Source organism: Tasmannia lanceolata, unplaced genomic scaffold (assembly GCF_043159265.1).
Source record: "Tasmannia lanceolata isolate RefF3 unplaced genomic scaffold, GAP_Taslan_0.1 ptg000018l, whole genome shotgun sequence".
NCBI classification, from domain to species: domain Eukaryota; kingdom Viridiplantae; phylum Streptophyta; class Magnoliopsida; order Canellales; family Winteraceae; genus Tasmannia; species Tasmannia lanceolata.
Window position 1 is genome coordinate 57,792,734 of NW_027518695.1, and position 144,179 is coordinate 57,936,912.

Genomic DNA, 144,179 nt, shown 5'->3' on the forward strand with positions numbered 1-144,179 from the left:
AAATCTCCGTGCATCGTATGGAAACCCAGTTCGCTAAAACTTGGGTACTCGTTATCTGGAAACCCAGTTCGCTAAAACTTGGGTACTCGTTATCTGGAAACCCAGTTCGCTAAAACTTGGTTACTCATTATATGGAAACCCAATTCGCTAAAACTTGGTTACTCGTTATCTGGAAACCCAGTTCGCTAAAACTTGGGTACTCGTTATATGGAAACCCAGTTCGCTAAAACTTGGGTACTTGTTATCTGGAAACCCAGTTCGCTAAAACTTGGGTACTCGTTATATGGAAACCCAGTTCGCTAAAACTTGGGTACTCGCCGGTTAGTTCGCCTCGAATGCCTGCCCGCAGTATAGAATCAAAAAATATTAGCCAAAGGTAGTCAAGTGAAAAATCGGTGGACCACAATATGTGATTTCCATTCATGAAGGAGTAAAGCCTCAAAAGGCTGATTACAAAAGTTGGGTCTCTCAGGACCATTACAAAAAGAATCGAAGGACATGCTTAGAAAAGAAAGGAGAGCTCAAGAGGCCCTGTGGCTACCATCCCGTGATAAGTCCACCTCCGGGACCACTGTGGCAGCGGTGGTACCCGGCTCATCGTCGTCAGGAACCGGTGGATCGGGGAGAACCAACCCCGTCAGGGTCACGGCTGGGTTGGATTGCTTGACCTACTCGAGGCAGTCAAAGAATCCCACCTTGTAGGACTCGCTGGACAGACTGAAAAGTTCATCCTCCTTTTTCTGTGCAGCCTCTCTGATGGCCGCTATCTGTCTCTCACGGGCTCTCTCTCTCTCTGTGAGTTGAGGGCCTTGGCAGTTTTCTGCTTCTGAGCGGCCAACTCTTCCTTGAGCCGCTTGTTCTCTGCCTCTGTTCGCCCAATGGACGTTTGAAGCTCTTCCGCCTCCTTCATCAGCTTCCTACTCTCTTCCTCTGACTTCGTTATTGCCTCGGAGAACTTCTTGCTTTTCTCCCGAAGATCATTATAGTACACTCCAATCTATAGGCAAGCAAGTGTTAACACAAGAAAGCGAGGCAAAAGACAAAGAACAAGAAACGAACGTACTCGTGGGCCACTTTACCGGATAGAGTGAGGAGAATATGGCCTCGTCGGCCGTAGCTGGAGGTTCATGAAGAACCTGCTGCTTATCCTTCCTGAGGATAACCTTGCTAAGGAGCTCCGCAGCGACCCGGCTCTCGCCCAGGCCGGTGTCATCTTTCTGAATGGCCCAGTTGGGCCGAAAAACATTGTATCCCGTCCTCGCCCGGCGAGGACGGGTTCCAGCTCCAGCAGATGTGCCACCCGACTTAGAAGAGCCGGCTTCTCGACCGTAGGCGCCCACCAGCTTCACGGTAGTCTTGCCCTTGGGGGGCGCCGCGTCCTGAGTTGGAGCCGGACTCGCCATCTCGGCGGCCTTCCTTTTCTGGCCCTGCTGGGCCCTTCCGAAGGGCCCCTGCCTCACTCTCTCAATCTTCGACTGTTGCTGCATCTCTGGAGGTCAACATAAACAAACAAACCAGTCAGCAGTAAAAAGAAAAGGAGAAAGGAATTTGAAACAAGGCTAGCCACATACGTGCCGGGGTCGCAGTACTAAGGCCAAGCCTGACCAGAACCGCTTCCCCAGAGAACTCTGCACAGTGAATGAGTCCCTCACGGGCTAGTTCCTCGCGGACTAGTTCAAACGTTTCCGTGTCCTCGCCCTCAAGGAACGACTTGCGACTCATCGCAACTGTGTCCGGGGCGTCCCACTTCAGAGGAACTGGCCAGGGCTCGGTGGACTCTCTGTCCTCGACGTAGAAGAACCTGTTCTTCCACAAGTGAATGGAAGAAGGAATGCCCGTGATCATTTTCACCTCAGGGCGCTGGCTAATGTAAATCCAGCCCCCGTCCTTATGCCTCTTCAAGTGCGTACAAGCGCGGAATAACGGCACAGATAAATTCCTCTAAAGCCGGCCATGGACGAGGTACACGAAGCCGGTCAGCATCCTCCACGAGTTCGGAGCAACCTGAGCCGGAGCCAGCCCATAATATCGAAGGACCGCGGTGAAAAATGGGTGTAAGAGGAACCTGAGTCCAGCACTCAATGACTCATCGTATATACAGACGTCAGAGCTTTCGTTACAAGCCCTGTCTCCTTCTGTCGCCTCCCTCAGCCCAAACCTCGGGGGTACACAGTATCTGTCCCTAATGTCCCTCATCATGGACTCATCAAGGTAATTCTCCTCGACAAGAGCCCGTATGTTGTATTTAGGGTTAGCGTCCATCCGGGCCCTGGCTACGACCTCAACGGCCCGGCCAGGGAGAAACGTTGTGGACGCCTTGGCGGCGTCACTACCAACACTCCCTTCTGCTCGGAGATAACTATCCATTGGGAGCGGGGTTGCGTTCAGATCCAATATCACATCGTCCTGATTCACCTCGTCATCACTATCGCTATCTACGATCTCTACTCTAATATCGGGACTTGTCATTACTGGACTCCGAATCGGACTAGACTCTGAGCTACTGGAGGATGACTCTCCTGAACCGGACTCAGAACTAGAACTACTATGGGACATGAATGCAGAAAAAAGAAAGGCTCAAGAAGATTACCGGTCAGAATAGAATGCTCCTAATCCGTGGACGATCACAATCACGCACTACGGAAGCCGAACTGGCAGAGTAGAAAGGAGGAGGCGAGAGGAAAGTAAAAAGTGAAAAATGAAAGGTGAAAACCTCCTTTTATAAGCTTTGGCTAAGGCGGTGTGCATTTAATGAAGGGCACACACTTCGAGGGTGCTTGAATGGTGCCACGTGTCTTTTTATTAATGACGGACACACACACTTCGAGGCGAAGGCGTGAGTGAATACGCGCGTATCCCCAAGAAGCTAAGGGTTTCCGTGAAGTGCTCGTACATCAGTCCGGCCCAAGCCGGACAGAATATAGCGGTTGTGTCCGTCACAAAAGTCAGTCCGGCCCAAGCCGGACTGGATATGGCGTGTTCGCTAAACGACAAAAAGTCAGTCCGGCCCAAGCCCGACTGGATATGGCGCGTTCGCTAAACGACAAAAGTCAGTCCGGCCCAAGTCAGACTGGATATGGCGCGTTCGCTAAACGTCACAAAAGTCAGTCCGGCCCAAGCCGGAGGCCCAAGCCGAACTGGATATGGCGCGTTCGCTAAACGACAAAAGTCAGTCCGGCTTGGGCCGGACTGGATATGGCGCATTCGCTAAACGACAAAAAGTCAGTTCGGCCCAAGCCGGACTCGATATGGCGTGTTCGCTAAACGACAAAAAGTCAGTCCGGCCCAAGCCGGACTGGATATGGCGCGTTCGCTAAAGGACAAAAGTCAGTCCGGCCCAAGCCGGACTGGATATGGCGCGTTCGCTAAACGACAAAAGTCAGTCCGGCCCATGCCGGACTGGATATGACAAAACATGACTGACTCTCAGGCCGGACAAATAGATTTTCCGGACTCACTTCCTTTCCGGACTGACGAATTTCCCGGACTGATTTCCACGCCGGACTGACAAAACCAGACTGACTCCCAGGCCGGACAAATAGATTTTCCGGACTCACTTCCTTTCCGGACTGACGAATTTCCCGGACTGATTTCCAGGCCGGACTGACAAAACCGGACTGACTCCCAGGCCGGGCAAACAGATTTTTCGGACTGATTCCACAGGCCGGACAAACGGCTTCACCGGACAGACTCCCCCCCAGTCAGAAATGCAACTCATCGCACTTCCCCAAATCACTAAAATGACTTGGAGAACTGGGGGGCAACTGATGGGGTGTAAAAACAGCAGCCTGTAGTAGGCCGACACCTGTCTTGGAGTAGGTGAACTCAAACCTATAGCAGGCTGACACCTGTCCTGGAGTAGGTGAACTCAAACCTATAGCAGGCTGACACCTGTCCTGAAGTAGATGAACTCAAACCTATAGCAGGCTGACACCTGTCCTGAAGTAGGTGACCTCAAACCTATAACAGGCCGACACCTGTCCTGGGGTGAGTCATCCCACGTCATCAAGTTTCCCTCTATAAAAGGGGGTTCAAAGCTCAAACTAATGGGTAATAGCTCTCCCCACCTAAACTCTTAAAACTAGCCCTGCATTCCTGCTCATACTGACTTGAATGTCGAAGGGCCTGTCCGGAGTAATGCCTTCGCGTTGGTCTTCTGACCTCGTTTGCCCTTGTGCAGGACTCAGCTTTCTGTGCAAGACTCAGCTCCTTCATTTCGATCCCTCAGACCCCCGCTTTTCTCACTTCGGCTCCTCGGGTCCTCCAGCTCAGCTCTAAACGTCACTGTCGCATCTGTTACCGATTTTAGGTCTAACACGCCTAAAAGGGAAAAAGAAATGTATTTAGAATTATGTGAGAAGCAAATTTAGAAGCAATTTCATTGGTTGCAACAAAAGATGCATGTGGATCCCATGATCCGATCCATTTATTTGTAGACGACTAGGGTCCCACATATCTACGTAATTTGGACCCCACATATTGGGGTCACGCGAGTCACATGATCCGATCCAACAGTACATAGATAGATAGATATGGTGTTCTCTTACCCTCAAGTAGAGGATGAACAGGTAGCTCGAGCGGCCTCTCGGGCCTGCCCACCATAACCAGTTTTCCATGCACCTTCAATAGTTCGATCAACGGCAAGAGTGGATGAACTGCAGATACGGTAACAAAAAAATGACATTTCTTTCTTAAAAATATAAATTATATGGAGCATCTGATAGAGGATACCATCACTATAGATGAGGATTCATTTCATTGGTGAGATTTTTGGATTGAACAGTTAGGATTGTTTCATTGTTGTGATTTTGATCTTTACTTGTCCTATTAAATGATCAATTCCATTCAAGGAATTTGCCCATTTCCATGAGGATGTTCTGGGGAAAAGAATTTCTTGGAAAAAGTTATCCTTGAAAAGTATTCCTTGAAAAATGATTCAGGAGTTGCCACAGGAATGAAATTTCCCTATAAAATACGAAAATTTTTGCCATCTGAAAATAAAGTTCAATGGAAAATAAGTTAACCAAATGCTGGAAAACCAACTTTCTAAGAAAAGCTTTTCTTGTGAACTTTTTTCCATAGATCCAAACAGCTCCTTGGATTGGAGGAATGTTTTGGAAAAGTTTGGAAAGAAAAAATATTTCGGATAATTCCTACATTTTAGGCACTGGAAAAGATAATTTGAACTAGAGTGGACTTCACCTGTCTCCACTATGTGCGTCAGCTAGAGATTAGCCCGATTCACTTGACTGTGTATGGCTGAGATTAGTCTAACTGAAAACCAACCTTATTCAACTTTATTTAGAGGGAGCTTTAATTTATGATGATATCCCCTAAAAATTAATCGTGTCCTGCTAAATCACGTAAAGAAAGAAAAAATCCCAAGAGAAAATTCCCATCAATAATGTTTTTCTTGCAATCCACATACGGATATGCTCTGTGAAAACACAGAACATCAAACAAGACAAAGGTTTTACGTGGTTCGGCAATGCCTACTCCACGGTCATGAGAGAGCTCTCCTTTTGTCTTTTATTCATGAGAAAGCCAATACAAGATGCCAATATATATAGAGGAGAAGATACAAAGTTATTGCCCAATTTACTCGATCATATCTCATGAGATCTTGCCAATCTTCCATACAAGGGAGATAGCAAATCCTCTAACAATAGCAATAGTATTGCAACGGTAAGAATGAAGAAAGGCAACATGCCAGCTTTAATATTTCCAACACTCCCCCTCAAGTTGGTGCAAAGATATCAATGGAACCCAACTTGGAAAGAATACGCTGAAGTCTTGACTTTGAAATTGCCTTTGTGAATATGTCTGCAAACTGATCTTCACTTCGAGTATAAGGAGTGCTGATAGTTCTATCTTGAACATTCTCGCGAACAAAATGGCAATCAACTTCTATGTGTTTGGTTCGTTCATGGAAAACGGGATTAGCAACAATGTGAATAGTAGCACGATTATCACAAAACATGTTAATTGGGTCTTTAGTGTGAAAACCCATGTCTCAAAGGAGAAACTTTATCCGTACAATTTCACTCGTTCCAGCCGCCATAGCTCTATGTTCAGCTCCAACACTGGATCTGACAACTACTGACTGCTTTTTACATTTCCAAGTGACAAGGTTACCACCTACCATCATACAGTAGCCGGTTGTAGATCTTCTATCTTGACTTCCTGCCCAATCTGCATCTGTATATCCCATAATATCTACGTGTGAATTATTTTTCATCCAAATTCCTCTACCAGAAGATACTTTTACGTACCTTAGAATTCTTTTAACAGCATCAAGATGATTTGTTCTAGGTGCATGCATATGCTGATTGACAATTCCAACGACATAACTTATATCAGGGCGGGTAATAATGAGATATATTAATCTCCCTACCAATCTCTGATATCTCCCAATATTTTCAAGCAATTTCCCATCAGATTGGTTCATCTTTTTGTTTATTTCAAGAGGAGTCTCACATGGTTTTGCACCTAATTTTTCAGTTTATTTTAACAAGTCCGAAGCATACTTTCGTTGAGACAAAAAAAATCCCTTTTTTTGAATATGCGACTTCAATCTCTAAGAAATATTTAAATTTTCCTAAATCCTTAATATCAAATCTTTTGTGAAAGTAAGCTTTTAAGTTTGAAATCCCGTCTTCGTCATTTCCTGCGGTGCCTCTTTTAAATCCTACCTTCAATAGGGCATCACTTAACTTAGCATACCAAGCCCTAGGAGATTGTTTTAATCCATATAACACCTTTTGTTAATTTGCATACAATACCAGGCTTTCCTTCCATTGGATGTCCTAGAGGAAGATTCATATAGACATCCTCTTCCAGATCTCTATGTAGGAAGGCATTCTTAACATCCATTTGATAAAGATTCCATCCATGATTAACTGCAATGGAGAGAAGGATTCTAACAATTCCCATTTTAGCAACAGGAGCAAACGTCTCCTTATAATCTATCCCATAGGTTTGAGTGAACCATTTTGCCACCAACCTCGCTTTGTATCACTCAACTGAGCCATCACTGTTATACTTGATCTTATAAATCCACTTACACCCAACAAGTTTTTTTCCAACTGGCATTCGGACTATATCCCATGTATAATTTTTGTCCAATGCAGAAAGTTCTTCTTTCATGGCCCACCTCCACACAGGTTGGGAATTAGCATCATGAAAGGAGGTGGGTTCAACTTTTTCAGAAATATTTGAAAGGAAAATCGAATGTGAAGCAGATACATTGCAATAAGATACATGATTTTGGATGGGATATCAACATACATGATATGTAAAAAAGTCTTTCAAGTGAGGAGGAGGATGAGGGATACGATTACACCTGCGTAAGGGTGGAGAGTCAAGAGGGTGATCATTTTCAGAGGATTGGGCCACAGGTACTTCTTCGTATTCATGGTCGCCTTGTCCTCCTTGATCTCTACTTTCTTCATCTTTATTTACAGGTCTTTCTTGATCTTCTTGAATTCAGACATCAATTTTATTATTTTCACTATTTGTTATAGGAAACATCCCATAATACTCCTCCTGGGTCCTTTTTTCAGGATTATTTAAACCGTGTTCTTGGAAAAAAGACTCATCTTCATTACCCGAGAGATGTAAAGTTTTTAATTTTTTGTATCATAACACTTGTATCCTTTTTTGTAGAGGAATACCCTAAGAAAACACATTTAATAGCACGCAGATCCAATTTATCTCTTAGTTGAGAATTATTATAAACAAAGCAAACAGATCCGAAAATACGTAAATGAGATAAATCAATCTTTCTACCTTTCAAATTTTTTAGGGGAGACTTATTTCCAAGAATCTTGCTTAGGAGCCTGTTAATCAAATAACATGAAGTGAGAATAACTTCTGACCAAAAAATTTTTGGAACAATCTTCTCATACATAATAGATCGAGCGACCTCTAACATGTTTCTGTTTTTCCTTTCAGACACACCGTTCTGTTGAGGTGTGGAGATACATGAGGTTTGATGAAGAATGCCTTGTTCTATGAGATATTCTCAAAAAGATTTATTTCTATACTCGGTTCCGTTATCTGAATGTAAAATCTTGATCTTAGCATTATATTGAGTTTTAACTTGATTTGAAAACTCCTTAAAATTTTCAAAAACTTCACTTTTAAATTTAAGTAGGAATATCCATGTCATTCTAGAGAAATCGTCAATGAAAAGTACAAAATATCGTAGTCCATTGTAGGACTCAATAGGGGCTGGTCCTCACACATCAAAATGAATCAAGTCAAATGGTTTTTCAGCCTTATTTTCGGAGGACTGAAAAGGAAGTCATGGCTGCTCAGAGAAATGACACACATCACAATTATAAGAGACGAAAGGTAAATAAGGTTTTAAACAATGAAAGACCTTAGTAGCAGGATGACCGAGTCGAGAATGCCAGGTCTTACTTATGTCAACATTATTAGCCATCATAGCTTTATTCTTATGATCTAGATAGTAGAGTCCTCGAGACATTATTCCTTCACCAATCGTCTTCCCCGTGACCCGATCCTGAAAAGAGACAGTGGATGGAGAAAAAATTGCATTACAATTCAAGTTATGAGTTAGTCTGCTGACAGATAAAAGATTCGAGGGAAATGAAGGCATAGAAAGGACAACATAATTAGTAGTTTCTGAAAAGAAATTGGTTCTTCCCTTCCCTTTAACTGGAACAAGGGAACCAATTGCAATTGAAACAGGGGTTTTATTAGACACATCTTTATAAAAGCTTAAGGAATTTTGATTCCCAGTCATATGATCAGTAGCCCCTGAATCAATAATCCAACTATCATTATCAAACAAGACACTAGATTGGAGAGTACAGAGATTACCAGTTTCACGAGTAGTGTCCTGTGTGGAGGAAGATCTATTTTTCCATACTGTTGAATAAGTTGGGGCAGTTGTTCAATAGTGATATGAGTATCAGCAGTTTGAGCATGAGCAGATGAAGATTCTCCTATTCTATTTTGATTGGGTCTTAGGTGAGGGTACTTCACCCAATCTACTAATAGTGTGCTTAGTTTTCCCACAATGATTACAACGAAGAGGGGGTCGGTTGCCTTGACCTCTTTCACAACCACCAGTACCAACATATCTTATTCAAGCTCAGCACAGGGATTTTCTGACCATTCGCTACATTAGAAAATTTTTAGAAAAATATAGAAGTCCAAATGCACTCAAATTTTAACTACATGTAGATTACATAGTGCTAATCAACACATAAAAAATTGGGATTCAAATTCAATGCACAAAAATAACGAAATTCAATGAATACCGACCAGTATCCTTAAACTTGAGTTGAGTCAAAACTATAGTAAATGGTGTCCAAAATTTATAAAATTTGTGCCTTACAAAGATATTTTCATGTACTAAAATCTTGTAGAGACATGATTTCAATTTCATAATCATAAAATTAACTATAATAGAATTACTACATGCGTCAGATTTCAATGAATTCTGATGATTACAACAAAAATTCTACAGACAAATCCTGTGATCCAAATACTCTGAAATTTTTACCACATTTCTAAATGTCACATATGATTTTCTGTTAAAATTTTCAAAGTAAAATTCAAACGAAAACTATTTTTCCAGTATTTAATAAAAATTGGTAAAAACACGAATCATTGTAAACTAGATTTCTAGTAAGGAAAACCATAGGACTTTAAGAACAAAATCATACCAAGTTTTCACTTGAAATAAAAAATACACTCCAATCTAAGAGGAAGTTAGGAACCTAGCTTATTTCAAGAAAATTCCTCTGCCTTTTCTCTTCTCTCTCTCTCTCTCTCTCTCTCTCTCTCTCTCTCTCTCCTCACTTCCTTTCTTTCTTTTCTTTTAGTCTCTTGTTTTCACTTTAGCTAAGTTCTAGCACAAATTTTTTTTCTATTTCTATCATGTTCATTGTTTCTATAATTTTATTAACTTTAGAAGTAGTTAGTTGTAATAAAGTTGTTAATTATTAGTACTAATAATGGTGAGGTGTTGGGGATTGACTTCACTAATGTGTGATGGGACTATCTTGGCAAAGACACCTATCTATTAAAGGATTAGCTTCATGTTATGTGGACATGTGGCAAGAAAACCTCTAAGTAGACTTTTGCCCTCCATTTTCCGCACAATTTTACAAATTTGCCACCTCAAATGAAAAGTCTATTCTATTCTTTCTTCAAATAAAATTTACAATTCTTTAATAATACATCCCTAACTATATTTAAAGGTTAAATCATCCTCTAATCCTAGGTTAATAGGTTGGGTCTTTAGCCTTGTGGACCTCCATCAAAGCCAAGTCTAACATAATTCCAAATGGAGTCTAATTAAGAGTCCTAGGATGTTCTAACATTTTTAATCTTAATCATCCTCTATCCAATGTAGTGTTACAAAATTTATACACAATAATATTTTATATCTTATAGATATACGGTATGCTATACAAGGAGGTCACTTCATCATAAAGTTATAATTCATTAGTATAATTTATACTTTAATTAAAAGTGACACAATATAGTTATGGTAATATAACTAAAGGTATGAAAATATGTAATTAATAATGCATGCTAAACGACAATTAAAATCCTAGGTTCTCACATGTACTTAGATCTTTTCTTAGAAAAACTCCTCAACTATCAATTTTTACATAATGACACCTATTTGTGTTTACTTTGCAGAGAAACCATCTTAAATTAATAATCATACCGAAATTTTAAACAGATCATTGGTTTTTGATAGAGAAAGAATAGATTTTCCATGTTCTTAAAGTTAATTTTCTTTTCTCGTTGTTTACTTAGGGTGTGTTCTTTAACGATTCTCCTTATTCTCATTCTGGAAGTCATATTCAATTCTTATTCTTTGGAGTGCTTCTTGAATCGGAATCACGTTTTTGAACTCATTTCAGAGAATTTTTCTTTCAATATTTTTAGAATAAAATTACATTCTCGTAATTGGAAAACAATTGAAAGAAATTTGCAAATCAAGTCATGCCACCATTTTGTGACCGAAATGCCTATGGCAGATTTTTTTTTTTTTTTTTACTCAAGTGCCCATGCTTTGGTGTGTTAGTCCATTCCAACAATAAGTCACAACAGAGAACTCCCAAAAATTTTCTAAAATAATAGAACAATTCTGGATTTTTCTTAACTTCCCAGGAAAGAGATTATAAATCAAAGCAATGGTCAGCAGAGAGCATCAAGGAACAAGAAAACCAAAAAGATCAAAGAAACCAAAAAACAAAACCAAGTGGAAAAACACACAAATTGGAACATTATATGATGAATTCAAGTCATAAACCAACAAACAGTTCAAGTTCCAACCAGGCTACGAATAACACAGAGGAACAAATCTAGAATTTGCTTTGATATCTAGCAATGTTAGACCATTGGAAAACTTAACAATTTACAAGCGTTACACTTTCAGAGAAAAAAATCAACCAATACAATGGAAAAACACAGTAGTAACATTCTCAAACATTTGGTGTGCGAATAATACGGTGGGGAGAAGATGGAAGACAGTCTGGTTGTCTTCTTGAAGAAAAAAAATACAGGGAACAAAGAAACCTAGGTCGGATGGCCATCATCTTGAGGTAATAAATAGAAAACATGTTAAAGAAAAGATTCACAGCGGAGAAAAAATGTTTTAGATGAAGAACATAAATTTTGGATTGGTCACGGAATCGTTCTAAGTGCTCTCACGGCTCCTCTCCGTTAGTCACTACCACTGGTTTTCTTAGATGAAGCCCTATGAACAATGGTTGATATTTGTTGAGACAGGTGAAGATTGACAGGAATAGCTGAAGATTCGGTCCGGGCAATGATGGGCGTAGAAACGTGAAGAGAGTTGTGAGAGGAGAGAATGAACGTGCCGAGGAATCACTCCACATCCGTTGAAGCGAGAAAAAGTCGCTCCCAAAAATAATGCCAAAAAATAAGGACGATTTTTTTTTGAATTGAATATTAAAGTAGTTACAGAACGACATTCTTTTCGATTTTTATTCCCAGGGAGCGAAAAATGTGAGAATTCATTCCCAAGAAACACGCCCTAAAGAATGCACCCTTATTTTCATTGTAGATGATCCTAAATTAACAAACCTCTTTCCTCTTTCATCCTCATCTTTCCTTCATCTCTTTTGTTGCAAGTTGAACGGTCGTCTCTCTCTTTATTTCTCACAAAGAATTAAACAACCATTTCTTCGGAGATTTAGTTCTAATTTCATCGTCATGATCAGTTCATGTGCCTTTTCTTTGCATTGATACTGATTCATTAGTTGACTGGATGATACGAAAAAAGAATATATGGTTTCTATTAAGAGAATAGTGTTCCTGCGCAGCTGCTCAGATAGCTTATCTGAGCAGCTGCTTCAAAAACTCATGTGGCCGACATTTTTGGGGTGATCCAAAGCATTCATTTGAAAGGCCCTTCCGTGGATAGGGTGTGTACCAAAAAGCAGCCCTATAGGATCATCCTAACCCAATCAAAGGTCGAGGGGGAAATGGACAGACACTATTTCTGACCATTTTTCCCCTCTACAAATAGCAGGGTTAGGATGATCCTAAAGGGCTCATTTTTGGTACACCCCCTATCCATGGAAGGGCCTTCCAAATGAATGCTTTGGATCACCCCAAAAATGTGGGGCCACATGAGTTTTTGAAGCAGCTGCTCAGATAACTATCTGAGCAGCTGCGCAGAAACACTTCTCTCTTCTATTAAAGGCTATTTTTGTCTTTGTAATATATATGCATCATATAAATATGAAATTGTGTGGAAGAAAACTCTAACTCTCTTTCACGCCATTCTCCATTTCTTTCTTTTTTTTCTCTAGAACTTAACAGTTCCTTGGTAGCAGTTTAGTAATACATTTGAAGCAGTTTAGTAATACATTTGAAGCAGTAAGAGGTTTACTTTTCATTATTTTCATCACAAGGAAACCCCCTTCGGGCTGCAGCTCAGTAGATTTTATAAAACTAGTTGTTCTTAATTTTCTATGTTGAATTAGAATCCCCAACATAAGAACCAATCTCCTAGAGTGTAAGATCTTCAACGTTATTCACGCTTTCAAGAACAATATCCAACAAAGATGCATCATTCAAAAAATATATCCAACAAAGATATTATTAGTGATATCCTAACATCCGTGAGTGAAAGAAAGAGAAGAGAGAAGAGAGAAGAGAGAAGAGATGGGGAGGAAAGAGATGAGAGAGTTCAATGTCTTTCGCTCTCAAAACATGTATTATATATGTGTAACTAGGGTTCATGAGCAGCGACTAAAAATGTTAAGTCTATGTCACTAACAACGTCTTGGGGCACTCTCCCTAACGGAAGAATAGTCTCGACCATAACCAAGAACTTTTAAGGTCTACAAGGGATCGGGATACCATATCTCCTTGCTCCTTAGGATCTATGAATCCTTGAGCATGGTATTCCTACATTGCTACCTAGGGATGAATATGTGTCAAATAATACACACATCACACATATTCAATTAGATAATAGCTAATATATGTCATGGAATGAAACCTTTATAAATACTTAAATGACAATGTACTGGCTTTTTAAGGCACTAACTCTAACAACCGTATACATTTATAGTAAGATTTCTGGGATACGATAGAGCTTTTGTTTGTTCAGATATGGTGGAGTCCCTCAGGTGGTGACAGTATTGAGATTTCTCTCTTGCGAAATCTCCTATGAACTGGTGGAGTACATATTTTCTTGCCACCTTCGAATATTTCTCAATCTTGTGCCACATGTAGCGATCTTGGATGATCGAATCCCACCTTCATCAGTCATCTTGATTGACCTGGAGATTATATTCAAGTGAGAATTTATTTCAATTCCACACATGTTTTTAAGGAGAGTTGCCTAAAGAAAAATTGTTGTATGCGAACCTGAGAAATGAGATTTTTGGGCTACCACTTGAGAATTAAATTGGTTTTACCTTCTCCAACTCTGCTAGCTTAGATAACTGAGAAGATAACACTTCGTCACATAAGATGTAAAGAAGAGAGGGAATCCCCTTGTAAGAGTCATTTGTGTTTGGATAATTTTACCATGAGGGGTTCCTCGGGCATGTTCGGTAACACTTCCCATTCTCTCCCGAAAAATCAGGTGGAAATAGATTAATTAGAATCTTCGAAGTGGTTCCGACTCGCTCCAAAAAATTCCATCATTTTGTCAGCAGAAAAAAAGAAGAGAAAAGAAGGAAATCAACTCTGTGGACGGAATGAGATTCACAAGATTTTTTTTTGCCTTGCCAAACACGTCCTCAAGGAGCGTTTGGATGACTGGACTGAGGAATCAAAATTAGCATCATATTTTGATTCCTATCCAAATTCGCCAGAAAATGAAATGAAAAAATAGAATAAAAAATTTAATTAGAAAAAATTAAATACAAATTTCATTCCAATTGGGTCGGGTTGAGAGTATAACCTCTTGGGACACGAAACAGATTCCAAGCATTCCCCCATTTAATTCCCCCTTAATGTCATTTTTGCCCCTTGGTTTTTTGTTCAGGTTTTTAAATCAAATGCCCGGCAGAATAGGAATGGGGTGCCAATTCCAACCTTGATTCCTGCAATCCAAACAAGGTCCTCATTGGATTCAAAGAAGTTTTTGGGAAGAAGTTTGGAAAGGAAAAATATTACTAAAATTTCTTGCTTTTGTACTCGTGTAAAAAAGATAAAATAAACCAACCCTATTCAATTTTCAGTTAGAGGGACCTTAATATCCCTCTAAATTAACCATAATCATATAATTTCCTTCTAAATCATTGAAAGAAAAAATTTCCCATGAAAAAATTTCAGTTAAAAATGTTTTTCTTAGTACGGGACCATATCTAGGGATGATCACCCAATACCCCATAAGATGAACGGTTTGGATCACTTGCCCTTGTGCCTTTTCTCACACGTGCAATTTGAGGCTCCATCGAAACAAACAGGCGGGAGATTTTCACCCCTTAAACCCCCAACACCCCCCCCCCCCCCCGCCCTCTCTGTTCCAACGTCAAAACCCTAAAAATCCTCAATACTCCATGTGAGGGTTTCATCTCTACAAACCCTAATGGACATCCACAAAGGCTCATGGATTCTCGAATTCCTCCTTCGCCAACCAATCGAAGACTGGCTACTCAACGGACTCATCTCAATTCTCCCCACTCGTAAACACGATCTCCGTCTAAAGAAAACAATACTCTTGAGAAGAATCTGTACATCACTTTTGAAATGTTCAATCACAGAGAAAATTCTCGATTCCTTGGAATCAATCGAATGGATCGACCGTGGAATCGGAATTAGGGTTTCGGAATCGATGAAGGCCGCATACTGTGCGGTGACAGTGGAATGCGCTGCGAAGTATTTCCAAGAGAATTGTGTTAATTATGTTGAGAGAATTTGGAATATTAGGGTTCTAAGATGGAGGGTTTTGGTTTGGGTTCGGAATGGTTGAGGGAATCGAGGGATGAGATAATAGAGGCGATTGGGAATGAGAGTGTTCGTGATAATTTTTTGATGAAGGATATGAGAAAGGATGCTTTGGAATGTGTTTTGGTTTTTTTGGAGGAAGCATTGGGAGAATTGGGTCCTTCTTTTTTGGAATTTGCTGCGGAAATGGTTTGTAGCAAGGAGGAAAATGCGCGGATTTTGGTTGGAAATGTTAGTGTAATTGAGTTAGGTGATGGCGTCACTTGCATGGAATTGGATTCCCCTGTTGAGATGGAGAACGAAACTGTGCTTGAACCAGCACAGATAGGTTGGTTGTCTGATGTTTAATTTTAGTTTTCTGAATTGGAATTGCTTTTCCTCAAGGATACTGATACTGGCAATACCATGTTTTAATAACTGCACAAAATCAGCTTGTCTTTTCTTCTTTAATTGGCTTCCAAGAGCTTTTTGGGAACTATAATAACCTTTTAAATCTGTTTAAACAATAAAATTCAATATGAATTAGTGCAATTATAAAAACAATTATTGTTTTCTAACTTGAAATTGCTTTTTCTAAATCATCTTGTTTAATTGTCATTCTGTGCTGGTTGGATATTCTTACTGTTACGTGCTTAATTTGCCGTAACACAAATAAACAAATGAAAAGACAAAAAAAGGGAGGGGGAGAGAGGTTGATTCGAGGCAACTGGACCTCCTAACGGTTCAATTCGAGAGGAACCATAACTCTCCTGAAACATAAGCTTCTGCTTTGGTTGCAAATTCTCTACATATTCATTGAAATATAAGAACTTAAAATACTAGCACGAAAAGAGTGCCAGATCATCAACTCATTTTTCCACTACCATGACACATATAAAAACTAACACCCACAACCTTGATGTAGATAACTATCTAATAACTACTTTGTAACTAAAGCATATACACCATAACATTTATCGGTTACGAACCTGAATCAGTTCGCAACATGATTGATCTTCTTAGTGGGAAGATCAGGCTTCTGGACCCACTTCGAGTGAAAGTTGTTAACTTACCAACTTCTCCAAAAGCTTAAGCTGTTGGAGAAAGGCGTTATTTATCTTTTATACTTTAACACTCCCTTGCACGTGTGGCCCACTTGGCAAACACATGGAACATGTGGTCTCACTTTGGGCCGACCATCGCTTGTGGATTTTTGCCCTCCGGGAGGTTTGAACTTGAGACCTTTGGCTCTGATACCATATTAAATTTAGAGAAATTTCTATTATTCTTGGATTTCTTAGCTGCTTTACAAAGAGCCCTAATGTGTGTTTATATAAAACACCCATAGGGATAAACATAGAAATAGATCATGATAAGAAGGGAAAGAGATAAACCTAATCTAATATTCACTTGCCTAATCTAACACAACTACTCAAAATAGCCCAATCAAATCAGATATGAGGAGATTTGATCTTAATCTGATTTTATTCTCTAATATTACCCCTTAAACGTATATGGATTGAAAATCGATATATGTCAATTACAATAGATATCCCTAAAGAAATCTAATATGCCCCCTCAAACGTATATGGGTTGTGCCTTAGATTTTCTACCTGCCTGTTATCTTGGCCTTCCGCTGGGAGTGGGAAGACTGAACAAAAAGTTATGGAACCCCATTATTCACATAATAGAGCGGATATTGGACACCTGGAAGCGCAATTTGGTATCCAAAGGTGGTAGACTGGTTCTCATAAAGGCAGTTTTATCAAATATTCCGATATACTTTTTTTCTTTATTTAAATGTCCAGTGAGTGTAGCTTAGAGAATTGAGCAAATCCAGAGAAGATTTTTGTGGGGAGGAACGAGTTCTTCAAAAGGGTTTCCTTTGGTTAAATGGAGTGCGGTGTGTCTCCCTATAAAAAATGGAGGATTGAGACTCAGGAGGGTAAAAGGTTTTAACAATGCTCTGTTGGGAAAGTGGCTCTAGAGGTTTGGTGAAGAACAATCTTCTTTGTGGGTTAGAGTTATTGGAAGCAAGTATGGGTTTAAGGAAGGAAAATGGTGCTCTGCTGACAATTATAAATTCAAAGGTGTATCGGTTTGGAGGGATATTTTGAAGGTGGAAGTTCTTTTTATGAAAGGCATTCGTTTTAAGGTTTATGTGGGGATAGGATTCGCTTTTGGTTGGATCCTTGGTGCTCGGCTGTTCCTCTCAAGGATTTTTTTCCAGAGTTATTCTTGGTGTCTTCTCAGAAAGGGGCATGGGTTAAGGATTGCTTCGAAAGAGTGAACGCGAAAGTGGTTTGGACTCCCAAGTTTAGAAGGGCCTTTTTTGATAGAGAATTAAATTCTCTTCAAGGCTTTCTGTCTTTGATAGAAGATTGCTATATCAAGAAAAGGGGAGCAGGTTACCGAGTATGGACTTGGTGCCCTTTTGGCTTCTTTTCAGTTAAAACCTTTTACCATCACATGATTTTAGTGAAGCAGAGCCTCTTTCTTCCTCAATATGGAAGTTCTTTTGTCCGCCGAGAGTTTCTTTCTTCGGGTGGACTGTTTGCAGTGGAAGTATTCAGACAATGGATTTTTTGAGGAAGCGTGGAATGTGGCTGGTGGATCACTGCCCTCTCTGCTTATCTGATGGCGAAACAATAGATCACCTTTTCATCCATTGCAAGGTAGCAAGAGATATTTGGGGCCTCATTTTCACTCGTTTTGGGGTCTGTTGGGTTCCCTCCACAACCATTGCAGACTTCATTAGGAGTTGGGAGTGGAATCCTTGGAGAAAGAAAGGCAGAACTCTCTGGAAGATGTGCCTTGTGGCTACCTGGTGGTTCTTATGGAAAGAGAGGAACGCACGAGTTTTTGAAGGAGAGGCAAGGTCACCTTATTGGATTTATGTAAAGATGATAGCTGCTGTTATATCCTGGGCAAGGAGCCTTCCTTTGTTTTGCTTTGTTTCAGCTTTTGACCTTTGGGAAGGATGGGCGACCATTTGTAAGGAAGGGGTCAGTAAAGAGAAAATCATTCAATCTTGGCATCCTCCTTTAGATGGGCTACTAAAGCTTAACTTCGATGGTTCGTCTCTTGGTAATCCTGGTGATGCAGGAATTGGGGGTTTGTGTAGATATGACAAGGGGGAATTTCTTTGGGCTTACTTGGGGCCTATCGGAGTAGCGGACTCAAATGAAGCAGAGGTAAGAGCTGTTCATAGTGGGATCAAGCATTTGGATAGCTCGGTGTTTGATAAAATCATAGTGGAAGGTGACTCCTTAAATGTAATTCGTTGGCTTTCGGGGGTGGTGATCCCTCCATGGAGATTCTTGCCTTTATTCGAGGAGATTGAGGACCTGGTTCAGGGGTCTTCTATTGTGTTTGAGCATGTAAGGAGAACTGCCAATGCTGAAGCATATTCTCTAGCTAGGGGAGGTGTTCTTAGATCTGGTTTAGAGTGGTTTGATTATCTCCCACCTTGAGTTATTGTAATTTCTTCTTTTTTCCTCTTTGTATCTCTTCAGGACCATCTTAGTTCTTTTTATTTATATAAGTCTGCCTTCTTCAAATTTTTTTTTTTTGATGCACACTGCTACGATTGATGTCCGCGTGTTGTTAATATTGTTGAACATAGAATTGCCGCCTGTTGTTGAAGAACGTGTCGCATGAAAGATGAGCCGCACAGAGCCTCAAAGAACGAAATTGGACTCAAGCCAGAATGAGAGTCTTTGGGCCCGTTTTGAATACCGATCCTTATGGAAATTGGTCACAATGGACCAAAGGCTTGATGGCCAAGACATCATAGGTCGAATACCGATCCCCATGGAATTTGAAACTACGCTCTCAGGCACGAACCTCGAGGAATCGAAGCCCCTCAACTGAGTAGAGCGATCAAGATCAATTTCAAGCACGGACCTCGAAGAGGTACCTCAACTGAAATAAGAAATGGAGATTTGAAAATTAAAGATTTGGAAGAAAGGAGAAATGAGATGAGCAACAACAAACGACTAATGTATTGACGGCAACAACAAGACGAAACTTTGAAAAAGACAAGAAAAAAATGTGCACATATCAGATATGAGGAGTGTTATTGAATTTGGGATGGGGTGCAAATATCAAATTTGGGGTTGTAAGATGAGATGGGCTTTCAAGAAAACAATGGGCTTAAAAAAAGGAAAGGGAAGACACTTTGGGAAAAAAATAGAAGAAAAGGCGCATTTCCTTCTCGCCATATATGCGAGATTCTCCATGCCGAAAATCGAAGCAAACAGGATATGATCTGATGTACAATTTGGGTTGCCTTCCATGGCGTACAGGCCTTATTCTGTATGATTTGAACAGCCGGCAAAGAGTCCACTTCAATCCAAATTCGCTTAATTCCTATAGCCACTGCCGCTTTGAGGCCATGAAGAATAGCTTGAAGCTCGAGCATGTTGATATCAGCGCTTTCATCGCATGCCACGATTTCTGAGTATACCATCATGACTATTCCTCTGTCATTTCGATGTAATCCGCCAATGATGGCTCCTTCCTCCTCCAGAGATGCATCACTGTTTAATTTGACCTCTTCTTTCTCAGGTTTCTCCCATGTGCAGTACCTTTCCGTATCTAATGATGGGAGGAATTTAAGTCCAAAGCGTGTAGCAGCCTGGAAATTTGTTTCAGTCGGGTTATCTTGAAGAGCGAGGCCATTAATGCGAATACGGATGTCGCTGATGATTTTCTTGAGGATCAGAGCTTTATGGGTGGACTTATTTTCGAAAATTTGCTGGTTTTTCTCTCTCCAACAGTATATGGTAGATTGGAAACCCAATTTTAGATCCGTGGCCCTCTGCCCTCTTCCTTTAACGGATTCTCTAATCCAATTTTCTTCCTCCAGAATTGAATTTTTTGGTTTTCTTCTTGATCCTATTTGCCATAGAATCGACCTCCATATCCAAGCAGAGTACCCACATTTGAAAAACAAGTGATCGGTGCTTTCAGCAGCTGCTCCACATAGATTACAGGTTGTGTCGATACGGATGCCCAGATGAGCGAGCCTTTCTTTCGTATTCAGCCTTCCCTGGATAGCCTTCCAAGTAACATTGGCTTGACGGTGGCTGAACCCTTTGCACCAAATTGTTTTGCACCATTCAGGCTTCCCATGATGCTTTCTGATTTCTTCCCAAGCTGATTTGACTGTAAATTTTCCACTTGGTTCCGGTTTCCATATTGGCAGGTTTTCTTTGCTTCCATTCCTCAGAATTTGACCCAGAATTATTTTTTCTTCCTTCAGGGACTCCTTAAACAAGACAGGGTTCCATACTCCTTGGCTTGTGACATTGTCCACAATTTTCATTATAGCAAGGGAGGAGTAGGTACTTCTTTTCGAAATGAGTGTATTCAGCACCCCTTTCGGTTGCCACGGCTGATTCCATAATTTGATGCTGCTTTCGTCCCCCACAAGATAACAAACATGCTGTTTTGCTATATCTCTGGATTTGAGGATGCTTCTCACTCCCCGCGATGGCTTTGCTGGAACCGGGATGGTCCAAATTTTTTTGTGCTTTACATATTTTGCTTGGAACCAGGCTGTCCAAAGAGAATTCTTTGTGCTAATGAGGTGCCAAGGGTTCTTAATCTGCATGCTCTTGTTTACCTCTGCCAGCCTTCTTAGACCAAGGCCTCTCTCTCTTTTAGGCTTGGAAATGTCGCTCCATGCTATTGTGTGAATTTTTTGCTTCTCTTCTGTCCCCCCCAGATGAAGTATCGGAAAATCTTCTCAATGCTTTCCAAGATTCCAGAAGGCACATTGAAAGCAGCAGACCAGTATAACTGGTAAGTGCTTAAAACCGATTTCACCAGCTCCACTCTACCTGCCTAAGATAGGGATTTGCTAGCCCAGGATTGAATTCTCTTTCTGATCTTTCCAATCAGCAGTTGACAATCATCCTTCTTCATTCTCGAAGTGAAAAGAGGTAACCCCAGGTACTTAATTGGCAGGGTGCCTTCTTGCATACCCAAGGTCCTCTTCATTTGCTCCTTTTTACGACTGCTTGTTCCTGCAAAGAACACTTCACATTTAGATTTGTTAGCTTCAAGACCAGTTATATCAGTAAAATCTGTCAGACATTCCATCAGCCCCTTTGCTGCTGTCCTGGTTGCATTCGACAAGATCATCAGATCGTCCGCGAACATCAAGTGAGATACTGTGAGTTCGCCCTTAACGAAAAGAGTAGAAAAGGTGTGATTTTGTCTAGCTTTCTCCAGGAGCAGAGTTAGGATCTCCATGACTAAGGTGAATAGCACGGAGAGAGCGGGTCCCCTTGCCTTACTCCATTGGAGGAGGTGAAGTAACTGCGCGGAGAGCCATTAATCATGATGGTAAAAGAGGGCTTTGAGATTCACTCCATGATCCAATTTACCCAGGTCTGGTTAAAACCTTGCCTAAGCATGAAACCTGGAATGGTTTGTCGGTTGACATTGTCAAATGCTTTCGCCAGATCAACTTTTAAACACATTGCAAGTTTATGGTTGGGCCTATGAAAATTGTGTAATAAATCATGGGTCAGCAAGATATTTTCCTGAATTTGTCTCCCTCTAATGAAAGCTGATTGCAGAGCACTCACCAGCTTACCAATCACTGTTTTTAACCTTGAAGCCAATATTTTTGTAATGGTTTTATAATTACATTGCATAATGAAATAGGCCTGAATTTGGAGGGGGAGGTGGAGTCCAGGCCTTTTGGGATCAAAGTGATGAAGGTCGAATTCACCTCAGCCAGCAATTTACCACTTTTGAAAAAATTTTGATTGCTGCAACAAAGTCATATTTAGTAAGATACCAGAAATGCTTGAAAAAACTTGCATTGAAGCCATCTGGCCGAGGGGCCTTTTCACCATCTTCTTTATGAATTGCTTCCTCTATTTCCTCTGTGGATACAGGATGAGTTAGATGATCAGCTTCATCTGCCGTCAACTTGTGAAGAGGTTCTGGGGGATCCTTTACACTCCTCTTGTTTGTGTTCAGCAGGCCCCGAAAATAATCAATAAGGATGTTTTCAATTTCCTTTGGCTCTGTAGTGAGAGCTCCTTCCTCCGTTTTCATCGCGATGATTTGATTGGAACTTAATCAGGATTTTATTGCCGAGTGGAAATTCTTTGTGTTGGAGTCTCCCAACTGCAACCAGCTGACTCTTGATTTCTGCTTCGCTATATTTTCTTCCAGGATCTTTACTTTTAAGAATTCATTTATGAGGTTTGTCTCTTCCTCTTTCAGGCTGTTACAATTTGGATTAGCAACTATCTTCATCTGGATTTCCTCGAGCTCTTTTTTGATAATAGGAGAAGTGATGCCAATCAGACCAAACACTTCCCTATTCCATATGGTTATATGCTTCTTTACTTCATCTTTTGAGTTAACCTGAACATGGGGTTGCCTTTTACCTCAATTCTCCATGCTTTCTCCACAACTGGGAACAGAGATAGGTCTTGCAACCAAGCATTTAGGAACTTGAAGGGCTTGGGCCCTAAACTTTTGAAGTCTCGCAGCTTGACGATAATTGGGCTATGATTAGAAATTCATGGGTTTAAATATTCCGCATAGGACAATGAGTATTGGGTCAGCCATGCACCATTTATCAGAGCCCGATCTAGCTTAGCAAACATTTTTTCTCTGGTTAGAGCTCGATTATTCCAGGAATATGGATTTCCAATCGATCGAAGATCATTTAGATTGCAGTTTTGGATGCATTCGTTGAATTCATCTATATCTTGGATTTTCGGCATTGCTCCTCCCTTTCTTTCGCTATGGTACCTTATTGCATTAAAGTCTCCTATGAGAATCCAAGGTTGGCTAATTGTACTTACAATTTGCTCCAGGTCCCTCCACAGAATTCTTCAATCAATGTTGTAGGTGTGGCCGTAGACAGCCCTTAGACTAAAGCTCTTATTCAATTGTTTCATGTGAACTTCAGCATGTGAGAACTGGCTAGTTTCCATCTTCATTTATAATTTTACTCTACCCGGATCCCAAAGAATCCAAACTCTACCCTTGATAACGTTCTGATAATTTTCCCAATAGTTCCAGTCCTCTTGAATGTCATTGACAAATTCTCTAAGCTTATGGGCTCTAGCTTTCGTTTCCATGATGCAGCAAATGGGCAATTTATGCTTGCTGATCAAATCTCTGATTTCATCCCTCTTTGTTTTGGAGCACAATCCTCTGATGTTCCAAGACCCTATAATATTCATTGATTTGTGAGATTCAAGGTGATTTGGGCTCCTGAAGAGTCTGCAGAACTGGTACCTAAGCTCGCCCCTTTAAACTTCGGATCAGTTATTGTTTCAATTGGAGCGCAATTCCGAGGAGATTGATCTGAGCCATTTCCTGCGATGATCGTGATATTTTCCTCCGGCTTCCCCTGATCCATGCTTAATTTCTGTTCAATCGAGGTATGGCCTTTTGTTTGGATCTCAGTTCTACTTTCCTGGGCATTTCTGATGGATAGGGCTAAGCCAGGGGACCAATCTTTTGTCAGATTAGCAAATGCTGAGGGGGGTTCATGGTCTGAGAGTGCTTCACTTTGTTCTTCTGACGGCCTTTGCTCCTCTTCTTCTTTCTGATCATTTGCCTCTTCATCTTCATTCAGAGTTTCTAACACATTGAAGTGGTTGTGAGTTACAATATTGGGATGCTGAACTGAGTTTGAGGGTCTTTCCACTTCAGTGGATTTGCTCTTTCTTACTTGAAAGTTTTCCCTTGTGTCTGTCATTTTTTTAAATTGGTTTTCCAAATTTCCGCCTTTCTTTGTCTGTTTGGGCCTCCACTCCTGCTTTGAGGTAACAATTGGGACAGTTCTTTTAGTACCGAGGGGGCATACCTTTGCCAAATGACTATAAGTATTGCATTTGGGGCATGAATTGGGTTTCCAATCATATTTGACAGGTTGGGAATTAATTTCAGAGGAAATTCTGATTTGGATGGTGTCTGGGAGGATTGTGCCAGCTTCAATTTTCCACACAAATACGAGCAAAGCTCAATCGCAAAGATTCAGCTGTTTGGCTGTCCATGTAGAGGGGTTTTTCAAATCCGCTAGCAATTTTACTAAGGATTTTGTTCGTCCAGAATTTTAGATGAAGATTTGGCAATTTAATCCAGATTGGGATATACTGCAGGTTTCCCTTTTCCACCAAAACATCTTTGGATCATTTTCTTAGAATAAGAGGTCTACCACCATAGCTGTGGGCCGGGGTTTCCAGCACTTGAGAACAGTCTTCTGAGTTTGTAAATTTGAATAGGAAGAACCCATTACTCATGGCGATGAGCTGTACATCCCCTTTCAACTTCCATTTTCTGGCTAGATGATCTCTCAGAGCCAGAAAATAAGGTCTTCGCCCCAGGAAATAACCTACCAGACAACTTTCCCACTTGCTTTCTGCTTCCGATACTTCTTCATCTTCCACATCTATGTTAATTTCACTATCCTTGCTCTGGATCCGCGGGAGTTGGTCAAGGTTTGGGGAACTTTTGTTTCCTGTTGAGAGAACAACGGGTTCCATGGCTTGTACTTTTCTTGGGTTTGAGGCGAGCTTGACTTTTGCAGCATATTCGAATTTTCATTTTCCTGCCTAGAGGAGTCACTCCTGATTGATGCTGTCCTAATAACTCTTCCCAACGCAAGTAGGTGGGGGAAATCCGATTCAACCACTGCCTTTTGTGAAGCGTTCAAAATTTCTCTGGTCTCGTTTGGGCCCTCAACGGTGCTATCCAAGCCTTGACTTTCAAAAATTGAAATTGGCGGTTCTGTTTGGGCGTGGGGTTCAAGAGACCTACTCGTCAGGTGGTTAGCATTATCCATCGGATAAGCAACATCCCCCTCAGATCTAGGCCTAGGCTCTAGGCTTTCCTTTAATGGACTGTGTCGGAGGATTTGGGGAATATTTCCACAAATAGCAAATTTTCCTTCTCCTTCCTCTTCCTTTGTTTCTTCTGATCCATGGATGGCCTCTTCAGGAAATATATATTGGTTCAGCTTGGAGGCTGAGGGTGGGGTGAAATCGGCATGGTTGTCCACTTCTTCAAGCAGCTTTGTTCTCTGATTTTTAGGATTTTTCTCCTTCTTCTGCTCTTTGCCATGGCTTTGATTACCTGTGTTTTTGGGCGATGCACCTCTGGTTTATCAAAAAATTTATGGACCCTTGTGCCTCTTTTGAAATGCGTGGTGGGGTCGAAACCTTGTGTAACTTCTTCTTCCTCGTATCTTCCTTCTCTGAGAGCTGCTATGTTTTTATAGATATCCTTTTCTCTAATCAATATCTGGAGGGGGGCCCTTGAGCTTTTTGGGGGACCGGAAGGGCTTGGGTCCTTGAGCTTTTTGGGGGACCTGAAGAGCTTGGGCCCTCAAGATTTTTTTCGAGATCATTATCCAGAAATGAAAGATCCTCATCTGGTTAGTATCCATGGCCTGCTTGGATAGCATCTCCAAATCCCAGAGGGGAGTCCTTACCTGGGTCTGAATGTTCAGAAAAACTTTTTTCAGGAGAGTTATGAGCAGAAACAAGGTCGTCGAAACCATATTCTGCTTCAAGTTTTCTTTCACAGCTTGGGGGATGCCTGGATCAGGGGGTTTCTCCTTGAGCAACCCGAGCAGAGGACCAACTATAAGAGGGTTATTGCAAAAGAACTTCTCAGCACGGAAACGGAAACCTAGGGGTGAGTAGTTTGCAAAGGACAAAAGGAAAGAGAGTTGGAATGAAATGGGATATGGGAACCAAAGAATCCACGACCCATAACATCACTGAGCTTGGGAATACAAATATCTAGGAAGTTGAAACCATAGGCCGTGCTTTTGATTACATTGCAGTCATCATGACTCATGACATGCATAACTTGACTTCCATGCCTTTCTTTCTGTTCTAATTAAGTAAAAGGAAGAGTAAGAACCCATCTTTTATTTCTTCTTCAAACTAGAGGCAGCAAATCGGGGAGGAGATTGCTGTGATACTTGGGCGGGCAACAACGGCGAGATTGAACAGATAAGAGAGGGTGAAATATGTTTGTTTTTATAAGTCTAGAGAGAAAGGAGAAACCAGAGGCTGTGCAGATGTTGGGAAAAAAAGGGCAGTAGAAGCAAAGCCGGGCGAGTTGGTGGCCAGGCGGACGGCAAAATCGCCGTCTGCTAGAGAGCGGAAGTGCTTGTTTTGTGGTCAGTGCCAGATCAGATCAATGGGTCTGATACCATGATAACTTACAAACTTTTCCAAAAGCTTAAGCTGTTGGAGAGAGGCGTTATTTTTCTTTTATACTTTAACAAAGGTTCTATGCGCAGAAACACAGTTTTGAGTTTGGAATTATTATTAATTCGAAAAAGACTGCTTGGATGTTATTTATAAATATAGAACCTATTCGCAACGATTGGGGCACCTTCTACATGGGTCCAACTTCCAAAACAGAACAAAGTAGAGAGCAAAAGGATAAAACAGGGTAGCACAACGACGCCCATTTTTAGTGAGTGATAGAAGTATGCAACTTTGTCCTTCAAGAAATCTGTCCAATAACTCATAGAAAGAAGAAAAATAAGGAATATACACTCAGACTACCATTCACTAACTTCTACATCACATGCTCTTCTACTTGATTATGGGTATTTATATATAAAATAGAACAAAGAAGCATCATGATAGCAAGTAATGACCCTTTTTTTTTATTCCAAAATAAGCAATATAGCTCCAATTTTTTATGTTTAGAAATAGTCAGGCTAACCACATATTCCGATTATATACAAATTTATTAGTAAATATTTACGTTCCTAAGGTTATAAGATATTTAATTACTATATCCAAAATTTGGAATGATTTCCTTCCTTTCTAAATCTTATTTGATTTCCTTCCTTTCTAAATCTTATTTAGAAGCTATGTGACAAAATAACAAAAACGCCTTGGTATAGTTATAATTTTTTATAATTAGAAAATATACTCAGGCTAACCAAGGTGAATATTATATACAAATTTAGTGGAAGATATTTACGTTCCTAAGGTTATAAGATATTTAATTTCTATATCCAAATTTTGAAATGATTTCCTTCCCTTCTAAATCTTATTTAGAAGCTATGTGACAAAATAACCCAAAACGCCATTACTATAGTTTTCTTTTGGTATAGTTATAATTTTTTATATTTAGAAATAATACTCAGGCTAACCACGGTTGCCTATTATATACAAATTTGGTGGAAGATATTTGCGTTACTAGGGTTTGAAGATATTTAATTTCTACAAAAAGTTTTATACTAGAAAGTAATAAACAGGTCAAGGGCAGTATAAATGTATTATGTGTATTGAGAGAGGGAACATTTTTTGCTCTATTACTTGTTACTTGAATGAGAGAGAGAGGACGCATTATTTGTGTATTAGTCGTTTTGATCCAGGGAACGTTTCATGTCTATTGTTAAGGGAGAGAGAAAGATTTTTAAGTAGGGATTTGCTAAGCCAATTTCGAGGGAAGACATTTCGCAACTGGCTTTTTCACTTGAGAACTGACACACAAGTTAACTTTTTGGAAGATTTTGTCCTACTCAATTAATTTATATGACGTGGCTGTTCTCACATGCAAAAGCCAGCCATGAAATAGCTTTCCATGAAATTTGCTGGCAAGTCCCATGTAAAATATAAAAATTTTAAAAAACGTGTGTGGGGTAAGCCATGGGGAATGCCACATTTCCACTAATTTATAGCATGGATGGATTTTTAATAATATGCAAAATCACGTATTATCCTTTAATTTCAATATGGTGGCAAGGGTCCACCTAACCCCAGCTTACCTATATCTATCTCTCTATGAAATTCCAAGGGTGGTCCCGAGTTGGCAACGATTGAGGAGTAAAAATTAAATAGGTTCTAACAAGTTTTAATTTTTTTTTAAAACTCAAACCCAATTTGGAAATTAAGAGATCAATTAAAATTTCAAGCACACAAGTTAAATCCTAAGTGCAATTGCAAATATAGAGCAAAGAGTTAAGAGAGAATGCACCCGAGATTTAAAGTGGTTCGGTCCTCAGAACGCGAGGCCTACTCCACTCCACCAACAAAAATCCGTTGATGGCTTCACTAGTGATCTTCTTAACTTCGGCGAAGATCGGTGCCGATTACAAATTCCAACCGCCTTTAACCTTGGTGGCGATCTTCACCACGGAGAGTGGGCTACGCTTCTCCAAACACTCGCCCAAATACAAATTCTTGATTAAAGAAAGAAAGAACAAAATCCCTCACAAGGGTTTACAAGAAGAGTAAAAGATGTACAAATTTGGCCTATGATCCAAATCCTAACCTTGGATGATGAAGGGCATAGAAAAGCTTTGATTCACTCTTGAGATGTTCAAGTGTAGTTTAAGAGTGTTAGGATTGATAATATGTATGTTTAGAACACCCATATTTATAGGAAAACCAAAATATGACCGTTCAGTGGCATTGCTGTAAATTCTGGAAAATTCCCAACGGCTAAAAATATGACCGTTATAGTGTTCTCGGAGTTCCGAGAACATTTCTCGGAGTTCCGAGAAAATTCTCGGAGTTCCGAGAAATATATCGGAGTTCCAGGAATACACACAGAAGTTGGAATTGAGCTGCTGGACCATTTCTCGGAGCTCCGAGAAATCGCTCGGAGTTCCGAGCTCGGAGCTCCGAGAAATATCTCGGAGTTCCGAGAAGCCTATGAAAACAGATTTTTCAAGATAGTTTTTGGGCTTCCAACTTTTCACAAATTTGGGATTGTAATGAGGGTTCCAAGGTATTTGGAACACCACAAAGTCAATCACCTAAAGATTTAGGGAGTGTGTGTTATTACTAATTTATGCCATTCAAAATCTAAGCTAGGATTGGATCTATACAATTTACAATGACTTGGTCTTCAATGGAATTCTTCAAGTCTTCAATTGTCTTGGATATTGATGTCTTTGGCCTTCATGATGTGGTCCAATGGGAACTTCTTGGCCTCAATCCAAGCAATGATGTCTTAGCTCCAATGAGATCTACAACTAAAGCAATCAAACACATTAGTGATCATAAATCACTTGTGTATTGGAATCATCAAAATAAGATGGGAATGCCAAGGTGGAAACCAATGGGCTTACAATCTCCCCCTTTTTTATGATGACAAGCACAAGAGATTTTTCAATAAAAAGCACATATATTTCCTTACATGAGATTTCTCTCCCCCTTTGGCATCAATCAAAAAGATTGGGGTAAAAGAAAAAAACAAAGGGATGGAATATGCAATTGAAAGCTCCCCCTTTTTCAAGGAAAAAGACAAAGCAAGAACTCCCCCTATTTAGAATTTTTATTCAATTTAAGAGGGGATATTTAAACTACCCATATAAAGATATTCAATTTAAGCATAAGCCCCTAATCTAAGCACATATAATGAAAATCATATGGGGGCTTTGGGAACCCAAGCCTTCTTGGGTACACCACTCTCCCTAATCTTAGATGCACATTGGAATTGGTAATGACCATGAATTCCACAAAAATGGCATCTAATATGAGGGTTAGACAAACTAGTCCTATCATAAAATGCATGAGTGGGTTTATGACTAGTTTTTCTTAAGATTATGTCAATGATTTTGTCATCATTTAGAAATCCATGGAGACATAATCTTAACCGTTCATTTTCATTATGAAGATGTGTTATTTGATTTAGAAAATCATTAAATTCATCTTCATAAGATTTGGAAGAGCTTGCCACATGTTGGAGTTTAGCAATTTGGCAAGTTTTCTCATCCAAAGAACCCTTAAGGGTTTCAATCTCAAGTTTAAAATTTTCAAGTTGAGCTTGAGATTTGGAAGAAGATTCATTTTTCAAAAAGTTAAGTTCATTTTCTAATTTTAAAATAGATTTCTTTTGAACTTTGTTTTTTGAAATTTGAGTATGCAATGTTGAACACAATTCATCATAAGAAATTTTTTCACTATCACTACTACTAGATGAATTATAAGAAGGGTTTGAAGTTACCTCAACTTCATGGGAGAGTGCCATGAGGCAAAGATCATCATTTTTATCTTCTTCTTCCAATCCTTCTTTCCCTTGTGCTTTGAGGAAGATGACGTGAGAAGAGGACAATCCGGTCTTTTGTGTCCGATCTTCTTGCAATTGTAGCACCTTATAGCTCCCTCTACTTCACTTTCTTCTTTCTTCTTTGATTTGTTCTTCTTATGTTTCTTTCTCCATAAGCTTTTGAACTTTCGCAAAGCTTCTTCTTCATCGCTATCCGCCTCGCTAGAGGATGATGAGTTAGCTTTGGAGGCTTTTAGAGCTAGAGAACGGCTCTCTTTTTCTTTCGGCTTCTTCTCCTCTTGTCGGCTAGTGAGGAGCATCTCATGGGTGATGAGAGATCCTACAAGCTCCTCCATGGTTAGCGTCTTGAGATTCTTGGATTCTTGTATTGCGGTTACTTTTGGATCCCAATACGGAGGAAGAGACCTAAGCAACTTACTCACAAGCTCATCAGTAGGATAAGATTTACCAAGATTAGCTAGTTCGTTAGAAATTTTAGAAAAACGAGTATACATTTCGGAAATGCTTTCATGTTGATCCATTCTAAACATTTCATATTTGCTCTTTAACAAGTTTATTTTGGAGTCCTTGACTTGAGATGTTCCCTCGTGGGTAACGGCAAGTGTATCCCAAATAGCCTTGGCGGAATCAAAAAGAGCAACTCGATTAAACTCCTCCGTAGATAAGGCACAAAACAAAGAATTTATAGCTTTGTAATTCAAATTAGCATGCCTTTTCTCTATAGTATCCCATTCTTCAAATGGTGTGGAAGGCAAAGAGTAGCCATTTTCTACAATATGCCAAAGTTCCACATCTATCGAAAGAAGATAGATGCGCATCCTTGTCTTCCAATGTCCATAGTTGGACCCATCAAAGAAGGGAGGTCTAGTTGTGGAATGGCCCTCCGGAAGTCCGGTTCCATTTTTGTTTGCCATTTCACAATTAGAAAAGTTGCCAAAGATCTTATGATCTTTCCCTTGTTGAAATTTAAAGAAAAAATTTACCAAAGATTTTTATAAAAGAAAATCTTTTTAAGAGCCTTTGCTCTGATACCAAGTGAAATTCCAAGGGTGGTCCCGAGTTGGCAACGATTGAGGAGTAAAAATTAAATAGGTTCTAACAAGTTTTAATTTTTTTTTAAAACTCAAACCCAATTTGGAAATTAAGAGATCAATTAAAATTTCAAGCACACAAGTTAAATCCTAAGTGCAATTGCAAATATAGAGCAAAGAGTTAAGAGAGAATGCACCCGAGATTTAAAGTGGTTCGGTCCTCAGAACGCGAGGCCTACTCCACTCCACCAACAAAAATCCGTTGATGGCTTCACTAGTGATCTTCTTAACTTCGGCGAAGATCGGTGCCGATTACAAATTCCAACCGCCTTTAACCTTGGTGGCGATCTTCACCACGGAGAGTGGGCTACGCTTCTCCAAACACTCGCCCAAATACAAATTCTTGAATAAAGAAAGAAAGAACAAAATCCCTCACAAGGGTTTACAAGAAGAGTAAAAGATGTACAAATTTGGCCTATGATCCAAATCCTAACCTTGGATGATGAAGGGCATAGAAAAGCTTTGATTCACTCTTGAGATGTTCAAGTGTAGTTTAAGAGTGTTAGGATTGATAATATGTATGTTTAGAACACCCATATTTATAGGAAAACCAAAATATGACCGTTCAGTGGCATTGCTGTAAATTCTGGAAAATTCCCAACGGCTAAAAATACGACCGTTATAGTGTTCTCGGAGTTCCGAGAACATTTCTCGGAGTTCCGAGAAAATTCTCGGAGTTCCGAGAAATATCTCGGAGTTCCGGGAATACACACAGAAGTTGGAATTGAGCTACTGGACCATTTCTCGGAGCTCCGAGAAATCGCTCGGAGTTCCGAGCTCGGAGCTCCGAGAAATCGCTCGGAGTTCCGAGCTCGGAGCTCCGAGAAATATCTCGGAGTTCCGAGAAGCCTATGAAAACAGATTTTTCAAGATAGTTTTTGGGCTTCCAACTTTTCACAAATTTGGGATTGTAATGAGGGTTCCAAGGTATTTGGAACACCACAAAGTCAATCACCTAAAGATTTAGGGAGTGTGTGTTATTACTAATTTATGCCATTCAAAATCTAAGCTAGGATTGGATCTATACAATTTACAATGACTTGGTCTTCAATGGAATTCTTCAAGTCTTCAATTGTCTTGGATATTGATGTCTTTGGCCTTCATGATGTGGTCCAATGGGAACTTCTTGGCCTCAATCCAAGCAATGATGTCTTAGTTCCAATGAGATCTACAACTAAAGCAATCAAACACATTAGTGATCATAAATCACTTGTGTATTGGAATCATCAAAATAAGATAGGAATGCCAAGGTGGAAACCAATGGGCTTACACTCTATCTATCTATCTATCTATATATATGTGTGCGTTCTCTTAATTCAATTATTTGTATATACAATATTTAGTGTCAATATACAATCATTTAAATATCAACTCTATATGTCTGATACGAGTTTATGTCTAGTGTCCAAGCAATCAAGGTGCCATCCTTCATATTTGATCTAGAAACAACTGAGTCTTTAAGAGGCAGCTGTTGAACCAAATATCAATTATGGTACTTTTGTGATTTTTTCATACCCCCATCATGTGCATGTACCCCAACATACTGGACAATTTCCCCACGCAAAATTTTGAGGTCTTAAATAAAGTTATGGGTTTAAATGCATGACATCCCACACACTTACATTAAGATAGCTAAAGCCTTACACTTGCAGGGATTCCAAATAAATTTATGAAGTAAACATTTGACCCTCTTTAGAGAAATATGCAACAATTAGGCCATGTTTGGATTGAAAGAAAATATTTATGTATGCATATATGTGTGTTTTTTATGAAAACATGGTCTTACATGACGAAGACGAAGCCATGGAAGAAGTGTTAAATTTTAAAGTGTGTTTTTTGGGTAGCTTTATTTTATTTTTATTTTGAGTGATGTAGTGAGGATAGAATTGTAGTTTTGTGTCCATGGGCATGTTGGTCTTTTTGCCTAGCTTGCACATGTGTGAGCCACACATGTTTGCTCAATCTTTTCCCACTACCCAGCTATTTCAAATTCAAACCCTTACTAGGAACTCCAAACCCACCACTTCCCTAAGTATTAAAGACTCCACTTTCCCACACCCACTACCACTTACCTAAGCTATTTTCTCTTTACTTTCCATTGACTAAGCCTATTCTTATTTACTCACTTTTGAAGAGATTCTCCACAACCTAGCAACTTCCATTGAAGCTCTCTTGTGGACCTCCATTGAAGCTTTTGTGTGCAAGCTTAGGTTTGAAGCAAAGATCAACTTTCCATATTTTCTCTGTGTTGAAGCTTTCCTCCTGAAGCTTTCTACTTGTAGTTTTGTTCTTCTCTCATATATATTGGATTACATCTTGTGGTGATTGTTCTTCTTCTTATTTGGTTATTGTTCTTGGGCTAGTGTAAACTTTGGTTTCACTATCTGAGAAGAGGATTTTCCGGTGTTGTGAAATCCGTCTTTCTCTATAAGAAGAGTACTTGAATCTGGGGGAGCATCCTAAAACCCTACGAAGATCTGAAAGACTGAAGATTAAAGCTGCAAAAGAGAGATAGTGTGGTCATTTTTGCATTGTTGAGGGCAGAGCTGTAAATAGCTTGTGGTAGGATTGTAATACAGACAAATAGCTATTGCTCGTTGCATTTGGCATTGACATGTGGCATGCCATGTCATCAGTCCAACTGTCCTTGAGCTGTCCTTGAGCTGTCAATGATAATAAATGGCAGCTATTGATCGGCCCAAGGATGACACCTCCCTCTATAAATAGAGGAGAGGAGTCTCCATTTGGAAAATCTTGAGAAGAGAGAGAGAGGGAGGGAATTGCCCTACTCTAAGAGGTGAAAGAGATGGAAGGGGAGAGAGTTTTGAGTAGAAGAATTGGAGGAGTCTCTGAATAATAACTTTATCCATTCTTTTCTCTTTTCAGTCTGTAATTCTCACTCGATGGAGACTTTCTTCTCTTTATAGTCTTGTTCTTGAGTCTGTTCTAGTACTCTTTTTAAGAATTTCCTTTGCAAAAACTTCTTATCTTACTTGATTCTAAGCTTTTGTTCTTCGTTGTGTCCGAGCAAATCAACTAGATAATGAATTAGAAATTGGATAAAAGCTTGTACTTTTCCTTCTTAGATTCAAACCATTTTCTTTGTCACAAAACTATTGGACGGATTCTGTTCTGGAAACATTTCTTTACTTGACTGTCATTTCACAGGATCAGTTTTTATTCAATGGTTTTTAGTTCTACACTACGGTTAGACTACACAATTCACAACTCTGTTTTCATCTTCTGAATTTCCTTTCTTCAAACACTCTGAAAATGAGAAAGGAGTACTAGAACATAGTTTTGTCCTTGCGTTCTTACTTAAATACATGTATATTCTACGTCTAACATCACAAGTTAGGCACTTCTAATGTCTTTCTTTCCAAGTGCTTAAAACACGCGAGAGATACACCGCTTCAATTGTTGAGAGTTGAGTTTCTCCACTAAATTTTGAAACTATGTGAATGAATTAGATTCCTATGGTGAGAATTTCTTCTTTTTGTGTACAAACTACCTGATCCATAATATAGTTTCAAAGATTTTGTTAATTTTGATTAATTTACACTTTTTGCAATAGTCCAAGAGTCCATTGAATGCTCCAAGATGAAAAAAAATATATCTATTGCTATGCAGTAGGAGACTAGCTTACTAGTTATTTGGGATTTTTTTTCTTTTTGGAAAACCGGTGTTGGCTTTCTTGATTTATTAGGATTTTGTTTCCTAAGCATAGAAGGATTAGTATCTTTCTTACTTTTCTTTCTGATATGTGCAAGTTAATAGTGTATATGGGGTTAGTTATTATCTAGTTATTATGTAGTGGCTATGTGTTTTAGAGTCATGGGGTTAGTTATTGGTGATGTGTCTTGTAAGCATATATGGACTTGTGATATGGCATTCTCTTTTAATTGTATCTAAGTAGTTGTAATTGAATGAAAGGGGAGAAGAAAAGAATTTTTATTGCAAAGGAAACTTTGTTTTGAGGAGAGTTATGGTTCTCTCGAATTGAACCATTAGGAGGTCCGGTTGCCTCGAATCAACCTCTCCCCCCTCTTTTCTATTTCTTTTTCGTTTATTTGTGTTACTGCCAATTAGGCACATAACAAGTGGTATCAGAGCTGTCAATTCTGCGCTCTGGCTACGTCTAGGGAGCTTTGGGATTCTATACGTCACGATCTGCAGAAGATTAAAGCCCTTGTCTTGAAAATGGTGGAAGGACAACAACAATTTGCAGAAGGCTTGAACAAAATCCACATGGAAATCAAGGACATGTGCAAAGATGAAGGAAAATTGAATCTTGAGAAGGTTGATCTTGTGGTGGAGAAAAATTTAGAATCGATGATGACGAAGATACTTTAGTTGAACACCATGCCAAGTTTTTTCGATCAATCTGTTGTTTCGATGCGCCTCCAAGAAAATTCGTATTTCTTTCCAACTTTGTTCGCAATGGATTTTGAAGGAGGGATTCAAATTATGGCGGCCATTATGATTTGGGACCATTGTGGATTATAAGTTGAAAGCTGTATGGTATGCATGCTAATCTTTTTTATCCATTTTTCTATCATTGAGGAATGCTAGTATAGCTTTGATATTAATTATCATTTTATCTTAATTACATTATCTGATTTCATGTGAACTTGGTTATAAAGTAGTTTTTGTGTAGCTAGATCTCTTGCTTGCAATTTTTGTCCAAAGCCCATCAGCAAACTAAGTTCTATTTTCAAGAAGAAAGTATTAGGGTATGTCAAGAAGAAACTCAGGTGTATTTTCTTTGTGTGTGTTCAGTTAACCAACTTCTGGGAGAAAGGAAATGGAACATAAGTCAATTTTCACATTTTCGAAAAAATCCGTGTGTTATGTTGCACAAATTCGGAAAGTGGCGAAATCCATTGACGCTGCACTGTAGGCATACTTTCCACCCTAAAAATTCCGTCATATGGTAGAAGAAAAGATGAAATTCTCCCTAGAAACTAAGGGTGTAACTCGGGTCGGGTTCAACCCGAACCCGATGGGTAAACCCAAAAAAGGTTGGGCCGGATCGGGTTGAGTTCGGGTTGGGTTCGAGTTCGGGTTGACTTTTCCCAACTGAGGTCGGGTTCAGGTTGACGGTTTGGCAACCCGACCCGAGTGAAACTTGGCATTTTTTAAGCTTAAAAACTCAGGTTGGGTCAGGTTGAAGTCGGGCCGGATCGGGTTCGGGTTGGGTTGGCCCATAGTTACCGGATTCCCCATCCGCCCTCCGACCCGCGTTCCGGGGTCACGAGATGCGTGTCCATGTGTCTGCCCATTTTTCCCCTCCACAAATGGCAGGGTTAAGATGATCCAATGGGGCTGATTTTTGGGTCGCACCCTATCCATGGAAGGGCCTTCCAAGTGAATGCTTTGGACCCCCAAAAAATGTGAGCCCGCACCCTGTTTCTGCACTCGTGTGCAGGAACCCTTTCCTCTCTCTCTCTCTCTATGTATGTATATATATATATATATACACACATAGAGAGAGAGAGCCTCTCTCTCTCTCTATGTATATATATATATATACACACATAGAGAGAGAGAGAGAGGAAAGGGTTTCTGCACTCGAGCGCAGATAAGCTTATCTACGCTGCACTCGAGTGCAGAAACAGGGGTGGGCCACATTTGGGGGGCGGGGGATCCAAAGCATTCATTTGATGGGCCCTTTCATGGATAGGGTGCCCACCAGAAATCAGCTCCATTGGGTCACCATAGGGTGTCCATTTTTGGGGTGAAAAATGGGCAGATTTGTGGACAAACAGTAACTGTCCATTTTCTCCCCCACAAATGGACACCCTAAGATGGTGCAATGGAGCTGATTTTTTGTACACCCCCCATCCATGATGGAGCCTGGCAAATGAATGCTTAGGATCACCCCCCCAATGTGGCCCCACCCCTGTTTCCAGCACTCGAGCGCAGGAACCCTTTTCTCATATATATATATATGTGTGTGTGTGTGTGTGTGTGTGTGTGTGTGTGTAGAGAGAGAGAGAGAGAGTGTGTGTGTGTGAGTCCGAATTAGTACTCCAAACTGACCTGCGAACCTGAATATCGAACCAATATAGCATACCCTCATCGTACTCGCGTACCGGGCTACCATCGTACCCCGTACCCGTTCCCGTACCATGTACCGGAATGAACCGCGTTCCAAGTAACATTGGGTTGGCCTCAACCCGACCCGACCCAAGTTGCACCCGTACTAGAAACTCCTCTATCAGGAGTGAGAAAACGAACGATAAAAAAGTAAAGTCACAGCCCTCCTCTTTCTTGAAAAACCCTCACTCCTCTTCTTCCTCCCAACGACAACCCCCAACAACAAACCAATCTATCTCATAAAGGGTATACGAAGCCCCGAAATAAATAACATAGAAAAATAAATAATATTTAAAAAATTGAAAGTGAAAAGACCACCATTTTTTTTTTGTTATAAAGATGACATTTAGGAAGCTTTCAGTTTAACTTCCTTAAGCACACGCAAAATATATACATACTTAGAACTACACAGAGTTTGCTCTGCCTAGAAAATTCTAATTGCCCAGCTGTTTGGAATAAATAAACCAAATAAGAGAAACCTAGGTGAAAATTTATCATCAAATTTTCATGAATGCTCCTTTTCTTTCTAGGTAGTTTATCCCACTTTTGATTGATCTGAACTGCCCACTTCAGCCTTGGGTAGGTGATAGATCCTTAGATCAAGGGCTGATAAGTGAACCAGAATCAAATCAGGGAATAGAAGAAATGAATGGGGATCAAGTAGTTATCAGTGGAAGAACGGCCTAGCGCAAACCCATGTGGATGGGAGATTACATAATGAACCAGATTAAGTGATAATAGAGTCATTAGTTGGTAGTTGTGTGTTAAATGCAATTTCAATTGTAATTAGTTGTAAGAGGGAAGAATCTGTCAGTCAGTTGTACGGAGATCTGAATATTGTAACAACTTGATAGTGACATATTCCTTTTAGAAGTTTTGACACAGGGGGGACTAATAAAAGACATAATATCAGAGGGGTCAAGGGTTTGTTGGAAATGACGGAAGGGGGTCAAAATTAGGATTTCAAAATTTCGAATGACGAGAATGCCCCTCTGGCAGAAACAGTGAAATGACTTAGAAAAATAAAATAAAAAACACGTTTTCCCTCTTCTCTCTTCCCTCTTCTCTCCTCTCGTCTGTGTTTAAATTTTTTTCGTCCTCTCCTTCCTCCGGCGATCTCTACGGCAATCACTCCGGCGATCTCCACGGTGATCTCGACCAAGGTGAAGCACGTATCAAACCTCGCATTTGAAGGAAACCCTACCTGGTACGTCGTTTCCTTCCCTTCCCTTATTCAATCTCATTTTTATTTATTTTTGAAGAGGAAAATCAGGTTGAGAGAGATGCAAAAGGTGGGGGGGGTGGGAAATCCTTTTTCATGCAATATGTTTTTTATTTTTTTCAGTTCATATACATGTAAGTTACTGCATTTCCTCCTACGGAGTAAAATAGTTGTAAATGCTTGTAAATGTTGTTTGTTGCTGCTAGGGTTTAATGTTTTACATTAATTTGTGAAATGGAGAAACTTTCTGCTGTTAATTTATTCTAGGGTTTTATTTTGTACATTAATTTGTGAAATGGAGAGATGGGATTTCATTTCATATATGCGTATCCACCTACAGAGTAAAATAGAGTTGCATGCTACGGTATTTGTTGATGCTAGGGTTTTATTTCTTACGTTAATTTGTGGAATGGAGAAATGCGATTTCATTTCTTGTACATATGTTTATGCTAGTCTTTTATTTTTACAATTTGTGGAGTGGAGAAATGGGATTTCAAAAACACCTTCTTCAAAAGCATGTAGAGCTCCCCTATATTGGCCTTGAAAACCCTCTTTTGGTACTAGTAACCCCACCTAGGAAGCTGGAAACCCTTTTCTGTGAACTTGGGGACCATGTTGGGCAGTTGATGGCCCCTCTATGGCGACTTCTTCTAGGATTTGATGGACCCTCCAAGGGTACTTCTCCTACCCCATTTGAGGGCCATAATCCCTTCTCTAATACCATGCATAGCTCCCCTCTATTGCCCTTGAGAAGCCCCCCTTACGTACTAATAACTCCTTTTTTGTAGCAGAAAACCCATGACTTTCAACTTAAGGACTTTCTTCTGGATTTGATAGACCCTCCAAGGGTACTTCTTCTACCCCATTTGAGTGCCCATTAGCTCCCCTCTACTGCCCTTGAGAAGCCCCCCTTAGGTACTAATAACCCCTTTTTTGTAGCTGAAAACCCATGACTTTCAACTTGAGGACTTTCTTCTGGATTTGATGGACCCTCCAAGGGTACTTCTTCTACCCCATTTGAGTGCCCATAATCCCTTCTCTAATACCATGCATAGCTCCCCTCGGTTGCCCTTCAGAAGCCCCCCTTAGGTACTAATAACCCCTTTTTTGTAGCTGAAAACCCATGACTTTCAACTTCAGGACTTTCTTCTGGATTTGATGGACCCTCCAAGGGTACTTCTTCTACCCCATTTGAGTGCCCATAATCCCTTCTCTAATACCATGCATAGCTCCCCTCGGTTGCCCTTCAGAAGCCCCCCTTAGGTACTAATAACCCCTTCTTTGTAGCTGAAAACCCATGCCAAGAAACTTCAGGACTTTCTTCTGGATTTGATGGACCCTCCAAGGGTACTTCTTCTACCCCATTTGAGTGCCCATAATCCCTTCTCTAATACCATGCATAGCTCCCCTCTATTGCCCTTGAGAAACCCCCTTAGGTACTAATAACCCCTTCTTTGTAGCTGAAAACCCATGCCTTTGAACTTGAGGACCTTCTTCTGGATTTGATGGACCCTCCGAGGGTACTTCTCCTACCCCATTTGAGTGCCCATAATCCCTTCTCTAATACCATGCATAGGTCCCCTCTGTTGCCCTTGAGAAGCCTCCCTTAGGTACTAATAACCCATTTTTTGTAGCTGAAAACCCATGACTTTGAACTTCAGGACCTTCTTCTGGATTTGCTGCACCCTCCAAGGGTACTTCTCCTACCCCATTTGAGGGCCCATAATCCCTTCTCTAATACCATGCATAGCTCCCCTCTGTTGCCCTTGAGAAGCCCCCTTACGTACTAATAACCCCTTCTCTGTAGCTGAAAACCCATGCCTTTCAACTTGAGCACCATCTTCTGGATTTGATGGACCCTCTAAGGGTCTTATCCTACCCCATTCGAGGGCCCATAATCCCTTCTCTAATACCATGCATAGCTCCCCTCTGTTGCCCTTGAGAAGCCTCCCTTAGGTACTAATAACCCCTTTTTTGTAGCTGAAAAGCCATGCCCTTGAACTTGAGGACCTTCTTCTGGATTTGATGGACCCTCCGAGGGTACTTCTTCTACCCCATTTGAGGGCCCATAATCCCTTCTCTAATACCATGCATTGCTCCCCTCTATTGCCCTTGAGAAGCCCCCCTTAGGTACTAATAACCCCTTTTTGTAGCTGAAACCCATGACTTTCAACTTCAGGAATTTCTTCTGGATTTGATAGACCCTCCAAGGGTACTTCTTCTACCCCATTTGAGTTCCCATAATCCCTTCTCTAATACCATGCATAGCTCCCCTCTGTTGCCCTTCAGAAGCCCCCCTTAGGTACTAATAACCCCTTTTTTGTAGCTGAAAACCCATGACTTTCAACTTCAGGACTTTCTTCTAGATTTGATGGACCCTCCAAGGGTACTTCTTCTACCCCATTTGAGTGCCCATAATCCCTTCTCTAATACCATGCATAGCTCCCCTCGGTTGCCCTTCAGAAGCCCCCCTTAGGTACTAATAACCCCTTCTTTGTAGCTGAAAACCCATGCCTTTCAACTTCAGCACCATCTTCTGGATTTGATGGACCCTCCGAGGGTACTTCTCCTACCCCATTTGAGGGCCCATAATCCCTTCTCTAATACCATGCATAGCTCCCCTCGGTTGCCCTTGAGAAGCCCCCCTTAGGTACTAATAACCCCTTCTTTGTAGCTGAAAACCCATGACTTGCAACTTCAGAACTTTCTTCTGGATTTGATGGACCCTCCAAGGGTACTTATTCTACCCCATTTGAGTGCCCATAATCCCTTCTCTAATACCATGCATAGCTCCCCTCGGTTGCCCTTGAGAAGCCCCCCTTAGGTACTAATAATCCCTTCTTTGTAGCTGAAAATCCATGCCTTTCAACATCAGGACCTTCTTCTGGATTTGATGGACCCTCCAAGGGTACTTCTCCTACCCCATTTGAGGGCCTATAATCCCTTCTCTAATACCATCCATAGCTCCCCTCTGTTGCCCTTGAGAAGCCCCCCTTAGGTACTAATAACCCCTTTTTTGTAGCTGAAAACCCATGACTTGCAACTTCAGGACTTTCTTCTGGATTTGATGGACCCTCCAAGGGTACTTCTTCTACCCCATTTGAGTGCCCATAATCCCTTCTCTAATACCATGCATAGTTCCCCTCGGTTGCCCTTCAGAAGCCCCCCTTAGGTACTAATAACCCCTTCTTTGTAGCTGAAAACCCATGACTTGCAACTTCAGGACTTTCTTCTGGATTTGATGGACCCTCCAAGGGTACTTCTTCTATCCCATTTGAGGGCCCATAATCCCTTCTCTAATACCATGCATAGCTCCCCTCGGTTGCCCTTGAGAAGCCCCCCTTAGGTACTAATAACCCCTTCTTTGTAGCTGAAAATCCATGCCTTTCAACTTCAGGACCTTCTTCTGGATTTGATAGACCCTCCAAGGGTACTTCTCCTACCCCATTTGAGGGCCCATAATCCCTTCTCTAATACCATGCATAGCTCCCCTCTGTTGCCCCTGAGAAGCCCCCCTTACATACTAATAACCCCTTTTTTGTACCTGAAAAACCATGACTTGCAACTTCAGGACCTTCTTCTGCATTTATGCTAGGGTTTTATTTTTTACGTTAATTTTTGGAATGGAGAAATGCGATTTCATTTCATGTACATATCAGTTACCGCATTTCCACCTACAGAGTAAAATAAATGCAAATGGTCGTCTGCTATTTGTTTATGCTAGGCTTTTCTTGGTAATTTATTTTAGAGAAGATGAGGACGAGAATTTTAATGATTGTCAATATAACTGAGTTTTTGGGTTATGAATTGATCTCGGTGATTTTGATTTGGTTGTTCATTGTTATACAGTTTTTATCCGGTCAGGAGCCATTCAAAGCCTTGAAAGATGGTGATGCGAAAAAGTGATAGAGTGAAAGTAACAAAGCCTCCAAGAAGGACAGAAAGGAGTTTAGAAGGGGAGGAGACGAAAACTGCAGCTGTGAAGAAGAGAGGAACAGATGTAAGTGTGTATGTTGTTAATTGTATCAATCATAGTAAGTTAATTCATTTACCACATATATTTTGGCGATGTAATTTGTTTTGCAGGCTCCATACGTCCCAGCACGATGTTCTCCAGCTTCTTTCAAATCGGCAATGGACAGGATAAAGTTCAAGCCAGTCCATTTTCATGCCATACAAAAGACTCCTTTCCGACATCTGTTTGGCATGGAGGACATTATTATGCACAAGCCTCTCATAAGAGCTATCCACGATAAGTGGATTCCCGGCACTAACACGTTCACTTTAGGGAGTATAAATGTCCCCTTCCTTCCAAGAGATGTGGCATTGGCATTAGGACTGCCACTTAGTGGAGAGCGAATGGACGTGGTGAGGGTTCTGTCATTCGACAGGACAAAACCGCAACCTAAAGTGCCTGGCTGGCCATTTCCAGAGGCCAACGTCAAGGCATCGGTTATTGAGAATGAAATTATAGCATTAGTTAGAGAACGCAATAAAGTTTCGATAGAGAAGACAGTGAAATATGTTCTCCTGCATCTTTTTGCCTGTGTCCTTTTCACAAAAAGCGCACATCGAGCTGACGAGCTCTTCTGGCCCTACATCGACGACATAGGAAACATTGGCAACTATAACTGGGCGATGGCAGTGTATGACTGGCTCGTAGATTACCTAGACAGAGTCAGCAAGGGTGGCAGGTACCTTGGTGGCTGCTCGTTGGTAATTCAGGTAATTTGGACTCATGACATTTAATATTCTAACCGTGCTGTTTATAGTTTGATTAACATGGTGTTTCGTATGTATGCAGGTATGGTTATACGAGCATACCACATTTTGGATTCCCACCAATCCAACTGCTCGTCCACGTGTCCTTAAATGGGACTGGAAAGCAAACGAATCAAAGACATATCGATTAGTGGAGCAGAAGCAGATAAAGAAATCAGAGGTGAGATATGAAAAATTTGTTAACGTATATATCAATACTAGTATCTTGATAACTGACTATGTTTTCCAAAAATTCAGGTGCTGGTGACATTGAAAGTATCTCTGTTAGAGAAGTCACAGTACCTACAGGATGAGGTAATGCAGTCGAGCAGGACTATGTTGCCTACGTTATTTTATTTTACGTTTTGATTTTTTAAATTTGATCATTGACTGTCATGTTTAAACATTAAGATGTTGAGGAGACAATGGAAGCCGATAAGGAACAGTTGCAATCTGAGGGGATAGTTTTGGGAGTAGAAAGTGAAATGGAGGAAGGAAGTAGTGAAGATGAGTCGAATCATATAAAAATTTTGGCGAGAGAGAGAGATGTAGTTGATAGACAGTGGCAGATGATTAGAGCAGCATGGGAAGATATAAGAAAAAGAGAGGAAGATGTTGGAAAAAGAGAGGAAGATGTCAGAAAGAAAGAGGAGGATTTGAAAAAAGGATGGGAGCGTATGGGGAGAACAAATGAAGGGACTGGGGGAAGAATGGAGGGGGTTGAGGTGGAGGGGGTTGAGGAGGAGAGGAAGGGCGAAAATGCATCTGAAGGTGCACGATTATCTTCGCAGCTGTGCGAGGATTGGACGGATTTAGCTGACCTTGGATGTGACATGGATGCAGCCGCCACCCTAATAGATGTATCGGCTGAGAACCCCAAGTCACATGAAGAAATATTCGGCACCACAGACGGGGTGACCCTTAACCCTTTACAACGATTGTTTGAAATGGAGGTGACCAAGGAAGAGGCACCATCTACTGAAGTTGAGATGAAAGTGAGTGGTCTAAGGGATGAGATGGTGGATTCCGAATTAGGGAGCATTGTGAGGGGTGTGAAGATGGATGGAAGGAGTAGGAAACCTGGGAGAGCCAGAAAAAGCCCCTACTATTCAGGGAAGACCCGAAAGAGGAGGCAGAAGGAAGGGAAGAAACAGGGGGAGGACCCCGACATACCTAAACCACCGCCCAAGAAGAAAGGGGATGACGGGAAGATGCGTAAGGGAAGGAGAACAGCTCTGATAGAGAGACTTCTAAAGCATGAAAAAAGGCAAGTAGATGTGAATTATATTATACCATGATTTAAGTTGATCAGAATTGAAAATTATTAACTAACAATTTAATACAATTTTGCAGTGATATCCTCATGGAAACGGATGATGTACACCTAATAGCTGAAGACCTACAACAGCTTTGGAATGTCAGACAATACCTGACTGGCACTGTAAGTGTCATTTTTTATCATTAATTTCTACATTACTGTAGGTAATAATGTACATCTGACATTTACTTCTCTTCCTTGAAGATTGTCGATATATATGGGAAGCACATGCAGTCCTCCAACGACGATGGGTTAGCAGATCCTACAATGGGGGGAATTGTCTTCGTTCCATCGGTGGTACATGTAAGTGTAATTTCTATCATCCCACATTGAGGTTTACATAAGATTTTATCTGTAGTATCCCATTGAATTCCTTTTTTTTAGGGAACTCTGACTGCAGTGGGGACCGAAGTCACTGAGGAGCTGAGGGTAGAAAAGTGGAAGACAGCGAAGGACGCTCTGCACAGTAGACTTATAAACCACCACCTCGAAGCAGTAAAAATGGTACTATTACCATTATGTGAAGACAACCATTGGGTTCTCCTCATTGTCGATATGGTCAACAAAATCTTCCACGAATGCAATTCCTGTAAAGGAATGGAGTTCCAGGAAAGAGCAGGATTGACCGTAAGTGGGTTAGCATCTTTAATGTTTTCCTACTTATAAATCTATACGTATAACACTTATGTTTCCTAAACCTGTCAATGTTAACCACTTGCAGGTTGCGTTGTTGAAGGAGTACTTAAAGGAAAGGGGCTGTGATATAGACCACTTTCAATATGCGCAGATGGAAAATTTCCCACAACAGGCCAATGGGTTAGTATATTAGTATATTTAAATGTTTATTTTTCTAGGCTATGATTTTGATTCGCTCAATACAACAATTGTTATGCAGGTTCGACTGTGGTTTGTTCATGCTTAAAGCGATCGACCATCTGTATGCAAAGGATCCATTCACTTTCAGCAAGTCTGACATTCCCGCTTATCGGCTGCAGCTGTGCGAAAGATTCTTGCGTGGAGAGTTTGGGGACTGTGGCGATTTCAGTAAGGGGGATATATGACTGAAATATGAAGAATAGCTCTTCAAGTTCTGATGGATGTTGTAAACAGTATGGACATTGATGGTCTTTTGCAGTGAAGTTTTGTGTCTATTTGTAAGCAAAATGGGGTAAAGTGGGGTAAATTATTTGTAATTGTTGGGCGCATATGTGTAGGACAGAAAGCAGGCTGTAGAGACACAGAGGGAGGGTATGGTTTGTTTGTAGCTCAGCATACTGACAACTATGTATTTGTAATTAAAAATCAAGTTCTGTTAAGTGTTGGTGGTTGTGGCATTGGGTTTATTGCGAAATATGGTAAAGGACTTTCAAAATTATCAAATATTTTTGAATAAAGTTTTGGTGGAATTTATATTTCTATTGGATTGAAATATGATTTATTTGTAATGAATTGTGGTTATTTTCTGTAGTTTTAATTTATTTTCATCGTCATAGTTGGCAGTGGGAGCCCTTTTTATTGTGCTTTTCCGGGTATTTATATTTTTATGCTAGGTGAAAATGTTAGGACATTGTCTGATAGAGCCCCAAATTGCACGTTGTTCATACTTTTGAGGAAGAAAAATCTCCCTTCGAGATTGGTGGGAAAATAAGTTATCCCTCTTGAAAAATTATTTCCGGTTTTGTTTGGTTGGTTTAACTGTTGGGAAGAAAAAAAATCTTCCGGAAAGTTGTTCATAAATTTAAATTTACACCATTTATGACAACAGCCACCCCCTTCTCTCCAAATGGATTGTCCACCCCACAGCATAGGAATTCATGCATTTAGATCATGTTTTGTACTTCCTATGTGGTCCTGTGAAGAAAAAAAATAAAAATTTTACATTCTCGGAGCTCAGACAATTTGTCTCGGATCTCTGACAATATTGGCAGCAGGAACCTTGACATTTTGTCGGAGTTCCGAGCAAAATTTTCGGAACTCCGAGATTTCACCCAGCAAACCTCGGAGCTCCAACCAAAACTGTCGGAATTCCGAGATTCTGTCCAGTAGAAAAATTTTTGCAATCCGACCAATTTCGGAATTCCGGGAAAATATCTCGGAATTCCGAGATTCGTCCAGGTATATCCCGGAACTCCGACGTATGAATCTCGGAATTCCGAGATACTGTCCAGTAGAAACATTTTTGCAATCCGTCCCATCTCGGAATTCCGGGAAAATATCTCGGAATTCCGAGATTCGTCCAGGTAAATCCCGGAACTCCGACGTATGATTCTCGGAATTCCGAGATTCTGTCCAGTAGGAAAATTTTTGCAGTCCGTCCCATCTCGGAATTCCGGGAAAATATCTCGGAACTCCGAGATTCGAAACGTCTCGATGTCGGAAATCCGAGCACATTTCTCGGAAGTCCGAAAACGAGTCCAGTAGAATTTAACCTCATTTCACATATTCTCGGAACTCCGAGAAAATGTCTCGGAGCTCCGAGATCCGAACCGTCACGATGTCGGAATTCCGAGCATATTTCTCGGAAGTCCGACAACGAGTCCAGTAGAATTTAACCTCATTTCACATATTCTCGGAACTCCGAGAAAATGTCTCGGAGCTCCGAGATCCGGCCAGTGACGTTATAACCGTCCAGGTTGGTTTTCTTAACTATTCTTCTCCTCTTTCCCTCTTTCACTCTTTACCTCTTCCTTCCACTTCCCTTCAAACCCTAACTCATTTTTTCGTTTTCTCTCTCATATTCTCCCTACATCATCCTCCAAAAGCCTTGATTGAAAAATTAAATAACCGCAAGTGCACGGATCGTGTAAATACGGGTCGAACTCAAGGAAGAGAAATCTAGTTGTCAATCCTATTCTTTTACCGATTAGAATACTAGCTATGATATAATGTTGCCTGGAATGGACTCAGGATTTCCGTGGACTTAGACCTCGGAGCCAACACTATATATAAGCGTGTATTCTATTCAATCTAAGAATCGGATTCAACTACGATCTTGACTTGGAAATCTTAATTTAGGCAAAGTGTACCAAAATTCTAATGATCTTGATTAACTACTTATCTAATCTTATTAGAAAACTAAAATTCTAAAGGCCTAAATTAATTGAAAAATTGCGAAAGTAATTTGGAATAGTGTAAAAACCTTAATTCAATATAAAAGATTACTTAGGGTTAGAATCCACCATGGGTTTGGATTAAATTGATTAATTAAAACAACTCTTGAATTGGGTTGAAAATTCGATTAACTAGTCAATAAGGAATAAGATCAAAGGGATGTCATTCCTTATAAGTAATTAATCAAATCCACTCTCCAATTTACATTGATTATATAGAACTTTATATTTGTTAATCAACAATCATTCATACGAAAGGGAAAAGCCAATGGCATGAATGATTGGGATTTTCCAAACACAAACTCCTACACAATTTTTTAATTGAGTAGATTGATTTAATTGTAATTATTTCTCCTTCCCCATGGCTTCAACTAAACCCTAAGTAAATAGGATTTAGTTACTCATGAAGAAGTGAAGAAAAACAAAAATAAAGGAGAAAGAAAAGAGAAGAGATGCCATATAATTATTTAAAAGGAAAACTAAAAGAAAAATAAACTCTCCACTAGTTTAAATTAAACAAAAAAAATACATCACTTTGGAACTAGAAAATAGAACAAAATACAAAAAGAACTTATTCTTTTTCTCCTCCAATCTTTGGTTGAATCTTCCTCCTTCAAGCTTTAATGTCACCTTGAGTTTGAATGGTGGATGATTGATCCTTGGTTGAGAGTAGAAAAGAAAAAGAGCATGAAAGAGAACAAGAAAACCTAAGAGAGAGAGAGCTTGAGAATGGTGGAGAATTGTATCAAGGATGGAGAGAGAGGAGGAGCTTGTTTTGTTACTTGAGAAAGTGTAAAATCTTTCCCATATATTCCTTTCCAATAATATCCATGATGTCCAAAATCCAATACCCATATGACCGAAACTGTGGTATGCAATCCAGAGCAGAATCCGTGTGAAATTCGGCAAAATAGGAATATTAGTCCCTTCTTTAATTATAATGGGTCCCACTTTTCTTGACCGCAAATTTTTCCTCGAAAAATATACATGCACGCCCATTCCAGTAGGTAGGTGATCAAAACCGTTCATTTGAAAACCCATTGTGCAAGTTAAATCATAGACATACGAGCTCATAATATTGCCTACTTTACACTTGAATTTCGTAATAGTAGCCCATATTGCTAATTCAAACAAACCGATACTTGCCAATTTTTAAATCCAAAATATGGAAGCTTTTGCTTTTCTTCTTTGACCATCAAAAGAGAGTGAGGACTTTCTCCTTTTTCAAATGATATAAAAAAAGAAATGACCAAGCTACTTTCCAAAATAAACTAGTCGGTGGATATTTCACATGCGTGGGATATTAATCCAAAACGGACATTATTGGTGGACTAAAATAGATGTCCCTTTTAGTTACCTCCATGAACTGATCCAACCGTCCATTTTATTGCCAAAAATTTGAATTAATTATCTCCCATAATCTATTCCCGTAGGTCGATCTAAACCGCACAAATGATGGCTCACAATGGGAATTTGATTGTCCTTTGAATTCTTGTAGGTGATTACTACCCAAAGTGATATTGGCACCACCCTCTTGGATTAGAAATTCAAATTCGAATATACAGGAAAGGGTGGGTCCCACTTTTCTTAATAGGGAAATAATATATTCGTCCATTTTTCATCCCGACTTTCTATGTATGACCCATGTCACGGCTTGATCCAAATTGTTCAATTGATGGGCTCCCAAAGTGCTTCCATATGATGATCCGAACACTTCAAATGATGAGCCAACACATGTTACACATATAGCACTCCCACGACTAACTGAATCCTTCGGAAATTATTAAATAATGTTAGTGGGCCCCATTCATTATAACCGAAGTTCCATTTTCCACGAAAATTTGAGAATAATCCTGAAACACCAAAAATAATCAAAATACCTTAGTAGAATCGCTCTAAACATTAAAAATATGCATGCTTTCTTACCTAAATTTCGCACATAAATGTGCTTATCAAGCCTCATCTCCCTTCCAAATCCCTCTCTTCTTCCTAAAACCCTACCATTTCACCAATTTTTCATTTTTTCTTTCTTTCCTTCTCTAAGTCTCCTGTTTTCCTCCATTTTTTGGGGTATTCCTCATTTCTTTTACATATTCCTTTTCTCTCCACCCACATTTCCCCTCACCATGCCTCCTAGGACCAAAAATCTCAACATCGGAGGCTCCTCCCAAGTTCGAGACCCCGAATACGTTCCTGAAGTACTTCCCATGGAAGAAGGGCCTTCACAGAAGAAGGCGAAGGCGAAGGCTGTGGCTGCCGAAGTTGTCCCCAACTCCTACTTCACTGGGGATAAGGCCAAGAAACTCTGGGACGACGTCGGCACTAGGCGCGTCCTGACCGGTAGGTACATTGATCCCCCTGTCCTTGAAAATTATGATTTAAAGGCCAAATTTGATGCTCTTCATTGGACACCCATCCTTCACATTAACGAACTCGTTTACCCTCGATTGGTGCGTCTCTTCTATGCCAATCTCACCATTTCCCCTTCCTTCTTCAAAATCGAATCTAAGGTCAAGAAAACTGTCATCAAACTCACCTATCAGACTTTTGCCACAGTATTTGGGATTACCAATGAGGGCCTCTTACACTATTTTTGGCCGGACGATGGGACGCATGAACTTGATGATATTGATCATGATACTGTCTATGGTCGGATAACACGGCGCTACCACCCTAATATGCCCGTACAATCTGCCGACCTCATTCCGGTTGCGCGCGTGCTCCATAACTTCATGTTCCACATCTTCATACCTCGTGGTGGGATGCGTGAAGCCCTAAGACCCTTAGAGGCATATATTATCTACAGCATCCTAGAGGGCCGCCAGCTTTGTCTGCCATATATCATGTTTCGCTTCATGTTTCAGACCCCTGAACGCTACCGATCTTCCTTGCCATATGGCATGATTCTCACCCGTATCTTCCGGCACTTTAGCATCGCCTTGGATGGAGAGATGACCATGACTCCTACTGCCCCGTTTGATGTTCCGACCTTTAACCGCATGGTTCTTAATGAAGCAGCGATTGACATCGATGTTCACGATGGAGGAGGCTACGAAGCCGAGGACCAGGCTGCACCGGCACCTCGGCCTTCAGAAGATACATCTCAGTTCTGCACTCGCCAGGATTTGGCTCACATGCAGGAGGCCATTGAGCGATCCATGGCCTCTCAGTTTCAGCAGTTGTCTACCCATGTCGACTCTGCAATTTCGACTCGCTTCCAGACCATGACTTCCCACTTTGATAACCAGTGGGCCGCCTATTATCGCTACATCTCCAGTGGTCAGTGGGGCCAGGCACCGGGCAGTTCTTCTCATCACCCACCGCCTCCTTCGGACCAGTAGATGGCTCTAGTTATAAATTAATTTATTCTACCCTAAGTGGAACCGTCTAGGCACATAACAGTTATCTGTTTTTTGTTATTTTTTGTCTTGAAAGTTTACTTATCAGTCTTCATTTTGAAATAAAAAACTAAGCAATTGCCTGATTATGACTTATGCATGTGTAAGGTAATTTTATATTTTTAATGCTGTATTTCATTGTTTTGGTCTAACATACTATACTTGTTTGTTATTTTATCTTTCTGAATTCAACAATCAATCTGAGAAAATTTTCTTTTGACGTACATTGCTTAGACGAATGTAAAGGGAGTTCACAGCCTAGGCAGAAAGATGTATCCATTCAAGATATAAATTCGACTGAGGAAAGTGAGAAGCCTAGAGAGAAAGATGTACCCATTCAAGACATAAATTTCATTGAGGAAAGAGAGATTGGAATGCTGCCCAAAGAAGTGGGCAGTTCTCACGTTGTGAATGTGGGTAACTGTGGAATGGGGAATAAATATGATAGCCTGTCTACACCCGATGTAAATAAAGTACGAAAGGACCTTAAATCCAGCTGTATAAATCTACAAACAGTTGTGGAAGATCCTTTTCCGGATTCTCTGAAAATGGCTGAAAGAATATTATCAAACACGCCAACTGAACAAATAAATCAGGAAGGACATAATCCGATAGATGTGGACGTGCGCAATTCTTCTGTTGACAAGGGTGTTGAAGCCACTCATGTCGGGGAAAATAATACAGCAAACCAGAATGACAGACAGGATGGAACACAATGGCCTGGATTTATGGTTCGGAATAGAACTGCCCATACTTATGAGGTAATGATTGCATTGTCCTTTGTTTTGCTATTCTTCTTTTCTTTTCTTTTTACACTATTTTTAAGCATATCAAGTAGAGATTTCTGTTTTGTAAATGTCATTTAAATATCTGGTGGACTTGAAATTTATATTCTTTCTGATCATAAAAAATTTCTGTTGTAATATGGCCTTCTTGTTGGGGCTTTATCTATGCTATACCGTATACATAATGGGAAAACATGGGTTGCCATGCCCATCTCCCACGCCATTTAGAAAATTTACAAAGTCATTTATCTATCTATATTTATATCTATACTAATTATAAATAAAACATTTGGGTTGCCATTAGCAATCCCTATCTTTTTTACCCAATGTAAATAAGAAAATGAAAATCCGGGCTGTTTTGTAAATCTCTCTATCAAGCCCCTAGGCTATTTAAAACCCTAGAAATGTAAATCTATCTCTATTAATCCTCTAGGCTATTTAAATTCCTATAAATGCAAGCCTATCTCTTAGGCCCTTAGCTATTCAAAAGGTTCAAAACCATATAAATGTAAATCTCTCTCTATTAAGACCTTAGGCTATGTATTAGATATATAAATATGTTATTTAAACCTTATAATTGTAAATGTATACATTAATAATAATACCTTGGATAACAAACAATTAATTTAATGAAATCTATATTCCACTATAATGTGATTTAAATGCATGCACATAAAAAAGAAAAAAGCAAGGTGGACCAAGCCCGCCGCATGTCACTTGTACATCATCTGATTTGTTGTATGCACTTTCATTGGCTCACACCTACTCTCTTTCCTTTTGTTCCACCTTTTTTGGTGATGACAAAAGGGGGAGAATATTTGAGCTCCCAAGTCATAATAATATGCATATATTAAGGGGGAGCAAAGCTCTATGCTCCATTTATTTGGGACATCAATGCCCTTCAAACGAAGAAAAAGGTCAATAAATATAGGTTGCAAAATGACAAACTTTTTTGGCCCTTTCTTACCAGCCGGGAAAGGCTTTTTGCAAACTTTTTTGCAAAATGACAAACTTTTTGCAAAATGAACAAAAAGGTCAATAATATTACAACCAATTTGGTATCGATGTTCTTGAATTTTCTTACCAGCAGGGAAAAGCTTATTTTAACAATGCCTGCACGGTAGAAGTCATTCCATCTTCAGAAAACTAGGCAGCCTTCAATTATGACAACCCATTCGACCTTAAGAAATAGGGTTTCCCTCAAAAAATTAGAGTATACCAGTAATTACAGTATACCATTTGGGAAAAGTATAACAAAGAATACAGTATTCCACCTTCAAAAAATTGGGTTTCCCTCAGAAAACTGGGCAGCCTTCAACTATGCACACCACTAATTACAGTATACCATTAATTACAGTATAACAAAAAATACAGTATTCCACCTTCAGAAAATTAGGTTTTCCTCAGAAAACTGGCCAGCCTTCAACTATGCACACCACTAATTACAGTATACCAAAAAAGGGTTTCCCTCAAAAAATTATTATATACAGCAACTAATTACTGTGCACACTTTCAATTAATCCACTTCTCCTCCTTCATCCAACTGGAGCCTCCAATGCATTCTCCGCGTCCACATTACGTGAAAAAAGGAGCTGCACAAGGTACACCCGACCTACAACACCACCACCACACCGAATAAGTATGGAATCGGGGATGTTCTATACTACTTATTGACCTCAATATATTACGTATCATGTACCTATTGAAAACGGGGGCAGAGGGTCCAATGGCAGATTCATCAGGGAGTTGTCTCTCCATGGGAGATTCTCTGCAAGTCCTTTTGTTGTGGCCTAGTTTTCCACAGATCGTACATTTGCGATGCACTCCACTATGCAATTCGCGGTCAGATCTTCTCGTTCGCGGCCGTCCAGGTGGTCTTTTCGCTATTGGAGGTAATACAGTCTGCAGAGGTTCTGGAGGCAGTTCCCATTGAGTGCGATCTACTGTAGGGTGAAGCACCTCACAGTACGTTTCCCGATACATCTCTATACGAAACCATTTATGGCAATACTCGTACTCATCAAAATCTGTGATGGCAATGGCTGCCATGGCATGTCCGCACGGAAGCCCAAGCGTTTGGAACTCACGACATGTACAGGTTTGTTGCAGCAAGTTTACGACATCATGATGATCACGGGACCTTACTTCAAATTCGTGCACACCTACTCGATAAGCAGTATATCCGCGACCCTGTTCCCTGGCCAGTCCCAAATGTTTTTCTGCATAATGCGTGCACTTTGTTTCCCATTGAAGGCCCATCGCTTGACGTTTCTGTATGTATTCGGAGCTCTTAAAACGAGTTAGCTCCACCGCAGCTGCAATCGGCAATTTTCTGGCATCCTTTAGCACTGCATTGTAACACTCCGATCTATTGGTGGTCAACACATCATATCTTTCCCCCTTGAAGTTTTCCTTCGGAATAGCGGCTATCCAGTTGTGTGCATTTTCATTCCTCGCCTTTATTTTCTCCATTGTGTCTATGAAAACACTCTCTCTCAAAGCCCTAGCAGCTCTCCAGAACAATTTCTTAAGTAAAGGGTCTTTGAAGTCGGTGTACAGATTGGCGGCGAGGTGACGCATGCAGTAGCTATGGTTTGCAATAGGCATTACTTTAGGCACTGCTTGCATCAACCCCTTTTGTCGATCGGAGCATAGGGTCAATGCGCCTATCCCCTCAGGCAATACGTGCCGCTTCACCAAATAGAGGAACCAGCACCAGCTATCTTCGTTCTCAGTCTCGACAACACCAAAAGCTAATGGAACTAATCCGTTGTTCCCGTCTACCCCAACTGCGATCAGTAAGATTCCAAGATACTTTCCACGTAGATGCGTCTCATCGACCAAAACTATCGATCTGAGTGTTCGTTGGAAAGAACGTATGCTGGGACCAAATGCCCAGAATAAGCGAGCAAATTTATCATCTCCCCCTGGACGTAGATCTCTCGCTCGAAAAACACGCATGTAGGTGCCCGGGTTTGTTCTCATCATCTCAACTATCAGTGCAGGGAGCAAGCGGTACGAGTCCTCCACATTTCCACACTTTATTTCAAGGATGATGTTCATCGCAAGGTGTGCTCTACGGTAGGTCATGGTTATACCCCAGTGCGACTTGATGTACTGTCTTATGATCCTTGTCCCCACATCTTCTGGACGGTCAAATAGGGGTAAGCATGTCTCGGCAACCCATGGGGATGTAGCTAGATGATTATCATTTCCCTTTAAGTGAGATGTACACGTATGGTCGCTCACAAACTTCTTCACTAACACATAAGTCATACGGCTAATGCCTGATATACGCCACTTGCAACTTGGTTCCTTGCATACAACGGCATACTTCTTGGGAGTTGACCGTGACTTCTTGAACATGAATCGCTGCCGAATTGCATACTCCTTAACGGCCTTCTTGAACTGCTTCATATTTGGATACATAGCCCCAACAGTTAACTCATCGAACTGAAGATTATCTGCATCTACCTCATCAGCCCCAACATACATGTCGTCTACTTCCAGTGGCCGACTTGTGCCGGCAGGTAGAAATGGCCAACCATTGGCGGTAGGGGGAGCCACTTCTGTTGGCCTAAGATTTTCACCAGAATCTTCGTTCTGATTTTCATTTCCATTATAACTTTCAGGATCATGGCCGGCCTCATCACCCTCCTCATCCTGAACCTCAGCCTCAGCCTCAGCCTCGTCATCATCCTCATCATCATCCTCTGCAGGATCATCATCATTGTCATCTTCAGTTCTAAATTCTTCGAAATCACAACCGAAGACATGAAAATCATCCTCCAATACGTTAATATGCTCCAACGGCACATCTGTATCAACTCGTACCCTACACAGTTCAACAATATAAAATTAGGATAGTAGATTGAGTACTTCAATATAAATCAAATTGTACAAGACATACCTTGAACTAAATTGTGCCGAGTCACCTCCTATGCTTGTATTACCCAATTCTGTTTCATATTCTCTTTCTAAGTCTACTTCAAAACGAGAGTCGGGAGTGACAGTTACTCGTTCCGATGGATATCTTAGGTGTGGAATCGGTGGAACGGAAGTAGGAGGTATGCATGCATTATGAGAGGGATTTTGAGAGGGAATCGGTGGTACAGAAGTCAAACGTATGGGCAGGTTATGAGAGGGATTTCGAGGTGAAAAGGAAGTAGAAGGTATGACATTGTTTGTAGGCAGAATTGAAGAATAAGATGAATTTAGGCCATTGTCAATTTTTGTTATGTATAGCATCACAGAGTTGAAATTATCTTTCTCAAGCACCTTAACCAACGATTGGAAGATTTCATCGCTATCGACGTCGATTAGAGTGCTTATATATGGATCAACAACATATCGACATTTGATGGATAGTGACACCCGTCCTCCTATACTCCCAATTCGACTCTGAATTAGAGTCTCCAATTCTTTAAGATTCATTCGGGGGCTTACCAATAACAATTTCTAACTCCCACCAACATATTCCCAATTAACTTCATCCTTCAGTATGCCATCATAGTGTAACAGTAGAGAAAGCATTGTGCGTGCCAGTTTACGAAGACCTGCAAAGGGCAGACAAATGATAAGAACCAGTACGTAAAGGGGGCTTCTCAAGGCGAATAAATAGAGGGCGACATAAGCAAAACCTTCGGAGACACACGTTGAAAGAAGAAAATATGACCTTCCTGATTGAAAACTTGTCTGCAAAAGGAGTATATGATATGGTTAAGACTTAAACATGAGAAGAAGATGATAACATATTTTTTCTCAGTACATTTAATACCAGACTGAAGCATGGAAATAATTTAACATAACTGAACATTGCATTTCAAGTATACAGGTCACAGTACGAAATCTAGTTTAAAGACGAAATCTACGAGAAATTAGTTTAACATGTTACATCTGGCAAGGATATAATATTTTCTTAATTAAATTACAGCAGAAGGGATTATGGGCCCTCAAATGGGGTAGGAGAAGTACCCTCGGAGGGTCCATCAAATCCAGAAGATGGTGCTGAAGTTGAAAGGCATGGGTTTTCAGCTACAAAGAAGGGGTTATTAGTACCTAAGGGGGGCTTCTGAAGGGCAACCGAGGGGAGCTATGCATGGTATTAGAGAGGGATTATGGGCACTCAAATGGGGTAGAAGAAGTACCCTTGGAGGGTCCATCAAATCCAGAAGAAAGTCCTGAAGTTGAAAGTCATGGGTTTTCAGCTACAAAAAAAGGGGTTATTAGTACCTAAGGGGGGCTTCTGAAGGGCAACCGAGGGGAGCTATGCATGGTATTAGAGAAGGGATTATGGGCACTCAAATGGGGTAGAAGAAGTACCCTTGGAGGGTCCATCAAATCCAGAAGAAATTCCTGAAGTTGAAAGTCATGGGTTTCAGCTACAAAAAAGGGGTTATTAGTACCTAAGGGGGGCTTCTCAAGGGCAATAGAGGGGAGCAATGCATGGTATTAGAGAAGGGATTATGGGCCCTCAAATGAGGTAGAAGAAGTACCCTCGGAGGGTCCATCAAATCCAGAAGAAGGTCCTCAAGTTCAAGGGCATGGCTTTTCAGCTACAAAAAAAGGGGTTATTAGTACCTAAGGGAGGCTTCTCAAGGGCAACAGAGGGGAGCTATGCATGGTATTAGAGAAGGGATTATGGGCCCTCGAATGGGGTAGGATAAGTACCCTTGGAGGGTCCCTCAAATCCAGAAGATGGTGCTCAAGTTGAAAGGCATGGGTTTTCAGCTACAGAGAAGGGGTTATTAGTACGTAAGGGGGCTTCTCAAGGGCAACAGAGGGGAGCTATGCATGGTATTAGAGAAGGGATTATGGGCCCTCAAATGGGGTAGGAGAAGTACCCTTGGAGGGTGCAGCAAATCCAGAAGAAGGTCCTGAAGTTCAAAGTCATGGGTTTTCAGCTACAAAAAATGGGTTATTAGTACCTAAGGGAGGCTTCTCAAGGGCAACAGAGGGGACCTATGCATGGTATTAGAGAAGGGATTATGGGCACTCAAATGGGGTAGGAGAAGTGCCCTCGGAGGGTCCATCAAATCCAGAAGAAGGTCCTCAAGTTCAAAGGCATGGGTTTTCAGCTACAAAGAAGGGGTTATTAGTACCTAAGGGGGGCTTCTCAAGGGCAATAGAGGGGACCTATGCATGGTATTAGAGAAGGGGCACTCAAATGGGGCAGGAGAAGTACCCTCGGAGGGTCCATCAAATCCAGAAGAAGGTCCTCAAGTTCAAAGGCATGGGTTTTCAGCTACAAAGAAGGGGTTATTAGTACCTAAGGGGGGCTTCTCAAGGGCAATAGAGGGGAGCTATGAATGGTATTAGAGAAGGGATTATGGGCACTCAAATGGGGTAGAAGAAGTACCCTTGGAGGGTCCATCAAATCCAGAAGAAAGTCCTGAAGTTTCTAGGCATGGGTTTTCAGCTACAAAGAAGGGGTTATTAGTACCTAAGGGGGGCTTCTGAAGGGCAACCGAGGGGAGCTATGCATGGTATTAGAGAAGGGATTATGGGCACTCAAATGCGGTAGAAGAAGTACCCTTGGAGGGTCCATCAAATCCAGAAGAAAGTCCTGAAGTTGAAAGTCATGGGTTTTCAGCTACAAAAAAGGGGTTATTAGTACCTAAGGGGGGCTTCTGAAGGGCAACCGAGGGGAGCTATGCATGGTATTAGAGAAGGGATTATGGGCACTCAAATGGGGTAGAAGAAGTACCCTTGGAGGGTCCATCAAATCCAGAAGAAAGTCCTCAAGTTGAAAGTCATGGGTTTTCAGCTACAAAAAAGGGGTTATTAGTACCTAAGGGGGGCTTCTCAAAGGCAATAGAGGGGAGCAATGCATAGTATTAGAGAAGGGATTATGGGCCCTCAAATGGGGTAGAAGAAGTACCCTCGGAGGGTCCATCAAATCCAGAAGAAGGTCCTCAAGTTCAAGGGCATGGGTTTCAGCTACAAAAAAAGGGGTTATTAGTACCTAAGGGAGGCTTCTCAAGGGCAACAGAGGGGAGCTATGCATGGTATTAGAGAAGGGATTATGGGCCCTCAAATGGGGTAGGATAAGTACCCTTGGAGGGTCCATCAAATCCAGAAGATGGTGCTCAAGTTGAAAGGCATGGGTTTTCAGCTACAGAGAAGGGGTTATTAGTACGTAAGGGGGGCTTCTCAAGGGCAACAGAGGGGAGCTATGCATGGTATTAGAGAAGGGATTATGGGCCCTCAAAGGGAGTAGGAGAAGTACCCTTGGAGGGTGCAGCAAATGCAGAAGAAGGTCCTGAAGTTCAAAGTCATGGGTTTTCAGCTACAAAAAAGGGGTTATTAGTACCTAAGGGAGGCTTCTCAAGGGCAACAGAGGGGACATATGCATGGTATTAGAGAAGGGATTATGGGCACTCAAATGGGGTAGGAGAAGTACCCTCGGAGGGTCCATCAAATCCAGAAGAAGGTCCTCAGAAGAAGGTCCTCAAGTTCAAAGGCATGGGTTTTCAGCTACAAAGAAGGGGTTATTAGTACCTAAGGGGGGCTTCTCAAGGGCAACAGAGGGGAGCTATGCATGGTATTAGAGAAGGGATTATGGGCCCTCAAAAATTCAATCCCTACACTCATCAAACTCATGTCTGTCTTCTTTTTGCAAGCACTTTCACATTTAACACCAAAGCTAAATGGGATACCATGAGTTTTGAATTACTAATAATAGCAATATCTTATGGAGCACAACCACCCTTTGCGCATTATCATATCACACTGCCACATTTGTCTTAAACAAAATCTTTGCAAATTATTTCTTTCAGATAGTAAAGAAAATAATATGAAAGATAACAAGGGGGTGAAGGCAACGGAGAAAGATATGTGGTTGTATAAGAATGCCATCTGGAAACATGTACCCCAACTGTAAGAACGGTGTGTTTGCCACAATTGTTTTATTTTTTCTCTAAATATACACTCAACTCCTATTGTTAAAGCATCAATTTCTTTAATGTTAATCTTTATTTGTTAGTTTCAAGAATTTGTTGCTCAAAATAAATGGATGTTAAGAAAGCTTGTATTCATGGAAAGTTCAAAAGCATAAATGTAGTTCAAAACCTTTTAGTATGAGAGGTGAGACTACAAACTACATCTACATCTCTACTATGACAGGTGAGAATACAAATTTGTCAACTGACTACAAACTACATCTCTACTTCGTACTCACACCGAAGACAAATCATGAAAAAGGAACTGAGACCAGGTAGGGTTTACTGTTTTCCAGGTTTCATACGTGCTTCACCTTCGTCGAGATCGCCGGAGAGATTGCCTACGGCTCTGTTTGGTTGTCAAAAATCAGGCATCTCATTAGAATTTCGTGGGAATTTTAGATGCCGGCACGTCGTTTGGTTGTGTTTTTCAAACCCGATGGTCAAAACACCCACAACAATGTCGGGACACGGTCGGCCCACGTGGCTCTCCAATGAGAACCGAATGGGAAACCCCCAAAACCGAGTTTCTATATTAGAATTTCAACAGCAATGGCCTTCTCAAACGACGGATGAGGCTTCACGCACTGCTTCGTCGTATATCTTCCGCTAAATTCTTGTAACCAAATGGCATTTGGGAATTTAGTTCCAACAAAATCCTAGTAAGCATCCCTACAACCAAACGTTACTTCAAAACGCCACCCCCATAAGGTCCTTTCATTGCCATTCTGCACAAATCCCCTTTCACTTCCCCTTCCCGCCGAGATTCACGAACCAAACAGACCCGTAGAGATCGCCGGAGAAGGGGACAGAAAAAAAAAAAAACACAGACGGGAGGAGAGAAGAGGGAAGAGAGAAGAGGGAAGAGAAAGAGAGGGAAACTGAAATGCTTTTTTATTCTTAAAAGTCATATCACCTATTTCTGCCACAAGGGCATTCTCGTCATTGAAAATTTTGAAAAGCAAATTTTGATCCCCTTCTGTCATTTTCAGCATACACTTGACCCCTCTGATATTATTTCTTTTATTTGTCCCCCCTCTGTCAAATTTTCTTCCTTTTAAGGGAGTAAGCACTAAGAAAAATGAACGAATGAGATAATTCCTTTCTTTCCTATCTATCTCTCTCTTCCTCTTTCTCTCACCCTGTTTTCTACTCTTCTTCTTCTTATTTCCTCTGAACTCAGATCTCAGATCTGCCATTACCGATTATCAGACCTGTAACATTGGTGCTTCCATTGAGTCTTCTATCACCAAAGATGGCGGAATATACCCATGCACAAGCAAAAGTCAATGAGCAATTCAAGCTCTACCAGCAGCAAATCAATGAATTACGTCTCACTCAATCACAACAACACGAAGAACTCGTCTCCATGATCAAGCAGTTGCAGGCTCGTCCCCAACCTTCATACCTACAACGAACTACAAGTGAAGATAACTCTGTTAGTAGTTCTGAAGAAGCTATTGTTTCAATTTCCCCAAACTCCAGTCAATTTATATGGATGGATATACCGAAGTTTGATGGAACTGATCTAGTGGGCCGGACATTCAAAGTCGAACAATTCTTCAATTACTATAGTATTCCCGAAGATCAGCATTTGATGATCAGTTCGTTCCATTTCAATGGCCCTGCTCTGTCATGGTTTCAATGGGCAAAATCAAACAATCTGATCAATTCCTGGAAAGGATTATTGGAAGCAATCCAATTGAGATTCGGCCCTTCTCTTTACGAAAATCACAAAGGAGCTTTAGCAAAGCGACATCAGATCTCTTCTGTCGAAGATTATCAATCTCGTTTTGAAGATTTATCCAACAAGGTCAGTGGACTGCTGGAATCCTTTCTCGTTAGTTTTTTCATTTCCGGCCTGCAACCAGATCTGAAATGTGAATTAATGGTTTTACAACCTACTTCCTTGATACAAGCTATGTCGTTAGCGCGTTTCTACGAGCAAAAGTATATCGATATGAAGAATTCTAGGATTCCTTGGCAGAAACCAGTGGGAGGCCCAGGGTTATTACCCACTCCCCCTGTCTCATCGCTCAAATCAATCTCAGTGCGAACCAAGCCATTGACAAGGATGAAATGAAAACTAAAAGAGAAAAAGTTATCTGTTATTTTTGCGATGAAAAATACAGTCCGGGGCATGATTATCATAAGCGTCTATATCATTTGGAAGCTATTGATGAGGAACCAGATTGGGGCATGGAGGATGATAATGACGATATTTTAAAGGGCACTACTACTGAAAATGTGGGGGACAAACCAGTGGAAATCAGTTTCCACGCCCTCGTTGGCCAACAAAATCAAAGTACTATACGTCTCACAGGGGTAAGCACTAACCATTCCCTCCATGTTTTGATAGATAGTGGTTCAACTCACAATTTTGTGAAGGAACAAGTTGCAAAAACAATGAAATATATCAAACAGGTGTTTGATATATTAGTTTGTAGCCCCACATTGGAGGATCACATTCGTCACTTACGCTCTGTTCTGGAATGTTTAGTATCTAACAAACTGTTTGCCAAATTGTCTAAATGTCAATTTTGTCAAACTGAGATTGATTATTTAGGACATTTGGTGTCTGGCCTTGGCGTACAACCTGATCCTGCTAAAGTTCAAGGTATGCAAGATTGGCCACAACCCTCCTCTTTGAAACACTCGCGCGGTTTCCTCGGCCTGACGGGATACTACTGTCGATTTGTTCGTCATTATGCGACTGTAGCTGCCCCTCTCACAGACCTCTTAAAAAAGAACGATTTTCAGTGGAATTCTGAAGCTCAAACGGCATTTGATCATTTAAAGAAGTTAATGACACAATTACCTATGTTGGCATTGCCAGATTTCTCAAAAGACTTTGTCTTGGAAACTGACGCATCTAGCATTGCCATTGGAGCTGTATTAATGCAGGAAAAACATCCCATTGCTTATTCTAGCAAAAAAATGACACCGACAATGGCAATAGCATCAGCGTATGTCAAGGAACTCTTTGCCATTACAGAAGCTGTCAAGAAATGGAGGCAATACTTGCTGGGTAGGAGGTTTGTGATATACACCGATCATCGTAGCCTTAAAAATCTGATGGCCCAGGTTATTCAAACACCTGAACAGCAGCAATATCTCTGCAAATTACTTGGTTATGATTACTCCATTATGTACAAGGCTAAGAAAGAAAACCAAGTCACTGATTCCCTATCCAGAGTCGAAGAAGCATTGCCACATTCAGCTCCAATATCATCTCCCCAATTACAAATGGCAGTGTATCAACCAGTACTTGATATTTCAGGCCAACTCCAGGTAGAGAACATGACTGACCCCGAGCTAATTGCAAAACATGAGGAAATTTCAATGGGACTCGCTTCTCCGGGATTCTCTGTCCAAAATGGTCTCATCTATCATAATCGTCGCCTGTTTCTTAGCTCCCAGTCTACTCTACAGCACCAAATCATATATGAATCACACAATACTCCTTCTGCAGGGCATACCGGAGTACTAAGAACAATGCTACGAGTCTCTGCCAGTTTCTTTTGGCTGACGATGCGCTCTGTTGTCAAGCAATTCATTCAGCAATGCCTTGTGTGTCAACAAACAAAGTATGCCACTTCACCTCCTATGGGACTCCTACAACCACTTTCAATACCCCAGCAAGTTTGGGAACATGACACTATGGATTTTATTACAGGGTTACCTTTGTCTAATGGATCCACTACCATATTCGTTCTCATCGTTCGATTATCAAAGTGTGCTCACTTTGGCACGTTACCCTCAACATACAATGCGGTCAGGGTCGCTAAATTGTTCACAGATATGGTTGTGAAACTCCATGGCATACCAAAAACCATAGTATCAGATAGAGATCCCATTTTCATTAGCAAGTTTTGGTCGGAACTTTGGAGACTAAGTGGCACTTCCTTGAAAATGTCCTCAGCCTACCATCCTCAAACAGATGGTCAATCCGAGGTGCTGAACAAATGTCTTGAACAATATCTACCAGCTTTTTCTCAAGACGAACTGAAACAGTGGAATACGTTCTTAATCTGGGCAGAGTATTCCTACAACACCTCATTTCATACTGCAATTAGGATGACCCCATTTGAGGCACTCTACGGAAGAAAACCTCCAGTAATACCATCGTATATTCCAAGATCTTCCTCCATTGAAGCAGCGGATGCCGACCTTCAACAGCGTGACCAGATTTTAATCCGCCTCAAGTACAATTTACCGCAATCTCAAGCAAGAATGGAATGTCTAGCGGATCAGAACTGTCTTGACAAGCAATTGGAGGTGGGTAGTTGGGTCTTGTTGAAGCTCCAACCATACAGACAACATTCACTGGTTCGTCGTACTTCCCAAAAGCTTAGTAAAAGATACTATGGGCCATATGAAATTGAAGCTAAATTCGGGCAGGTTGCTTATAAATTGAAGTTGCCTGAAGGAAGTCAGATTCACCCTGTGTTTCATATATCATTGATTAAACCATATTATGGACCTCAACCCCAAGCTGTGTGTCAGTTACCCACTTTGAGAATTAACAATCAACCACTCATCTCTCCGCTAGCAATTCTGGGTAATAGAACTATCCTAAGCAATGACAAACCAATTCAAGAAGTCTTAGTACAGTGGCACGGATTATTGCCAGAAGACACATCTTGGAGAATCTACATGAGCTGCAATTGGAGTTTCTGCATTTGAACCTTGAGGACAAGGTTATTCTTCATGGGGTGGCCAATGATAGATCCTTAGATCAAGGGCTGACAAGTGAACCAGAATCAAATCAGGGAATAGAAGAAATGAATGGGGATCAAGTAGTTATCCGTGGAAGAAGGGCCCAGCGCAAACTGATCCACCTTTGAATCATGAACCAGAGTCAGCTGTTCAGGGAAGCAACATACCAATGAGAGTCAAGCCTCAAAGTGATAGGGGTCAACCCAAATGGATGTCAGACTATATAATCAAAAAGTAGAACAGTCACTATCAAGGAGGTTAATACAGTTGTAAAGTAGTTAGAACTATAGTTAGTTGGTAATCATGATGAAGGCTGTGGTTAGTTAACAGTTGTAACAGACTCAGCTATAGCATAAATGTACTGAACTCTTTGAAGAGGTTATGAAATGACATAATCAATTTCTTTTCTCTATCTTTCTCCTTCTTCATTCTTCTCTTATTCTCTCTTTAGAACTGGAATTACTGCAATTCAAAGAACAAGAAGTATCATTTGGTGCTTTCATTGTTCTCTTTCCATGGCGGACGGTACACGAGCTCGCCAAACCTCTTAGTCGGATGCTGCAATAGATAAGCTAAATGCTCAATTGACAATCTTGCAGAGGCAAATGCGTGAAGATTTCATGGCTATCCTCCTTCCAATGCAACAAAAATTGGACAAATTGTCTTCTGAAACTGAAAACAGCAAAACCCAAAACAATTAATTCAATTCCAATTCATTCTCAAATCAAGATGAGTCAAATCCTTCTGTTCTTCCTCACCCTCTTCAGAAACACATAAAGCTTGATTTTCCGAAGTTTAGCGGCGGCGATCCCTCTGCTTGGCTCTTCAAAGCTGCCCAATTCGTCTCTTTCCATCGAACTCCAGAGAATCAGAAACTTCCATTGGTTTCTTTTCACATGGAAGGTTCAGCTTCTAGTTGGTTTCAGTGGATGTCAAATAGCAATCAACTGCGATCTTGGCAAGAATTCATGACTGCAATTAAATATCGTTTTGGTCCTTCTCCTGATGCCGATCCACAAGGTGCGTTAGTCAAATTACTTCAAACAGGCTCTGTTCTTGATTATCAAACTGAATTTGAAGACTTGTCAAATAAAGTCTGGTCTTTCTGATAATTTTTTGAAAAGTTGTTTTACTTCGGGTCTTAAAACCTGAGATTCGGCAAGAAGTGATTGCCAATCAGCCAATTGGATTGCATCAGGCTATCGGTCTTGCCCGATTGCAGGAGGATAATATTGCAGAAATCCGTACGGTTAGTAGGCAATGGAATGCCAAACTCAGTACTCAACCTTCTCTGTTAGGACCGACTCCTCATTTTGTTACTCAGAAATCCCCACAGAATTCGTCTACCAATTTCACCACTTGAACTTTACCAACATCAAAAACTTCTTCTTCTTCTTCTACCAATTCAGTTCCTGCAAAAATCCCATCAAGAAACTTTCCTATGCTGAAATGCAACAGAAACGAGGAAAGGGACTCTGTTTTAATTGCGAGGAGTGATTTCATCCTGGAGACAGGTGCAAGAATCAAATGTCGCATTTGTTGTTAGAAAGTGACAATGATGTGGAAGACGTGTTTCATTTGGGCGAGTCAGAAATACCTTCAGAATCTCTTGAAGGGTTGACAGACCCTACCATAAGTTTCTATGCTTTCATGGGTCTGAATGTGTCACAAACACTACGGTTCGAAGGCATTATTGAAAACCATATCCTTCAAGTGTTGGTGGATGGAGGTAGTACCCACAATTTTATACGAGAAAGGGTAGCAAAATTCTTGGGCTTACCCATTACTCATTCTCCTCATTTTAAAGTTCAAGTAGGTAATGGACAATTTTTAACGTGTCAGGGAATGTGCTCTAACATTCGAATTGGTATCGAGAACCATTCCTTGATTACAAATTTATTCATCATTTCATTACAAGGGGTTGATATTATTCTGGGTGTTCAGCGGTTGCAACAATTGGGGCCGGTTACCACTGATTATAATGCATTGACCATGGCTTTTGTATGGCAAGGGATTCCAGTTCAATTCCAAGGACTTCGAGATCATCAATCAAATTTTATTTCCCCAAATCAGTTACATAAATTAGCAGATAATAGTGGTTTATCCTCTTGCTTCATGTTACTTCCTTCCACAACAAGTACAACTACTCCTCAATTGGACAACAACCTCTATAACCAAGTGGATTCGACCTTACAACCTATTCTGCAACAATTTACAGAGGTATTTGCTGAACCATCTGTTTTACCTCCTTCCCGAGATATCCACATTTTCAGAAATCTGAAATTGAAAAGTTAGTTCAGGAAATGCTTGATTCAGGGGTTATCCAACCCAGTACCAGCCCATTTAGTTCCCCTGTTTTGTTGGTAAAAAAACGAGATGCTAGCTGGAGGTTTTGTGTGGATTATAGAGGCTTGAATGCTATCACCATTAAGGACAAGTTTCCCATACCAACTGTTGATGAATTGCTAGACGAATTACATGGAGCTACGATGTTTTCCAAACTGGAGCATGTTATCACCAAATCCGAATGGCTCCACCTGATATCCATAAAACTGCCTTTTGAACACATGATGGGCATTTTGAATTTCTTGTTATGCGTTTCGGTTTAACAAATGCTCCATCAACCTTTCAGGCTACAATGAACCAAGTTTTTAAACCTTTTTTACGGAAATTTGTCATTATTTTTTTTATGACATTCTGGTTTTTAGTCAATCTATTGATGATCATGTCCTTCACCTCACTCATGTTCTACAGACCCTTAAAACTCATTCCTTATATGCTAAGTTTAGTAAGTGCATGTTTGGACAACATTCCATTGAGTATTTGGGACATGTGATTTCGAACAATGGGGTTCAACCTGATCACAGAAAGATCGATACTATGCTGACTTGGCCAGTACCTTCTACTCTCAAACAATTACGAGGTTTTTTGGGTTTAACAGGTTAATACAGGAAATTTGTCAAAGGCTATGCTACCATTGCAGCTCCTTTAACTGAATTACTTAAAAAAAATGGATTTTCATGGTGCAATGAGGCCCAACAAGATTTTGACAATCTGAAGAAAGCTATGACAAAGGATCAAAAGAGTTTGAGTGGACTCATGGATCAGGTAATTCCAACCCCTGAACAACAACATTACCTTACTAAACTTTTAGGTTATCACTATGAGATTACTTATAAACCAGGAAAGGAAAATTCTGCTGCTGATGCTGTGTCTCTATTGCCACTGGACGCTCCTGACTCATTACCAGTGCACTGTATGGCTATCTCAATTCCCCAATTTTACTTTTTGGATATTCTCCGAAAGGAATTGGAAGAGGATACTGAAGCTAAAACTGTCTTTGAGAAGTTACAACAGCGACCTGAGGATTCTCTTCATTGGTCCACTATGGAGGGGCTACTCTATTTTAAAGGGAAACTTTATTTACCTGTATAATTCTTCTCTCAAGGAAGGAATGATTCGTGAATTTCATTCCACACCCATTGGGGGCCATGCTGGTATTCACAGAACTTATATCTGTTTAGCCACGAATTTTTTTTGGAAATCTACGAGAGCAGATGTCCATAAATTTGTTCTTCACTGTGTGACATGCCAACAAGTTAAGAGTCCCAATGTCCCTTCTTATGGTCTTCTGCAACCTTTGAATATTCCCGAACAGGTTTGAGAAGATTTAAGCTTACGCATTTACCTACCTCAAATGGGTTTTCTGTCATTTTGGTGGTTGTAGACAGGTTTTCTAAAAGTGCACATTTTGGAGCCTTGCCCAACATTATAATGCGAGTAAGGTTGCCTCTTTGTTTATGGAAATGGTGTGTAAACATCATGGCATTCCCAGATCACCAGTCAGCGATAGGGATTCTGTCTTCTTAAGTAATTTTTGGAAAACTCTGTTTCAATTACAAGGCACGGAATTACGGATGAGTTCTGCATATCACCCACAAACAGACGGACAAACCGAAGTTGTAAATCGCTGTTTAGAACAGTATCTGAGGGCTTTTACATCTGACTACCCTACAAAATGATCTATTTTTTTGGGGTGGGCAGAGTATCATTATAATACGGCATTTCGCTCTTCACTGGGAAGGTCTCCGTTTGAAGTATTTGGAAGACTTCCCCCCAACATACCTGCTTATTGCAGAGGCAGTACCAAATTAAAAGTTTTGGATCAAGACTCGGAGACTAGAGATGAGTTATTACGTAATCTGAAAGAAAATCTTATTTCCACTCAAGCTCGAATGAAAGCTAAGGCTGATGCACATCGAACAGACTTGCATTTTAAGAGGGAGATTGGGTTTTACTAAGTTTCAACCATATAGACAGGTTACCGTGGGGCATAAGCCTAATCATAAACTTGGAATTTTTTTTTTTGGCCCATTTCAGATACTCAAGAAAGTTGGATTAGTCGCTTATAAACTCAAATTGCCTGAAGGTTCACAAATACATCCTGTTTTTCATATTTCGGTTTTAAAAGCATTTCATGGCAACCGTAGATCAGTAGAGGTCCCACTAGAATTGCCATTAATTAGCATTGATAATCGCCCAGTAATTGAACCTTTAGCTATTCTGAATGAGCGACGGATATTGTGCCAGGGAAAATGGGTTAAACAATGGCTGGTACAGTGGAAACAATTACCACTGGAAGAAACCTCATGGGAGGATGCTGATGAATTTCACCTTCTGTTTCTTGCACTTCACCTTGAGGACAAGTGGCTCTTAATGGGGGTGGCAATGATCCCCCTTTGAATCATGAACCAGAGTCAGCTGTTCAGGGAAGCAACATACCAATGAGAGTCAAGCCTCAAAGAGATAGGGGTCAACCCAAATGGATGTCAGACTATATAATCAAGAAGTAGAGCAGTCACTAACAAGGAAGTTAATACAGTTGTAAAGTAGTTAGAACTATAGTTAGTTGGTAATCACGACGAAGGCTGTGGTTAGTTAACAGTTGTAACAGACTCAGCTATAGCATAAATGTACTGAACTCTTTGAAGAGGTTATGAAATGACATAATCAATTTCTTTTCTCTATCTTTCTCCTTCTTCATTCTTCTCTTATTCTCTCTTTAGAACTCGAATTACTGCAATTCAAAGAACAAGAAGTATCACAAACCCATGTGGATGGGAGATTACGTAATGAACCAGATTAAGTGATAATAGAGTCATTAGTTGGTAGTTATCTGTCAAATGCAATTTCAATTGTAATTAGTTGTAAGAGGGAAGAATCTGTCAGTCAGTTGTACGGAGATCTGAATATTGTAACAACTTGGTAGTGACATATTCCTTTTAAGGGAGTAAGCACTAAGAAAAATGAACGAATGAGATAATTTCCTTTCTTTCCTATCTATCTCTCTCTCTTCCTCTTTCTCTCACCCTGTTTTCTACTCTTCATCTTCTTATTTCCTCTAAACTCAGATGTCAGATCTGCCATTACAGATTATCAGATCTGTAACAGTAGGCTCTCGTTTGGCCTTGACATCTTGCTAATTATTCCATCCTAATAAGAAATAAACGTTACTTTAAAGAGAAAACGGTTTCTACACACAAGTGTAGATAAGTTATTTACACACTAGCTTAAAATACAGTGGAGGGAATATTGTTTGGGGAGTGTCCTTGTATTAACCATTTGATTTCAGCATCCAAATCCTTCACCAAATATATTAAATTTTCTGTTCACGGAGAGGCTGACAAAATGAAAGGCTTAGATTTCATCACTAGGGTGATAAAACTGAATGGTCTAAATCATATTAATGTAACGTGGGCGGGGCCAAATTATGCTTCTCAGTTTCTCCTCTAAGGCTTCTCATGGAATATGAATTAGGGCATTTTCCAACGGGAAATGATATCACCACTACCATATTTTGATGATCGCACACCTCACTTTATTAAAAAGTACGGTATAGCCCACACCATAGGATGATCCAAACCGTCTGTTATATGGACCACAGCCTAAATAAGTTGTGCCCCAAAAATCATTTCCATAAGTTGATCCTAACCCTCCGATCTATAGAGGGACTATATATTAGAGGGTTGATCCTAACCCTCTATAGATCGGAGGGTTAGGATCAACCTATGGAAATGATTTTTGGGGCACAACCTATTTAGGCTATGGCCCATCTACTGGACAGTTTGGATTATCCTATGGTGCGGGCCTTACCGTATTTTTTAATAAAGTGAGGAGTGCGATCATCAAAATACCGTAGTAGTGATATCATTTCCCTTTCCAACCAATCCTCATTCTTCCACCATAAAAGTCAGGAAGACCAAAATCCTAACCCTAGTTATGGTTTTTCTAATTGAAATCAGTACTTTTTTATGGGTGCTTGGGATTACATAATTGGATTCACTTGTTTTGACAACTGATGCAAGAATATGGTGAGGTCGGTTGGATTGGAACTACATAACCGGTTTAGTTCACCCACTCTCTATCCACTCTTTTTCTACGACACTTCTGCTTAGGGTTCCTAAGATTTTGGTACACTCTCTATCCACTCTTTTTCTACGACACTTCTGCTTAGGGTTCCTAAGATTTTGGTAACGTTTTTTTTTCTTCGACACTTTTGCTTAGGGTTCCTAAGATTTTGGTAATATTGCTAGTCATTTGATATTTCCATCACATCATTCAAAAAGATTTTGATATTTCCACCCCGGACCTTGTCTTTGGAACCGTCCAATTCCTCAATTTTTAGAATTTTAAATCAGCTAAAGTTTATGAACAAAGGTAGAAGGTATCAAAATAAGGGGCGTTGATAAAAATTGAGAGGCATGAGTAGTTATATAGAATCTGGTGTATCAAAATGCATAATGCGGGTCATAATGCGGCCAAAGCAAATGCTAGTTGATTTGGCACGACATAGTTGAGTACTTAGTTGACGCAGTTGAGTTTTCCGGTGAGTCATAACTCGTGAGAATCAAAGGATTTTTTATTGGCGTTGTAGGAAAAAATGCAGACTTGGACAAGAACACGGGCAAGATAAAAGAGAGTCAACTCGGGGTATCCATTATAATGTGGAGGAGTTTTGAAATTGAGAAGCAAACTATTAAGTGAGAATTCAGAATAGTATTAGGATAAGGATTACCTTTGAAAATTAAAAATGGAAACTAATACCCGCACTCCCTTGTTTTGACATGGCATTCCTTTATCAAGCACTATTCTTATTGGCTGTTAATATGTGTTGTGAATTGGAACTGCCTTTAATAGCAAGTTAGGAAATAGGAGATTTTATATGGTGAGGGCCCGTGAAGTCCATTATTATTCAAAATGTACAGCAGAATCTACTTCATAGGATGATCTAAACCATTCACTTGTTGGGCCACAATGTCAATTTAGATCATCTCCATTGGATGACCCTAACCCTCCCATCTAAAAATGTTTCTATAATGTACAGTCTTTCTATAGACCGAAGGGTTCGGGTCATCCAATCGAGATGATCTATGAGCTGCAGCGTATTTATATTGGGGCCCAACAAATGAACGGTTTAGATCATCCTATGAAGTGGGACTCACTGTACAATTGAAGAAATAAAGGATTTCACGTGCACACAACATATAAATACTCTAGAAAATAGACCCGACGGATAGTCGTTGTCATGATCAATGGTAAAAATAGTTTTTTGGGTCCAAGATGGGATTTATTATTGTTGATAATTTGCATTCAAGGCCAAGCCAACGGTTAGGATTACTTGATGAATTCAAGCAACGGACATCTTCACTGTAGAGAAGGTGGGACGTGTCACTAGGGTAGCCCGTATTTTTTATTTATCATATATGTTACACCCAATTTCACGGGAAAAAAGTTAAATTAAGTCATAACCTTCTCATCTAATTGATTTTGCTATCAGATTACAGATTTTGATGATCAAGGTTAATGGATTACACCAATCTCCATTCGATTTAAACCAAAAGCGGATTAAACATTTTTCAAATAATTCAGAAGTACATACACAGAGGATTTATGTATAATCTATTAGAAAGTATAGGTATGAGATTTTATAGGGCCATATTAATCTCCCGTTAGGATCTCCCTCTACATATCGGATGGTTAGGATCATAGAGATGATTCCCTAGGTACAACGTATTTATGTTGTGGCCAACAAATGATGAAATGAATGGTTTGGTTTGGATCATACTATGAAGTGAGCCTTGTACTTTTTGAAAAATACTAGACTTCATGCCTATACACTACTAAAAAACATTGTTATTGGGTTCAAAGGATATTACAAATCCCAGAAAGGTCTCAGAAGACACTTAATAAGGAAAAGGCAAGTTGAGTTTGTGTAATTAACAAAACATTGTAGTGCCGATATCATTAGCCATTCTATTCTCTTTTGAAAGGTTATAAATAGCATTAGATTCATTCAATTGCTAGTAAGCTTCTTTCCTTTCTTCTCCCTTCATCTCTCAATCCTCCTTTAATTTCTTTATCTCTTTCTTATTCTTTTTCTTTTTTTGTGGATTATGCAGAAACAGGGGAGTGACAGAGATTGGTAGAAAATAGATTCAAATTTGATTAATCTAAAAAACCCAGAACAATCCAAAGACTTTTGAAGAAGGTAAGCTTATTTTGATGCAAAAATAATCGATTCTATTTGATGGGTTTCTATCTTTGAAGTGACAAAAACTGAATCATTTAGGCTGAAACAGGGAAAACCCAGAAAAACTCAGAAACAGAATAAAAAATTATTTCAATTTCAGATGATACCTCGCCACGGAGCGTTTTAGAAATACCAATTTTGGGTGTTGATTCTGATAACAGTAGTAGTAACAGAAGCAATTTTTTGGGGGATAAATCATTGGTTGTCAACGAATCTTTGAATTTGGAGCCTTGTGGTTTGCAATGGAAGAATCTGATTAGTGTTTTTAAGAAGAAATCTATGAGAACGAGAAGGAATTTAAACAGAAAATTGGAAGGAAGTGAGTTTGGTGAGGTCGTCTTGGAGGAGTTTTGATTATGAGGAGCTTGCTGTTGCTACTGATAATTTCAGCTCTGGTAAGTGAAATTTTGTAGCTTTCTCTGCTTCTCTGTTCTTTGTTCTTTCCATCGTTTTCCCTTCTTTCCAAAAAAAAAATAAAAAATCAAACAATTTAGGGGGTGGAGGTACAAAAACTAGTGGGACGGTTAGGGCTCTTCTTTTAGAGTGAAGTTATCATAATGCCCTTAAATTATTGGAAATTATCTAAACCTTCCAACTCAAACGCTAATCATAAGGAGAGATGGATTAAGGACACAAAAGTAAGCTAAATTAGTAAAGACTAAAGAGGCAGACTTAGATTAATAATAGCTAATAAACTTTATGATTTATGTGGCCATCATTGTGCACACTTAGTTCAAACTTAGTTGTATGATTGAGCGATCACATATAGTGGTTTCTAATATGGATGTGCCGGGATACAAAAATCACATTAATTGAATGGCTAGGATTTCGTACTCGGCGAGTTTGTTGTATTATTGTAACATAAAGGGTGCAACTTCTGCAGGGCTCAGACTCAATGGATTTAACCTTTATTTGGCTAGGGTTGGATTTGCATTTGCCCAGATTGTGTTGTGTTAGGGTTGGGAAAAGCCAACCCAATTTAATTTCAGGTCGGGCTAGGGTTGGGGCCTTAGGCAACCCTACTTGCCCAAACCCGTCTCCTTATGCCCTGTTCCGATTGTGGATCCAATACCAAATATTGGACTCAAATTTCCAATAATTGGCTTTGGACTCACAATCGGTCATCATAATCTTAAATGAACGGGGCCTTGATTTGGAATATCAAGTTAGACGGGTTAGGGTAAGGTTGAGAGATTTAAAGGCGGCTTTGACCCTCCTCGACCTAAGGCTAAGTTTAGGTTGTTTTAGGGTTGAGCACTTTGAACCCGATCCAATTTACGGCCCTTTGTTCCTCAAACTTTTTTGAGGTCATTTCGGAAGAAGATTAAAGTAGATGGGCCATGTAAATGACCTTCAAATAGGCATTGAGAAAGGAAAAACGAGACCAATACTGACCTATATTCGTTAATTGGATTGTTAGGATTGTCTAATCAATATGTTTTGGCAGTGATAAATTCAACCTCTCTAAGGATGAATTCACCATGTATTTTTCAAAATGGACTGTACAGCGGTACAGCCCACAACATAGGATGATCCAAACTGACAATTTCATGGGCCACAATGTAAATAGCTGTGCCCCAAAAATCATTTCCATAGGATGATTCTAACCCTCTGATCTAAAGAGGGAATCACATTATGGAAACTTCTATAGATCGGTTAGTTGGGATCATCTGATGGAAATGATTTTTGGGGCACAACCTGTTTATGTTGCGGCCCATCAAATGGGCGGTTTGGATCATCCTATGGTGTGGGCTGTACAGTTCATTTTGAAAAATATGGGGTGAATTCATCCTAGAAGGGGGTGACTTTATGACTGCCCTTTTAATATTACGGTTAACATCAACAGCTTTACATTCCTCGGGTTTTTTGTTATTTCAATGAAGTTCTGGGGTAATTTTGGAGAAGATAATATTAATGTAGTGGGCCGACAATTGTGGACCCCTCCAGAAAATCGTGTTCACCTATCAAAGTTAGCGGCTCAAACGCCGTGAATCGCGGACTGCAAGAAGTTAGTTGGAAGATGGCATTTTACAGTTACTTTGTACACACTGTTCGAACACCATGGATATTGTGATCAATGGTGGTCAGAGTAGGGGTGCAATTCGGGGCGGGTTCAACCCGAAAAAAAAAAAAAAAAAAAAAGTTGGGTCGGGGTCGGGGTCGGGTTGAGTTTTCCAACCCAGGTTGAGCTCGGGTCGGGTTCAGGTTGAGGGTTTTGGCAACCCGATCTGAGTTCAGCCGACATTTTTTATGATTTTTTTTTCTAAGCTTAAATATTCGGGTTCGGCTGAACTCGGGTTGGGTTGAACTCTGGTCGGGTCGGGTTTGGGTTCGGGTTGGAGAAAAGGGTTCCTCGGGTTGGGTTGAACCTTGTCGGGTAGGAAATTAGGTCGGGTCGGGTTCAAGTTGGAAAAAAGGATTCTTGGGCTCGGGTCGGGTCGGGTTGGCCTCAGCCAGACGCAACCCGACCCGTGTTGCACCCTTAGGTCAGAGAAACAGAATTTTCTTATGTCCTTTTCGACAGGAACCTTATAGTTTGGAGGATTTTGTGAGAACTACGAGAAATTCTGAAATTTTTCTTCATGCATTCCCATTGGTGGATGTGGTGGGACCCATCTCTTGGGTTTAGATGTACTCTTATGGAGTACTTAAAGATTGAGGAAAAACCTTACCCATCGTGGGCAGTGGTGTTTTGTATTTAATAATATAGTAAACCCAATAGGGTGATTACAAATGGAATTTACAGATTAATTACCACAGATAATTAAGTATAACATACTTATCCTTTCCAACTATTATTGGTTAAGGATGGGTGATGTGTATACGGATAACCCTCACAGGAGTGGTGAATCCAGAGAATCCTCACAAGAGTGGTATCTTATCATCTCTTATCATCCCCCGCGAGGTTATCGGGACCTCTAGAAGCGGGCACGAGAAGCTTGGAACGTAGCCAATGAAAACGTTGATTTGGCAGTCCCTTAGTGAATATGTCGGCCAATTGGTGCTCTGTAGGAGTATAACGAACAATGAGAGAGCCATTAGTAACACGATCACGTACGAAATGATAGTCAATGTCGATGTGCTTTGTCCGAGTGTGAAGTATTGGATTGACAGTGAGATGTGTGGCACTGATATTATCACAAAGAAGTAAGGAAGGTGACAAAGGTGGCACTCCAAGATCACGTAGGAGATATTTCAACCAAGTATTTCAGCCGAACAAACTGCAAGAGCAGGGTATTCAGCCTCTGTACTTGAGCGAGAAACCATTGGTTGTTTCTTGGAGCACCAAGATACCAAATGTGGACCAAGAAATATACAACAATCAGTCGTGGATCGGCGATCATCTGGATTACCTGCCCAATCGGTATCAGAGTTTGCTCGTATACGAAGATCGGAAGAACGAGGAAGGCATATCCCATAGCCAAGTGTTCCTTTTAAGTAACGAAGAATTCGCTTAACTGCTATCATGTGAGTGGTGGTAGGTGCTTGCATAAATTGACAGGCTTGATTTACAACATAGGTAATATCAGGCCTTGTAAGAGTTAGATATTGTAGTGCCCCAACAATACTACGATAAAGTGTAACTTCAGAAATAGAAGTACCATCATGAGCTGAAAGCTTGGAACCAGAAGAGACAGGTGTGGAGATAGGCTTTGAACCAAGCATGGATGCACGATTAAGAAGATCAAGTGTGTACTTGGTCTGAGTCATGATTAGTTGAGATGGAGAACGTTGAACCTCAACTCCAAGGAAGAAATGCAAAGGACAGAGATCCTTCATATCAAGGTGATGATGAAGGCATCTGAGAAAAGTTGATAAAAGAGCAGAGGACGAGCCGGTGACGATGATGTCATCCACATAGAGGAGAAGGATAATAATTCCATGAGATGAGTGATGCACAAACATAGAGCAATCAGCTTTACTTTGGGTAAATCCTTGTCCAAACAGTGCTATGGTAATGGTAAAGTGGTGAAACCAGGCTCGTGGGGCCTGTTTGAGGCCATATAAGGCTCGTTGAAGTCGACAGACATGATTAGGTCGAGATGGGTCGGTGAATCCAGGTGGTTGTTTCATATATACAACTTCATTAAGATATCCATGCAGGAACACATTTTTGACGTCCAATTGACGAATAGACCAACCGTGATTGACAGCCAATGCAAGGAAGGTGCGGATAGTAGTGGGCTTGACGACGGGACTAAAAGTTTCACTGTAGTCGACCCCAGCTTTCTGATTGAACCCTTTTGCAACAAGCCTGGCTTTATGGCGTTCAATGGACCCATCAGACCTACGCTTGAGACGAAAAACCCATTTGCATCCGACCACATTGTAGGATGGATGATTCGGTACAAGTGCCCATGTATTGTTCTTGCAGAGTGTCCAATTGACGAATAGACCAACCGTGATTGACAGCCAATGCAAGGAAGGTGCGGATAGTAGTGGGCTTGACGACGGGACTAAAATTTTCACTATAGTCGACCCCAGCTTGGTGATTGAACCCTTTTGCAACAAGCCTGGCTTTATGGCGTTCAATGGACCCATCAGACCTACGCTTGAGACGAAAAACCCATTTGCATCCGACCACATTGTAGGATGGATGATTCGGTACAAGTGCCCATGTATTGTTCTTGCAGAGTGCATTGTATTCATCTATCATTGCAGCACGCCATTGGGGTAATTTGACAGCTTGAGTATAACAAGTTGGTTCTAAGGTAGCAGCGAGAGCCATGTAACATGAAGGAATGGGATGACGAGTTGCCATTAAGACCTTAGGACGCCTGGTTCCATCTTGAAGCCTAGTCACCATATGGTGTCGTCTTAGTGGAGTCAAAGGGGGTAGGGGAGTGGAGGGTATTGGGTCTAATGTGGTCGAGATAGTGGGCTCCCTTGGAGTGTCGGGTTGTTGTGGATCTGGTTCAGAGTTTAGTTATCAATTCCGTTCCGTTCCGGCCGGAACGCACCGGAATTCCGGTTCCGGTCCGGAGTCCGGAACGGAATGCCTATATTTTCCATTCCGATCCGGATTCTGGTCTGTTCCGGTCATTCCGGCCGAAATGGGCGAAACCCCCTATTCCGGCCGGAATGAGGTTGGAAAGTTTGAAAAAATAAAAAAAATTCAAAACAAATCCAAAAAATTACAGAAATGCCCGTATGGCTGTTGGGGAGTGTATTTTACATATTTACCCTCGTTTTATGACCGTGGGGGTGCTGTTTGGAGGGCTATTTTTGTCTTTTTGCAAAAAATTCAAAAAATTTCCAAAAATTCCCTTCGCCGGAGTGGAACAAAAATTCCAAAAAATTCACCATACCCACTGGATTTTTTTCATATTCTTAACTATTTTTTTTTTAAATTCCCCTAGCCGGAGCGGAACGAAAAGTTTCGAACGAAATGCCGAACGAAACGGCCACCGAAACTTCCGTTCCAGTAGCCAAAACGGAACGGCGACCGGAATGGAATTTATAACTAAGTTCAGAACTAATTTCAGGTTGAGTAGCCATAGGTAGAGAATCTTATTCTTGAGTAGCTACTTCTGGAGAAGTGTTTGAAGTGTTTGGTTGAGAAGAATTAGGGACATGAATTGATATGGAAGGTGATGATGAGGGTACATGACGCTCAAGATATATCCATTGTTGGATATCAGTAGATGAGGTCGGCATCACAGAGCCAGATTGCATTCCTGCAAAGGGAAATAAAGTCTCATCAAAAACTACGTGACGGGAAACATATGTTCGACCAGTGGATGGATCCAAGCATTTGTAGCCCTTGTGGTGTTCAGTATAGCCAATGAATACACATGGCTTAGTTCTAGTCTCAAGTTTATTGTCATTGAATGGCTGTAAATATGGAAAGCATCTACTACCAAAAACCTTCAAAAGTGAATAGTTAGGAGGCTTTCCATACATGATTTCATATGGGTTCTTTCCCAAGATAGGAGAAGGTAGGCGATTTATCAAATACACACTTGTTTGAAAGGCATCCAACCAAAAGGATTTCTTCATCCCAGCCTGATCCAACAGGGCTATTTCCATTTCAGTGATATGTCTATGTTTGTGTTCTGCAACACCATTTTGTTCTGGTGTTGCAGGGCATGAAAAACGTTGATAAATACCACAATGATCTAAGTAAGCAGAGAAGGACCCAGTAAATTCACCACCATGGTCTGCTTGAAATGCTTTAATAGTTCTTCCAAAAGAGTTTTCAACCAAACGTTTAAAAGAGACAAGAGCATCCAAAGCATCATTTTTCTTAGTAAGAGTCATGATCCAACTAAACCTTGAATAATCATCAACAATTAAGAAATAATAACGATGTCCATGACGTGATAAAGTAGGGGATGGACCCCACAAATCAGAATGCAACAAATCTAATGGTCCATTAAGAAAGGATTCAGAAGCACTAAATGAACGCCGTCTACTCTTCCCAGGTTGACAACTAGGGCAAATATTTATTTGCTTCCTAAAACCAGAAATATAAATGCTACCATTTTTTATGAGAGATCCCATGACACCATTATTCGGATGACCAAGTCTCATGTGCCAAACCTCACGAGATGCTGTTGGTGTAGTTACTCCCGGAGCCAATCCTGAAATCTGTCCTCGATCTTCGTGCAGTGGTACGATCGGATATAGCCCATTTTTACTTGTTCCTTCGAGCAAGATTCTCCCGGTCTTCCGGTCCTTCACATAGAATCCATTTCCATAAAAGAAGAAGAAGCAATCATTATCTTGAGTATATTGTCCAACTGATAATAAATTTTTGCAAAGTTGAGGGACATGTAGAACATTTTTAAGATGAAGATGACCAGACTTAGTGTTGAGAGAGAGATTACCAGTTTCATTGATTGGGAGATTCATACCATTACCAACAAGTACTTGATCATGCCCATTAAACTTCATGCAATTGGTGAGGCCAGAGTTCTCCATCGTCATGTGATTTGAAGCTCCTGTATCAGGATACCAACTTTCATCAAGAGGCGAGTTCATGTGGAGACCAGCAAATGAGTGTGCCATATCATCAGGTTGGTAACGTTTCCAACAGGTTGTTGCTTCATGCCCTTGTTGGCCACAGATTTGGCAAGGGATATTGGTTGAGAGTTTTGTATCCGTAGAAGGAGATCCACGATATATGTTACAATTTTGGTCATTCCTGTTGTCACTTCCAAATCTATTGTTAAAGTGGAATTTTTGTCGGTTATAACCATTAGTATTGGAACGACCAAAATTTTGGTTGCCTCTTTTTGGATTAAATTTGCCACGACCTCTTGCAGAGAGAAAGGCAGTGCGCTCAATATGTTGGTTGGCATGATATTCTTCAAGACAACATTCTTGAGCATATAGCATTTCAATTAATTTCAAAAAAGAGGGTAAACCATCTGACCTGGTGAATAGAGAAGTGGAAAATGATTCATAGTCGGACGGAAGACTGCGAAGAGTGCAAGATACAAGTTCTTTTTGAGGCATTGGACTTTGTACTGCAGCTAGTTGATCTGCGATTCCTTTGATTTGGTTTACGTATTCCGCAATGGAGCTACTCCCATTTTTGATATTTCGGAGCTTTGTTCGCAGTTGATCAATGTGAGCTTCGGATTGAGACGCATACATCTGTGCGAGAGAATTCCAAACTTCTTGTGAAGTGAGATCACCCACTTGAGCCAGCATTGGCTCTGTCATTGTTGCAAAAAGCCAACTTATAAGAAGCTGATCTGTGAGTACCCAATCATCTTAATATGGATTATCGACCGTGGTAACGGTGGATGTTTTCTCATCCGTAACTTCTAGAAATGGCGGAGGTGCCGGATAAGAACCATCTACATATTTGTAGAGCTTCTGTGATTTGAGTATGGGTATCATCTGATGATAACATAATAGGTAATTTTCTGAAATGAGTTTGATGGAAACAAGGTGGGAAAGAAGTTGGGAATTAGGAAGAGAGTAGCTGGATTTAGAACTGGAGGAGGTGGTGTCAATCGATTTTGACATGGTGAAGAAGAAAGAGGACTTTGGAGAGAGATTTGGCAAATGAACTAGAGGAGGTTTGACCAAAAGGAGGAAGGATTGAGTCTACTGGAGCAGAAATGAGGAAGGATTGAGGCTATCGGGCCAAATCCCGTAGGCTTTGATACCATGAAGATTGAGGAAAAACCTTACCCATCGTGGGCAGTGGTGTTTTGTATTTAATAATAGAGTAAACCCAATAGGGTGATTACAAATGGAATTTACAGATTAATTACAACAGATAATTAAATATAACATACTTATCCTTTCCAACTATTGTTCGTTAAGGATGGGTGATGTGTATACGAAATTACGGATAACCCTCACAGGAGTGGTGAATCTGGAGAATCCTCACAAGAGTGGTATATATCTTATCATTTCTTATCAGTACTAAACCTTTTATTCATAATTAGGGATTTGCTAGGCCATTTCATGACTGACTTTTGCATGAGAGAACAGCTACCTCAGCTGAATTAAATGAATAAGACAAAATCTCCTGAAAAGAGAGCCCCTTGGCTATTCTCATGCAAAAGTCAGTCGCGAAATGGCTTTTCCGCAGAATTGCCTAGCAAATACCTCATAATTATTTAAGGTTAATGATATATGCACCCTTTCTATGATAATATTTTTCACTTTTTTAATTATTTTCTGAATGGGTGTTATTTGCTTTTTGACCATTGTGAGAGCATTTAGCTGCTTATTAAAAAAAGTTAAAAATTTAAAGAAGAATGCTATTTGGCGCATGCATCATTTCCTCATTTAAAACAAAAACCCAAAAGGTAATCTATCTATATCTAATAGAATAAAGAGAAAGGGAGGTTTACTGTTCACCGCAGACGTGGCAGCCCTCCCCTTCCTCCACAATCCGACTTGGCAGCCACCTCAGCATTCCACAGACCAATAAAGAGGAAGGGAGGTTTACTGTTCACTGCATACGTGGCAGCCCTCCCCGTCCTCCACAATCCGACTTGGCAGCCACCTCAGCATTCCACAGACCCTGATTTTTTTGCGATTATTTCTATCCGACCTGATTTTCCTCCATATCCTTAAAGGGAACGCTCTCTCTTCTGAAATCTCTTCAATATTGATTCAATCCCATCCGTTTAAAAGAAAGTGATTAATTCTATCCTACCTGATTTTCCTCCATATCCTTGAAAAAGGGAACGGTTACGATCTCTTCTTAAATCTCTTCAGATGATGAACTTCTAACCGTTTTGTTGATGTGGACAGACCCACCTTCCGCCAACGTGGCAACCAATCCTACGTGTCACCCTAATACTAAAGATCTCTCGATATGCTAGGTTGGACGGAGAATTAGTATACGAAAGGCATCGCGGAAAACTCTGCAAACAGTTGCAACCCTTTGCTTCCCTCACTAACAAGGCGTCTCTTCCCATGCGCAGGAAAATGGCCATTTGCCATCCATAAAATGCCCAATTTCCCAATCGATTCATTATCAATTATTTTTTTTATTAAAGGCAACATTACTCATGCCATTACTCAATCTGAAACGCCTCTGTCCTTTCCGTTTATCACATCTTCAACAATGCTAAGTCTAGAATGTCATTTTCCCTTTTTCTCATCACGTCCTGTGACGTTTTCACCCCCTAACCGTCTTGATATTCATACCCAAACCCCTTCGACCGCCATGGAGATCAACATTTAACCCCGCTCTCTCTCTCTCTCTAGCACTCTCTCTCTCTCTCTCTCTCTCTCTCTCTCTCTCTCTCTCTCTCTCTCTGAACAAAGCAGAAGAGAACGAGAATATATGAGCCATTACGCATCTTTCCTGTAGCCCCGTCCATACTGTACCCGGCGTAGTTTCACATATGGCAGCTCTATTCATGGAGGGCGTATCTAGAGGTTGGTTCTGTATCTCTGACGCCTCGGATAGAGTCATGATCACCCTTTTCTGGTTATTTTTTTATTTGGTTACTGGTCAATTCTATTTTAAATTTTTGGAATTTGGACTGATAGACACAGCCTTCATGTTCTCGTTTTCTTTTATTAGGAACAATCAATGGAATTTATGCGGGTAACTATTAACATGTTCCGAGTTGTGTTTTTTGTGATTTTCTGTTCCGAGTTACATGTATTACTCTGAACATGTTGCAGAGAAATGGAGTCTCCCTCAAAAGGCAGAGAGTTGCAAAACAAAAAATTCCAAATTACGGGACAAGATTTCGATTATAATCAATTAGAATTAGAATACCTTGCTTAGAAAGGTTAATTGAATATTTTAATCCTAATCAACAAGAATACCATGCTTTGAAAGGTTAATTTTTATGGGTACCACTTTGCTTCGTGGGAGGAAAATCTCAGGTTTGAGTTTCTCTCATTTGTTTGGGTGCATTACATGCCTCTTATTTTATTTTATTTTATTTTATTTGTTTTTCTGCATTGATTTTAATCTATCATCATGTCATTATTTCTGTTGCATATGGGTGCATAATTTGGCATTTATCCATGCAAGTAAACACAGCTATCTATATTTCCTGTTGGCCATGAGATCTTTCTTCATGTTGTGTGGGTGGTGGTCGGTATGAGTTTTGAGGGAGGAGGATTTGAGCTTTGGCTCTTTCCATGTTATTGAGAGAAATAGAGTTTTTATTTGCTCTTAGATGTCTTCATCACCGAATGTTGTTAATACTTAGAAGTAGTACATCAAGATGGCACTGAAGGTTGATGCCCATAAAATTTTTAATGTGGTGGAACTGACTATGCTAATGTTTTCTGGCCCATGTTGTTGAGTATAATCTGACCATTCACATTCTCTGTCCCAACTGCATTAAATTCCTTCATGTATCTTTTGAATAGTTCATCATTTTTGCAACCACTTCAGTACATGTGTTTTGTATGCAACCTGATAATGTGCAATAGCTATTGTTCAGTACCTATGTTGGATGCCACCTTTGATAGGGTTTCAAGGTGGTGCCCGGTACATTACCTTCTTCAGAGTTAAGATGGTACATTTTAAAGCATATTTTCTTTGTCGCTCTATGCATCGAACAGGGTGTCCCACTAGTATATAATAAAGAGGAAGGGAGGTTTACTGTTCACCGCTGAGGTGGCAGCCCTCCCCTTCCTCCCCCACGCCTTCGTGGAGATTTATTTCCTACGTGTCATAGAGAATTAAATATTCTAAAAACAAACAAATTCCAATATGCATAAAATTCTTTCCTGTTATTTGCAAGTCCTTCCGTCCTTCCGTTATCTACACGTCGCCACATTCCGATTAATTGCTAAAATGTATGCGCATTGAAAACGACAGACTCCTAAACGGTTAGGTTTCCCATCCTATAAAAAAGCCTAATACCCCTCCTCTATATTCGTTTTTTTATTTTTATCCAACCCAATCATCTCTCTCTCACCTCTTCCTTAAACGATTAGGTTTCCGATGCAAATAAAAATCCTAATATCCCTCCTCTATGTGAATTTGCTATAAATAATATTTTAAAAAACGATAGAAATTGCAAGAATCACTTTGGTATGTTGAAAAGTCGGAATTCCAAAAGTGGAAACCAACAATGATGGTGAGTGCATACATTCTAGCATGATATATATGCTATGCAATCTCTGAAATCCACAGCCTTTGATTTAATATCTTTCTTTAGATTTTTCTTCTGGTAACCCTCTTGGGTTTTGATTTTTCTTTACTATTTTGTGTTTCATTTTCCCCCTTTCCAAACACCACTATTGTTTTATTCCCCAAATCTCTTTCTTAAAGATACCCTTTCTTTGTTTCTTTTGCAGGATTTGTTGCTGCATGTCATGAGTTAGATAAAAGGAAAAAGGTAAGATTTTTATTATTTATTCAAACTTTCAGCCAAAAAGTTACCTCCATTTTATTTTTTTTAATCGCTGAGCTTTGTTAGTTTCTTTGATGGAGTGAACAACCCAACTTCCAATTTTCTGAGAAATTTTATTTTTTAATTTAAGTTTCTGCAAAAAATCCAACACCAACTTTTTATGGATTATGGGGTTTTGTCGTCCTAAGTAATTATAAATTGAAGGTCCTGTTTGGATTACAAGGTGAACGTTTTTTATGGAATTTTTTTATGATTCTTTTCCTTTCCATGATTTAGAGGGAAGTGATGGTATTATAAATTGAAGGTCCCTTATGAATAGGATTGTTTGAATTTGTGTCTTTTTATATGAAAAAACGTACCAAATTTTACTAATATTTTCCTCTCCAAACTTTTGCAGAAATTGCCTCCATTCAAACATAGCCTTGATAGAGTTATTCATGCCTTCTTAGGTATCGACACCAAAACCAAGACCCCATTCCCCTTCCTTCCTCGACTCTCTTAATAAAAACCCTCCTCCTCAAATTTTTCATGAATATATATGTGTGTGTGAGTAATATATATGGGAGCGATGTATCTGAGGTATCCCTCAGATAGCTTAATTGAGTTAGCGACTAGAAATAGGACATCAACCCATCTTGTTTGAGTCATGCAACCCATTCATTCCATAGGACCTAACATGGATAGTGTGTTCCTAAAAAATAGATAGGATCATCCTAACCATTCGCTTTGTAGAGCCACAAAATGGACCTATTTTATATCCGTCCCGTTTAAACCTCCACAAATCAAGGGTTAGCGTCATCCTATGGACATGATTTTTTAGGAACACTCTATCTATGTTAGGTCCTATGGAATCAATACCTAGCATCACCCAAACGACATAGGCACCTACCCTATTTCCGAGCGTAGCTCAAATATGCTATCTGAGGGATACATCAGATAATTATATCTAATATATATCTACATTTAAATTTTTTATTTTATTTAATAAAAATTAATCCACGGATCTTACTTTTTGGGGTTTGCCGAATCTGACACCTCGAATCCGTGTCGGATCCCAACATGCAAATCCGAATCCATGCAACATATATTGTAAGCATCATCAATCAACTTTTCTAGCACTTCGCAAGGAAAATGGTACTTTATGGTGATCTTGTTGATGACTCGGCTTTCAAAGCACACCCTTCATGTACTGTGACTACCGTCCTTCTTGGGTACCAACAAAGCAGGCACGACACACACACACACACACACACACACACACACACACACACACACACTCACACACACACAGACACACAAATTGATGCTTTCACCAATATACTCCTTGTCAATCAAATCTTCTACTTGCCTCCGCCATTCTTCATCTTCTTTAGGCGACATCCGGTATTATTGCTTGTCTGGAAACAAGACATCGAGAATGAGATCCATTTTATGCTATATATCTCATCGTAGGTAAATCCAATTGCAAACCATTTGGAAGTACACCTGAAAACTCTTCCACGATAGGTTTAGCATACTCCGAAACACTAGAAACGCCATCACCACTTTTTGAAAGCTCTTCCACGATAGGTTTAGCATACTCCGAAACACTAGAAACGCCATCACCACTTTTGCTGGATATAGCCTATACTCTGTAGCAAATTTCATCAGCATCCATTTCAGAAGTTTTTTGAGAAACAAAGGAATTCATAAAATTAATTTTCGTTTTAGTTCAATTAATTGAAGAAGAAAATATTTTTCTTGAAAATGCAAGAAGTGTTTGAAGGTTTCATATGCTACTTGAATTGAAAAAAAATGATAATACACAAACATGCTGTATCTTAAACTGTGATTCTGATTTTGAAATCTAAATATCTTGGTAAGAAATGGATGAATTTATGCCAGTCTTGTATTGTTTTATCCATCAGAGAATTCCAAATCTGAGCCTTCTGAATAGGCCACCCTTCCATAGTCATATACTCATATACTTAAACTCCTACCAGGATTTAGCCAACACACTTTGCTCACATTGAAGAACACAGCTACTACATTACGACATGTGCATCTAATAGAAACAGCTTTAGGCTGATGGACAGAGATGTTCTATCATGGATGTAAAATATAAAAGCTGTTCTCCCACTGCTGGAAGAGACAATCCACAAAATTCAAATACCAAAACTCTCCTTAAAGAGGGTGAAAGTGTGTTCCATTTGGATCATAGTTTTAAATCTCCACGGTCATCTTCGACTGCCCAGTTGACTCTCTTTTTCTATAGCCGTGTTCTTGTTCGAGTCGGTCTTTTGCCTTACAAATTCAATTAAAACTCCGTTCACTCTCTCGAGTTATGACCAGGTTAATCGGTGCATCAACCGGGTACTTTGACAATGTTTTGACCCTCATGTGCATTTTAAAACACTGGTTTGAATTGTTCTTAGCAAAGATATAGTTTCCCTTTATCGATTTCCTTGTATAACTGATGTGGACTATGCCCCCGATCAAAGTGATTGGGTATTGGTAGCATAGGTAGTGAACTAGTGATAGTACTTTTTGTTATAGCGGGGGCATTCTTGTAATTTGTTAATAATAGTGTAGCAATTAGAGGCTACTATGGTAATTAGAGAGAATAATGGAGGGGAAATTGTATTGACATTTTATTGTAATATGGAATAGGAAAGAAGTGAATTGTACAAAGAAGAGGACCACAAAGGAAAGGCCCATACTCTTCAAGCATGACACATGCCCACTTGTGTAACTAACCACCCATGTGATTGGGTGATAAGTGTCCTTGGGACCACTTACAAGTGGCAACCAAGGAGGATATAATCTCTCTCATTATGCCAAGTGTCCTAGAGACCACAAGAAAGAAGAGGACAAGTTTCAACACTTATTTGGCTACTAGTCCAACCCTCTCCCCATAAGGGTCTACTTTCCCACTCTATTTTACTAGTAGGTCGAAGTAGTTAGTTGATCTTTCTTTGAATTCTCCTAGTAAAGCTTAGGAAATCAACTAACAAATATCGAATAGGTTATTCTCAGAAATGCTAAGTTGGAAATTCCTGTGTGGATACCTCGTAGATTATAGATCCAACTAGATCTTAGATCTAGCTAGATCTGCAGTCAATATAAGTTTTCTGCCACTGTTGCATTCAAGAGTGACTCCACTCAATAAGTTCCCCACTGGGAAACTGGTTAGCTTCTAGAATTACAGCAAAACCTATTGATCATTTCGCTTCAACAGTTCCTCTCTGTAAACTGGTTAAAGCCAAAGATCTTAGCCACCGAAGTACCTTAATTCACTGATCCAGAGACTGAAGATAGATGATTTGTTTTCTTTAACAAGTTACTGTAACTTCCATCAGCTTCATCATTGAGCGTTGTTCAAAATCTGACGAAACTCGTCTACAGCTTTTCTCCTTTCTGTTAGTTTGATTTTCGTGTGCCTCTCAATTATTAGCCTACCAGGATCAGTGTCAAGAAGAATTGAATCTTTTGAAACCTGCAACAACCTTACTATTTGAACTTCAAATAGTTTGTGAATCCTTAATCTGATCTGGTTGAGATCTGTTGGAAACTTGTGTTGATCCAGGCGTCATCGGTTGATCTTGAGTTTTCACCGATAACTTCTCAACTATCCTTCCCTGAGTTGCTTGCTTGTTCCTTTCCTACCTGAACCACATCAGCCAAGACCTTGTGTCAGTTACAGAAGCAACAAGTCTGGCTCAAGCATCTTCTATTCCTACATCTGAAGTTGATATCACATATGTAGAGACTGATGGTGAGGGCCCACTTAAGGATGCGTTGACAGAGCATATAGAGGATCCAATTTATGTTAAGGGCCGAAGAGAGGTTGAGGCGTCTACTACAAACGAGGATTCATTTGAGGCACCAATAGAGGAGCCTATTGATATAATGATTCTTTGGATATTCATGATGAGCAGGAAGAGTTCGTTAATTCGGACGAGCGTGAGACAGAGATCGCAGTGGATGATTATGGCGAGGCAGTGGACAGATTTTCACCAACAGGAGGTACCTTGGACTTCGCCTTGGTAGAGTTGGACCAGTTTATTGAGCTGAGCTTATGGTAGATGAGCAAAATACATATCGATGGAGACAGATAGGAACTATCGCCAAGATAGGGAAAATACACATCTACAGAGACAGATAGGAACCATCGCCATTTAGATTGAGATGGTGGTGGATCCTTGCACAGAGATGTCTCCTCGCAAAGACAAATGGGCCGTTGGTAAAGGGCCTTGCCTTGGCTACTTACATCTTTGACCCCGGCATCGTAGTTATGTTGCCTTTGGCTTGTTAGAGAGAGACAGTATCCTTGCCTGCCCATGACTTGAGCCTACACCTCCAATAGAGGAGTTAAGCTTCAGGACAAGCTCTTTTTAAAAGGAGGAGAGGGGAAGTTTGATATAGACCAAGTCCTTAGTTAGAGCTTATGGGGCGAGGCCTCTTTGATAGAGTAGGGGTAATTAGTTTGCAGTTTGCTTGTATTGATTAGGGGTATTTTATAATAATTGTGAGATGAGGGGAATATGTGTAGTGAGGACAAGATTGTAATTAGAGAGAGAAGTGTGGGAGATTCTGTAGTGAGGGAATGTTTGTAAATTAGAAGAATAGCAGAGGTAAAGGATGTGGGCGATGAGGTCTGTATTAGAAGCACGAAGCGGGTGCGAGAACGGGGGTGAGGAAGCTTAGGGGCCAAGAAGAGTTTAGGGTTGGGAGTACCGTGGGAGCATTTATGTAATATTTTCTTTATATGATTTTCAAAATTCAAGTACATAAAAAAATAGTAATTTCTAACTGTCTTCACATATATCTTTCAAATTTTAAGTATGTCTAAAATTAATAATTTCTAACCATCTTCATTTTGTACCATCTTTCCTCGTGCCTTCTGAAGATGCCTTTGGGCTTGCTCCAATGAAGTACTTTCAAGAGTTAGAGGAGTTTGATACATGGAAGTTGGTGATAGTGGACTGATGGTTAATAGGAGTAGGTTGGGAGCACCATGGGAGTGGTTCCCGTCTCTTCGGGAGCGTCATGGGAGCGGCACCCATGAGAAAGGTTCTTGCTTCTATGGGATGGGACCACACCTTTGTCACTCGGAGAGCTCCCATCCTTGCACAAGACAGAGACCACTCAAGGAAATTCCATGGGCCGCCACTTGTCAGCTGATCCACAAAATTAGGGGGGGGGGGGGGGGGCTGCAACAAACAAGTCATTTGAAGACACATGGCAGCGAATGCGACAAGTGGCCTCTACGATTGCCAATTGTCCTCAGGATCAGTGGAACATGGGACACATGCAACATCTATATTCATCTTTTTCCTTGCTTGACAAGTGTCTATGAGGAAACAAGACACTTGTCAAGTTATCAGCCCATCAAGGACCTCAACCCTCTACTATAATTTGGGGTGAAGTCCTTGCCATCCAAAAAATAAGTGCTCTCATTTCAGTAGTTTTGAAGATGAAAATTTGAAATGGTTTTGGAAATTTGGAGGAAGGCTTGGACAAATTCCAGCCCCCCTTTTCTTGTAGTTTGTTTGTTTTCCTATGGACTTACTTTTGAATTTGCAAGGAGTCCTCTCGGCTTGTAAGAGTCCTTTCCCATCCCTCTACCTGTGCTTCGAAGGATTATAATGGTGAGTGTTGAGTGTAAAATCCGGCCTTCAGCTGTAGCCAGCCGACCTGAGCTAGCCAGAGTGGCCTCTTTTAGAGATGAAAAACTTTTGGCTTTAATTGTGTTATCAATGACTTTCATTGTGAATGGTATTGATGTCCTCTTTTATTCAATTGGGATTTTAGCTTGGTAATTTGTACTTACTTGGCTCTGAGATGATAGCTAAGATTTCAATATAGTATAGCAATGGGAATCTTCTATAGTCCAGATGATAATAAGACAGAGTAAGATCATTCTGTAGGAACATATTTTTTTCAATGATATTGAAAGATTTGATTTAATAAGCGCAAACACATCTTCTCATATCTGAGAAAGATGATACATCGAGTTTATATTGTATTGAAGGGAAAGTATACCCTGATGGAAAGTGACCAAAATAACCTTAATTCTGATACATATGACTATATGAGCATAAATAGACCCAAGAGCTCATAGATGCATAGTTTGCTTTTTATTCTATGTGAAATCGATGGGTTGAACTCTGTTTTAGGTTACCCATCCATATATGCCGGCTATGTTTCCTCTCTAGAAGAACTGTGCCATCATAAACACTAACATGAATTATCCATTCAATTTAGAGGTACTGTTCCCCAAGATGGCTTCAGAGGTTTCTTTTGTGGGACTGGTGCAACACTTTGCCGTGAAGTTTCTTTCTATGTTGCTGGAATGAGACTATGCAGAAGCCAAAAGTATGAAGATTATCTTGCATGTAAGTGTTATACATTAGCTTTTTTTTGTGTGCAAGATGGCTCGTCTTCTTTAATCATTCAATCTAAATTACCAGATTTTCCATTCCATTTGTTGAAGTGTGGCTAGCTTTGTGTTGGAATTATGAACAATCTTGGGTTCCGAGTCAATCAACCAACTACAACCTAGATTTAATTGCCCCAAATATTTGTTGCCTAAAAAGATTACAAGAATTTATTTGTCTAAGCTTTCACTCGTGGTGGTCGTGTTTCTCAGGTTTCTTGCAACTTTCTGTTGCATTTTAGTAGAAAATGAGAAGCATGCCTTCTTGGACAGATCCCAAGTCACAATAGTACCCTTCAGTTGTTATATGTGCTGGTTAGTTAAGACATTACAAGGCATACAAAGGACCTCCTAGATGGCCTAAAACAGGTTCAAAATGCTTCTAAAGCCTCATAATCATGGATGAGTGTTTCATCATTGCATAGAAATAACAAAAACCCTCTTCACTCTCCTAAAACATAGAAATCTTCTTACTGGATTAGATCTATGGAGCCCTCCTAAGACAAAAAACCTCCTCAATCTCCCCTAACATTGTTGAATTTCTTTTGTGAGAATACTCAGCAAGTGAGAAAGCTCTCATCTTTCTTGAATTATAATTTCTCGAGTAGCTGCATCTGGGTAGCTCAAATTTCATGTTTTGCTTATCTTATTTGCCATGCCGAGTGTTTGAATGCTTATTTGTTCTTGTACGCCCATGCCTCAAGACATGTGATTCTGGTAAACTACACACCAATATGCTAAACTATGCTCTCAGGGTATGCAAACAGATGCTTCAATTATAAGGTCGAATCTTACCTTTAACATGACATTGAGTTATGCTTAATAGTAGCGATTGTGTTCATGCTAATGATTTTTGTATGTTCTGTTGAATTTGATATATGTGCTACATCAACCTCACGATCGGAGCAGGTTAATTCTCGCATCAACCTATAGCTCAATTGGATGGAGGTGAATGCCTCTCCTTTGAGGTCAAAAAAGGAAAAAATTCCTCCATTTGCCAAATGAGTTGCAAGTTTTGTAGGACTTATGCCACTTCATTTCTAGGACTTCAAATAACCATGTGAACAAATGACTAGATGTCATTAGTGAATTTTTGTTTTGGGAACAATGTTTCCTAAAGGCCACAAAATAGGAAGGTCAAGTCTCAATTCTGGAGACCATTATACTGAAATTAATTTGGGGAGTAGGCAAGTATCTATGGTTGGGCTAGAATCTCTACCTCATCTTCTTGCTATTTCACCACATAAGTTTTTTGCACTATGCCTGTGTAGCATCATTGTTTTACAATCTCAATTTTGCATGCTCTCTGTCCTATGCCTTTTCATTTACCTATGTATAGCATCATGATTTTTCATCTCCAATTTTGAGTGCTTTCTTTGTGTGCTATTTCAGTTATATATCACAAATTCAGTTAGATGATACGGCAGTTCATTTCTTGAAGCTAACATAGTCCATGCTGTTCTGCTTCTCATTTCTTCAAGTGTGAGAATCACAGGATTTTATGTTATTGATAGTGAACGCACCACCATTTCTGTAAAATATACTTAATTGTCCACAACCAATGGATTTGCTGTTTGTAGATAACTCCACTCTTTTCTGTAAGGAATACTTCATCGCTTGACCCAGCTAGTAATTGTTGTTATCAACCAAAGGATTTGCTGTTTGTGGATTGCTTACAGGTTCATTGTATCCCAGTTTTGGATTTACATATCTTTTAATTATATTTTTTTTTCCAAAATCTGAATTACCAGACCGCCCCTAATTTATTTTTTATTTTTTTTATAATTTTAATTTACGGACCCTTGGCAGTGTAAAATATAGCCGGCATGATCGTTGTCTGCATTCAGGAACTTCGAACGCCGCCTAATTGTTTTTTTTTTTTCTTTCTTTTCTTTTTTTGTTGTGCGCTGGTAATCTCAGGGAAAACATTAACCGACAGTTCTAATGATGCCGGTGTTGATGACTACCGGACAAAAGCTAAGTTGGTGGTGTTGTTCGGTCGACCTCCCAAACATTAAGGACCAAAAAATGAGGGTAAAACAACTATAAATAAATACATAATTCACAAATTACAACATGTGAAGAAGGGGAAACAATAAGAGGATTATCAAGAATTTAAAAGTTTCTACTGCTGATATATTAGAAAGATATTTGGAAATAGATAAGCTAAAGGAGGGGGAAAGAACCAAATCATGGAGCAAATGTTCTTTGAAAGTACCATGACCAAGTAACACGTGTTTATAGTCACAAAGTTAAATTGCCCATTGTAACTTACAGATATGGGTGCCTGTGACGTACAAGAACCACAAATTAGCGTCAGTTTCTCCTTGGCAGAATGGAAGATAGAGGTGCAGCTTGGTTCGGGTCGGCTGAGCTTTTGCTAAAAAATGAATTGGAATCAACCTGAACCCAACCCGATTTTAAGGTAAATGCTAAACTCGAATTCCGAAAATCGACCCGAGTTGCACCCTTAATGGATGAGCTCGGCCCACAACCCAAAAGTGGGGCATATGCTAACCAGCAGAATAAAAACATATGATGTGATCCAAGTAGTACACAGGTTCTCTAAATTGAAGGATGCAAAGGAATATGAAGCAAAAGGGGGAGAATTCTCAATAATCAAACTCAGTGTAAGAACATGTTATCATTCCTGTATGTGTACCGATGAACTTGAAACAGTTGTAAGAACATAAGAATGAAAATCATAAAGAGAGAAGTCTCTCACAGTTAAGAGCCATACATTTCAGAATGATAGAATTAAAGAGAAAGGAAACTGTGACAAATAAACGATGCAACAGCCAGAATACATTGGGAAATATACAAAGGCTTTATAAGGTTTAGGACTAGGAAATCTTATTGAAGCTCATTATAAACTAATTCAGTCCCAGTTCAATCTGCAAAATCAGCAATTTGATATATTTCTGATGGATTCAATAGGAAAAAAGCATAAATTAGCCACCCAACTTCATCGGTTTGGAACAATTTTTGTAAACTCCAACTTAGACCAAGTATGGTAAAAGATACGGTTGAGCCAATGATTGAGACAGCAAGTTTCTTATAAACATGTAAGAGAAGTTTTCTATTGACTTAATATGGCCAAAACCAAGTCGACTCGGTGAGTCAATAACTGACTTAAAATTTTCTAACAGTGGTGCAGAATTCGGTGTGGGTTGAATGGGTGAAGACTTGTAGTGCATTTAATAGTGGAAGTGATATGAGACCCCATTATATGGTAGGTGGTCTCATCACTTCCACCAATAAGGAAGCGCATGAATATTAGGCCTAGCTTTTAGAACTGCAACTTTGACAAAGATCAATAGCAAAGGCCATACCTTAAGATGTGAGTAGACACCGGAAAATATGCTTGAAATTTCAAAAATACAATACAAGTTGGGAAATGTTATCAGCACTACGGTATTTTGATGAGGGCACTCTCACTTTATTAAAAGTACGGTATGGCCTGCACCATAGGATGATCCAAACCGTCCATTAGATGGGCCACAGCCTAAATAAGTTGTGCCCTAAAAAATATTTTTATAGGTTGATCCTAACTCTCAGATCTATAGAGGGTTAGGATCAACCCTCTAACATCAGATCGGAGGGTTAGGATCAACCTATGGAAATGATTTTTGGGGCACAACCTATTTAGGCTGTGGTCCATCTAATGGACGGTTTGGATCATCCTATGGTGAGGGCCAGTGAGGAGTGCCCTCATCAAAATACAATAGTGCGGATAACATTTCCCTACAAGTTTCATCAAATAATGCACAGTAGAATTTCAGCCAAAAAATGCACCAAGATACAAAAAGGAAACAAATAGAGAAACATTTATATGTTGTAGTGCTCATTGCCGCTCAACCGCATACAGCGGGCTGTGTGCATTTACCTGCATAGCACAAAATATCCACAATAATCTAATAGAAATATAAATTAAACCATAATTATTCCAAATGAACAAGTCTCCACGATTCACGAACAACAACTGTCTGCCATAAACAATAACTGTATCAGTAAAACCTGCCTCCATACACGCATTAGGGTGACTTATCTCGGTCACTGGTGTAGTGGACCCTAAGCAGATTGAATGGGTGCGATGAATGACTCATGCATTGAACGGATCACTTTACAGAATAGCATGTGGACGAAGATATGGATAAGGCTATTCCATCAGTCAGGACCCTTTATATGTCCTTAAACCTGAGATGTCCTTTTAGTCTATCGGCGAGCCTTATGGCTTTGGTCTATCTAAGAGTGGTTCCTGGTTTAGGATCACTTACGGGCAATGCTACGTCATCAGGTAATCCATGATATTAATAGTGATGCCCAACAAGGAGTCCTCCAACCCAACAAGGAGTCCTCCAACTGTCTTATAGAGGAAAGTCATTTACAGTTATGATCTTAGTAAAGGCCTTCAATAATGGATGGCTAGCTAGTTTTGATAATTTTTTATCAAATGGTTTTCGTAAAACAATGGTGGTCTTCAAAAGGTATTTGGATATGCATTTGCGGATTCGAGCTGATAGATTGAATGATATACCATTGGGTGGGCCCAAGGGGTAATTGATGTCCATCCTCCGTTGGACCCAAACTGGAAAATGAGAATGAGAGGAAGAATGTACACATTGGATGTGATTATGGGTATGTTGATCTGATGGTCTTCTTTAGGGTAATGTCCTGGTGGGGGTTACTTCCCTAATGCGATCGTAACTAGACTACTTGCATGAGATTGCAGTGGGGCCTTTCGTGGGTTTTGCAGGGTCAGCCATCGAATCCCTGCGCCAATCCCACACATGACTCCCTTGACCCATATGGATCGTTGGATGATCTTGGTACCAGATTTGATCGTTTGCATGGATGGATATGATCCACTGTATGAGATACAGGGAGGAGGTACACTATACATTTAGTGTGCACAAGTTATTAGAAAGGAGTACTTATGGTGGGTGCATATATATTAACATATGCTAAATCGATACTTAAATCCTATTCGTTGGAGGTTAACTGAAATCCTATTGGTTAGTTTTTATCTTGATTCCTATTGGATAAAATAAAAGGGAGAGAGAGAAATTTAATTAAAAAAGGTTTCTAATTTTCATGTTGCCAAATAAAAGGAGTTTTTTTTGAAAAAAAACATTTTGGCCATACCTAATTGTTTTGTGTTTATCAACAAATTAAATAAAAGTTGTTTTATTCTAAAGAAAAAATGACGGATGGGGGACATACTTTTTGCTGAATTTTCACCGGGTCCCATCAATTGAAAAGCTTAGTGACGGGGGACAATTTACTGTTTCTGACAGAAAAATGATCACAATGTCCTGTTACAAAAGAAACACGTTATACATGTTCCCGCCCCTTTTTCTCTTCCCATTTCACCATTCTTCCTTGCTTTTTCACCTTCGTCCCTCCGGGAATATGACTTTGCTGGCATATGCTACCTCCCGGGAAGTTTCTCTTCCCATTTCACCATTCTTCCTTGCTTTTCCACCTTCGTCCCTCCGGGAATATAACTTTGCTGGCATATGCTACCTCCTGGGAAGTTTTTCAGTCGAAAGGTTACCGTCCTCCTCACAAGAACTCTATTATGTGAGTTTTTTTTTTTTTTTTTTTTTTTTTAGAGTTTTTCTCTCTTTTTTTATAGCTTTTTCTTAGTTTTTTTACCTTTTTTTTTTAGTTTTTAGTTTTTTAGAGGGAGGGCAAGATTAGGGTTTGGGAAAGAGAGTGGCATGAGGGTTTGGCCGTTAGGGTTTAGGGAAGAGCAAGGGCGAGATTAGGATTTTGGGACAATGCATTGTCAAGGTATTTAAAAAATTAAACAAACTCTTGGATAGTGGACTATGAATTGATAGTGCATTGTTCAGGAATTTTAAAGCAACCAGAAACTCCTGGACAATGGACTATTAATCATGATGCATTGTCCAGTTATTCGACCCAAAACACATTAGGGCAAAATGGGGGGTTGTCAAATCAAAATTTGAGGTTATCGAATTACCTAAAAGGGATCATAAATTTCTGGTTATCAGTTATCTAAAGGAGGGTTATGACGGGGTTACAAGTATGTGAATGTGGTCATTAATTCCTAAAATAGGGTTATCAATTATCTAAATGGGTTAAGAATGTACTTATCTAAGATGGGGTTTCCAACAATGTGAAATGGGATTATCAAATGAATTAATGGGGATTATCAAGTATTTTAATGGGGTTATCAACCCATGCAGATACCTATATAAGCACATTGCGAGGCATCTTCATGGGGCTATCAAGTCCTAAAATGGGGTTTTCATCCATCTAGAAGGGGTTTCCAAATGTCTTCATGGGGTTATCAAATGCAAATACTCTGTTTACAAATTGCTTAACAATGTGCTTTTCTAAATTGGGGGTTTCAACTATGTAAATAGGGTTATCAAATGAATTAATGGGGGATTTCAAGTATGTGAAAGGGTTATTAACCCGCCTTAGCTGGGCTTACTAGGTGTACCTGCATGGGGTTATCCGGTAATAAAATGGGGTGGGTTTTGAACCCTTTAGAAGGGGTTTTCAAATATCTGAATGGGGTTATCAAATACAAATTGATGCCACCTTATTTACAAATTGATGCACATAAACACAAATTTACAAAGAGTACACATCAACTCCATATAAACTCCATTCACATTTAAAAATTTACAAAAAATCCACATAAACTCCACCTAAAACATCATGTCAACGATGAGAATAACCTAGTGGAAGTCTTGACAAAATGGTAATAAGGCCATCTTAATAGCTTCGCGTGGTATATCTTTAAGTCTAATATGTAGAAGCGCTTTCACCGTCTTCCATATTTCTAACTGCTTCTCTGATATTTTATCACGGCCTGAAGTTAGATTGCCCCAATAACATACTTGAAAACCCCATTAACATACCTAGTAAGCCCTGCTTAATAACCCCATTAACATACTTGAAAACCCCCCATTAATTTATTTGATAAACCCAATTTACATAGTTGAAACCTACTATGTATATATGCATTTTGGCAAGCGATTTGTAAATAGAGTATGTGCAACAATTTGTATTTGATAACCCCATGAAGATAATCCTAAAACCCCTTCTGAAGGGTTGAAAACCCCCATTTTAACACTTGATAATCCCCTAGTACTTCATTTGATAACCTCATTTTACAAAGTAGAAACCCCAAATTTAGAAAAGTACATTCTTAACCCATTTGGTTAATTAATAACCATATTTTAGGAATTAATAACCCCATTCACACAGTTGAAAACCCCATGAAAACCCCCTTTAAGATAATTGATAACCCCAAAATGATGAATCCTTTAAGGTAATTTGATAACCCAAAATATAGAATTGACAACCCCCATTTTGCCCTACTGTGTTTTGGGTCGAATAACTGGACAATGCACTATGGATCAATAGTCCACTGTCCATGAGTTTGTTTTTAAAAAAAAATACCTGGACAGTGCACTATGTATTGATAGTCCACTATCCAGGATTTTTTTTTTAAAAAAAAGAAAATGAAAAAACTAGACATTGCACTATGTATCAGTAGTCCACTATCCAAGAGTTTTAATTTTTTTTCATTTTTTCCCTTCTTCTTCTTCCTCCCACATACAACAAATAAACCCTAGATAATATGCAAAAATATATTTCCGTTATCATATGAAAGAGAAGTAAACCGGAAAAAACAACCTAACAATCTATCCATTTTTTTTCTTCGCCTTCTTTCTCCCACATACAACAAAGAAACCCTAAATAATATGAAAAAATAGACTTCCATTAACAATTGAAAGAAAGGTAAAAAACCTAATCTAAACAAATCTCAAATAACAGTGGAACGGCTTGAAAAACCTAATCTAAATACAGCAATACCCTACTTTTCACTTTCCTCGAAGCTCCAGCACGCTGGCAAGAGGAGTGGCGGGAGGAAGACCGTGAAAATAGTTGGAAAAAAAGTAGAAAAGTAAAAAGTAGAAGAAGAGCCGTGTAGCATAAGTGAAAGGGCATTTTGGTCATGGTCCATGTCAGAATCTGTACTTTGTCACCCATCGGATAGGTTTTGAAAACCTGGGATCCCCACCGTTCAAAATTCTAGTGAAAGTTTCTCCCCCATTGTTCATTTTCCCTATTCTAAAAGAATAGGAATTCAAGTGGGAAATGATCTCTCACCATGAAATCCTATAAAATGGAAAGAGTGGGTTGGATATGCAATTGTATTGCTCTTAGACGTCCATCCTCCTCTACTACATACACAATTCCCATTTCCCCCCTCTCTCTCTCACTTCTAGTTTTGAGAAAAACAAAAAGGGAGAAAGGATTTCAACATACACTTGGGATTGGATCTCAAGATCGGTTCTCAATATCTTCATCCTTCAATTCGTGCAACTCAAGGAGTCACTACTACAACTTCTAAAGAGTTTGTGTTTCAGAAACACCAAACACCAAGCGGTGAGTGGATCAAGTAGTGCTTATCTTTTCGATAATCTTGGGGTAAAGTTCTCTTAAACTTCTGAATTTCAATTTGTCTGGAAGAAAAAAATTTGTTTTATGTTATCGAAAGATTCTGCCGCGCGTAATTCTTCCCATGCCACCTTCCACCCTTTGCATTGTAGTGAAGAGAAATCAGACAATTTATTATCAGAAAGTAATACAATTCCAAATGATAAATGAAGTTCAATGAGAATTGTTGTACTGATAGATTTCTTAGCATAGATAGCTTTGAAAGTTTTAATGGCAACTCTCCTATCGATGCATTCGAGGAAAGATGATTGCAAAGAAGTATATCAAACTATAAGATAGATATAGAGAAGAGAAGAGAAGAAATAAAAGTAAAAAAGGAAGGTCAGTTGCATCTTACTGTCTTTGAGGAGGGCTTTTACAAATGCAAAATTTCACGTCTAAGTCATTTCTCTTGTTGGCACCAAGTTTCTCTAAAAAGGAAGCTCAGCTACATCTTACTGGTTTTGAGGAGGGCTTTTACAAATACAAAATTTCACCTCTTGGTTCATTTCGCTTGTTGGCACCAAGTCTTTCTTCATTGCACTTGTTGGCCCAAATTCCTCAAGCATAAATACTTCCAAAATAGGTATATGAATGTAAACCAAAACTGAAAAACTAAAATCCACACTAATATAGAGCCAATATTCCTTAAAACACATGAAGAATTCACAATTCAAATATATTAAACCACCAAAAAATCATCTTATACATATTTTAACAAAAAAAAGCTAAACACAAACACCAAAACAATTGATAGTCAAAGCCAATCAAACACCACACTCAAAACCAAAATCAAAACTCAAAAAATAAAAAAGTACGACTCAACTACTTGGATTACATTGAACCTGAGAACAAAATAAACCAAAAAATATATATATCGATAAATAATTATTCATGTCAATAAAGGCTCATCATGCATCAATAAGTAAATGAACATTACTTAAAAATGCAAAAACCCAAGCGACATTTGCTCCAACGACATCTCTTATGGTTTTGAACCTTCCAAACGGTCTTACTTCATCATGAACCAAGGGTACTGTAATAGTGACTACACAGAATCTGTGTCCGAATGGTGTGCCCCCAACTTCTGCCTTTGGATCTTCCGTCTAAAGAAAATATTGTGTGCCACTTCCACATCATGTCGTGTGAGGCCCATCACAACAACCTGAGCAATTGAGGGTATATAATGATAGATATTTAAGATAATTAATCATACTTGTCAAGTAGTGACATTATTCTAGGTAAAAATATCAACATATATATCTCGATAGGGGAGGGAACTGCGTGACTTGCAGAAGAGAGTAGTTCATCTAACCATCGAGTAGCAGCATTTGGAACTTACCATATAATAAGATGGGATTTCCTAAGGACAATCGCATATGGCATTTCATGGACCGGGTGTTGCATGAGAGAGCAGCCACTTAGGATGAATTAAATGAATAAGAAGAAAACAGAGCCTATGTGGTTGCTCTCTCATGCAACCGCCAGTCCTCGAAATGCCTTTTGTGATGGCCCCTAGCAAATTCCTAATAAGATAGATGCATTAATCAATCTGTAAAATAACAAATTTTAAACTTAATCATACTAAACATAATTAAAATAGTAACTGATTGTTACCCCTAAAATTCAACAGAATGTTTGCCCATTGTTCTTGCATCAATGTGCGCTACTATGCTATCTCATTTGTCTTTTGAGCTTCTGCGGTCTTTCTCTATCACTCTATAGGGCTCCATACTCGGCCATGTCTCTCCTCTCCCATAACCTGAGAGAATACATCATCTCTTGTAGCTGCTCGTCGAATAGGCGGGATGATGAGTCTGGTAGTCCATGAACTAAGACTGAGAAGAAACCTGATGTCAAATTTGTCTAGATAAACAAATTAGTGTATGAAACTTAAAATGTATATAGTTTTACTTGCGGGCTCACATGATAGTATAATAGGGCTTTACTTGTGAGTCTATATGATTGTATTAGTGGAGCCTACTTGTGAACGGACAAATGATATGGTGAATTAGGCTTACTTGTAAAGGCTACATGAAAGTAAACTAGGGTCAATATGTGAAACCTATTGTAAGTAGAAGTGCATCTCAAATATATAATACACTTTTTAATCGTTTTGTAAATCTCAAATACATAAGTTGAAGGGTCTGATATAAATGCAATATATTAGATTGACAATGATATGTGTAACGACATATTTTTTAACACCTTCATCAATATATCCATATCAAAGGTACATCGTTGCATATATATATATATATATGTCAATGCATCAATTGACACACCCCGATTTATAAACTGTGAGGGGCCTACTCTGGATGGGATCTGGCCCTTGTTATGGCAAGGCCATGCAACAAAATCAACTCTCATCGCGATTCTAACCTTCCCATGTGAGAACCTAATTTGTTGGTTCTTTGTTTTTTCACTGCCCACTAACAACCCCATTGGAGTATGAGAATTTTTCGGATTGAGTAGATTTTGATACATGCTCCATCGTAACTAGGCCTAACAAATAAATTATTTGGATCATTGAATGGGTTCCACTTCACCTGCTCATAATTTTTCTTTAAATGGTTTGTCTGTGCATCATATTGAAACTCTCTAATGTACGGTTTGCAAGTTGTCTCAGGGAAAAAACAATGCAAAGAAACCTTAAAATGTGATATTTTACGTGTAGATTTTTTTCAAGGAAAAACACCGGCAGCAAAGGTATATTAAAAGTGGGTGGTCCAACCATTCGGTGATCAAAACAATCTATCTATTGGTGTCGGTTGATGCTGAAATCTGGACTTCAGCCTAGGTTGAGCGTTGTAGATGAGCTTCGCTGTTTAGGATGACTTGCGATCACTGAGAATTCATTAAAGGGCCCGGTGTTTGGACAAAGGAGCACGCTCTAATGCTCAAGTCAGAATGGAATACCAAACAGTTTAAATTAAATGCTAAAGGCAGGTAGAGCTTGAAGAGAAACAAATGGTGTGGTTGTGTGATGCATACTTTGGAGTTTGGTCCCCCTTTGAGAGACTAGTCCCTGGTAGTTTGGAAAAATTAGCTTTAATGGAGTCCTTGTGATTGACCGACTTGCCTAAGAAGTCGGTTTCCATACATATCCTCGCCGCGAGCTAGGTTGCCTATTAGGGCACGGGTTCTATGATTTTTTTCTGGAAGAGGTGCGAAATGACTCTTGTGCCCTCGGTTGCCACTATGTGAACCTGAACGATATGTCTAGTTGACCGCATACGCGGTCCTAGCCTCATGCTGAACAAACATCCCATTCAACAATTTTTTAGTAGGTCGGATCAATGGATCCTATTATATGAACATTGCACATTAAAAAAGAGCCTAAGAGACACCGTCTAGCAATTTCTTTCTCTTAACTCTAGGTTTGCAAACTACACATCTTGTCCATAAGATTAAAGCCTATGAAATGAATAGTTTAGGCATCTTTTGTTTTGGATTTTGAGAATTGACTGAGTCCAAAATTAATTATCGAACTAAAATTTTAACTCCATTCTGAGTCCAATAATCTGTTTTTGGACTCAACCAATTCTCAAAATCCGAAACAAACAGTTTAAATGAGGCCCAATAAAACGAAGAGGCTAAAGTCATTTGATCATGGTGGGGTCGGATTGACGGATCCTATCACATGAACACATGTGGTGCTCACTTGGAACCTCCATTGATGAATATATCCTCATCGTCATCAATATTTCTAAATACTTCGAAGGGTGATGATAATTTTTCACCCCTCTTGGATAATTCACACCCCTTTAACGGGAAGCAACGTCAAAAGCCATTAAAGTCTTGCACATAACCTTCTTTTTTACGCTTTTTGATGTCAATTCATAGTAGAGGGGTGCGAATTATCCTAGAGGGGGTACGAATTTTTCATCTCCCTACTTTGAATCTTATACTCTAGTTGAATTAATTAGTTGTTGCAGATTTTGCATCTCTCAATACATTTCTAATGTCAACTTCACGGTTATCTTATGCCTTGTTTGTGTTGGATTTTGAGTACTGATTGTGGGTCCAAAACTGATTAATGGACTAAAAATTAAACATAAATTTGAGTCCAATAATCAGTTTTGGACTCACAATCGGTTCTCAAAATACAAAATTGAGCCTTAGAGTTCTAATCTTGTTTTGAAGCTTCTCGATCGATCTATACTTTTTTCCAATATGTGGGGCCTCGGTGGCTAGAACACGTTAATCAGGAAGAATAATTATCGCTTCTTTGTCTTTTATGTAGTGTGGGCACAATCAAGCGTGCTTTTCATTAAGTCTGCTACTTTAGTGTGATGCTCCTTGTCGGCCATGACCGTAAGTACACAACACTTTTCAAGTCTACACAAGAAGGGCTCTGTTTGGTTGCAGGCTTACCTAGTAGATCAGTGGTGTAAGTAGTCAATAAGGAGGAGGAGAGCCTTGGATTTACCTGGAACTTACCTCGTAGAATATTGGTAGTAGTTTTTGCTTGTCAACCAAGTAGAGTACTGGTAGGAGGTGTCATTACCAATATATAGATAGAGAAGAAAGTAAAAGAGAGAAAGAGAGGAAAAACATAAAACATAATTCCCATGTGATCATCATAGCCTAGAAAACTAAGCTAAGTTAATTGGGAGTGATCGACTAGTCACAATGGGGCCCGCTTCCCTTCATGTTGTGCCATAATCCATAAACAAAGATGATCCCATACATCCACGGACTTGACTACACCTCTCTCGATTGTACCCTCGAAAATAAGTTCTCTAACGACTGGCTGACACTTTTTCCAAGACTTTCTTTTGCAAATTTAATATTTCTTTGTTTTTGAGGAAAATTTAGAACTTGTTTGGTAAGCATGGAAAATTGTTCCTTGGATTAGTTTATTGTTTTTCTTTTATGATACTTATGAGCTTTTCCGTATGTCCCAACTGCCCTTGCAGACTTTGGATACATAAACTATCAAGATCAATCTTCTCATCAAAATCAGGTCACATATGGGGACTTGCTTCTATTATCTAGACTGTCGATTTGAAGGGCCACGAGGCTAGGCCAATGGTTATGGTGTCATGCTTATGGATTTAAATTCCGGTTTCAGTCCATTTCGGCCGAAATTTAGTAAAAAAACTTAATTAATCATTTAGGTAATTTCTATAATTTCAACCAAAATTTTGGAAAAATATTAAATTTCTTTTTAAAATATTAAATTTCTCGAGATTTCGGCTGAAACTTCTGAAATTTCCAAAATTTTGGGAAATTGCGAAATTTCGGTTAAAACTATGCCCATGCCAAACATTAAGATTAATGCCTAAAAATCAACGACTTAGCTTTTCTTGAAAAGCCCTAAACATGATTGATTTAAAAAACAAAAAGAGTGTAAACATTATCAGGTTATAGAGTAGCTATTATCTTAGAGTTCTAATCTTGTTTTTGGAGCTTATCCATTTGATTCCAGTGTTGATCCAAGTTTTGCCCAGTTATTTCTTGTGACCAGGGATGAAACTCGTACTAAGATTTTTTCTCTCTTCAAGTGAGCTCTCTACGCTGGCTTTTTTCTAACGTGTGGTGCTTGTTGGCTTGAGCACATGAGTGGGGTAGATGAATTATTGCATCTTTGAGTTTTAATGCAGTGTTGGCACAATCAAACTTTGCTAGTGCTCAAATGGGCCCCATTTGATTGGTAAAAATCTCTCCACTCGTGCTTTACTATTGAATTGAGATGGACGACTAGTATAAATTTGATGGGTCTTGCTATTTTTGACAGTCCATGTGAGGTCAAGATAGAAAGATTTGTATGAGTCTTGGGGCATGTAAAGGAGATCCAAAGCAAGTTCAATCAAGTGAACGGTTCAGATCAATTGACTATTTTTGACAGTCCACGTGATGTCAAGAATCGACGATTTGCAATAATTTTGGGGCATGGAGATCCAAAGCAAGGCCCAACAGTTCAGATCAATCAAACTTACTTTTTCTTCCTATTGTTGGTCATTATTTCTTTATTTTTGCAAGCAATAAAGATTATTCTAATTTTCTTACCATGATAAGAATGTGTAGCATAAATCTCAAAGACGAATTATTGCATCTTTTTCTTTTTGGTCTGGCAGTCATAATCGAACTTACTTTTCTTCCTGTGTAAAATTTTTTTACACCCATTTTACGTCAAAATATTGATCCATTACTTGTTTTTCCCCTCTGCAAGAGGTTCTCTATGCTAAATAAAACCAGAGGCTTTCAGAGTTATTATCAGTTCTAGAGAAGCAACCATCTTAGTGCTCTAAACTTGCTTTTTTTTTTTGAATCACGATTTGTTAGTTCATTGCTTCTTTCTCTGGGTCTTGGTTGAACGAACATCCCAATCAACAATTTTTTGATAGGTCGGATCAATGGATCCTATCATATGAACATTGCACATTAAAAAAGAGCCTAAGAGACACCGTCCAGCAATTTCTTTCTCTTAACTCTAGGTTTGCAAACTACACATCTTTTCCTTAAGATTAAGTCCTATGAAATCAATAGTTTAGGCACCTTTAGTTTTGGATTTTGAGAATTGACCGAGTCCAAAATTATTTATCGAACTAAAATTTTAACTCCATTCTCAGTCCAATAATCAGTTTTCGGACTCAAATCAATTCTCAAAATCTAAAACAAACAGTCTAAATGAGGCCCAATAGAACGAAGAGGCTAAAGTCATTTGATCAAGGCGGAGTCGGATTGACGGATCCTATCAGATGAACACATGTGGTGCTCACTTGGAACCTCCATTGATGAATCTATCTTCATCCTTATCAATATTTCTAAATACTTTGAATGGCGATGATAATTTTGCACCCCTCTTGGATAATTCACACCCCGTTAACGGGAATCGATGTCAAAGAGCATTAAAAGTCTTGCACATAACCTTCTTTTTTACGCTTTTTTATGTCAATTCATAGTAGAGGGGTGCGAATTATCCTAGCGGGGTCCAAATTTATCATCTCGCTACTTTGAGTCTTATAAGTTGAATTAATTAGTTATTGCAGATTTTGCATCTCTCAATACATTTCTAATGTCAGCTTCGCAGTTATCTTATGCCCTGTTTGTGTTGGAGTTTGAGTACTGATTGTGGGTCCAAAACTGATTAATGGACTAAAAATTAAACATAAATTTGAGTCCAATAATTAGTTTTGGACTCACAATCGGTTCTCAAAATACAAAATTGAGCCTTAGAGTTCTAATCTTGTTTTGGAGCTTCTCAATCGATCTATACTTTTTCTAATGTGTGGTGCCTCGATGGCTAGAACACGTAAATCAGGAAGAATAATTATCGCTTCTTTGTCTTTTATGTAGTGTGGGCACAATCAAGCTTGCTTTTCATTAAGTCGGTTACTATAGTGTGATGCTCCTTGTCGGCCATGACCGTAAGTATAAAAGAAGGGCTATGTTTGGTTGCAAGCAATTACCTGGAACTTACCTCGTGGAATATTGGTAGGTAGTTTTTGCTTGTCAACCAAGCAGAGTACTGGTAGGAGGCATCATTACCAATATATAGATAGAGAAAAAAGTGAGAGAGAGAGAGAGAACATCATTCCCAAAAAAATCCAAGCAAAAAAATCACATTTTTGCAGTCCTTTGCTTGTATTTTGTTAGTAGAAGACATGGGTGACATGTCACTGCACAAGGAGGATTCATTCGTCTAATGCCAACCAAACATAGCATATTGATGATGTGGCACCCAAAACTCCAGTAAAACTGGCGGCTACAAAAGCCAGGCTTTTGCGCAACCAAACAGAGACTTCTTTCCTATTTTACGAGGAGATCACTTGACCACTACTCTACCAACACACAGGTAATTAAAAAAAACTAAATGGGTTCGTGAGAAAATAGCATTTTATTGATTCTACGTTGAAACAGGACACCTGGATGGTCACATGTGATCATCATAGCCTGGAAAACTAAGCTAAGTTAATTGGGCGTGATCGACTAGTCACAATGGGGCCTGCTTCCCGTCCTGTTGTGCCACAATCCATAAACAAAGATGATCCCATACATCCACAGAAATACAGAATTGACTGCACCTTTCTCGATTGTACCCTCGAAAATAAGTCCTCTAAAGACTGGCTAACTCTTTTTCCATAACTTTATTTTGCAAATTTGAATATTTCTTTGTTTTTGAGGAAAATTTAGAACTTGTTTGGTAAGCATGGAAAATTGTTCCTTGGATTGGTTTATTGTTTTTCTTTTATGATATTTATAAGCTTTTCCGTATGTCCTAACTGCCCTTGCAGACTATGGATACATAAACTATCAAGATCAATCTTCTCATCAAAATCAGGTCACATATTTGGACTTGCATCTACTATCTAGACCTTCGATCTAAAGGGCCATGAGGCTAGGCCAATGGTCATGGTCTCATGCCCATGGATTTAAATTTCGGTTTCGGTCCCAGTTTTGGCCTTCGTTGAAACTGAAATTTCTGCCGAACTTCGGCAAAAAAAATAAATTAATTAATCGTTTAGGAAATTCGACCGAAATTTCATTATAATATTATTTTTATAAAAAAATTTTTTTTTCCAAGTTTCCAAAATTTCGGTTAAAAGTTAAAACTATGCCCACGCCAAACATTAAGATTAAGGCCTAAAAAATCGACTACTTAGATTTTCTTGGAGAGACCTAAATATAATTGATTTTCTGAAAGAAAAAGAGGGTACATTATCATGTTGTAGACTAGCTATTATCCAAGTTCTAAATTTCTAATCTTGTTTTTGCCTATTTGGGGCTTATCCATTTGATTCAAGTATTATCTAAGTCATTTCTTGTGACCAGGGATGAAACTGGTACGAAGATTTTTTCTAACCTGTGGTGCTCGTTGGCTTGAGCACTTGAGTGGGGTAGATGTATTATTGCATCTTTGACTTTAAATGCAGTGTTGGCCACAATCAAACTTTGCTTTTTTAAAGTGGGCTGCTATTGTTTGATTCTCCTTGTCGGCCACACGGAACAATGACATTAACTAGTGCTCAAATAGGCCCCATTTGATTGGTAAAAATCTCTCCACTCTTGCTTTACTATCGATTCGAGATGGACGACTAGTATGAATTTGATGGATCTTGCTATTGTTGACAAGTCTATGTGAGGTCAAGATGGAAAGATTTGTATGAATTTTGGGGCATGTAGAGGAGATCCAAAGCAAGGCCCAACGATTCAGATCAATCTATATCCGATTGTTGGTCATTATTTCTTAGTTTTCTAATCTTCTGACCATGATAAGAACGTGTAGGCGATGTAGCTAGATTTTTTTTCCTTTGTGTGGTGCTCCTTGCTTGCCACATAAATCTCAAATATGAATTATTGCATCTTTTTCTCCTTACTTTTCTTTCTGTGTAAAATTTGTTTTACTCATAAAAAAAAAATTTGTTTTACACCCATTTTTCGTCAAAAGAATGATCCATTACTTGTTTTTCCCCACTGCAAGAGGCTCTCTGTGCTAAAAAACAGAGGTGTTTTGAGTTCATAGTGATGAGGCTCTCTGTGCTAAAAAACAGAGGTGTTTTGAGTTCATAGTGATCTGATCTTGCTTTTTTGGAAGCACAATTTGTTAGTTCATTGCTGCTTTCTTTGGTTTTTCTCTCCAATACAGGAAGAAGGTATGGCAGATCTATTACTGTCTTCTCTTGTTGATACAATCGTTGCCAAATTGATGGATTCAATCATACAAGAGATTACATTAAAAGCTTTTCCGTATGTCCCAACTGCCCTTTTAGACTTTGGATACTCATTTTCCATGATTTTGTTTTGTAAAATTTGAAATCTTCTTTGCTTTTGTTGAAAATTTAGGACATGTTTGGTAGGCATGGAAATTTAGAACTTAGCTTTTCCTGGAAAGCTCTAAACATGATTGATTTGAAGAAAAAAAAACGAGTGTAAACTTTATCATGTTGTAGAGAAGCTATAATCTTAGAGTTCTAATCTTGTTTTTGGAGCTTCTTCATTTGATTCCAGTAGTGATCCAAGTTTTGCCTAGTTATATCTTGTTGCCCGGTATGAAACTCGTACTAAGATTTTTTTATCTTTCTTCAACTGAGCCCTCCACCTTAGCTTTTTTCTAATGTATCGTGCTCGTTGGCTGGAGCACGTGAATGGGATAGATGAATTATTGCATCTTTGACTATTAATGGCACAATTAAATTTTGCTTTTCTTAACTATTGTTTGATGACATTAACTAGTGCTTAAATGGGCCTCATTTGATTAGTAAAAATCTCCCGACTGGTGCTATACTAACGATTTGAGATGGACCACTAGTATGATCCCATGAATTACATATTTTGGCAATATGATTGGCAATATGTGTCCCATCATTAACTAATCTGATCCATCGTTGGCAATATGTGTCCCATCATTAACTAATCTAAAAAACAGAGGTGTTTTGAGTTCATAGTGATGAGGCTCTCTGTGCTAAAAAACAGAGGTGTTTTGAGTTCATAGTGATCTAATCTTGCTTTTTTGGAAGCACAATTTGTTAGTTCATTGCTGCTTTCTTTGGTTTTTCTCTCCAATACAGGAAGAAGGTATGGCAGATCTATTACTGTCTTCTCTTGTTGATACAATCGTTGCCAAATTGATGGATTCAATCATACAAGAGATTACATTAAAAGCTTTTCCGTATGTCCCAACTGCCCTTTTAGACTTTGGATACTCATTTTCCATGATTTTGTTTTGTAAAATTTGAAATCTTCTTTGCTTTTGTTGAAAATTTAGGACATGTTTGGTAGGCATGGAAATTTAGGACTTAGCTTTTCCTGGAAAGCTCTAAACATGATTGATTTGAAGAAAAAAAAACGAGTGTAAACTTTATCATGTTGTAGAGAAGCTATAATCTTAGAGTTCTAATCTTGTTTTTGGAGCTTCTCCATTTGATTCCAGTAGTGATCCAAGTTTTGCCTAGTTATATCTTGTTGCCCGGTATGAAACTCGTACTAAGATTTTTTTATCTTTCTTCAACTGAGCCCCCCACCTTAGCTTTTTTCTAATGTATGGTGCTCGTTGGCTGGAGCACATGAATGGGATAGATGAATTATTGCATCTTTGACTATTAATGGCACAATTAAATTTTGCTTTTCCTAACTATTGTTTGATGACATTAACTAGTGCTTAAATGGGCCTCATTTGATTAGTAAAAATCTCCCGACTGGTGCTATACTAACGATTTGAGATGGACCACTAGTATGATCCCATGAATTACATATTTTGGCAATATGATTGGCAATATGTGTCCCATCATTAACTAATCTGATCCATCCATTTGATGGGCCATGCTATGTGATGTCAAGATGGAAAGATTTGTATCATTTTTGGGGAATATATATAGGAGATCTAGAGCAAGGTCAATCAAGCCAACGTTTCAGATCATCTCACAGATGAATTATTGCATCTTTTTCCTTTTGGTCTTGCCTCACAATCAACTTACTTTTCTTTCCGGGCAGTGATAAATTCACCCCCTTCAATGTATGAATTCACCCCAATTTTTTCAAAATGGAAGGTACAGCCCATACCATAGGATGATCCAAACCGTCCATTTGATGGGCCACACGTAAATAGGTTGTGCCCCAAAAATCCTTTCCATAGGATGATCCCAACTGTCCGATCTATAGAATTTTTCACAATTTGAGTCCCTCTTTAGATCTTGACATCACATAGCATGGCCCATCAAATGGATGGATCAGATTAGTTAATGATGGGACACATATTGCCAATCATATTGCCAAAATATGTAATTCATGGGATCATACTAGTGGTCCATCTCAAATCGTTAGTATAGTACCAGTCGGGAGATTTTTACTAATCAAATGAGGCCCATTTAAGCACTAGTTAATGTCATCAAACAATAGTTAAGAAAAGCAAAATTTAATTGTGCCATTAATAGTCAAAGATGCAATAATTCATCTATCCCATTCACGTGCTCAAGAATTAGATATTAATGAGTGTCCACAACTAGAGTCATTGCCAAACATCATCGGCCTCCGTAGGATGAGAATTAGAAAGTGCCCTCTAATGCAGCAGTTTCCAGAGGGAATGCTCGACATGCTTACATATCTCTCAGTTGATAATGTTGAGATCTTTTCTAAAAACCTTACATCCCTCCAAACCTTGAAAATTTCTGAATGTTCACAACTCGAATTCTCTCCAAGCATGCTACTGCCCCCCACGCTTAAAACCCTCAGTATCTTTTCTTGTGATAATCTGAAATCCCTGCCCAAGGGGATGTTGAAGAACCTCACCTCCCTCGAAACATTGACCATTAGTTGGTGTCTTCAACTCCTTTCCTTGCCGAAGGAAGGGCTGCCCACCACGCTTCTGGGATTAGGCATTTATGGCTGTCCGGAAGTAGGGAAACAGTGTCAAAGGGACGGAGGCCAATATTGGCTCACTATCTCACACATCCCCAAAATAGAGATAAATGGCTCGAGGGTTTGAAGACTACTCAGGAGAAGGTACACGACTGTCTCTCTTCTTGGCTTTTGTTTCATTTATTTTTGGTATGTAAGATGGGATTGAACCTCCGACCTCCAGGTTGATGAAAAAGCCTTAACCATTGAGCTAGAGGTTCAATCCCAAATTAGGGTTCTTGGATTTTATTAATCATATGAATAGATTTCAATCCATTATTTATTTTAAAGAATAGTAAACCTCAATTTCTCTCTATCTCTTTTCATTTCCTCATTTTCTCTCTTTCACTTTCTTACAAAACAAAGGAAATAATTAATTTTACTGGAATTTCAGGTTCATAAAGAAGGACACTCATCCATGAAAAATTAAAAGAAAAGGCAAGTGAAAATTACCCCACTTTCTTCTCCCCAATCCAATCATTTCTTTAATTTTTTCATTATATCTCAATTTTTTTTGTCTTAGTCTTTGCCTAATACACAGTAGATTATGACTTGTTTGAGACAAAAGGAACCCTAACTGGGATAAATTTATCTTTTATGCTTCTTTGAATTTATGCTCTGTTTTGGACCCTATGATTTATGTTCCTTGGGTGGAGTGTTTGTGAAATCCCAGTTGGGCAACCAAGAGGGGGGTGAATTGGTTGGGTATTAAAATTTCTACTCTTTTAATATTTCTTTTCAAAAGATTACTAACACTTGTTAATTACTCTTTGGTTAATAATGGTTAGCAAAAATAAAAGTAGAGGAATGAACAACCACAAAGCAAATAAGAAAAGGGGGAAGAGTAATAGAAGAGATACCACACTAAGATTTATAGTGGTTTGGTCTTATAACTCCAAGACCTACTCCACTCTTCCCAAGTTTGTGTCCTTGAGGGAATCCACTAAAAGTATGATTCTTGGTACAACAAAGAAGGCTCCGCGTCTTCAACACTTGCCCACGAAGATGGCTCCGCGTCTCCGAGCACTCGACAATTTCAATATGTGAATGCCTTCACTTAAGGCTAATACATCACTTCAATACATGAAATCTTCTCCAAATGATTTGCAAGTGAGCTTGATGAGAACTTCTCCAATGATGGGATTGCAAGTAAGCTTGGGAGATCTTCAAAGATAAGGCAAGGGAGATTGAGTGATTATTCTTCAACTAGATTGCAAGTAGGCTAAAGGAAATCTTCTTCAAGGTAGATTGCAAGATTTTGGACAAAGAAGAAGAACTTTTTGTAAAGATTGCTTGAAAACTTAAATCACACTTAGGGTTCTTTTCTCAAGCTTGCAAAAGTCTTAAAATGATGAAAATAAACTCATATATATAGCCCCTTAGAAGATATAACCGTTGGAGGACATATTGGGCATTTTTGGGTTTTGAAAAATCAAAAAAGGAACCAGCCGCAACTCCCAACGGTCATATTTTCTCGACACCAGACGTCTGGTTGCTTCCAGGGACTAACCAGATGATCGGGCAGACCTCTGCCGCAAGGTCTGGTTTGCAAGTTCACGTATCAAATGAATGAGTTTTTCTCTGAATTTTTGTACACATATGTATTGAAATTAGGGAAGATTATGTACCAAAATTTAGCTCATTTGAAAACCGTTTGGGTCCCTTTTTGATACAAAAGCAAATGGTCTTAATTGTGGTTTTCAAAGGATGTTTGGATTTTTGCGTTAAAAAACACTTTGGAAACACTTTGAAAATACTTGCAATCTTGTTTTAAAGATGATCTCCGTTTGACCTACTTTTGAATAGTCCTCTTGAGTCCGGTGGTTGAATGAGCATGCTTATCTTTCCTTGTACATGCTTGTTCTTTGGTCTTTAATTTGACTTAGCTCTTAATGACTCCATCTTGATGTTGATTGCTCTTCTCTAAGGTTCAACTTGATTTGTCTTTGTCCTTCTTGGTTGACGGATCTTTACTATGCCTTTGATCACCCTGTTCTACCTTGTTGTCGATCTTGGTAATCTAAATTTCCTGTATGAGCTTATCATGGTAGAATCATTAGTACCAACCTACTTCGATCAATGTGGGTTTGTTGTCATCAAAACAATGAGTAGGGCCACACATGGGAACCCTTGGGCTAACATTCTCCCCCTTTTTGATGATGACAAACTCATATTGATCGGAGGCAAGGAGCTTCCCTAAATTGAATGATAAAAGCATAATATGCTCCCCCTCAATTGTGGATTCATTTTACTTGCCATTTCAAAGTTATATGATTGCAATTGTAAGATTAGCATTAAGGTATATGACAAAACATTTGTAAGCAAGTATAAGCACAAACTCCCCTTGAATCATATGAGTGTAAGCTCCCCCTCAAATTATGCTATCAATAATGAGGTATCACCTAAATTGGGTAGCATGTTACTGTTTTTCTCCCCCTTTTGGCATCACCAAAAAGGGAAATCTTAAGATACATATATATATAAAAGTAACACACATATGACATATTCATGGTTTAGATGGCGGCAAGTGGCCGAATGAGTTAGGTGTATTAATTTAGGGTGAAGGTACGACCTCCCTCTTAGGATCTAAAAGGGCTAATGGCACCAATTGAGTGGCTTGTAAAAATTAGGGTTACCATCTTGACCATGAAGCCATTTACCAAACAAGGGTGATAATAGATAGGTAGATAGAGATAGACAAATAAACCAACTTACATGAAAATCCACCACAAACCAAGCAACATCCATACAAAGTAAGCAACAAAATCCATGGGAATCCATCAAGTCATAGCTTGATTGTTTTTTGTTTTTTTTAATTAGACATCACAATCCATGTATCATTGAGGGATAGAAGATAGATCAAATTAAACAGCCAAATAATTCATTCATTTCATGTAACCCTTTGAGTACAGGAACCATATAGCAAAAGGACACAATCATAACAAAAGTCACATGGGTGAGGTCTATAGACCAATACATCAATATCCTACTCAAGCTCTACCCATGGCCATACAAAAAACAGATGAGCACACAAACGACCCTAGTGACAAGGAGAAAGGAAACGAGTCCTAAATAAAGAGTCAAAGCAAACTAATCCTAAGTAGATGCAAAAGGAACGTTTAAGTCAGAATCAAGATAGAGCTACTCGGCAGGTGGAGAAGCATCTCTCCATCCCATACGGCGCTCAAAATGATCGAATCGGCTGTCAATATGCTGCTGGAAGGCCATAAGATCTCTGTATGTGACAGGGCGATCCAGAGGGTCCATCTGAGGAGCAGGAGGCTCCTCATCTCCATCTACTGCAGCTGCTTCGTCTTCATCATTGTCTTCCTCCTCTTCTTCAGCTGTTTCTTCTTCTTCATCTTCTTCATCGTCTGCCTCTTCGTCCTCTTCTTCCTCTTCTTCGTCTTCAAGAATAGGATGATCTGCACCACTCTCTCCATCCGATCAGGGTCCATTCTCATTTTTCTAATAGTAGTCTTGTCAATTTGCTTGGCCGATTTCTCTTTCAAGTCTCCTACTACTGAGATAGCAAAGTGAGTCAGGATTTTGGTGATAACCATGCCATAGGGTAAAGATCTAGTCCTCAGAGGAGCAGCCTTTAAGTGGTTGAAAATGATGTAGCCCAGATTCAGAGCAGTACCAGTCATCAGGCAATATATCACAAAAGCATCTAAGGGCCTCACCTCATTCTTCTAACCACCTCTAGGCAGAATCGTGTTCACAATGATATTATGCAAGACCCTTGCCTTGGGCATCAAATCATGGGCCTGAATTGTCCCGCCAGGGATGTAACGTCTACAGATTGTCCGATACACATCTTGGCGTGTGGTCCCACGCTCCTCAATCTCATCAGTACGCCAGAAATAGATCATAGGGCCAGTCGCTGGAACTCCTAAGATCTCACAAAATGCGGTGAACGTAAGGTCAATCGACGTAGATTTCACAGCGGATTTCAGTTGCCATTTATCTACTGAATCATCTAATTGAGCGTAGAAGACTTTGCACAGAGTAGGGTAGATGGGTTCATTGATTTGAAGAAAGGGAGACCACTCCAAGGTATCAAAGCATGATCGAATACGATAAGCAGTAAGAGCCTCAAAATTCACATATCTACCAGAGACTACCTTTCTTGGAGCCATTTCCTCAAAGATTGCTAGAGCTCGCCGATTCTGAATGCCAAAATTCACGGATGATTGTCCAGATCGTGACCGGGTTGGCCGTCGAGAACGAGAGCCACATTCTTCTTCAACGCACAAAATTCGCGGATGAGTTTGACGATGTTCGCTACGCACAAATAAATTTTTTTTTGACATGTGGGGATAATAAGATTAGATCCAAGTGACAAAATTCTCATTTTGGGTGCATGGATTTTCGAGTGTTTTTAACCAAAAGTGAGATTTTTGGGAATCCATTAAGTTGGATATGTCACAATCATTTCATAGGCTTCATGGGCTCACAAATATCATATAACATTAAGTCATAACAAACAAACAAGACAAATGCAGGCAAATTTGATCTCAAAGGCCCCCCCCCCCCTTTTTTTTTTTTTTTTTTTATAACTACTTAGTCAATTCTTTCACTTGATCTCCACTCCAAATGTTCAAGGCACTTCTTATATCACACATCCTCTCTTCACTTAGGGGTTTTGTGAAGATATCGGCCAGTTGGACTTCAGTATTGATGTATTCCAAGCATATATCCCCCTTAAGTGCATGATCTCTAATGAAATGGTGCCTTATTTCAATGTGTTTTGTTCTTGAATGTTGTATAGGATTTTTTGTTAAGTTGATAGCACTAGTATTATCACATAAGATGGGAATATTATGCACTTTAATGCCATAGACCATCAATGTGTTCTTCATCCAAAGGACTTGAGCACAACAAGCCCCTGCAGCCACATATTCAGCTTCAGTTGTGGAGGTGGCTACAGAGTTTTGTTTCTTACTAAACCATGAGACAAGAGATTTTCCAAGAAACTGGCAAGTCCCACTAGTGCTCTTTCTATCAATCCTACACTCAGCAAAGTCGGCATCCGAAAACCCAGTGAGGTTGAATTCACTAGTCATTTCATACCACAAGCCAAGACTTTGGGTGCCTTTAAGATATTTGAAGATTCTTTTTACTGCAGATAGGTGAGACTCCTTTGGAGCAGACTGAAACCTTGCACATAAACAGACACTAAACATAACGTCTGGCCTACTGGCAGTCAAGTAGAGGAGACTACCTATCATACCCCTATACATCTTCTCATCCACAACTTTTCCAAATTCATCCTTATCTAGTTTATATGTGACACTCATGGGTGTTCTCATGATCTTGCAATTATCCATTCTAAATTTTTTGATAAGTTCTTTTATGTATTTTTCTTGATGTACAAATATGCCATTCTTAAGTTGTTTAATTTGCAAGCCAAGAAAGTAGTTTAGTTCACCCATCATGCTCATTTCAAATTCATTTTTCATTAAGTTTGCAAACTCATCACACAAAGATTCATTTGAAGATCCAAATATAGTATCATCCACATAAATTTGCACAATTAAAATGTCTTCATTTTTTCTTTTAATAAATAATGTTTTATCTACTTTACCCATTTCAAATCCTTTCTCAACAAGGAATGTACTTAGCCTCTCATATCAAGCCCTAGGGGCTTGCTTTAAACCATATAATGCCTTATCTAGCTTGAATACATGGTATGGATGCTTGTAGTCTTCAAAGCCAGGGGGCTGCTCAACATACACTTCCTCATTTATGTAGCCATTTAAGAAAGCACTTTTGACATCCATTTGAAATAGTTTGAATCCTTTATGACTTGCATATGCCAAGAGCATCCTAATGGCTTCTAATCGGGACACAGGAGCAAAAGTTTCTTCATAATCAATGCCCTCCTCCTGATTGTACCCTTGGGCTACTAGTCTAACTTTATTTCTAGTGATAGTTCCGTGTTCATCAAGTTTGTTTCTATAGACCCATCTTGTTCCTATGACAGGGTGATCACTAGGTCTAGGCACTAATTTCCAAACTTTATTTCTCTCAAATTGGTCAAGCTCTTCTTGCATTGCCATCATCCAAAATTCATCCTTTTCAGCTTCATTGATGGACTTTGGTTCAATCTCAGATAAGAATGCCACATTAGCACTAATATTTCTATAGTATGATCTTGTTCTAACAGATTGTGAGGCATCTCCTAAGATTTGAGTTTCAGGGTGATTGGCTAAGATTCTCTTTTCCTTAGGTAGGTCCACAATTTGTTCTTCCTCTTCCCTTGATTCATTATCTATGACTTGTTCTCTAGGAGGATTAGAGGATATTTCTACTTGATTTACAATAGGCTCATCTTCATGCAACATCTCTATTTGGGATAGCTCTCTTTCATCAAATGTTACATGGACGGACTCCTCAACAATCAAGGTCCTTCTATTGAATACTCTATATGCTTTACTATGTGTTGAGTATCCTACAAATATCCCCTCATCTGTCTTAGGGTCAAATTTATGAAAAATATCCTTGATATTAAGAATGAAACATTTACAACCAAACACTCTAAGGTAATCAAGATTGGGTTTTCTACCTTTCCACATTTCATAGGGAGTCTTTTTAGTTGAGGGCCTCAAATAGACTTTATTCATAATATGACATGCAGTGTTTACGGCTTCGGCCCAAAAATATCTAGGGATGTTACATTCATTTAACATTGTTCTAGCCATTTCTTGAATAGTTCTATTTCTTCTTTCAGCTACTCCATTTTGTTGAGGTGTTCTGGGTGCAGAAAAGTTATGATAGATTCCATTCTTAGCACAGTATTGTTCAAAATGACAATTCTCAAATTCAGTGCCATGATCACTTCTAATTTGTGCAATTGCAATACCTAGTTCATTTTGTATTCTATTGGCTAATTTAAAAACATATCAAAAGATTCATCTTTATGAGCAAGAAATAACACCCAAGTATATCTAGTGAAATCATCAATAATCGCATATACATATCTTCTTCCACCAAGGCTACTAGTTTTCATTGGTCCGAAGAGATCCATATGTAATAGCTCAAGTGGATAAGAAGTAGAGACAATGTTCTTAGGTGTGAAAGATGCTTTGATTTGTTTACCCATTTGACATGCTTTACAAATGTGATCTTTGACATATTTGATTTTGGGTAAACCAATCACGGCATCTCTAGATGATATTTTAGAAATTAGTTCCATGCTAGCATGACCTAATCTTCTATGCCATAGCCATGAGTTTTCACCAATGGCGGAAAGACATTTTACATTTTGAGCTTTTAGGTCATCTAAGCTTATGGTGTACACATTTCCATTCCTATTTCCTTTAAATTGGATTTCACCATTCAATTTATTCTCAATTATGCATGTATCATGTTCAAATATAACTCTATGTCCACTATCACATAGTTGACTAATGCTAATCAAGTTATGTGACAAACCATCAACAAGTAAAACATCGTGGATAGGGGATTTAGAGTTACCTATGATTCCTTGACCTATGACTTTCCCTTTCTTATCATCTCCAAAGGTAACTAATCCACCATCCTTGATAGAGAGAGACTCAAAATGAGATAAGTTTCCGGTCATATGTCTTGAGCATCCACTATCAAGGTACCACTTGTCTTGCTTGGTTTGGCTCCTCAGGCAGACCTACATTTAGTTCATTTCTTAGGAATCTAAACTTTCTTAATCCTAATTTGACTAGTCTCATTCAAAGAACCTTTCTTTACCCACACATACTTAGGATTATTAGCATACATACAATTAAATTTATAATGACCATGCAAGCCACAACCATTGCACACAATACTACTAGAGGATGAGGAAGAGGGTCTTGCTTTTTCAAAGTTGGATTGAAGTCTTGTGGGACTTTGATAATCATCATATCCAAGTCCAACTTTGTTCAAGGACCGTTTTCCTATGCCAAGCAATTTGTTTAGAGTTAATGTACCTCTATCAAATTTATCAAAAGAAGCATAAAGATCATCATATTTTGCACTTAACTCCTTGTATTCATGTGTCATTTTCTTAATTTCAACATGCAATTTTTTGTTTTCCAAACTAAGTGAATCATTTATTTCTTTAAGCTCATCACTCTCAAAGCTCATGGTCTCATTTTCATTTAAAATGTATTCATGGTCCTTTTGTAACCAACCAAACTCTTTAGTAATGCTAACAAGAGAGTTTTTAAGAGATTGATTTTTTAACATTTGAGCTTTCAATTGTTTATGCAATTCTTGAAAGGCATCATACAATTCATCACATTTAATATCATTAGAATCATTAACATTAGAGTCTTGTGTTACCTCATTGTCATTTGTAGAGGCCATGAAACACACATTGCAACTTTCTCCTTCCGGTTCATCTTCGGATTCTTCACTCATCTCACGTTCATTCCATGTTGCCGCCATTCCTTTCTTCTTTTCTCTTCTCTTGAAGTTCTCATTTTGTGGAGGCACTTTGTTGAGTGGGCAATCTGACCTCAAGTGTCCAACATTCTTGCATTTAAAGCATCTCGGTTGTCCTTCATTTTCTTCTTTCTTTTTGAAGGGTCGAGGAGCTTTTCTCACATTCTTGTTTCTCTTCAAGAATTTGTTGAACTTTCTAGTCATCAAGGCAATCTCCTCATTATCTCCTTCGCTTTCTTCTTCGGTACCTGAGTCAACATTCAAAGCAAGTCCTTTTCCCTTTTTGTTTTCACTTTGGTTCTCATTTGTTTTAAATATCATCTCATGTGTAGTGAGTGATCCTATCAATTATTCTAGACTTAGTATTGATAAATCTTTAGATTCCGTTATAGCCGTTGATTTTGCTTCCCAAGTCTTTTTAGGTAGTGACCTAAGGACTTTTGCTACTAGTTCTTTGTTTGAAAATTGTTTTCCAAGTCCTTTTAGCCCATTTGTCAAGTTTGAAAACCTAGTATACATTTCCGCTATAGTCTCATTAGGTTGCCTTTCAAAGAGTTCATATTCCCTAAACATGTAGTTTAATTTTGATTCTTTTACTTGATTTGTTCCCTCATGTGTTATCTCTAGAAGATCCCATATTTCCTTAGCCGTTTGAAGGTTTGTTACCCTATTAAATTCCTCCGGTGACAAAGCACAAATCAAGGCATTCATAGCCTTAGCATTTACGTTTGAAGCTTGTTGTTCACCTTCGGTCCATTCTTCTAGATCTTTGGTAGGTTCTACATATCCACTTTGAACACTCTTCCAAATTTGAAAATCTTGTTGTAAAAATACTTTCATTCTAGCTTTCCAGTATCCATAGTTAGTTCCATTGAAATAGGGTGGTCTAGTGGTTGATTGTCCTTCTTGTTGTTGAGGGAAGGTTGCCATAATTAGTGATCTTTTACTCTAACCGGTTAAGGCAATCCTAGAGTTCTAGCTCTGATACCAAATGAAATCCCAGTTGGGCAACCAAGAGGGGGTGAATTGGTTGGGTTTTAAAATTTCTACTCTTTTAATATTTCTTTTCAAAAGATTACTAACACTTGTTAATTACTCTTTGGTTAATAATGGTTAGCAAAAATAAAAGTAGAGGAATGAACAACCACAAAGCAAATAAGAAAAGGGGGAAGAGTAATAGAAGAGATACAATACTAAGATTTATAGTGGTTCGGTCTTATAACTCCAAGACCTACTCCACTCTTCCCAAGTTTGTGTCCTTGAGGGAATCCACTAAAAGTATGATTCTTGGTACAACAAAGAAGGCTCCACGTCTTCAACACTTGCCCACGAAGATGGCTCCGCGTCTCCGAGCACTCGCCAATTTCAAGGGGTTTAATATTGGTGCCCTTTCCACCTTTACAATGATTTTCAAATTACAATATGTGAATGCCTTCACTTAAGGCTAATACATCACTTCAATACATGAAATCTTCTCCAAATGATTTGCAAGTGAGCTTGATGAGAACTTCTCCAATGATGGGATTGCAAGTAAGCTTGGGAGATCTTCAAAGATGTTGAAGGCAAGGGAGATTGAGTGATTCTTCTTCAACTAGATTGCAAGTAGGCTAAAGAAATCTTCTTTAAGGTAGATTGCAAGATTTTGGACAAAGAAGAAGAACTTTTTGTAAAGATTGCTTGAAAACTTAAATCACACGTAGGGTTCTTTTCTCAAGCTTGCAAAAGTCTTAGAATGATGAAAATAAACTCATATATATAGCCCCTTAGAAGATATAACCGTTGGAGGACATATTGGGCATTTTTGGGTTTTGAAAAATCAAAAAAGTTAAACTTCAAAATGTGGCAAGCTCTTCCAAATCTTATGAAGATAACACTAATGATTTTCTAAATCAAATAACCCATCTTCATAATGAAAATGAAAGATTAAGATTATGTCTCCATGGATTCCTAAATGGTGATAAAATTATTGACATAATCTTAAAGAAGGCTAGTCATAGACCTAATCATGCTTTTTATGATAGGACTAGTCTATCTAACCCTCATGTTAGATGTCATTATTGTGGAATCAATGGTCATTATCAATTCCAATGTGCATTTAAAATTAGGGATTGTGGTGGAACCAAGAAAGCTTGGGTTCCCAAAGCCCCCAACCAAGAAAGCTTGGGTTCCCAAAGCCCCCATATGATTCTCCTCATATGTATTTTTAGCTTAGGGGCTTGAACTTAAAATTGATTATCATTTTTAATGGTTAATTAAATATCCCCTCTTGTATTGAATTTGTTTTTCCAATAGGGGAAGTTCTATGTTTGTCTTTTTCCTTGAAAAAATGGGAGCTTAAAATTGTAAAATTTCACCCCTTTAAGTTTTCTTTTACCCCATCTTTTTGATAGATGCCAAAGGGGGAGAGAAATCTAATGTAAGAAAATTTATGCATGCTTTTATTGGAAAATCTCTTGTGCTTGTCATCATAAAAAATGGGGAGATTGTAAGCCCAATGGTTCCCACCTTGGCATTCCCATCTTATTTTGATGATGCCAATACACAAGTGATTTTAGATCACTAATGTGTTTGTTTATCTAAGTTGTAGATCATTATGGTGCTAAGACAAAGATTGCTTGGATTAAGGCCAAAAAGCACTCATTGGACTACATTCGGAAGGCCAAAGACATCGAAGATCCAAAGCAAATGAAGACTTGAAGAATCGCATTGAAGATCGAAGTCATTTTAGAATGTATAAGATCCAATCCAAATTTAGGTGTTTAAAGGCATAAATTAAGTAATCACACACACCCTAAATGTATAAAAGATTGTCTTTGTGGTGTTCCAACACTTTGGAACCCTCATAACAATCCCATCTTGGTGTAAAGTTGGAAGCCCAAGAAACAAAATTGAAAATCTGCTGCTGATAGGCTTCTCGGAGCTCCGAGCTCGGAACTCCGAGAGATTCCTCGGAGCTCTGAGAATTGGTCCAGTAGAAATTTTCCAACTTCTGTTTGTATTCCCGGAACTCCGAGAGAAATTTTCGGAACTCCGAGACCACTATAACTAGAAGAAAAATAGCCGTTTGAAAGTTCACCAGATTTACCACTATGCCCCTCAAACGGTCATATTTGGTTTTTCTATATATATGGGAATTCCAAACTTCCCAATAATCAATCCTAACACTCTAAAAATCCATTGGTATATCTCAAGAGTGAATCAAGCTTGTTTATGCCTCTCATCATCCAAGATTAGGATTTGGTTCATAGGCTCAATTTGTACATCTTCTTCAAAGTGTGTAAACCCTTGTGAAGGATTTTTTGTTCTTTCTTTCTTATTCAAGAAATTGTATTCGGGTGAGTGTTCGGAGAAGCGTAGCCCACTCTCCGTGGTGAGGATTGCCACCAAGGTTAAAGGCAGTTGGAATTTGTAATTGGCACCGATCTTCGCCGAAGTTAAGAAGATCAAATAGTGAAGCCATCAACGGGTTTGGTTGGTGGAGTGGAGTAGGCCTCGCGTTTGGAGGACCGAACCACTATAAATCTCGGGTGCATTCTCTCTTTGTCTCTTGCTCTACATTTGCATTGCACTTAGGATTTAACTCGCGTGCTTTAATTTCATTCTTGATCTCTTAATCTTTAAAATTGGGTTTGAGTTTTCAAAAGGTTAAAACTTGTTAGCAACCTAATTTTTTTTCCTCATAAGTTGCCATTGGAGTAAGTACTAGGGACCACCCTTGGATTTTCAAAAGATTAAAAAACCCTTCTCCAACAGCTTAAGCTTTTACAGTAATTGGTTGTTTCATAGCATGAGTGAAGAGAGGGTGACAAAAGGCCGAATAGCAAGGAAAAGAACTTTAATCAAAATTCATTTTTTTCCTTGTTTTTTACTTAGTTCTTACCCTCTCCTTCATGCCATCAATCGTGGACTACATTACAGAATTTGAAGGACTAAATTAAATAACAAAACCTTATTACTAGTCTTGAAAAGCTTTTGCTGTCTATCGCGAGCTCCAAGCCTTCTTCTGGATAGACTTTTTCTCCCTCCTTCCACTCTCTAGCTACGAATGACAAGAAAGAATGATAATAACAAAATCACTATCATTCAATTCAACCTCTGCTTCTCATCTTTTCAATTGACCCATTATTCATAAAGCTTATATTCTTATAAGGCTATGTATGCCCAACTTACCTACGCCCAAAAAAGGCTATGTATGCCAATGTACGTGCTTCTATTTATGTTCATATTATTAAGCCAAAATCTAGGAAAAAATATTTAAGGACAGGTTCTTGATATTGTTGCTTAATATGCACAACACATCTTGCAAACGAAAGATATTTTTAAGCAGTGGACATTTCTAAATTCAACTTATTTCCTTTGAAGGGAGATTTTAACATATCATGTCATGCAATTGTGAGCTCCGATCAGAAAAGCAAATGAGCTTATTTCAGCATTTAAATATTTTGACATACTGAAGAAAGAGTCCAAAACTGGATAAAAATATAGTTTGCCTTACTATTCTTCTAGATGGGATTTGCTTGGCAATTTCACGGAAATCCATTTCGGGGCTAGCTTTTGCACGTGAGAACCACATGTTGATTTTTCGCAGATTTTTTCCTATTCGTCTAAGGTGGCTATGCTTACCGACCGAAGTCCCCTTTCCTTCACACGAGACACTAACTCACAAGCTTCTAAGGTAAATGAGTTCACCATACTGTCCCATACCAGCACAGCTAGTTCATACACCATACCGAAAGCTCCATACCTGCGAGTGTGAAACCCCTTAACCCTGTATATCTTTTGATTGTGCCAGAAAAAGAAAAGATCCAGTTCGGGGCCGCAGTGTGCAAACCTTTTTCAGTGCCGTCGAGAGGTGAGACCGCGTCGACACAATGATATCAGTGGACATTGTTGGGTGCTTCAATGACATCCCCCATGCCGAAATGACACAAGCCCTGGAAAATCCTTATGAATGACTATGCTATCTCATATAAGTACAAGTAAAGCACATGTTGAACGAAGCATCTCGGGTACATATGAACTCGTCATACTGTCCCAATCTGACATGACTAACTCACATGCTAAACCAGGCATCCTTGGTACTCATGAGTTCACCATGCTATCCTCCTAGTTATCTGTCATTGTTTTCTAATATCCGCACTTTAAATTATAAGGGTATCAAAATTCAAATCTTCGACTTTTACCAAAACTGCCTGCAAAATTCTGACATGTTGCTAGTTAATTCATTTGTGCTCAAATAAATATTTCCCATCCTCAATTCAATTGTATCTATTTCAAAATTCAAATCTTTTACTTTTGTATCAAGAAAATCCGCACATTCATATTGGGTAGCAATTCAATCCATTCGAAGTCTAATCCAAATTTGTCATTTTCACATCGATAGATCTGTGGTTATCTCCTTATCTCCTATTCTAATGATAGAAGATTTGCGCACAACTGATCTGTCTTCATGTGGTCTTACCATACATTGCATTTCTCAAATCCGATTCTAATAAATCAATAATCTTAAGTGATTCCTATGCTTCTTCGAATCCATTTCAGAACTCCATGTTTTTCCAAAGATTAAGATTCGAGATCAAATCGTCTATAACATCCTTTCACTTCGACTCTGGTGGCATAGAGGATCACCTCTTACATGTCGGTTTAAGTAAATTCATCCATTACCTTGTGTAGTATTCGCTAAGTCATTCCCTAACATTTGTAGACGAGCCATATTTTTATTGTTAAGCAATCCATCAAGGGTAATCCAAATCTCACTTGCCGATTTATACCCAATGATGTGCTCCACAAGTCATGAGAAATAGATCGCTTCAAGAGAAATTCGGCCTTAGCATTCGCCATCCTCCTTGTCTTTAATACGTCGGCATTTTCTTGTGTATCTTCCGGAGCTATAATGGAATTACCATAAACAACCTCCCATCAATCTTCTCCCACTAGATAAAACTCCACGCATGTTCTCCATATCTTGCAATTTGATTGATTTAGTAACTCAATGCTGAGTCCACTAACCCTTCCACTCATATCCATCTTCAAAGCACCGATTGAACTTCTTCACCAAGTAAATCTTGACAAGCACCAACCACCACCCTTATGACTCTGATACCATATAGAGAAAAATGAATTTCGTAACACCGGAATATCCTCTTTTCAAATAGTGAAACCGAAGTTTACACTAGCCTAAGATCAACAACTAAAGTAGAAGAAGAACAATGCCAAAACATGATGTGCTTCAATATATATGAGAGAAAAATAAAACTATAAGTAGACAAGGCTTCAAGAAGAAAGCTTCAAGACAGAGACAAAATATGGGACAAGTTGGCCTTCACTTCAAACGCTATCTTGCACACAAGAAAGCTTCAATGAAGGTCTACACAAGAGAAGTTCAATGGAGGGCTACACGAGAGCTTCAATAGACGACTAGCTAGATAGTGGAGAATATCTACAAAATGGCGTTATGAGAATAGGCTTAGTCAAAAAGAAAGTAGAGAAGCAATGACATTGGTAAGTGATAGTGGGTATGGGAAAGTGGAGACTTTAATGCTTAGGGAAGTGGTGGGTTTAGAGTTTCAAGTGGAGTTTGAATTTGAAATAGGTGGGTAGTGCAAGAAGATGGAGCAAACATGTGCAGCTCACACATGTGCAAGCTAGGGAAAAATGACCAAAATGCCCAAGGACACAAAATTACAATTTTGTCCTCACTACATCTCTCAAAATAAAAATAAAATAAAAGCTACCCAAAATTATGCTTTAAAATTTAACATATAGATCAGAAATTAAATAACCAAAATAAAGGAGAACATTCTTTCCATTAAGATTTCAAGGTAAGTATACCTGAACTCAAAGATGAAATGTGTTTCCACTCAATCATCTTGTTTTGATGATTAACAAACACAAATTGATTAGTCTTTTATGGACTAATTGTTTGCCTTGAGTGTTGTGCTATGGACAGAAAATTCACAGGTCAATCCGTGCTAGCACTCACCATTGACGGTCTATGCTTGAAGATGAACCAAACACGTGTCAAATGAGCTAGAGCATACAAAGGATCCATTCATGCCTTAGAGGTACCAAGGAGAAGCTCATCATCAACCATCTTGAAGCATTGAACAAACAAAGGAAGATCAATGAAGGCCAAAGCTTATGGATCAACAACTTGCAAAGGAGCTTGAACCAAATTGTGGCATCATCCTTGGAAGGTGTCAAGCAAAGAAGCTCAACATTGAAGATCCCAAAGCAAGCCATGCACTCAAAGAGAAGATCAAGCAATGGCTACCTCAAGAAACTTGTGCTAAAGCAGCACATATGGAAATGAATACATTTATGCTTGAAAATGTAAAAAGGAAAAAGCCACTAACATTTATACAAAAGACTAAAAGAACCTGGATGAGGAAGACAAAAAATGGAAATTAAAAGTTGGCAAAACCAGTAAGACAAAAAATGTCAAAACCAATTCTTTATAAGGCTTATCCGGAAATCCAAATTAGTAGGAGATATTGAGGTAAAATCAAATTAGTTAAAAAATTTCAATACCTCGATATTAATCAGTCACAGCTCCAACACTCCAAAGAGGTCCTTTGTGTCCCTATCTAGCATGGCAAAGTACCCCTATGGCACTCAGAATCCCTTCAGTATTATTTTACATTTGAACATGGATTAACAATAAAAAAAGATGAATTAAAAAATAATGGGCCACTCTTCAATTTGAGGGGGAAATAAAAAATTAAGGGGTCTGCTTCTAAACTCGTCTCTCTTTTGGTTTTAAGAGACCTCCGAAGAAATACGAAAAAAAATTACAATATTGGCTTTGGATGCTCAACATGTCTAAAATACTTTAGTTATTCAAGTATAGAGCAAATTTGGGGAAAACGTAGTTCCTCAGAATTAAATTTAGATTGCTGTAATCGCCATGTTTCACTGCTTTACTTGCCACCACTACTCACAATTAAGGCAATACCAAAACAAATGAAATGCATTAAATACTATTATTAAATCCAAAATAATAGAGGATTAGGATCAACGCTCTAACATTCAGATCAGAGGATTAATATCAACCTATGAAAATGATTTTTGGAACGCAACCTATTTAGGCTGTGGCCCATCTAATGGACGGTTTCGATCCTTCTATGGTGTGGGCCATACCGTAATAACGTGAGGAGTGCCATCATCAAAATACAGTAGTGCTGATAACATTTCCCTATATTCATTGGTCATGAATTGGAGGGTTAAAATATCTTGATGGGATTGGACTTTGATGATTCGGCAACCATTCATAGCAAAGCCCACCAGGTATGCGATTTGTACCATTAAACAACTGGACCTATTGAATAATACAAATGAGTAACTTACCATCCAAAGTTGCCTGCTCGTAGAATTTCCTTTATATCTTGTTGCCCTTCTTTGCCAAAAAAAAATGAGCAGGTTACAATTCTTCATTGGATATCAGTTGAGCCTGTTTTCACCATCAGGCAAAAAGAAGACAAAAGATAAACTAAGAAAGAAAGCAATTAAAAAAATGGAGAGAGACACAGGGAGAGGGAGAGGGAGAGGGACTCAACATAGCATAGATTCGATTTTTCATCTCCCCCACGTTTTTTCATCTCCCCACGATTAATCTCCACCACGATTTTTCATCTCTCCCACACATGTGGACGCATAGTTTTTAGGAGAAAATTTAATGATAGCAGGAAAACCGATTTGAAAAGGGATGATTGTTTTAGTAATTGATTGCTGAAAATCCGATTTAGTTTCCTACAAAGTCGAAAATGTAATTAGTGGGGATCTAAATTAGTTAGGGAAAAGACAATTCTAGCGGTAACTGAAAACGTAATTACGTGTTTTAATGATAACGGTTGATTTTTTAGGGGATCCAAATTAATAGTGGTCATAATGTGATTGGGCAATTTCTTTTTTAAAAGCAAAACCAAATTGAAAAGGGACGATTTTGTAGGTGAAACCAAAGTGTAAATCAATTTTGTAGGGCGGCAAACTCAAATCATTAGCGCTCAATTTTGTGTTTAAAAACGCAAACCCGTACTGAGAGGGCACGATTTTGTAGGGGATTCAAAGGGAAATGATATAACCGCCCCTTTTGATAACAGGAACCCCCTGTTAGTGTATCAATGACAAAGAGGGGCTGTTGTACTTTTGTCTGAAGAATTCAATGCCCCTGATTGCCACAAACCCTGACAGGGGGTGTTCTTGGTGATCAAAAGGGGCGCATATATCACTTCCCGATTCAAAGTAGCAAATCTAATTTTGTTGGGAGGCAAACTCAAATTATTTGTGGCAAACTAAATTTCGTGAAAAGAAACTTTTGCCTAGAAAGACTTTTCTTGGAAAAAAGACGAATGACAACGGAAAGTTAGCTGCTTAGTGTGTATATATATATATATATATATATATATATATATATAGAGAGAGAGAGAGAGAGAGAGTCTGAATTAGTGCTCCAAACTGACCTGTGAACCCGAATAGCGAACCAATATAGCATACCCTCATTGTACCCGCGTACCGGGCTACCATCGTACCCCGTACCACGTACCGGAACGAACCTTCCAAGTAACATTGGGTTGGCCTCAGCCCGACCCGACCCAAGTTGCACCTGTACTAGAAACTCCTCTATCGTTAGTGAGAAAACAAACGATAAAAAAGTAAAGTCACAGCCTCTCCTCTTTCTCGAAAAACCCTAGCTCCTCTTCTTCCTCCCAATGACAACCCCCAACAGCAAGCCAATCTATCTCATAAAGGGTATACGAAGCCCCAAAATATATAACAGAGATAAATAAATAATATTAAAAAAAATGAAGTGAAAAGACCACCATTTTTATTTTTATTTTTGTTATAAAGATGACATTTAGGGAGCTTTCAGTTTAACTTCCTTAAGCACACGCGAAATATATACATATTTAGAAATATACAGAGTTTGCTCTGCCTAGATAATTCTAATTGCCCAGCTGTTCGGAATAAATCCTATCCTATCGACTCTTAAAGCCTGAATGAGTACAAAATTCATGGGCTTCTTCTTCTCTAATTCCCCTTGTGTCCTGCCTTATACTCCTTTCAATTCCTTAGATTACTGCATTCTTTAATCCTGATCGTTGATTGTCTAGGGCATTTATGGTCTTCTCATTTTGTCAACTGCCCTTCAAGAAACCACAGTTTCCTCTACCAATTAGTGTATCTATTGCTCTGCAAGTTTTCTGAATCGTACTTATCAAAAAAAAAAAAAAAAAAAAATTCTGAATTGTGCTTTATTGACCGTCTCAGGTGCCAATGGTAACCATTTCTTTCCCTTCACACTTTCTCTTCTCTTCTCGTCTGTCTCCACCGAACCTGAACACCACTAATCACGCAAGACATGGAGAACATAGAATGCAACCGCCCGATCTGCCTCTCTTCTCTCGACGGCTATCTATTCAGCCAACGAACGGATTTCTTCTCTCAGACAAAATCTCCACTGAGATTGTAAGGTATGAGACTCCAATGTCCTGCTGGGGTTTTCCTCCACGATCCCTCTCTGCATTCACAACAAAACCATCTTCTCTCTCTGTTCCTGTATCTTTCTCAAGTAGACATCCTTCCTTTCTTAATTTTGTCTTTAAATCTTTAAATTTTAGGGATTCTGTCCTCTGCATTCTCTAATTTTATGGAGTTATTGATTATCTCTGCATGTTGCTAATTTTAGGGATTTCAAAGTAGACATCCTTCTTCAATTCTGTGTTTAAATTTTGATTTTTGTTCTTTGCACGCTACTAATTTTAGGCATTTTCTTTTGTTTCTAATTCTCTCATTTTCCCTGTATGGGATTGTTGATTATCTCTGTGTGGCTGCTAATTTTAGGAATTTCCTTTCTTTATTTATTTCCTTCATGGGATTGTTGATTATATCTGCATGCTCTAATTCTAGGGATTTCCTTTTGTTGATTACCTTGGTAAATTCCTCAAGTGCATGACCCAAGTTACCAACCTTGGCCATGATGTGGAAGAGTAAAGGAGGGCATTTGCTAAAATCAGCAACAATGAAAAGTAGCATATCCAATTCTTCTAATCCTCTTTCCTTACAGCTAATGAAAGGATGTTTTGTGGAAGCCCTTATTCTTTACGTAAAGAAGTTGTCAATTGTGATGGTTGGCCTCATGTTTGAATGGGCTAAATCCAAGAATTTAAATGCAACCTCTATTGGAATTTAGGGTCGAATCCCCTGAATTACTGTTCTTAGATATTTTGAAAAGAATAGAATAAAAAATCAATAAAAGTAAAGATAAGAAAATAAGATAAAATAACTCTATCTCACCTGCTACGGATCCAACTCATAATCATCGAGATTGAACTTAATTTCTCTCAAAACTTGATGGCCTGCAACTGCCATTAAAGATTAGTATCCTGCTGAGAGGGTTAAAAATAAAGGGGAAAAAAACAGTGTAGTGGCTTGTCTAAGTCATTGTTTAGAGAGGGGATCAAAAGATATTCTACCAGTTTTTATTCGTTCGTGCAACTGCATTTCTATGGTCATTTGGACGTGATTCCCCTAAATGATGATAAATTGATCTTAAGCAATACATTACCATCCAAATGAAGCTAGGGTCATTCACAGTTACTCTTGTAGAGCATCATGCATTCCTGTTGTTGTTTGAAACTTTGGATAACTGGTTTCAATAATCTTAATGCATATGCTCATATTTTTTTGGATTCTATAGGGAGATAAGCCAGGGATGAGAAATAGTTGGAGAAAAAAGACCAAGAGCAGTTGAAGTGATAGCTTTCTATATGAGGCAATCCAATTTTCTAAAATAATATCAAATCCAATTTTCTAAAGTAATATCAAAGTATATTTCTTTGTCTTCTCTGACATCCGCTACTCAAAGAAATGAATGTTGATTGGGTTATGCATCTTGCGATTGTGATTCCTTCATTCAACTGACTAATGAAGTTTAGCTATATATATATATATATATGTGTGTGTGTGTGTGTGTGTGTGTGTGTGTATGTGTAGAGGAAGAAAGAAAGTGATATTACCTTGAATAATGACATCAATGTTGCCGACATTGCAGTTCCAATGGCGCGTACTAAGGTGACGGCTAGGAAATCTTGTGCAGGGAGGGCTAGAATGACCGCAGTACAATATAGAGCGTGGTTGTCAGGACATGAAGGCGTACATTCATACTCTACCTATGTGATAGATGAAGATGAACTACTCCCTTCTCATTCAGAAGAGGAGGTAAAAGAAGAAGAGCAGATCCCTCATCACTCAGAAGATAGGGGAGAACAAGAACAACCCCCTTCTCATTCAAAAGTGAATGATGACTTAGAGGACGTAGAAGGAGGACAGACCCCTCTTCATTCAGTACCCCACTCAGAAGATAAGAGAGAACAAGAACAACCCCCTTCTCATTCAAAAGTGAATGATGACTTAGAGGACGTAGAAGAAGAACAGACCCCTCTTCATTCAGTAGAGGGGGTGACGGCTGCAAGGAGAAACCAAACAAGTTTATATGTAAATATTGTTGCTTTAAATACAATGTAGGAGTTTTATTTACAAGTTTAAAATTTTATCGAAGAAGTAATATTGGCACTGCTATGATTTCATAATTGCACTGACTCACTTTGTCTTTTGATCTAAAGAACTCTTTGGGAATTGTAATAAATTTGACATCAGATAAAATAATAAAAGAAAAAGTCAGTGTCCAGATATTTATCAACATCAATTTTCTTATGATCTTTTTGCCTATCGTTTATCGTGACTATTTTTTTCTATAACACATCTTACTGCAGTCATCAACTATGAGTCAAATTTTCAGCCACATTTTCTATATAGGACTGCATCCACTATCCACTGGTTATAATCATCATCATAACAAATAATCCAATGCTGAAATTTGTAGTTCCTTTTTTATTGTTATTGGCAGGCTGGAATTTTATCGGCTTCCCACTATTGTTGTCCACACCAGAATCGATTGCCAAAACAGCACCTGACCCTACTGTGTTATTCTACTGCCATGTTAACTTCTTTGCTGAACCTGAACCAGAATAGCCTTTCTTCTTAATTTTTTGATTCTATATCGAGTTGAAATTATTCACCATTGTGAATTTTTTCTGCTAATTTATAGGAACTAACTTGTGATCAAATTAGAGGCTCAATCCCCAACCAAGAACTGCATTGAATTTTGCATACAGGTATGGTGAGATGAAATGTGTCTAGGTAATTCTTGATATTGGTAGGTGCCATCTCTAGCTACAATATAGCAATGACCTAGAAACATTGACATTTTATTTTATTTCTGATTCTGACAATGCATTACGATCGCTATTTAATTGTCATTTATCTCAATACCCCCCTCCATCTCCTTGAATCTTATTCTGTTCCAGGAAACAATATACATTTATGATACATTCTTGAGGGCGTATGTTACAAATCATTAGACAAATTGATCGTAACTTCATGAAGTGAAGGACCGGGGGGTGAAGCAACAGATGGCCAAAGCTTTACAGAGAGGACAGGTACTCTAAGAATAAATACAAACAACTTTGCTACAAGCTTTACGGTTTCTGCCCATGCCCAGTTTCTATCCATGAAGCTGTTTCTGCCCATGCCCAGTTTCTATCCATGAAGCTTGCGACTGCTTCCCTTCATCAGAGGTAGTAAAAAAAACCCTCCTCATTCCTCAGTAAATTGAAATATAATATAATATGTATCTCTCTCTTTCTCTCACCATTTGATGCTTTGTTACATTTGTAGCATCAAATTTCAGAAATTGGAAACATTTCAATCACAATAGCCCAGCTGCACAACAATCCAATCACACCCAAACGGCAGCTTCTGCAGATAAAACAACAATAATAAGTATATCTTTTGCAGAACAATCATAATCTTTAGTTTTTTAAATAAAAATGATATTTAAAAAAAAATTAGCAATATTCTGAAAAAATCTTGGACAATATTGTTATATACTATTGCATGTCAGCCTCTGTTGTATTAATGGTTCTTGTGGTCAGTTCTGTTGTCCTAAGATGATACCCACATATGATTTATTGATGCTTGTGTTTCTCTTGTGTTTCTCTGTTTATTGGTGTTCTCTAATATGGATCAATTGCCTTTGAAGGTCACAGAGTGTTGGATGACATAGTGGAGTAAAAGTCACAGCAGAAGATGCGAAAACATTTCGAGCAGATGCAGTCACTTTTATTCACCTTGGAGTTCTGAAAACCAAGTGATCCATAAACTTTACTTCCTGAGTGGAAGCAATAGTAAACCTTGCAATTAGAATCTAGGACAAGATTATTTTCGACATTAAAACGATTGCAATTGACACGCTCCAGTCATGAGAAGGAGGCTCCATTCCAAGAAATCAAGACAGTTAGCTTCACTTTAGCCCAAATCTCATTCATTTCTTTCTGTTTTCCATATCCCAAATTTCATTAATTGCTAACATTTTATCTTAGTTTTTCCATAATTAATGAAACAACATTTCCGGAATTGTAAATAGATAATAGAGGAGATGGTCAATCATTGCTTTTAATTATCCAGAAATTACTGATCTGTTTCTTTTGTTAATGCAGTAGACATTGAATGTGGCACTACTTTCCATATTTGGATGCTGTACAGAGAAGAAATCAAGCAGTGTTATTATATTCTAATGAAGAACTATAAATCCATGCCCATCAACCTGCCAGGGATTCTCTTCCACAAGACAATGGAGGCAAGAAAGCAGCTGGTCCTGATACTGACCAAGATCCTGTCTAGAGTCATCGTCGCGGCAAGGGACACCACTCCAAGCGTACTCACTTGGATTGTTGACTGCCTCGGAGAGAATCCAGGCATTTTACATCGCTTTCTGGTCCTTTAAGTCACTTTCTTATTGGGTCCCTATTAATTTGCAATTTCAGTTTCCCTCCGCACCTGATCATTCTCTATTGACTTAAAGAAAATCAAGATGTCTTTAGTCTCTGTTCTCTGTTATGTCATCTATTATTACTGAATCCCATATTACTAATTAAGAAGTTTTCCTCTTCATTTGTTTTAAGCAATGATAGTTTTCCTCTTCATTTTTTACTAGTAAACCAAATAAGAGAAACCCAGGTCAAAATTTATTATCAAATTTTCATGAATGCTCCCTTTCTTTCGAGGTAGTTTATCCCACTTTTGATTGATCTGAACTGCGCACTTAATCCTTGGGTAGGCTCTCGTATGGCCTTGACATCTTGCTAATTATTCCATCCTAATAAGAAATAAAGGTTATTTTAAATTAGGATTCCATTTTTTTGGTTTGGTTTTAGGGTCATATGGTATCCAAAGCAAATAATGGTGCCGATCAATCCAAGGTAGACCCACTATGCTCTATTGGGAGCGTCCTTGTATTAACCATTTGATTTCAGCATCCAACTACTTCACCAAATATATTAAATTTCTTGTTCACGGGGAGGCTGACAAAATGAAAGGCTTAGGGTGATAAAAATGAATGGTCTAAATCATATTAATGTAACGTGGGCGGGGCCAAATTATGCTTCTCAGTTTCTCCTCATATTAAGGCTTCTCATGGAATATGAATTAGGGTATTTTCCAACGGGAAATGATATCACCACTACCATATTTTGATGATCGCAAAACTCACTTTATTAAAAAGTACGGTATGGCCTAGACCATAGGATGATTGAAACCGTCTGTTAGATGGACCACAGCCTAAATAAGTTGTGCCCCAAAAATCATTTCCATAGGTTGATCCTAACCCTCCGATCTATAGAGGGTTAGGATCAACCCTCTAATATCCTAACCCTCTATAGATCGGAGGGTTAGGATCAACCTATGGAAATGATTTTTGGGGCACAACCTATTTAGGCTATGGCCCATCTACTGGACGGTTTGGATTATCCTATGGTGCGGGCCTTACCGTATTTTTTAATAAAGTGAGGAGTGCGATCATCAAAATCCGGTAGTAATGATATCATTTTCCTTTCCAACCAATCCTCATTCTTCCACATAAAAGTCAGGAAGACCAAAATCCTAACCCTAGTTATGGTTTTTCTAATTGAAATCAGTACTTTTTTTATGGGTGCTTGGGATTACATAATTGGATTCACTTGTTTTGACAACTGATGCAAGAACATGGTGAGGTCGGTTGGATTGAACTGCATAACCGGTTTAGTTCATCCACTCTCTATCCACTCTTTTTCTACGACACTTCTGCTTAGGGTTCCTAAGATTTTGGTAATGTTTTTTTTTCTTCAACACTTTTGCTTAGGGTTCCTAAGATATTGGTAATATTGCTAGTCATTTGATATTTCCATCACATCATTCAGAAAGATTTTGATATTTCCGCCCCAGCCCTTGTCTTTGGAACCATCCAATTCCTCAATTTATTTAAAATTTAAAATCAGCTAAAGTTTATGAACAAAGGTAGAAGGTATCAAAATAAGGGGGGTTGATAAAAATTGAGAGGCATGAGTAGTTATATGGAATCTGGTGTATCAAAATGCACAATGCGAGTCATAATGCGGCCAAAGCAAATGCTAGTTGATTTGGCATGACGTGGTTGAGTACTTAGTTGACGCAGTTGAGTTTTCTAGTGAGTCATAACTCGGGAGAATCAAAGGAGTTTTGATTGGTGTTGTAGGAAAAAATGCAGACTTGGACAAGAACACGGGCAAGATAAAAGAGAGTCAACTTGGGGAATCCATTATAATGTGGAGGAGTTTTGAAATTGAGAAGCAAACTATTAAGGAAGTGAGAATTCAGAATAGTATTAGGATAAGGATTACCTTTGAAAATTAAAAATAGAAAGTAATACCCACACTCCCTTGTTTTGACATGGCATTCCTTTATCAAGCAGTATTCTTATTGGCTGTTAATATGTTTTGTGAATTGGAACTGCCTTTAATAGCAAGTTAGGAAATAGGAGATTTTATATGGTGAGGGCCCGTGAAGTCCAGTATTATTCAAAATGTACCGCAGGATCTACTTCATAGGATGATCTAAACCATTCATTTGTTGGGCCACAATCAATAGGCTATACCTCATAGATCATCTCCATTGGATGACCCTAACCCTCCCATCTATAATTGTTTCTATAATGTACAGTCTTTCTATAGTCCGAAGGATTCGGGTCATCCAATGGAGATGATCTATGAGCTGCGGCGTATTTATATTGGGGCCCAACAAATGAACGGTTTAGATCATCCTATGAACTGGGACTCACTGTACATTTGAAGAAATACAGGATTTCACGTGCACACAACATATAAATACTCTAGAAAATAGACCCGACGGATAGTCGTTTTCATGATCAATGGTAAAAATAGTTTTTTGGGTCCAAGATGGGATTTATCATTGTTGATAATTTGCATTCAAGGCCAATCCAACGGTTAGGATTACTTGATGAATTCAAGCAACGGACATCTTCACTGTAGAGAAGGTGGGACCTGTCACTAGGGTAGCCCGTATTTTTTATTTATCATATATGTTACACCCAATTTCAGGGGAAAAAAGTTAAATTAAGTCATAACCTTCTCATCTAATTGATTTTGCTATCAGATTACAGATTTCGATGATCAAGGTTATTGGATTACACCAATCTCCATTCGATTTAAACCAAAAGCGGATTAAACATTTTTCAAATAATTCAGAAGTACATACACAGAGGATTTATGTATAATCTATTAGAAAGTATAGGTATGAGATTTTATAGGGCCATATTAATCTCCCGTTAGGATCTCCCTCTACATATCGGATGGTTAGGATCATAGAGATGATTCCCTAGGTACAACGTATTTATGTTGTGGCCAACAAATGATGAAATGAATGGTTTGGTTTGGATCATACTATGAAGTGAGCCTTGTACTTTTTGAAAAATACTAGACTTCATGCCTATACACTACTAAAAAACATTGTTATTGGGTTCAAAGGATATTACAAATCCCAGAAAGGTCTCAGAAGACACTTAATAAGGAAAAGGCAAGTTGAGTTTGTGTAATTAACAAAACATTGTAGTGCCGATATCATTAGCCATTCTATTCTCTTTTGAAAGTTTATAAATAGCATTAGATTCATTCAATTGCTAGTAAGCTTCTTTCCTTTCTTCTCCCTTCATCTCTCAATCCTCCTTTAATTTCTTTATCTCTTTCTTATTCTTGTTCTTTTTTTGTGGATTATGCAGAAACAGGGGAGTGACAGAGATTGGTAGAAAATAGATTCAAATTTGATTAATCTAAAAAACCCAGAACAATCCAAAGACTTTTGAAGAAGGTAAGCTTATTTTGATGCAAAAATAATCGATTCTATTTGATGGGTTTCTATCTTTGAAGTGACAAAAACTGAATCATTTAGGCTGAAACAGGGAAAACCCAGAAAAACTCAGAAACAGAATAAAAAATTATTTCAATTTCAGATGATACCTCGCCACGAAGCATTTTAGAAATACCAATTTTGGGTGTTGATAACAGTAGTAGTAACAGAAGCAATTTTTTTGGGGATAAATCATTGGTTGTCAACGAATCTTTGAATTTGGAGCCTTGTGGTTTGCAATGGAAGAATCTGATTAGTGTTTTTAAGAAGAAATCTATGAGAACGAGAAGGAATTTAAACAGAAAATTGGAAGGAAGTGAGTTTGGTGAGGCCGTCTTGGAGGAGTTTTGATTATGAGGAGCTTGCTGTTGCTACTGATAATTTCAGCCCTGGTAAGTGAAATTTTGTAGCTTTCTCTGCTTCTCTGTTCTTTGTTCTTTCCATCGTTTTCCCTTCTTTCCGAAAAAAAAATAAAAAATCAAACAGTTTAGGGGGTGGAGGTACAAAAACTGGTGGGACGGTTAGGGCTCTTCTTTTAGAGTGAAGTTATCATAATGCCCTTAAATTATTGGAAATTATCTAAACCTTCCAACTCAAATGCTAATCATAAGGAGAGATGGATTAAGGACACAAAAGTAAGCTAAATTAGTAAAGACTAAAGAGGCGGACTTAGATTAATAATAGCTAATAAACTTTATGATTTATGTGGCCATCATTGTGCACGCTTAGTTCAAACTTAGTTGTATGATCGAGCGATCACATATAGTGGTTTCTAATATGGATGTGCCGGGATACAAAAATCACATTAATTGGATGGTTAGGATTTTGTACTCGGCGAGTTTGTTGTATTACTGTAACATAAAGGGTGCAACTTCTGCAGGGCTCAGACTCAATGGATTTAACCTTATTTTGGCTAGGGTTGGATTTGCAGTTTCCCAGATTGTGTTGTGTTAGGGTTGGGAAAAGCCAACCCAATTTAATTTCGGGTCGGGCTAGGGTTGGGGCCTTAACCAACCCTACTTGCCCAAACCCGTCTCCTTATGCCCTGTTCCGATTGTGGATCCAATACCAAATATTGGACTCAAATTTCCAATAATTGGCTTTGGACTCACAATCGGTCATCATAATCTTAAATGAACGGGGCCTTGATTTGGAATTTCACGTTAGACGGGTTAGGGTAAGGTTGAGAGATTTAAAGGCGGCTTTGACCCTCCTCGACCTAAGGCTAAGTTTAGGTTGTTTTAGGGTTGAACACTTTGAACCCGATCCAATTTATGGCTCTTTGTTCCTCAAACTTTTTTGAGGTCATTTCGGAAGAAGATTAAAGTAGATGGGCCATGTAAATGACCTTCAAATAGGCATTTAGAAAGGAAAAATGAGACCAATACTGACCTATATTCGTTAATTGGATTGTTAGGATTGTCTAATCAATATGTTTTGGCAGTGATAAATTCAACCTCTCTGAGGATGAATTCACCCCGTATTTTTCAAAATGGACTGTACAGTGGTACAGCCCACAACATAGGATGATCCAAACTGACAATTTCATGGGCCACAATGTAAATAGTTGTGCCCCAAATATCATTTCCATAGGATGATTCTAACCCTCTGATCTAAAGAGGGAATCACATTATGGAAACTTCTATAGATCGGTTAGTTGGGATCATCCGATGGAAATGATTTTTGGGGCACAACCTGTTTATGTTGCGGCCCATCAAATGGGCCGTTTAGATCATCCTATGGTGTGGGCTGTACAGTTCATTTTGAAAAATATGGGGTGAATTCATCCAAGAAGGGGGTGACTTTATGACTGCCCTTTTAATATTACGGTTAACATCAACGGCTTTACATTCCTCGGGTTTTTCGTTATTTCAATGAAGCTCTGGGGTAATTTTGGAGAAGATAATATTAATGTAGTGGGCCGACAATTGTGGACCCCTCCAGAAAATCGTGTTCACCTATCAAAGTAAGCGGCTCAAACGCCGTGAATCGCGGACTGCAAGAAGTTAGTTGGAAGATGGCATTTTGCAGTTACTTTGTACACATTGTTCGAACACCATGGATCTTGTGATCAATGGTGGTCAGAGTAGGGGTGCAATTCGGGTCGGGTTCAACCCGAAAAAAAAAGAAAAGAAGTTGGGTCGGGGTCGGGGTCGGGTTGAGTTTTCCCAACCCGGGTTGAGCTCGGGTCGGGTTCAGATTGAGGGTTTTGGCAACCCAATCTGAGTTCAGCCGACATTTTTTATGATTTTTTTTTTCTAAGCTTAAATATTCGGGTTCGGTTGAACTCAGGTTGGGTTGAACTCTGGTCGGGTCGGGTTCGGGTTCGGGTTGGAAAAAAGGGTTCCTTGGGTTGGGTTGAACCTTGTCGGGTAGGAAATTAGGTCGGGTCGGGTTCAGGTTGGAAAAAAGGATTCTTGGGCTCGGGCCGGGTCGGGAGACGCAACTCGACCCGTGTTACACCCTTAGGTCAGAGAAACAGAATTTTCTTGTGTCCTTTTCGACAGGAACCTTATAGTTTGGAGGATTTTATGAGAACTACGTGAAATTCTGAAATTTTTCTTCATGCATTCCCATTGGTGGATGTGGTGGGACCCATCTCTTGGGTTTAGATGTACTCTTATGGAGTACTTGAAGATTGAGGAAAAACCTTACCCATCGTGGGCAGTGGTGTTTTGTATTTAATAATATAGTAAGCCCAATACGGTGATTACAAATGGAATTTACAGATTAATTACCACAGATAATTAAGTATAACATACTTATCCTTTCCAACTATTATTGGTTAAGGATGGGTGATGTGTATACGAATAACCCTCACAGGAGTGGTGAATCCGGAGAATCCTCACAAGAGTGGTATCTTATCATCTCTTATCATCCCCCGCGAGGTTATCGGGACCTCTCGAAGCGGGCACGAGAAGCTTGGAACGTAGCCAATGAAAACGTTGATTTGGCAGTCCCTTAGTGAATATGTCGGCCAATTGGTGCTCTGTAGGAGTATAACGAACAATGAGAGAGCCATTAGTAACACGATCCCGTACGAAATGATAGTCAATGTCGATGTGCTTTGTCCGAGTGTGAAGTATTGGATTGACAGTGAGATGCGTGGCATTGATATTATCACAAAGAAGTAAGGAAGGTGACAAAGGTGGCACTCCAAGATCACGTAGGAGATATTTCAACCAAGTTATTTCAGCAGAACAAACTGCAAGAGCACGGTATTCAGCCTCTGTACTTGAGCGAGAAACCATTGGTTGTTTCTTGGAGCACCAAGATACCAGATGCGGACCAAGAAATATACAACAATCAGTCGTGGATCGGCGATCATCTGGATTACCTGCCCAATCGGCATCAGAGTATGCTCGTATACGAAGATCGGAAGAACGAGGAAGGCATATCCCATAGCCAAGTGTTCCTTTTAAGTAACGAAGAATTTGCTTAACTGCTATCATGTGAGTGGTGGTAGGTGCTTGCATAAATTGAAAGGCTTGATTTACAGCATAGGTAATATCAGGCCTTGTAAGAGTTAGATATTGTAGTGCCCCAACAATACTACGATAAAGTGTAACTTCAGAAATAGAAGTACCATCATGAGCTGAAAGCTTGGAACCAGAAGAGACAGGTGTGGAGATAGGCTTTGAACCAAGCATGGATGCACGATTAAGAAGATCAAGTGTGTACTTGGTCTGAGTCATGATTAGTTGAGATGGAGAACGTTGAACCTCAACTCCAAGGAAGAAATGCAAAGGACCGAGATCCTTCATATCAAAGTGATGATGAAGGCATCTGAGAAAGGTTGATAAAAGAGCAGAGGACGAGTCGGTGACGATGATGTCATCCACATAGAGGAGAAGGATAATAATTCCATGAGATGAGTGATGCACAAACATAGAGCAATCAGCTTTACTTCGGGTAAATCCTTGTCCAAACAGTGCTATGGTAATGGTAAAGCGGTGAAACCAGGCTCGTGGGGCCTGTTTGAGGCCATATAAGGCTCCTTGAAGTCGACAGACATGATTAGGTCGAGATGGGTCGGTGAATCCAGGTGGTTGTTTCATATATACAACTTCATTAAGATATCCATGTAGGAACACATTTTTGACGTCCAATTGACGAATAGACCAACCGTGATTGACAGCCAATGCAAGGACGGTGCGGATAGTAGTGGGCTTGACGACGGGGCTAAAAGTTTCACCGTAGTCGACGCCAGCTTGTTGATTGAACCCTTTTGCAACAAGCCTGGCTTTATGGCATTCACTGGACCCATCAGACCTACGCTTGAGACGAAAAACTGAAAATCGAATGTAGGGGGGTCCCAAGTTATACTAGATTGGCAACACAATGAGGAGGGAGAATATGGTTGTTTAAGAAATAGAATCTACCAATTTTAAAACCTTTATACCGATTTTAAAGTTAAGAGATCAAGAATCAATATTCAAGCATACAAGTTAAATCTAATGGTGCAATGCAAATTAAAAGAGCAAAGAGATAGAAGGAGTGCACCCGAGATTTAAAGTGGTTCGGTCCTCAAATCCGAGGCCTACTCCACTCCACCAACCAAACCCGTTGATGGCTTCACTATTTGATCTTCTTAACCTTGGCGAAGATCGAATGCCAATTACAATAGCTTTAACTTTGGTGGCTATCCTCACCCCAATAGCTTTAACCTCGGTGGCTATCCTCACCACGGAGAATGGGCTCCGCTTCTCCGAATACTTGCCCTAATACAACACTCGAAGGTTGAAAGAAAGAAATGAAAAATCCCTCACAAGGGTTACAAAATGGATGTACAAATTTGAGCCTATGATCCAAATCCTAAAGATGGTGATGAGAGGCACAATTGAAGTTTGATTCACTCTTGGATATTCAAATGAAATTTTAGAGTGTTAGGATTGATGCTTTGTATGTTTAGAACACCCATATTTATAGGAAAACCAAAATATGACCGTTCAATGGCATTGAGGTAATTCCA

At 39.3% G+C, this 144,179-nt stretch overlaps 3 protein-coding genes, 1 long non-coding RNA gene and 1 pseudogene across 6 annotated transcripts; 3 read left to right on the forward strand and 2 right to left on the reverse strand.

The window, feature by feature from the left end:
- Positions 1–6,013: 6,013 nt before the first annotated feature.
- On the reverse strand, positions 6,014–6,933 carry LOC143850519 (secreted RxLR effector protein 161 pseudogene; annotated as a pseudogene).
- A 12,337-nt stretch (positions 6,934–19,270) lies between these two features.
- Positions 19,271–20,734, reverse strand: LOC143850520 (uncharacterized). Its single transcript, XM_077359763.1, has 2 exons — positions 19,711–20,734; positions 19,271–19,329 (listed from the first exon to the last, which is right to left on the reverse strand). The coding sequence occupies exons 1-2, from the start codon at positions 20,732–20,734 to the stop codon at positions 19,271–19,273; spliced, it is 1,083 nt and encodes a 360-aa protein (XP_077215878.1).
- A 23,843-nt stretch (positions 20,735–44,577) lies between these two features.
- On the forward strand, positions 44,578–45,993 carry LOC143850522 (ubiquitin-like-specific protease 1A). Its single transcript, XM_077359764.1, has 5 exons — positions 44,578–45,055; positions 45,137–45,235; positions 45,317–45,559; positions 45,654–45,748; positions 45,828–45,993. Exons 1-5 carry the CDS (start codon positions 44,978–44,980, stop codon positions 45,991–45,993), a joined length of 681 nt encoding a protein of 226 aa, XP_077215879.1. The 5' UTR covers positions 44,578–44,977.
- A 20,418-nt stretch (positions 45,994–66,411) lies between these two features.
- Positions 66,412–69,627, forward strand: LOC143850523 (uncharacterized). The gene is made up of 5 exons (XM_077359765.1): positions 66,412–67,104; positions 67,158–67,474; positions 67,593–67,807; positions 67,850–68,313; positions 69,265–69,627. The coding sequence occupies exons 1-5, from the start codon at positions 66,412–66,414 to the stop codon at positions 69,625–69,627; spliced, it is 2,052 nt and encodes a 683-aa protein (XP_077215880.1).
- A 41,185-nt stretch (positions 69,628–110,812) lies between these two features.
- LOC143850939 (uncharacterized) lies at positions 110,813–134,503 on the forward strand. Of its 3 annotated transcripts, XR_013236117.1 has the most exons (4): positions 110,813–112,630; positions 112,920–112,963; positions 132,984–134,106; positions 134,299–134,503. It is a non-coding gene; the product is annotated as an uncharacterized LOC143850939 (long non-coding RNA). The 3 variants fall into 3 exon arrangements; XR_013236116.1 differs by lacking the exons at positions 110,813–112,630; positions 112,920–112,963 and adding an exon at positions 130,640–131,403; XR_013236118.1 differs by lacking the exons at positions 110,813–112,630; positions 112,920–112,963 and adding an exon at positions 130,850–131,403 and having other exon boundaries at positions 132,984–133,426.
- The last annotated feature ends 9,676 nt before the right edge of the window (positions 134,504–144,179 follow it).

Coding starts and splice junctions, on each gene's coding strand:
- LOC143850520 (XM_077359763.1), bottom strand. CDS start 20,734: ATGAAAATTGTGGACAATGTCACAAGCCAAGGAGTATGGAACCCTGTC. Junction 19,330..19,710: donor AATCATACAGAATAAGGCCT/GTACGCCATGGA, acceptor TTCTTATTTCAG/TTGAGGTACCTCTTCGAGGT.
- LOC143850522 (XM_077359764.1), top strand. CDS start 44,978: ATGGAAACGGATGATGTACACCTAATAGCTGAAGACCTACAACAGCTT. Junction 45,056..45,136: donor GACAATACCTGACTGGCACT/GTAAGTGTCATT, acceptor TCTTCCTTGAAG/ATTGTCGATATATATGGGAA. Junction 45,236..45,316: donor TCGTTCCATCGGTGGTACAT/GTAAGTGTAATT, acceptor CCTTTTTTTTAG/GGAACTCTGACTGCAGTGGG.
- LOC143850523 (XM_077359765.1), top strand. CDS start 66,412: ATGTCGCATTTGTTGTTAGAAAGTGACAATGATGTGGAAGACGTGTTT. Junction 67,105..67,157: donor TTCTGCAACAATTTACAGAG/GTATTTGCTGAA, acceptor CCACATTTTCAG/AAATCTGAAATTGAAAAGTT. Junction 68,314..69,264: donor AAGGGAAACTTTATTTACCT/GTATAATTCTTC, acceptor GGCCCATTTCAG/ATACTCAAGAAAGTTGGATT.